At 47.1% G+C, this 144,179-nt stretch overlaps 1 protein-coding gene and 1 long non-coding RNA gene across 5 annotated transcripts; one reads left to right on the forward strand and one right to left on the reverse strand.

Annotated features, from left to right (window-relative positions):
* Positions 1-16,998: 16,998 nt before the first annotated feature.
* On the forward strand, positions 16,999-20,333 carry LOC141373179 (uncharacterized). Its single transcript, XR_012378884.1, has 4 exons — positions 16,999-17,198; positions 17,481-17,579; positions 19,095-19,340; positions 19,808-20,333. It is a non-coding gene; the product is annotated as an uncharacterized lncRNA (long non-coding RNA).
* Positions 20,334-35,668: 15,335 nt separating this feature from the next.
* Positions 35,669-113,970, reverse strand: MAP3K9 (mitogen-activated protein kinase kinase kinase 9). 4 transcript variants are annotated; one of them, XM_073895429.1, is made up of 12 exons: positions 113,230-113,970; positions 106,035-106,448; positions 68,160-68,340; positions 58,121-58,269; positions 57,010-57,185; positions 52,692-52,932; positions 51,094-51,216; positions 49,587-49,740; positions 47,027-47,095; positions 45,219-45,331; positions 43,477-44,280; positions 35,669-42,155 (listed from the first exon to the last, which is right to left on the reverse strand). In XM_073895429.1, exons 1-12 carry the CDS (start codon positions 113,627-113,629, stop codon positions 41,671-41,673), a joined length of 3,309 nt encoding a protein of 1,102 aa, XP_073751530.1. In that variant the 5' UTR covers positions 113,630-113,970; the 3' UTR covers positions 35,669-41,670. The 4 variants fall into 4 exon arrangements, with proteins under 4 accessions (XP_073751530.1, XP_025725564.1, XP_073751532.1 ...); XM_025869779.2 differs by lacking the exon at positions 47,027-47,095 and having other exon boundaries at positions 113,230-113,969; XM_073895431.1 differs by lacking the exons at positions 106,035-106,448; positions 113,230-113,970 and adding an exon at positions 103,893-104,023.
* Positions 113,971-144,179: the final 30,209 nt, after the last annotated feature.

A 144,179-nucleotide genomic window follows, 5' to 3' on the forward strand; every position in this document is an offset into this window, starting at 1 on the left:
CCTGTGATTCCCCAAACCCATTGCTCTGGGTCTCTGAGCCTTTCCATGTGGCTCCCTCTGCCTAGTTGGCCATGCCTCACCCCTCCAACCCCCTCTTTTCCTTGCTAACTCCTGTAGGACTCGACTGAGGCATCACTGCTCCAAAGCTTTCCTTGACCCCATGGTCTGTACTCCTATACCAACATAAACCTGCCTCTGTAGCATTTGCTACAAGGAATTGGAACTTCCTATTTATGTTTGTCTCACCCACCACCTGGCTGATCCTTGAGGCAGGCACTGGGGTTTATTCATTCTTTGCAGCCAGAATGTTGAGCACAGTGCTTGGCACACAGTAAGTGCTCGATAAACGCCGAGCCCTGAATCTGGAATGAATGAGTAATGGATTCAGTGGCCAGTGTTACTTGGGAAAAACACAGGGCTGGACTGAATCTATGCTTCTGAGAACCAAGAAACCACAGGAGACACGTACTCCAGTGCTGTGCTTTCCAGAACATCAGAATCACTTGAAGTAGCTTTTTAAAAATACATAATCTCAGCCTCTGCCTTAGACCCATTGATTCAGGCTCCCAGGGATAATACTCAAGATACTATAGATTTTAAATGTCCTAGTGTTTCCCATGACCAGCCAGGTGAAGGAGCGCAGTGAGGTAGACCAGCAGACAAATCAGAGCTCCCAGCTCCACCATTTCTAACCATGTGATCTCTAAGAATGGACAGTTGGAGCTTTGTTTGAATACCAGCTTTGACATCCACTAGCTGTGTGACCTTGGGGCTCTTGCTTGACTTTTTGATCCTCATTTTCCTCCCCTATATGTGAAGATAATTTTATATTCCTTACTGGGCTATTGGGAGGATTAAGAAATAACTTGTCCTCCTAGCTCAGGGCCCTGCACAGAGTAAACGTGGAATAAACATTCATTTCCTTCCCGCAACCTCCTGAGCCCCCGGTTCCTCAGTTATGGTATGGCTAATACCTTTACGTTCATTTTCCATTTTCCCACCCTGCATTCTAGAAGGAAGGAACTTCCAATAAGCCCTCGGATTACTCTCTCATCAAGGAGGGTAAGGACTTGGTTGGGGGGATGGGGCAGAAGAAGCCACATACTCTCTCACATGCCCTCTCCCAACATGTCAGAGAGTCCACAACAATCAGTTGGGATAATTCTGCTGGTTGGCAGAACCAGGGGTCTTCTAGTCACATCCAAAGATCAACCCAGTTTTCTTCCTGTGGTAGCACACAGAGGCCAGTGGCTTCTGGGCTGCAAGAGGAAGGTGACCACCAGGAAAGAAAGTAATCATTGCCTGTTTCCTCCCAATGCCCTGGGATCCTACTTACATGCCTCAGGGCAGGAAAGACGAAACTGGCTGTAAGGCAGAAATAGCTGATTTGCAGTTGCTCTGAAGAAGGTGCCCCTGTGTCCTGCTCCCAATACCGACTTGCCCTCTCCCCCCAGCCCAGGGCCGGCCACACAGACAGGGAAAATGCATTCAGCCCATCAGGCATGACAGAGTTCAAATTACCAAGTCAGCATGAAAAGCTCCACTCTAAATGGACTGAAATTGGATTCTATTAAAAACCACACTCAGTGAGGCCCTTGGCTATTAATATTTGTGAAGACGTGGAGGAGGGGAAGCAGGCAGCGATCCCTGCAAAAGTTTGGGGATCTCAGCTGTTCAGTTGAATTGCTTGTCTGGAAGCAAGCCTACCGTTGAAAGCCAGTTTGCCCTGTTTTCAGCATCTCATAGCATATTAGGGCTGGGAGGAATCTCAAAGCTCACTAGTTTAACCTTTCATCTTACAGCTGAGGGATCAAGTCCAGAGAAGATGAGTATTCAAGGTCACACAGCTCGTCAGTAACAAAGCTAGAACCGGAAAGAGGTCAGTTTTCTGACAACAAATATAATATTCTGTCTACTGGGCCAAAATACACAGCACCTATCTTAAAAAAAGAAAGAAATGCTGGGGCGCCTGGGTGGCTCAGTCGTTGGGCGTCTGCCTTCGGCTCGGGTCATGGTCTCAGGGTCCTGGGATCGAGCCCCGTATCGGGCTCCCTGCTCGGCGGGGAGTCTGCTTCTCCCTCTCTCTCTGCTGTTCCCCCTGCTTGTGCTCTCTCTCTCTGTCAAAAATAAATAAAATCTTCAAAAAACAAACAAACAAACAAACAAACAAAAACAATAGGATTCCTTTAAAAAAAAAAGAAAGAAATGCTGTAAAATTATTCTCTTCTAGAGAAGGAAGGAACATAGTGCACATTCATTCATTCATTCCCTCACTCGGTATTTTTTATTCCACTAATTTCATTATAAGTGGTTCAAAGGTCAACAAAGTATTTTCCCTGCTTGAGAAGCTTAGAGTCTGTAAAGAAGAAAGAAAAATAAACAGGCAACTTCAAATCTGTGTAATAAATATTACAAAATGCCAAGGGCATACATGGAAGAGGCATCTCTACCAATCCTGGAGGATCAGTGAAGATTCTCCTGAGGGGGTACCAGCTGGTAGAGCAGAATAGGTGAGAGATGAGTGAACTTCAGGGTCAACGGCAAGGCTCTACTGTTCCTTTTCTTGGATAAAATCTGAAAGGAGATGAGATAGTTATCATGAGCTATCTTTTCTTACCCTTTTCCTGGTTTTTCAAGCCTGGGCTCAGACAATGTCACTTTTACCACCTGTGTAGGCCCAAGGGCTGAGGAGTCACAGAAGACATTATAGGTTATATCTGACTAAATGCCCTCTGTGTAGAACCGCGATGAGTGACTATACATGGTATCTCTGATTGCAGTCAGAAGCTCTTCAAGAATTGTGACTTCCATAATAAGCAAAAATCCTACACCACGTTTCACAAATGTAACTCCAGAGGCATAGTGTCATGAGCACCCTGGATATATTCCATCGTTTTGTGTGATCTCAGCCTCTTTATTCTAGAACAGCACTGTCTATCCAAAATAAAATGTGAGCCACCTATGTAATTCTAAATTTTCTAGCAGCCACATTTAAAAAAGTAAAAGGAGGCAGAAAAATTACTTTTAATAATATATTCTAAACAAAAATAAAGTTAAGAAAATAACCAGATAGAATGAAATACTCAGGAATAAATTTAGCAAAAGAAGTATAAAGCTTAAACTCTGAAGACCACAAAACATGGTTGAAAGAAGTTAAAGAAGATTTAACTAAATGGAAAGATAGCTCATGTTCTGAATTGGAAGATTTGACATTGTTAAGACGTTAACCTCCCAAACTGATCTATAGATTCAACACAATCTTTATCCATATCCCAACTGAGCTCTTTGCAGAAATTTACAAACTAATCTTAAACTGTACATGGATATGCAAGGGACCCAGAATAGCCAAAACAATCTTTACAAAGAAAAGCAAAGTTGGAGGACCCTCAATTCCCAATTACAGAAGCTTACTACAGAGTTATAGTAATCAAGACCGTGTGGTGTTAGCCCAAAGATAGACAATAGATCAGTGGAATAGAAATGATAGGTCAGAAATAAGCCCTCACCCTTATGGCAGATTGCTAAGATATTTCAAGGGAGAGAAGAAAGAGTCTTTTCAACAAATGGTGCTGAGACAACGGGATAGCCACATGCCAAAGAATGGAGTTGGACCACTACCTTATATTACACACTCAAAAAATTTACTCAAATGGGTTAAAGACCTAAATGCAAGAGCTAAAACTTTAAAACTCTTAGAAGAGAACATCTTTCTGATCTTGGGTTAGGTGATGTTTTCTTGGACGTGAAACCGAAAGCATAAGCACAATTTTTTATTTTTAAAAGACAAAATAGATAAAATGAACTTTTTATCTATTAAAATTAAAAACTTTGGGGCTTCAAAGGTCACCATCAAGCAAAATGACAACCCACAGTATGGGACAGAATCTCCCACCTTTTGCAATCATTTTTCTGATAAGATATTTGTATCTAGACTATATACAGACCTGTTTGTTGGTCTTCCTGGCTAAGCGCAAGGCCAGTGGAGGTCATGTCAGAAGTGTCTCCGAGGAGGGAGGTAGACACGGCGATGGAATAGTAGTGGTTGCACATGGCAATGGCAAGGTTGTGCAGGTGCAGCGTGGCTCCCACCCACTGGAAGAGCGAGTCCGTCAGCCGCATGACATGGAAGTGGATGAGCTGCTCCCACAGCCTTGTACTGAAGTTGTGCAAGATGTCCCCGCCCGCAGTGGCCCGCAGCCCCTCCATCGCCGGCCCGGCTAGACCCAAGCAAGCCTAGAATCCACCTTCTTATATTGGGCTGGAACCTGTTCTCCAGTAGTTTCCATCCATGACCTGCCTTTGGCCCTCTTCAGAGCCAGCCAGGTCTTCTCTTCAACATGACCTTCCGCCATCTGGACTCTCTTTAAAGTCTTCTTATTTTCTGGCCTCTATGTTCCAGTTCCTTCAACTATTCTTTCCTCACAGGTTTTCCAGCACCAGCCCTTGTTTTTCGGTCTATTCGTGTTCCTCTTAAAACGTGACACACAGAAGCACACCGGCCAGCACAGAAAACAGGGAACCCTCGTCTCTCTCCATCGGGACTGCAAAGGTGCCTAGCTTTTTTATCAGTTCATTTCACAGCTGGTTGTGGTATACTTGTGGCCCCATCTTCTATTTATACCACTGATTTTAAAATTTGTATTATTGAGTTATAATTCTATACTATAAAATGCACAGATCTCAAGTATCAGTTGATACATCCTAAAAATGAATACACTCCTGCAACCTATACAGCAATCATAATATAGAACATTGCCTTCACCCTAGAAAGTTCTCTCATGCCCCGTTCCCAACAGTCTCCTTCCTGAAACCCTAGAGGTAACCGCTATTCTGATACTAGCCCCATAGATAAGTTTTGCAAACACAAAACTTGTTTTTGAAATTCATATAAATGGAATAATATAGTATTGTAACATTGTATTTTTATCTTCATGCACAGTTTTATTCCTACTCAATTTAACCACATTGATTTTGGTCTGTCCTTTACAGCTTGTGGTGAGTGTTTTCATCTCAATTCCATCACCCATATCTGCTAATTTTCCCCAACTTCATGCCATCTACAGATGTGAAAACAATTCCTTCTGTCCTCAATCCAGCATAAAACAAGAACAAAGATGGAGAGTGCCGCAGAACTCAACTAGAAACCTCCCTTCGATTTTCAAGCTTAGGAGATGGACCACGTTGTGGAAACACTGGTCAAAAGGAGGCATGAGGAGATGATCCATGTCAGTGGAGAGGACTGGGTTCTGCTTGGAATGCACTCACTGAAAAGAGGCAGGTGGGGAACCTGGGCGATTCAGTCAGTTAAGTGTCTGCCTTCAGCTCAGGTCATGATCTCAGGGTCTTAGGATGGAGGCCCGCAACGGGCTCCTTGCTCAGCGGGAAGCCTGCTTCTCTCTCTCACTCTCCCTCTGTGCTCTCCCTATCTCTGTCTCAAATAAATAAATAAAATCTTAAAAAAAAAATAAAAAAGAGAGAGAGAGGGCGGTGACGACAGGACACTCTAGTGGCATTATGTGCTGGAAGGGGGCAGAGTTGCCGAGGAAGGTCTGAGGTCACGTGCATAGCTGGGAGCACTGAGGTGGAGGGAAGAAAAGAGTCTCCAGGGAGGCGATCCAGGGCCAGGCCAGTCACCTGGAGTTAGAGGGCCAAGAAGTCTTCCACGGTCGCCTCAGGCGTCCTGAGCTAATGTTATTGTAGGTCTGTTTCGTTTGTTTGGGTAAGTCCTAAGTGGAGTCTGACAGCTTACAAGGAAAATTATTTTCTTAGATTTAGAATCTGCTGCAACTGTTAAAATTGCAGGGAGCTCTTTATCTCTCCTCTCACTCCCTCACCTCGAAAGCAGTGAGTGAGGCTTTGGGTCCAGGCGGAGTGTAGGCTGAGGGCTAGGGCTGGTGCTGGGGGAAGGACGTTGGAATGTGGTGGTTCTTCTAATCTTTCAGCCAGGAGATGACTCTGCCACAATAAAGTTCACCTTACCAAAATGTTGCTTGCATTTTTACTTTTTGATTACTTTGGATTCGGCATGACAGGGCTCCTGTTTCTTTGACTCACACACATGGGCTTGGCAATGCAGATAAGGACAGACCTGTGACTGAGGAGGCCTGACCCTCACTGGATCTGCCTTCACAGGCTGCGGGGCCCTGAGTCTGCGGTGGGCCTCTGCTCCCTCATCCTCATCTATGAATGGGTGGAGGCGGGTCAGAAATCTCTCTGAGTCTCAGAATCACCCAGCCAGCATTTTTAAGAATACAGATGGCGGGATGCCTGCGTGGCTCAGTCATTAAGCGTCTGCCTTCGGCTCAGGGCATGATCCCAGGGTCCTGGGATCGAGCCCCGCATCGGGCTCCCTGCTCGGCGGGAAGCCTGCTTCTCCCGCTCCCACTCCCCCTGCTGTGTTCCCTCTCTCACTGTGTTTCTTTCTGTCAAATAAATAAAATCTTTTAAAAAAATAAAAATACAGATGGTGGGGTTCAGGAAATTGCATTTTTTTAAAAGCTAAAATTCTGTTACTGGTTCAGGCACTGATATTTGGGAATCACTGAATTGTGTTAATACGCTATAAATATGTGGTAGGATATCTTCGCTGACCCAAACAGAACTGGCCCTTTCTGATCCACGTGCCTATTTCATGTATTTGCTTGAATTAATAAGCATGTTAATCAAAGATAAGAAAGGCTTTTTTTTTTTTCTGTAGAGAAGCTTGAGAGAACATCGAGGGCTAGAATAAAGACACTGGGGTGTCTGACCATCAGGCATGGTAGAAATTTCTATGATAAGGGAGTGAAGAAATTAAAAAAGGCATTGCCAGTGTTGCTATTTGTCACACAACTCAGTGTAAGGAAGGTACCGGCACCTCACCGCCCATGGACTGGACTGTGTAAAGTCTGAGGCAACCTGGGGCTCTCCGGTACCATCAGAACTGACCCTGAGCTTGTAGGAGGACAAAATTCCTTTGCTTCCTCCATTTTGCTTCCATTCCTTGTGACCACAGCTACCTTTTGAGCCACTAAGCCCTGCTGTCCTGGCCTGGGTTTCATCCTGCACCTGCTTGGGTTTGTACCAGCTTCTAGTTAAAAGAACCTGAGGTCTTAGAGGAATCATGTCCTGAGATCCAAAAAAGGAAGAGGAAAAAGGAAGAGGAAAAAGAGCTGAGAGCTGTTCGATGAGCTCTCTTTGTCAATCAGTTGATCATTTTGCCTGTGAGAAACTGAGGCACAGAGCAGTGATGTGTCCAAGGAACCACGATGGACACAGCAAGAGCATTGCCAACCTGACCTTCACTCCTTCAGGGATTCACTGCAAGGGACCTCAAGGTCTACCTTCAGGGTTGCTGGGGGTTGCTTGAGGGAATATAGCTCCCATGCTGGCTTCAAGATAGATGGCAGGCCCTGTGTTGCCACAGAACAGAAATACCCACCCCCCCTTCCAAAGTGAGGAGAGCTCACATTCTTTCTCTACAAGCCCCTCCTACTATGCTGATGGCTCCCAACAGAGCTAGTGAGGGAAGGGTGACCCCCAAGAAAGGGATGGGTCTGCATCTTGGCAACGAAAGGTTGCTCTATTGTTGCCTACACGTCATGCATCGAGCCCTGGACCTTACAGAGAACTTTCGTTTGCCTTCTGAAAGACAACTCACAAGAAACATGAGAATAAAGACAACTGGGAATAAGGAAACTAAACTCTGCAGGTGTCACCTTCTCTCACCCCTCATTTCTGCTGACTCACTGCTTCTCCCTTCAGAGATGAGCATCTTTAGCTCAGGCTCCCGAGTGAGGCCCATTGACAGGAGGGTGATGAGCTTTCCGGGCCTTAGCCTGGTCACCTAGCTCAAAGGCATCCTCTCTGTCATCAGGTCATTTTGCAAAAATGTCATTCACCTATCTCTCCTGATTTATAGTAGGTTAAACTTAAAAGAATGAGGACTCTAAGAAGCCAAATCCAGAGAAGTAAATATCCCAGATATTTGTAGATAACGAAATGCTTTCATTGCACAAATTTCACAGGCCTTTAGAGCTTAAAAGGAGCTGAACATATCTGCGGAGCTATGCATTGGAAGGATTGGCTGGCAGGAAGAAGGACCATGTGCCAAGTTATGTTTTGGGGCCCGGAATTGGAATTTACGTCACTGCTAGGAGAACAAAGCAGTAGTTAAGCTGAGCAAATCCTGTCAGTGCTACTTGCAAAATATATCTGGAATCTGACCATTTCTCTCCAGGCCTGTTGTGACCACTCTGGTCTAAGACATGAACTCTACTCCCCTAGCAATATTTTAACTAGACTCACTACCTCTGTCCTTGACCTCCTCAGTCTATTCCAAAGTGATTCTGTTAAAACTTGATTCTCCTCTGCTTAAAGCCCTCTAATGGCTTCCCTCTCACTCAGAGTACAAGCTGAAGTGCTTACTATGAACTACATGATCTGACAAGATCTGGTCCTGTAGTACTCTGATTTCATCGCTACCACTCTCCATCGGTTCCAGTGACACTGGCCTCCCTGTGATTCCCTCATGGTGGCAGGCAGACTCCCACCTCAGGGCCTTTGCACTGGCTGTTCCCTCTATCTGGGATCCTCACCCCCATCCCGTAACACGGCTAGCTCTCTGGCTTCTTTCAAGGTCAATCAAAAGACACTTTAGTGAGGCACTCCCTGACTACCTCCATTTTAAATGTCAACACTTACCCCACCTGCCTGACATTTCACATACCTCTTTCCCATTTTATTTCTTCTCTTAACACTTGTCGGTAATGTATTACATATTTATCTTACTTACTGTCTTCTTCTCCCACTAGAACGCAAATACCGTGAGGGATCACTCCTCCACCTCCAGCAACCAGCACAGTACCTGGTGCACAGTAGATATTCAACGGACGTCGGTTAAATGAGAGAATGAATGAAAGCGTAGTTTGAGAGCTTAAGCCCCTGACATGGTCCCGCTGACTTGCCCTCCAGCTGGGAATTAGGAGTCGGGCCTCCTAAAACAAGAACATTCGAGCATCCCCGTCCCCAGCTTTTTACAACTCTGTCTGCCCAAATAGTGGATGAACGGAGACACATTCCTCATACTCACATCCCCACAGCCCGTCCCTTCTGAGCTTCCTTCTCCACCCAGGCCCAGCCCAGCTCAGAGACCCTCCTGCCAAATCCAGAAAACATTTACCTTGAATAAGAGCAATTGTTCAACAAGTGACAGAACTTCCCATGTATCAGCCGCGATGCTAAGCGTTTACATGGAGTACTTCATCCTTATGAGGTCGGTAACATTATTCCCATGTTCACATGACAAAACTGACGCTAAGAGACCACAACCCTACTTTTTCTCTTCTCTGAGAACTTTCCATCTACCCACGAGGGTGGGCTCCTGCTGGCATGTTGTTACCAAGCTCACACCAGCAACTCTTCAGGCCAGGGGGGGCCAGGGTGGAAACCTGACCCCAGCGGGGCAGGTTTCTCTTCCCCAGACATGTGGACTTGGACATGGAGATGTTTGTCTTCACTGTCAGGCCCCTCTCAAGGTGGGACTGGGGCATGCACCACGAAGGCCAATTAAGAAAGAAGAAGGGAGGGCGCCTGGCTGGCTCAGTCAGTGGAGTGTGTGACTCTTGATCTCAGGATTGGTAAATTCGAGCCCCATGTTGGTGTAGAGATTACTTAAAAACAAAATCTTGGGCGCCTGGGTGGCTCAGTCGGTTAAGCGACTGCCTTCGGCTCAGGTCACGATCCTGGAGTCCCGGGATCGAGTCCCGCATCGGGCTCCCTGCTCGGTAGGGAGTCTGCTTCTCCCTCTGACCCTCTTCCCTCTCGTGCTCTCTCTCATTCTCTCTCTCTCAAATAAATAAATAAAATCTTAAAAAAAAAACAAAACAAAATCTTGAAAAGAAGAAGAAGAGGAGGAGGAGGGGGAGGAAGGGGGTGAGGAAGGAGGAGAAGGAATCAGATGTGCTGAGACAAGCAGGAGCGAGAACTTTGCAACTCCAGAGAAGGAAAAGGAGCGGGAGGTCATGCCGTGGTCCCATGGTGCCTCCTCCACCACACCCAGGTTTTCTGGGAATCTGTCCTCTTCTTCCAACGGAGCACTCCATTTCAAGTCAGACAAACCAACTGCTTTTCAATTATTCATAACCAAAGGGACTTGACTCGGACAAGTTCAGTAACTTCCCCGATGCTACAGAGCTCCAGAAGGATGCGGCTGGAGCTCCTAAGCCTGCACGTTTCTGTAACTGCCAAACCACCCAGACCTCATCTTCGCCCAGAGGCGGGAGGGGCAGATAGAGGGCACTCCCTACCAGATCACGCTGTGTCCTCGTCCCTCCTTTCTCGCCCGATTCATGGTGCCCAAAGGAAACTGAGGTCACAGTAACCTCCAGGGCAACCTTAAATGGGGAAGGAAGTCACTCGATGATAAGAATGTAGGAAGTAGAGAAGGGCAGCACCATGTTGGTGGGTAGGGATGGGGCAGCATGGTTAAGTTTATGTCTCTGTCAAGTCGCAGGGCTTTGAGGGAGCGGGGGGAGCCTTGTCCTTCCCTCTGAGCCCCAGCAAAGCCAATGGCTAGGAAGCTAGAGGCCAGGAAGGAGTATGGGGATAGTTTAGCCTTTGAAGTGGGGCCTTTGTCCATGAGGACTCTGGGCCCAAATGCCTCATCAAGGGACTGCATTTAGACTTGCCCCAAATATACAATCAAGCCAGGTGAGGCCCAAAGGAAAGTAGGTCAAAAGCTTCTCTGGGCAGATCCATTTGAGGTAGCTGCTCCCTTGGAGTCACTTGAAGCCTACAGCTCCTGGAGCTCTGTTTATTGACTCTGTTTATTTCTCTAATTTGTCAAGTACTGTCTGCAAGCTCGAGCTTGCCTCCTAAGTGCTCAGCTTCTATCCCGCCTCCCAGGCTTCCCTAATTTGATTAGCATACTCTGCACTCCATCTTTGGAGTCATTAATGAAAACACTGATGAATACTGGGCACAAGTCAGACCCCTGGGAGGCCTCTCCGGGACTGCAGGATCCTCTTGCCTGGCCAACCACCCGGCAGGGATGACCCCTCTTTTCGGACTGCCTTTGCCCACCGTTGGAGAGCACTCATTTGTTCCATCACTCATTCGCGAATAGTGCTAGGGCTAGAGACTTCCTGCGGTTCCTGGCAAATGCATATTCCAGGAAAATGCTATTACTTCTGGGAGGCGCTGCAGGGAAGTGAATGCACAGACATCCCCCAGCCCCCAGCCCCCAGGCCCCAGCAGCAGGAGTGGGAATAAGAGTCACAGTTGCCACTTACGGGACGCTCCCCGGTGCTGAGCCGAGGATCCTACAGCTATTACCCTGCCTGGGCTGCATGCCGCACGCTGTCCACCCTTGGGAGGCAGGGGTTGGTAATGCCGAGGAGTAAGGATCCCGGAGACGAAGTTTATATTCTGACTCTTCCATTTACTGCCTTAAAGCTTCTTCGCTTTAGATTCTCCCGCTGTAAATGTCCTCCATGCGGTTGTTACAAGGATTTCGATTATTACGGTGCTTGGAGCAGCACTGCCCAGCACATAATAAGCACTCAGTAAATGCTCGCTATGACCATTATTTCAGGCAATACAACTACCTAATGTGAAGTACTAATTATCCGTGCCTCCCCCATGCGGAAGCCGAAAGGGACAGAGGCAGAGTCATTTGCCCAAAGTCCCCTTGCCCATAATGGAACCGGGGCCAGGCCCACGTCTGCCCGATGCTGAATCCCACTTGCTTTATTATGACAAGCTAGCAAGGGAGAAAATGCGCATAAGTAACCCTTTGACAAGATAGAAGAGCAAATGGTGATGTGAAGCACAGATTTCATGAAGCACAGGGGCTTGTGGACAAATGCTACCACATGATGATGAGATTGTAAGTGCTATCCTGAAATTTCAGAAAAAGGTGTTTTAGGGTGTCAGAGCGATGAGAAATCATTTCCGAACAAGGGACTAGTTGGAGACTTTCATGAAGATGGTGCCATTTGGGTAGCCTTAGCAGATGGGTGTGAGTTGGACACAGTGGGAAAAGAGAAAGAGGCATCCCATGTCGGGGAAAGTGGGAGAGTGGGACACCTGGGTGGCGTTGTCGGTGAAGCATCCAACTCTTGATTTCGGCTCAGGTCGTGATCTCAGGGCGGTGAGGTGGAGCCCATGTTGGGCATGGAGCCTGCTTGAGATTCTCTCTCTCCCACTCTCCTCCACCTCCCCCATGTGTGCTCTCATTCTCTTTGTCTCTCTCTCTTAAAAAAAAAAAAAAGGAGAGTAGAAGAGCAAAGGCATGAAGATGGGGATGTTTAGGGTACGTTTTAAAAAAAAAGAGCAAGAATTCCATTTGGATAGTGTGTGGCATATAAGAGGAAATACTTGGGAATGAACTAGAAAGGAAGGAGACACACCAGCTTCGATAAATGAGACCTTGACCAAAAAACTGGCCGAAGCAGAGAGACTTCTTACACTCTGAGAGTCTCTGGAAACTCACACTAGGGAAAGAACCATAGGAAGGATTTGGGGATGTGGATGGGATTTCTTTAATATTCAGGCATGAGGAACCTCCAGAACTCCTGTGCAATCAGGTGCATGTTTGAGGTAGGGGTGAGGCAGGGGTGACATTCAGCCAACACCTGTGCATAGATACATGTCGTTAAAATATTAACGTGTTTTTTTATTCTTATGTTAATCACCATACATTACATCATTAGTTCTTGATGTCGTGTTCCATGATTCATTGTTTGTGCATAACACCCAGTGCTCCATGCAGAACATGCCCTCTTTAATACCCATCACCAGGCTAACCCATCCCCCCACCCCCCTCCCCTCTTGAACCCTCAGTTTGTTTTTCAGAGTCCATCGTCTCTCATGGTTCGAAAATATTAACGTGTTTTGAACCTCGAGGACATTGTGCTAGGCCAAATGAGCCAGTCACAAAAGGACAAATACTGTATATTCCATTCCTATAAAGTATCTAAAGTAATCAAACCATACAACTAGAAAGCAGAATGGTGATTGCCAAGGGCTGAGGGGAGGGAGACTGGGGAATTAGTGTTTAGTGGGTATAGAGTTTCAGTTTTGCAAGATGAGAAAGTTCTAGAGATCTGTCATACAACAATGTGAATATACTTTTTTTTTTTTAAAGATTTTTTATTTATTCATTTGAGACACAGAGATACAGAGAGAGAGAGAGAGAGAGAGCATGAGCAGGGAGAGAGGCAGAGGGAGAAGCAGGCTCCCCGTTGAGCCAGGAGCCCTATGTGGGGCTCGATCCCAGGACCCTGGGATCATGACCTGAGCCGAAGGCAGACGCTTAACCATCTGAGCCACCCAGGCGCCCCAACAATGTGAATATACTTAACACTACTGAACTGTACTCCTAAAAACGGTTAAGATGGTAAATTTAATGTTATAAGTTTTTATAGAAAAGTTAAAAAAAAAAAAGTGAATACTACCCCACCACTCCAAATATAATAAAAGTGCTTTCCTTACAGCTGGTAAATGGCACTGCCCTGAGCCACTGAAGGCTGCTTCCCCAGGACTCCTGAACCTCCCTGAGATGTTATAAAAGGATTAATGTTTGACACTCTTGAAAATCACCCCTGGGGCTAGGGGACTTGGCTTGAAGATGATTTTGCATAACATTTTTTTTTGAGATGGAAAAATACAAGGATTGTATCGTTGAATGGGGGAGGTGGGCAGGGCGGTTGCTGGAGGGCATTGAAAAGCCAGACGACCCCACCACAACACACTGACCTCAGATCTTTAGTCAGGGCGAGATCCCTGCAGAAGAGAGGGAGATTTGCCCGGACTCTCTTCCTGCTGAGTCATGGGGCGGCAGGCCTGCCCAGCCATGTGGCTGTGTGATTTGGGAGTCTGGGGGTACAGACCCTATAAGAGTCCCCTCCGGAGCCCAGGGAGATCGCAAGGGTCCACAGTGTAACATTGGGCACTGTCACCACCCAGACACATACGTGTCTGTTTACCTTGCGGGCCCCCAGTTTTCCTGTCGCCTCCAGCATCGGATATACCTGATCCCTCCATTCGCTTGGCAATGTAGTGGAAGGTGCCAGAAAAGAACAATCCTAAAGAGTTGGTTCTTGGCAGCTTTGGCTCGGACGTTTCTCTTCCTAACGAGCCAATGGAGAGCCAGTTCTGTGGGACATTATTACTCCTTGCTCTACTCCCGAGTCATCATGCGCAAGGCAGTTCTGCTCCCCCTGAAGCATGAGGTGACGGGACTAGAAGCTGGGACCTGCGCCCTGCTCTGCTGCAACGTTTCTCCTTTGCCCTAAACCTCCCATATCTTGGCCCCTCAGTTCAGTCTGATTACTCCTCTTCCCGAGCGTCCTCCTCCCCGTCCCCAGCCCTTCTCAAGAAAGAGCCAAGAACAGAGAACAAGGGATCTGAGGCAGGGCACCTGACGAGGGAGGGCCCGCGGGGCGACTCCAGAGGTCAGACGTGAGTGGTGGTCCGATGAATGTGGGGGCCCTGTGCCCCTGGTGCCGCTCCTCACTGGGGAGACAGCCCCACCCCTGAGCCAGGAGCGGTGGGAAGGGGCTCCTGGACCTCCACCATCTGCCTTCCTACTGGGTGATGATACTGTCTCTTGAATAAAAGCCAGAACCTGCCGTATGGAAAATACTTAGAAGACACATAGATAACCTTAAGTCATTCTGCCTCAGGGGTGGCTGCTCTCAGAGCCTTTTTCAAGGGGCTTCTCCCAGGAGAAGGAAGGAGAGACCATGAATGGCACTGAGGACATAAGCAAGAGAGGAAGGGCACAGGAAGTGGAGGGAGGGGTGGTGACCATTAAAATGGTCTTTACTGGCCTCTACATGCAGTGGGTCCCGCCTACTGGTCCCCAGCGGGTTTCTGGGGAAGCATTTCCATTTTAGCCATTCAGGTCCCCCAGGTGCAGAGGCAGGTGCTCCCTCCTCTGACCTGCTACTCATCCCCTGGTCCAGTGATTGTTGGAAGGATGTCAGCGCACCCCTCGCAATTCCCTACCTCCACTGCTCTTGTCCACAACGCCCACCGGAGTCTCAGGCCCACTGTGCTGACAGGGGGTTTGGCTCAGCCCACCCTGGGCATCCCCAGTGCTGGCCCGGCCCCTCCCATGGCCCACTCACCCCATGATGGCCCTGGATCCAGCTTGCCGTGGCTGGAAGGGGGTCTGTCCTACACGCAGAACTCTTACTGAGCCACAGAACGTCAACCTATATCCCTGAAGTTAGCAACATCTAATTTTTATAAAACTCAGGCGCCAGGCGCTGCCCGAAGCATTCACCCCCATCATTTATTGAGCTCTCGCAACCCCTCAAGGTCTGTGCTACGGTTAGCTCTGACTTCCGGACTGAAGAATCCAGAACAGAAACGTTTAGTGGCGTACGCAAAGCTGCATGTGAGGAGCAGAGCCCGGGTTCCAGGCCAGACTGGAGGGTGTTCCTAGCCGGCTCCCATCGTGCTTCGGCCGGGCCGACCTCGGTTCAACCTGGGTGCGTTCCTCGCCCCTAGGCCTCCTATGCTCTCTCTCCTTCCCCCGCCCTGGCTTCCTCTCCTCCCGCCCCCACCCCACACAGCACCTTCTGCCCGGAGGACCAGCATGGAGAACAACAGGGAGATGGAACCCTCTCAGCCCTCATAACAGATTCCAGCGAGGGGGTATTCCTCCCTGTTTCCCCAGCACACACACATTGCGCCCCCAGCACATCCTGTACTCCACGAGAGAGCAGTGTGGGGTGGGACAGGGCCTGCTCATTTCACCCCCGGAGTCCAACCCTCCCCCCAAGTCTAGGACATTTTTGGGAAAAAAAAAAAGAGAGCTTCCCATTTCCTCTAGATCCTCTCCAGTTCAGCCAGATGTTTCCTATATAAATGTTTTGCTCTGCCTGTTCATTTTGGTGGGTAGCCTTTCCCCTCTCCCCCACCACCCCTGCCCCATCCCAGTCTGCCCTTGGCCTCTGGCCCCTGGGAACAGCTGGGACGGGGTCCCTGGGTCTTCCCAAACCTTCTTCTTTCTTTCTGGTGGTTGTCGTTCCAGCTGGCTGGGTTTTTAAAATAAAGTTTAAAAAAAGAAAAAGGCCAAACCCTAAGACAACCATTCCCTCGAGCCCCTACGTGCTGACCTTTCTGTCTGGATGACTGATTCCAGACTGGCCCACGCAGCCTCTGACTTCAGCTGTAAGGCCTGAAAGTGAGTAAGGGCCAGGTACAAAGAGATAGGTAGGGGGCTGTGTGCTCAGGCTCACCAAAAATCCCAGGAATGCCGAGGCATAAGGAAACCAGAGATAAGGGAACGGAACCAGACCACCTCGTTTGCCTTAAACATCAGAGACGAGATATTCGAAGGAGAAGTCATCACGGTGCTATCAGTGGTGACGTCGAGAATTCAGTTCCCTGGTCAGTCTTCTATAAAAGACCGACCATAAAAGACCTCAGTGGCAACCCGCTCGGGACCCCTCTCACCCTAGAGAGCTTTCTTTCTGTTCTCACCTTCACTTAATAAACTATCACCTCACCCTTTTGTGTCCATGAGATTCATTCTTTGACTCCGCGAGACAAGAACCTATACCAAAAGCATTCGGTTCCTCGCGGCAGCCTTCTTCCTGACCGAGTTTTCCAAGGGCGTGAGGTGCCAGCGGCCTCTCCAAGGGGCTCCCCACGGCCAGGGAGGCAGACCCAGAGAGCAGACGCTGAGCTTCTGCCAGCAGGGCTCAGGGCCTGCCAGGTGACGCCGGTGCCCCGGTCCTGAAGCTGCCAGGACAGGCACAGGCTGGGGTGAGGAAAAGGAGGGAGGTCACCCCAAGTCCCTTGCAATAGCTTGTCAGCAGGCCAGTTGTTTTTGGAAAACACTGCAGAGAAAACGGCAAAAATGAGACAAAGGATTTCCTTCCTCCTCTGGCATGTCAGATATTCCCTCCAGAGGGGGTGGGGGGGTGGGGGCGCTGGGAGGTGTCTTTCAGGAGCCATGTATCTGTCCTTTTAACAATCCTAGACACTGGTCAAACTTTTTAATCCACACTGCAAACAGGAAATGGTGAAGGAAGCAAGATTGAAAAGACAAGTCTGTCCCTGTCACTGCGAGAGCTTGCCAGTTCAAGGGGGATAAGCTGAGGAAATACAGACCTTGCTGCATTGCACTTGTTGGGGGGGCTTGGACCCACAGCTCAGAACTGCGGGTCAGAGGAAAACAGAGTACACCGCTAGGCAAAGGGGTGAGTAGGAAGGAAGATGGAGAGAAGCGGAGGCAGTTGGGGGAGGAAACGTAGGGAAAAGATCGGGAAGAAGGTGAGACAGGGAAGGAGACGGGGAGAGGAGGAGGAGGGAGGGGAGGAGGGAGGAGAGCGGGGAGAGATGGGGAGGGGAGGGGGAGAGGAGGAGGAGATAGGGGAGGAGGGAGGAGGGGGGGAGATGGGGAGGGGAGGGGAGGGCAGGTAGAAGTGGAGTCATCCTTGACTAGTCTGTCTTCACTCCCCCCTGCCTCTCCCACTCTCTAGATGCTTCTGGTCACAGGTCCTTCTGGCACTGACACTTAGATTGTCTTCCCTCTGTCAGCCCCCCCTGGCCCCTCAAGCCCTACCTCTTGCCTGGACCAGGTCAGTGGTGCCCACTGGTGTCCTTAGCTTGGTTTCTCCCAGCTCAGGTTTTCTCAGCTTCATCAGTTCCTCCAACTCATCTCTTTACCACTCTAGGTTTACCCTCCCCCGGATAACACTTCCGTGCCATTCTTCTCCTACCATATCGGTCTTTCATCAACCCCTTTTCAACTCTCCCCCTCCCCCCGCTCCCCCGCTGAGTTTGGTGTAATGTAAAAGAACACTAGCCTTTTGTAGAATGGACCTCAGGGGTTCTCACCCTCAGGGCTATTAACATTTGGGGCAAAGAATTCTTTATCTGGGGGGGCGTGTCTTGTGCATTGTTAGATGCTTAGCAGCATTCCTGCTACCCAGTGACACATCCCCACCCACCCCCACAGCACCACTCGTGACAGCCAAACATTTCTCCAGCCAAATGTCTCCTGAGGGACAAAATTGCCTCTGGTTAAGAGCCACTGACCCAGATTAAAATCCTGACTCTGTCACCTACTAATTGTGTTTCCCTGGGTAAGTGACATAACTTCTCTGAACTTTAGTTTCCCTGACATTAACAGAGGGCTAATAATACCTACCTTATAGAGCCATCGTAAGAATTATACAATAGTTCTAGCACGTAACACATACTTAACACAATACCTAGCACATGATAAGCACTCAGTAAATATTTGTTCCTTTCCCTAATCTCTATTTTTTCATCCAAAAGACAATTACCATTGTATATAGTACAAACCAGAGGTTCCACCACCATTTAGCACCATCCTGTATTAGTTAGAATATCTCTTTGTCATAAGGGATAAAATAATGGTGGGTTAGCTCTCAAATAACAGGGCAAATAAAAGCAGTACAGGGCTAATACAGTGGCCATATGTTGTCAATATCCAAGGGAGAGGAAAGAAGGGTGACCGGGGAGGACACGCCTCTCTTCCTTATACAGGCACAACTGCAAGTTGGCCACATCACTTCCACTCACATTCTATTGGCCAGAACCTAGTCACACGACCACACCTACAGCGCAAGGTGGGATATGTGGCCCTCCTGGCTGGCCAAGAACAAAGGAAAGGGAAAAACAGGTGGTTAACTGATGGAGATCTCACTCAGGCAGGACATGAGTCTCCACCAGTTTGCAACCATCTTAACAATTTACATGAAAAAAGCCATCTCCAGAAACCTATAGACTCAATTTCTTAGAGCCCTAACTCACCCTCCCCTCCATAGGCTAGAAAATCTTATATAATCATCACTCCTCACAACCCCAGTACTGTTCTTCCTGCCCACGGGTCCTATCCCTGTGCTTTAATAAAACCAACCTTTTGTACTAAAGGTGTCTCAAGAATTCTTTCTTGACCATTGGCTCTGAACCCCAACACCTCAAACCACATCAGGTTGACTTTGGGGCACTGTCACCTCTCACTTAGATCACAAAAATAACCTTTCTAATCCCCCTACCTTTAATATACTCTCCTCTCTTCAACCAAAGTGATTTCTTTTTAAAGATTTTATTTATTTATTTGACAGAGAGAGCACAAGCAGGAGGAGAGGCAGAGGGAGAGGGAGAAGCAGACTCCCCGCTGAGCAGGGAGCCCGACGCCAAGCTCCATCCCAGGACCCTGGCATCACGACCTGAGCCGAAGGCAGACGCTTAACTGACTGAGCCACCCAGGCGCCCCTAAACTGATATTCTAAAACAAGTAACAATGACATCACTCTCCTGATTAAAACCTTTTAAGGACTTACCACTGGCCTTCCAAATTCCTTAATCAGGTAAAAGAATTCTTCATGGTCTGGGCCCTTCTCTATTCAGCTTCATCCCTCACCTGTCCTCCTAAACACTATTATATTACATTATTTTATTCTATCACATTACTGACAGTTTCCCAAAGAGTTCTACAGTCTCCTTCAGCCTCCGGCTTTCACACATGTTTCACTCTGCCTCAATTCCTTTACTCATCTTCTCCTCGCTAATTCTTATTCACATTTCAGGTCTCAGTTTAGACATTACTTCTTCCAAGAAGCCTGATCTTCCTTTGAGAAACAACTCCTCCACATTTACTTCCCAGGAATCAATTTCCTTCCCCAACCTACAAACAAACACAGTAACACCCTCCCTGGCAGAGATCTTTCCTATTTCCTAACCCCCCCCCCCGAACTCCTCTTATACTTTGTTCACAGCTTTATTAAAGCATTTAACATGCTGTAATCTACTTTTACACTCCTTTCTCCCCCTCTAGTACGCAAGCTCCTTGAGGACACAGGCCATGTCTGATTTCTGTGCTAGAAATTTGTTTGTCCTTCTCTGCTTTGCTGTGAGCCCCAAGAGGTTGGCCCATCCCAACTACATCAGTGGAATTCAGCCAATGCAGAGAAGAGAGGGAGATGAAAATGCTCCTTCACCAGCTGGATGAGTCCGTCAACGAAAGGTCACACAGCTCCTGCCAAGGGGCCCTACCCACAGGGCTCTCTCCTGGATTCTGGGAATTTTCTCTACTCTTATCCCTGCAGCCCGGGACAGATAACCTCTTCCTGATGTTACCAGCTCCAGGGGATTCCACTATCCCTTGTTTTCCTGCACTCTGACCTCACCATTGAAAATAATCTCTTGGGGCGCCTGGGTGGCTCAGTCGTTAAGCGTCTGCCTTCGGCTCAGGTCATGGTCCCAGGGTCCTGGGATCGAGCCCCGCATCGGGCTCCCTGCTCCGCGGGAAGCCTGCTTCTCCCTCTCCTGCTCCCCCTGCTGGTGTTCGCTCTCTCGCTGTGTCTCTCACTGTCGGATAAATAAAATCTTAAAAAAAAAAAAAAGAAAAAGAAAATAATCTCTTAACCTCTCTTTAAATTACCAGTTACCCAATTTAAGTTTGCCACAACCTGACTAATTTATTCTTTGAATCCCTGGCAAAGAGTCTATCGCATAAATGTTGAATGAATACATGAGTGAATTAAATGAGGAGAATGACCTATTGGCTAGCTCAGCTTACTCCATTTCACCCCCATCTCACAAGGAGGGGGACAAATCCCTAGTTTAGAAGTTGGAACTGAAGTGAGGCAGTTTCCAGGTTGGCAAAATAAGGGGATCATCGGGACTCCTTTGGGAGGAAGCGTGGTGGGAAATTGGAAGGGGCTGTTGGGCAGATGCCTGTTTACACAAGCAGTCCCCAAGCCCCTCCACAGAGCTTCCAGAGGGCTGAGGAGGTCTCCCCCGTGACCACCCCCACAAGAGAAGTCTGTTTACTGCAATGACTCGGTCTCTGGTTGGGTGGGAAAGCTCTCAAATCTTCCTTATCTTTCTTTTGGTCTTGCCCCTAGAGAAGTGCTTAGAAAATTACTGGAAATACTGCCTCCTCTGTCCTCCCACTCAAATCCAGCAGCCTGAGACCCAAGCTCAAGAGGCGTGGGAGGGGCAAGACCAATAATCATCAAAGCTGGGTAGACTGCATTATTAAGCAGAGTGAAGTCAAGGCTACAGCCTGGGGGCAGGATCCCTGACATGATTCATAAACCACACAACCCTGAGGTGTCCTCCCTTGGCCCAAGTCTGTTATAGCTGCAAGAGCCCTCAGTGCTCATCACAACAGTAGAAGCAGGTTGCTAGAGAGAAGTGATTGCCCAAGATCACACAGTAAGTTTATGCAAAGGAAGTGCCAGAATCTAGGTCCCCCAGAGAACAAACCTACCATCTCACTGTAAATACAACACATTGCCTCCTTTTTTTTCTTTTTTAGTTTCACATTTTTATTTAAATTCCAGTTAGTTAACATACAGGGTAATATTCAGTTTCAGGTGTAGAATTTAGTGATTCATCACTTACATACAACACCCAGTGCTCATCACAAGTGTCCTCCTTAATTCCCATCACCCATTTAACCCATCCCCTGCCCATGTCCCTCCAGCAATGCTCAGTTTGTTCTCTAGAGTTAAGAGTCTGTTTCTTGGTTTGCCTCTTTCTCTTTTTCCCCTATGTTCATTTGTTTTGTTTCTTAAATTCCACATATGAGTGAAATCATATGGTATTTGTCTTTCTCTGACAGACTTATTTCACTTAGCATAATACCCTCTAGCTCCATCCACTTCGTTGCAAATGGCAAGATTTCATTTTTTTTTTTGGTTGAGTAATAGTCCATGGTATATATACACCACATCTTCTTTATCCATTCATCAGTCGATGGTCATTTGGGCCCTTTCCATAATTTGGCTATTCTTGATAATGCTGCTATAAACATCGGGGTGTATGTGTCCCTTCAAATCAGTATTTTTTTATTTTATTTATTCGACAGAGAGAGCGAGAGCAGGAACACAAGCAGGGGGAGTGGGAGAGGAAGAATCAGGCCCCCTTGCCGAGCAGGGAGCCCGATGTGGGGCTCGATCCCAGGACCCTGGGATCATGACCTGAGCCGAAGGCAGACGCTTAATGACTGAGCCACCCAGGCACCCCTCAAATCAGTATTTTTGTATCCTTGGTAAATACCTAGTAGTGCAATTACTGCATCGTAGGCTAGTTTTATTTTTAAATTTTTGAGGAAACTCCATATGGTTTTCCAGAGTGACTACACCAGTTTGCATTTCTACCAACAGTGTAAGAGGGTCCCTCTTTCTCTGCACCCTTGCCAACATCTGTTGTTTCCTGTGTTAATTTTAGCCATTCTGATTGGTGTGAGGTGATATCTCATTGTAGTTTTGATTTGTATTTCCCTGATGATGAGTGATGTTGAGCATCTTTTTTTTTTTTTTAAAGATTTTATTTATTTATTTGAGAGAATGAGAGAGAGAGAGCACGAGAGGGAAGAGGGTCAGAGGGAGAAGCAGACTCCCCGCCGAGCAGGGAGCCCGATGCGGGACTCGATCCCGGGACTCCAGGATCATGACCTGAGCTGAAGGCAGTCGCTTTACCAACTGAGCCACCCAGGCGCCCGAGCATCTTTTCATGTGTCTGTTAGCCATCTGTATGTCTTCTTTGGAAAAATGTCTATCTGTTCGTGTCTTCTGCCCATTTTTCAACTGGATTATTTGTTTTTTGGGTGTTGAATTTGATAAATTCTTTATCTATTTTGGATACTAACCCTTTATCAGATAGGTCATTTGCAAATATCTTCTCCCATTCCATAGGCAGCCTTTTAGTTTTGTTGATTATTTCCTTTGCTGTGCAGAAGCTTTTTATCTTGATGAAGTCCCCAATAGTTCATTTTTGCTTTTGTTTCCCTTGCCTTAGGAGATGAATCTAGTAAGAAGTTGCTACAGCCAATGTCAAAGAAGTTATTGCCTTTGTTCTCCTCTAGGATTTTGATGGTTTCCTGTCTCACATTTAGGTTTTTCATCCATTTTGAATTTATTTTTGTGTGTGGCATAAGAAAGTGGTCCAGTTTCACTCTCTTGCATGTTGCTGTCCAATTTTCCCAACACCGTTTGTTGAACAGAGTGTCTTTTTTCCATTGGAAATTCTTCCCTGCTTTGTCGAAGATTGGTTGACCATATAGTTGTGGGTCCATCTCTGGGTTTTCTGTTCTGTTCCATTGATCTATGTGTCTGTTTTTATGTCAGTACTATACTGTCTTGATCACTACAGCTTTGTAATATACCTGGAAGTCAAGAATTGTGATGCCTCCAGCTTTGCCTTTCTTTTTCAAGATTGCTTTGGCTATCCGGGGTCTTTTGTTGTTCCATACAAATTTTGGGGTTGTTTGTTCTAGCTCTGTGAAAAATGCTGGTTGTGTTTTGATAGAGATTGCTTTAAATGTGTAGGTTGCTTTGGGTAATATAGACATTAAAATTTTTATTTATTCATTTGAGAGAGAGAGAGAATGCATGAGCATGCATAAGAGTGGGGAAGGGGGAGAGGGTTAAGCAGACTCTCCACCGAGCAGGGAGCCCAACACAGGGCCGATCCCAGGACCCCAGGTGCTTAACTGACTGAGCCACCCAGGCACCCTTAACATTTTAATGCTTGTTCTTTCAATCCATGAGCATGGAATGTCTTTCCATTTCTTTGTGTCTTCCTCAATTTCTTTCATAAGTGTTCTATAGTTTTCAGAGTACAGATCCTTTATCTCTTCGGTTAGGTTTATTCCTAGGTATCTTATGGTTTTGGGTGCAATTGTAAATGGAATCGGTTCTTTGATTTCTCTTTCTGCTGCTTCATTATTGGTGCATAGAAAATGCAACAGATTTCTGTATGTTGATTTTGTATCCGGTGCCTTCACTGAACTCGTATAACAGTTCTAACAATTCTTTGGTGGAGTCTTTCAGGTTTTCTACATAGAGTACTGTGTTGTCTGCAAATAGTGAACATTTGACTTCTTCCTTGTGGATTTGGATGCCTTTTGTTTCTTTTTGTTTGATTGCTGAGGCTACTACTTCCAGTATTATGTTAAATAACAGCACCACATTGTCTCCTGAGGACAGGGGATGCTTTCAAGATGTCAGGCTTCAGTGGAAGGGACTGCGTGTCCTTCAGTGGAAGGTTCATACACACACACACAAAAGAAGGGCAGACAGAAAACAAGCGTCACTCACTGAGTGATTTGGAGAAGAGAATTAGCACTGGTAGGGCTGTGGCTACGTACCAGGCCCTGGGCACCATGTTTGGCAAGGTTAAGAGTCCTGGCTCGTGGCTCAGACTTTTGTGGACCTGAATCTTGTGTGGCCCTGGGGAGGTAACACAACTTCTCTAAGCCTCAGGTTCCTCTTCTGGAAAAGGATGATAAACAGAATACCTCACAGGACTGGGGAGAGGATTAGATAAAATAATCCATGTATAATAGTAAGCACCTGGAACATTTGAGAGCTGGTACTGAATAAGACGCAATGTATGTTGGCTATTATTTTTATCTACAGCAGTTGTCTTATTTAACAGCTCACACCTTCTTCTTAGGAGAGGGAGGACTATAGGCTCAGAGAGGTAGGTTACTTGCTCAGATTTATGTATTCATGCAAATTTGTTAAGCTCCTGGCAAGGACCAGACACTGTTCTAGATGCTCGGCATATTGCAGTGAACAAAGCTGATGAAACATCCCTGCCCTCGTGGGGTTTCTGTTGTAGCTGGGGGAAGACAGACAATAAACAAAAGTCTAAGTGAAGCACACGCTAGGCTAGGGGGTCAGAAGTGCTATGGAGAAAAAAAGCAAGGAAGAGACCGGGTAAGGACATGGAGGATTGCAATATTAGGGACTGGCCGTGGAGGGCCTCCACCTGATGACATTGACCGAAGCCATGAAGAAGGCAGGGTATAGGCATGTGGGTCTCTGGGAGAAGGATGCCAGGGCAAGGGAAGTGCAAGCATAAAGGCCCTGAGGCAGGCATCAAGTATTAGAGGGACCACACTGGGTAGTGCTCAGAAGCAGAGGGGTACAGGGAAGTGCAGTAGGAGATGAAGTTAGAAAACGCTGTAAATCATGGTGCTGGAAGTCGGGATTTGAACCCGAACTGATTTCTAAACCCATGCTCACACACATCCCCTGCCTTGCTGGGCCCCATCACAGGCTCCCTAGATGATTGGCTGGTATGATTGGGGGTGGGGGTGGGGGTGCGGGGTTGATTCTGTTCTTTCCAAAGAGGGCTTTGCGTGGTTCAAAGTCAGACACCAGAAGGGGATGAAGAATTCCATTTCCAAATAATATCTCTATCTTCAGAATCAAAATTCAGAATATAAGTTTTAATAAATACATGAACTTAATAAAGAAGGTGGGACAGAATATTTGGGATCAGGGCACCCAAGGCATCCAAGAACATGGTCACTTTAAACAAAAAGCACAAATGTTCTTTAATCCCAAAGAGCTATTTTACCTTTATCCGTCTCTAGTAAGGAGCACTGGAGAAACTCCTCCTGCACTGGCCTGGGGAATGGAAAACCGGGACTCCTTTAAAACCTCCATCTGCTGCAGTAGCAGCAGGGTCCAAACGGACAGAGTGTGGGGGAGGGGAGGCCAGGGGAGGCCGGTCAGGTCCTGACCTCCAGTTACTCTCAGGAGTGCCTTCCTCTTCCATCCTATAGGAAGAGGACCTCCATCTGCCCTCCTCCCCTGCCTGAGGGAATTGCTAGAAAGGATCAGAGAGAACCTCTGGAAAGGGCTGGCTCCCACTCCAGGTAATTGCCAGGTAATCCCGCAGGGTCTTCGTGACCTGAGGGGCCTGTGCTGGCCCAGCTGAAGGAAACGGCTCACCTTGGGGAGGGGCAGGAACTCTTGCAGGCCCTCACGGCCCACTGGGAAGGTTGCCTTCGCCAAAGTGCAGTGGTCCCCCGCAACTCGAAAAGTGACTCTTTTCTACCATTTCACAAAGCATTTCAGTTACCTGGCTAGTCCGTTCCTATTCTTTCTCTGTCAGACCTCTGCAGAAGAGTCACCAGGCCTCAGGCACCACGACAGGGAAAACAGGATGCGTGTCAGAGGGTAGGAGTTCATGGCCAAGGAGAAGAGACTGCTCTGTAGTCACAGTGGGCCTCAGGGCTGCCCCGGAGAGGACCCTGCGCAGGTCCGGTCCTGCTGATTTTCTGATCGCACCCACCGGCTGAGCAACCTTGAGCAGGTCAGTTCACCACAGTGGCCCTCAGATTTCTCATTTATCAAGTGAGAAGCTAAAGGTTAAGTTCACATTCAGCTCTAAAATTCTGTGATTATAAGCAGAAGAAGCGAAGGCAGGGGGCATTTGTAATGAGTGGGCTGGCTCATTGATTGAGAGGAGATGATCCACCTTTGTTTCAGATCCAGAAACCCCTTCAGCTGAGCATCATTGCCGCAGGCCAGACTGAGACCTAGATGGGAAGATTCACACCCGTAGCAAAACAAAAAACAAAAATATTAAAGGGGCTGGTCCTTTTTACTTGGAGCTTGGAAGCCCCAAGGGAAAGCGGCAAATAGGGCTAAGGACACACACACACACACACACACACACACACACACACACACACACACACACACACTCAGCCCCTGCATTTTAATATCAGAAGGTCACTCTCATAAGCTGCATCAACAACTTGGTATCCCAGTTGGTGCCAACTAAGCTCTCTCGCTTAATTACATGCCTAGAGCACTACAATTTAAAATCCTGGCAACCACGTGCTATGCAACTAAAAACAAACGAACAAACAGGCTCCTAATATTTTGTTAGAATTTGTCCCTGCCCTTCTCCCACTTCCCTGGTAACACTAATGCTTGTCACCAAACAGTCCCCTGTTCCCTAATGCCTGTCCATCAGTCTCCAACTTCTGCCAAGGGGGCCCTCGGTCAGGTGCCATTCACACCAACAGTTTTGCTCACTTCCAACCTGAGCTTCCGGGTCCCTGTGCTACTATTTTTCCCAAAGGAGAAACACAAGTCTCCTGGGCTGCTTTGGGGATGCGAAGTGGATTTTGCATCATCAGTGGCTTTGAAAGTTGAAAGTGAGACTTCAGATTCCGGTCTCGATTACTTTTCATTTACAAATCAGCTCTGCTTCTTCTGCCTTTCCAGGTTTATGAGCAGAAATTGGTGCCTTAAGAGACATAGCAGCGAGAAAACAGGGGACAGGGAACCCTGAACCCACTGCGCTCACTTTTGCACATCATCCCAACCAAAAGTTAGCCCCAACTACACATACTTTTTAAAAATTTTTTATTTAGGGGCGCCTGGGTGGCTCAGTTGGTTAAGCGACTGCCTTCGGCTCAGGTCATGATCCCGGAGTCCCAGGATCGAGTCCCGCATCGGGCTCCCTGCTCGGCGAGGAGCCTGCTTCTCCCTCTGACCCTCTCCCCTCTCATGTACTCTCTCTCTCTCATTCTCGCTCTCTCAAATAAATAAATCTTAAAAAAAAAAATAACAAAAAATAAAAAAAATAAAAAAATAAAAATTTTTTATTTATTTATTTGAGAGAATGCACCCACGCACGAGTGAGGGGTGGGGAGGGGCAGACGGAGAGGGGGAAGGGAAGCAGGCTCCCCACTGAGCAGGGAGTCCTATGTGGGCTCCATCCCAAGACCCTGGGATCATGACCTGAGCCGAAGGCAGACGCGTAACCGACAGCCTCCCAGGTGCTCCCCATGACACATTCTTCTGAGAGCTGCAAGCAGCTATATGGTCAGGGTTGAACTTGTCCCCCTTTGCAAATGCTTACCACTTTGCCCAGAGCAAAGGAGGCACCACAGGGATGCTCAGGGTTGGGATCTTCCACATCACATCCGTCAGCAAGACCTGGGTGTTCCCCTTCGGAGATGGTGAGTACTTGTCTCCCTCTCTTCACTTCCAGGGTCATCACCCCAGTCCAGGCTACCATCTCTTCCTGGGTGTCAGGCGGACAAGTCCACTGGCCTCCTTTGACAGTCGTGACCTTTCTCGTCCTCCAGGCAATCCATTCTCCACTCCACAGCCTGAATGATCTTTCCGAAATTCAAAGTGGATTATGTCACCCCTGATTGAAGATACTGGTTTCTTTCAACTTAGAATAAAATCCAAACTCTTTACTACGGTCTGAAAGTCCTCCAATGCAGTCCTCTCTTGAGGGGCTCCTCATCTTTCAGGTCTCAGCTGAAATCAATGGTTCTCAACCGGGAGTAATTTGGGTCCCTGGGGGACTTTTGACAATGTCTAGAGACTTCTTTGGTTGTCGTAAATGGGGGTGGAAGGTGCTACAAGCATCCAGTGCGCAGAGGCCAGGCATGCTGCTAGACATTCTACAACGTGTAGGATGGTCGCTGCAACAAGGAACTGTCTGGCCCAAAACGTCAACAGTGCAGAGGCTGAGAAATCTTGGCTTGAATTCACTGCTGTAGAGAGGCCCTCTCTGACCATCTGTATCTGAAGGGCCTCCCATCCCCTTGTCCTTCACATCGCTAACCATAACCTGTAAATATGTTCTTGTTGTTTACATACTCGTCATGTGCTCCACCAGGTTGGAGACAAAGCATGTCTTGCTCAGCTTTGTTGCCTCAGCACTGACCCCATAGTAGGTGCTCAATAAATATATGTGGGAAGAAGGGCAGGAAGGAAAGGAAGACGGGAAGGAGAAAGGGCAATCAGTTTAAATAGCACCCCATTGGAGCACCTAGGTGGCTGAGACGGTTAAGTGTCCGACTCTTGGTTTCGGCTCAGATCATGATCTCAGGGTCATGAGATCAAGCCCCACATCGGGTCCCACGCTCAGCTTGGAGTCAGCTTGAAATCCTCCCTCTCCCTCTGCCCCTCCCCTTCTCACGTGCTCTCTCTCTAAATAAATAAATAAAATCGTAAAAAAAAAAGCACCCCACCCACTCTTTCTGAGCCGTGTAATGCCCACCCCCATCTTCACAAGGAAAATCGACCATTCAGCTTGGCAGATTGTGCTGATTGGTTTTACTAGAGAACAAGCTGAGTGGACTTTGAAACATTTTAAAAAGTGGTGGTGGCTGCAAGACAGTGTCAAGATTCCTTCAGTATTGACTTGTTCTTTTTTTTTTTTTTTAATTTGACAGAGAGACAGACAGCGAGAGAGGAAACACAAGCAGGGGGAGTGGGAGAGGGAGAAGCAGGCTTCCCGCTGAGCAGAGAGCCTGTTGTGGGGCTCGATCTCAGGACCCTGGGATCATGACCTGAGCCGAAGGCAGCTGCTTAACAATTGAGCCACCCAGGCGCCCCCGACTTGTTCTTTCAAAACAAATCCACCTGAGGGTAGGAACCACGTCTATTTCAGCTTCTGCTGTAGACCCAGCACCCAGAGGAAGCAGGTTCGGACCAAGTGGAAATGAGTCAATGAACGAATGAATGAATGAATGGTCAGAGGATACATGTAAACCCCCAGCCTAGTGGGGAAGGAGAGTTGATACCACATTACACCCACTTCTCTAGTAGCTGATACACCCACTCAGAAAGCCAGCCCCCAGTTTGGGCTCTAGCTTCTTTTGTTGGTGACCCTTAAAAGAGCATTGCCATTCAAAACTTCACCTCCGGAAGAGATTTCTATCCGTTGCCAGCTATTTCACACTGTTCCTTGAAAGAAAAATAAATTTGGCTTCAAGTTTTCCCAACGCCCATTTATAGTTCCTCACACAACGCCCACCAGACGTTTATACGATTTTGTCACCAGAGGCCAGTGAAGTCCCTCAGAGGTGACCTCCTCTCCACTCTCATCCCAACCATGTCTTCCTCTGCTATGGGAAGAAGCGGCTGGCTGTGAGCTTCCACAGAGCACTCCTTGCTGGAATGAATCTGCCTACATTTCACTCTTAAACCCCAGAGATTAATGTTATCTTATTAGCAACACAAAATGGAAAAGACTGAGCTCGCTCAGTTTAATCTGCTTAGTTTCCCGGGGCTGCAGGGAGCTTCTCCAAGGAATGTGCTTGGCTTTTGTTCGGGGATGTAAAAAAAAAAAAAAAAAAAAAAAAATCCAGTGTATTATTTGGCATAAATCTGCCTATCTAATTTAGATTGTGAAAAACCACTGATTAAGTCCTGGGCCTGTCACTTTTTTTCCTACGAAGTCTACAAATATCATTGCTCTTAGGAAATCTCACACTATGAAACTCACTACTGCAAATCCCACTTTAATGCCCTCCCTCCCTTCCTCTCTTTTTCTCCCTCCCTCCCTCTCTCCCGCTCTCTGTGCCTCCCACCTTCTCTTTGTTCTCATTAGCGCCATCTGGTGGGGATTCAAATCCCCTGGTAATTTTAGACCCCAAAGAGTGCCTGCATATGTATGTGCATTATACCCACAATATTTATCAATCTTATTCGAAAGTAAAACCAAGAAAAAAGTTTTAATTTGTTGATTCATTTAAAAATGAAAATAATTATCTTATTAAAAGTTTCACACAAAGAACATATTTTAATGAAAAATAACCATATTTTCCAAAACAAAAAAATTCGATGAACAGTGTTGATATTCACATTTTTGCACATCTCTTTAATGTCTGGCTTAATAAAAGACAGCCAAACTCTATATCTGCTTTTGCATTCAATCTGTTGCCATATCTTGTTTTGGTTGAAACATATGAAGAAAATCTGGCCTCAGACAGTTATGTAGTTGGAAAAAGAAGGAGTGTTTTAATAGCATTTTTCAGATAATTGTGGGCGTTCTTTTTTGATACTATTTCAACACTCAACAAGTTATGGTTTTTTTAAAGGTTAGTTGGAATGTAGAATCAGAAATCAGATCCATGAATTTTGTACAATGCTATATTAAAATCCATGGGTCTAGGGGCGCCTGGGTGGCTCAGTTGGTTAAGGGTCGGCCTCAGCTCAGGTCATGATCCTGGGGTCCTGGGATCAATGTCCTGCTCAGCGGGGAGTCTGCTTCTCCCTCTCCCTTGGCAGTTCCCCCCGCTTGTGCTCTCTCTCTTTCCTTCTCTCTCTGTCAAATAAAATCTTTAAAAAAAATAAAATAAAATCTTAAAAAAATAAATAAAATCCATTGGTCTATTTTGGACTTTGAATAGATTTTTGATGCATGATTTTATAACTTTATTGTCATATGGAAACTACCGGTTTATGAGTTATGGAGAACTTCCAAATGTTGACACATTTCATGATAGAACATCAAAAAAAAAATCACATTCATTAATATTGCTACTGATCTCATCAGAAAAGGCTTTAAGTGTGGGGAAGCTGTCAAGCTCAGGACAGACTCCAGTTTTCCAAAATCATAATTTTCACTTGGAAGCTTGAATTTTGTCATTGGGAAGAAATAACATCGGCTGTTTTCCTTGAAGTAACAGTCCCACTTCCTTCATTTTTAGGAACATATCTGCCAAGTAGTCAAGCCCAAATACCCATAGTTTGCTTGACAATCAGCGTTTCAAGTAAAAGCAGTGCTCTATGAAAAAACAGCACCTTGTTCAGCTGGCGACTCAACCCCACATGTGCTTTCCCTCGAGACAACCCTGGGATTTCCATCTGCCGCAGAAGGGCTTTCTGTGAACTTTACATTTCCTCACATAGGACGTTAAAAAGATGGACTCATGAATCAAGATGCAAATAAATTAATAATGTTTCCTGTTCTATCAGGGACATTGTTCAGTGAAACGCGTTTCCGTTGTTGTGAGTGCGTGGTGGGGAGGCTACAGTCGGTGTCATTGCCGTGACAGGGGCGAAGGTGCCAGGAGTTCACGCACCACGGTTTTGTACCCCTGGTGCGGATATCAACACAGCGAAGGGGTAAATAACAGTTTGATATCATTGGGAAAATGGTTTTGACATTGCAGACCCCCAGGGGTCTATGGACCACGCTTTGAAGACCGTTGCTCTACCTGCCAGAGGGAGGGAGGGGCTGTTATCGGCTGTCATTCATATCATTTGTTGAGAGATGGGGTCAAGAAAAAGACCCCCTGTGCCCCAAACCCTTCACCCCATATGCAATTCTCCACGGCCCGCACCCTTGTCTGATTCTCCACAGAAAGTCTCCTTCGAGACACACTGTCCCCCTCACCCCAGGGCAGACTAGACAGCACGGGGGGAGCCCGGCTAGAAGCACCCACTCCTCCTCTCACCAGCGCTGCTTCTGGCCCAGTGATCACCTAAGCCCAACACTTACGATAAAGAAAAGGCTACGTACGAGAACAAAGTGTCCTGTGAGGGGAGGAATGCAAGCTAAGCAGTCTGGCAGAGGATGAAAAGCCCCCTCACAGGGGCTGCTCGATGAACCAGACAGGAAACAACAAATGTTGGCGAGGATGCGGAGAAAGGGGAACCCGCTTACACTGCTGGTGGGAAGGCAAGCTGGTGCAACCACTCTGGAAAACAGTATGGAGGCTCCTCAGGACGTTAAAAATAGAGCTACTCTATGACCCAGCAATTGCACTCCTGGGTATTTACCCCAAAGATACAGAAGTAGTAAAGAGAAGGGGCACTTGCACCCCAGTGTTCATAGCAGCAATGTCCACAATAGCCAAACTGTGGAAGGATTCGAGATGCCCTTCAGCAGATGAATGGATAAAGAAGATGTGGTCCATATATACAGTGGAATATTGCTCAGCCATCAGAAAGGATGCATACCCACCATTTGCATCGACGTGGATGGAACTGGAGGGGATTATGCTAAGTGAAGTAAGTCAAGCAGAGAAAGACAATTATCATATGGTTTCACTCATATATGTAACATAAGAAATAGCGCAGAGGACAATAGGGAAAGGGAGGGAAAAACCGAATGGGAAGAACTCAGAGAGGGAGACAAACCATGAGAGACTCTTGACTCCAGGAAACCAACTGAGGGTTATGGAAGGGAGGGGGGTGGGGGATGGGGCAACTGGGGGATGGGCATTAAGGAGGGCACATGATATGATGAGCACTGATGAATCATTGAACACTACATCCGAAACTAACGATGGACTATATGTTGGCTAACTGAATTTAAATTAAAAACAAAAAAACAAGGGCTGCTCAAATAATCCTTGGGATCCCTGCTACCATCATCACCACCCAGGGACCCTTTCGGTCTTACTCCTCTTTCACGCCTCAGCTTAGACATGGCTTCCACCTCTCCCCCATCCCCCGCCCCTGGCCCCAGGTGTACGCCCCCAGTGCCCTTCTTGTGGCCTCACCTGATTTTCCCCACTACATGGTAAATTCCTAAAAGGCAGCAGCCCTTTTCTGTCTCTTTCGTTCACTTTCAGGAAGTTTCAAGCACAGAGGGGATGTGTTTATGCACTCTTTTTTTAAGTGGATGCCCTCAGATGGGACAGGCCTCTCCATCCACCGCCACCCTCTACCGCATCCTACCATCTCAAGAATGCATCCCTCCTTGACCTGCCTGGGCCCGAACGGAACTGGAATTTGCTGGTCACACTGAATCACAGCCCTGAGTAGGCCCTCCGTCCGTATGTGTCAGAAGGATGATTCTTCTCTTTTCAGGCTGGGTAAAACACAGAACAAGATGGGAGTCAGCGTCTCTTTAACTGGCTGCCGCTCACTGCCCATGGCCCCCAGGCCTGCCTTTGTCATACGACTCCTGTTGTGCTTGGTAACCTGCTTCAGTACATCCCAGCATCTTCTGTCTCTCCAGGGAATGTGTGGCCTTCCAGAGGGCAGGGTCCCATCTCTCTTCCTTTCTTCTCTTTCCCTCCTTCTCTGGCCTATTGCTCCCTGGTGTCCTCCCACCCTAAATCCAATCACTTAATTTGCCAACCATTTAATCAGGTTACATTCAGCTTAGACACCTGGGGAGGTAGCACAGCATCTGCTCAGAAAGAAGATAATGCTCTCTCCAGCAGGAGGCCTCAGTTCCTGGAAGATCAAATCTTACGGGAAAGAGGGAAGGGTACGGTCTTAGGGTGAGGAAGAGCTCAGGGCAGGAAAATTGTGCTAGGAGTTTGGGAAGGTAGGCTGGGACCAGATCGTGAAAGGCCCTCAAGGCCATGCTAAAGAATGTGGATCTCTTCCTACAGACATTGGGGTGTAACATGACCAGACCTGTGTTCCATGAGCGTATTTCCTAGGGCTGATCTCCTGTCCCAACCCTCCCCTTTTCCCTTCAACACAAAGGAGCCTCCTGTGTCTGCCTTTGAGACTGTGCAAGAGGCTCTCCTGATTGGGTGGCTGCCCTGTGACCGGTGTCGGAGAGGAGGAGCAAGGCTGAGCAGCAGACACCCCCGACTCCACCCACCTATGCCCAAACACGTTCTCCAGCTTGAGCTGGTTGGACTAGATTGGGTGGCGACTGCAGGGATCAGAGCATTAGCACACTGGTCCCAGCCTTGAATGAAGTACATTCCACGGTCAAGTCAACGGGGTGTGGTTGTACCCAACCCCAGCCCAGCTCCTTGCATAGAGGGCTGTGTGCGTGGGTTGCAAATGTTAAGAGCACACTGTGTGCCCGCCCAAGAAATGGCACTCCTAAGCAGCTATGCCCTCTAGGAGACCTCCGTGGTACTTCCTTCCAGAACTTTCTCTGTTCCTGTGTCCTCACTAGGTTCTGCTTGCGTTCTGCAAGTGACTCACCTTTTCGGCACCATTTCTCAGTTGGGAGGAAGAAATGAGGAGAGGGGCCGGGGGAGATTCCTTAGGACCTGGAAGCTTGTCCTGGTCCTGGCCCTGGTCTGGAATCACCTTGCTGGATTGCTCAGGTCAGGGAGCAGCCCTGAAGCAAGTGGCCTAGGCTTCTGGAACATCTGCAGGAGAACCTGGTATCATGGGAAAATACCCCAAACTACGGAATTCACCATTCTTTTGCTGAATGTAGAAGTAACATATATCCATTGTAAGGAAAAGTCTTAAACGTTCCAAAGGCAGGCACACTTTTATTTTTTAAAGATTTATTTATTTAAGAGAGAGCAGGGCGAGGAGCAGAGGAGAGGGAGACAAGCAGATTTCCCACTGAGCACGGAGCCCAATGTGGGGCTCGATCTCATGACCCCGAGATCATGACCTGAGCCAAAATCAAGAGTCGGAAGCTTAACCACCTGAACCACCCAGGCGCCCCACAAGTGATACGAGTGCAGACGCTAGACTCGGAAAAATCCCAGCTCCACTATTTGATAGTTGTGTGGCCTTGGGCGTGTTACTTGACTCTGATCCTCATTTGCCTCAATATATAATGGAGATAAAATGGGGTCTACTCTTAAAGACGTTGAGATGTTGTAAATAAGATAACGTAAGTCAAGTCTTAACACAATACTTGGTACATTGTACCTAGTGTTTACTAATAAATGCTATTTCTGGGCCCATGTTACGGAATTAATGCCACATGGCCAGACTGCTTTCCAGAAACATGGAGCCATTTACATGCCTTGTACACAGCATATGGTACCTTTCATGGCATCTTCTCCAGCAAAGAGTTCAGTCATTTTTTCATCTTTGCCCAATCTCCTTCCAAAGGTTATGTGGGCCCTGGGCAAACCCACCCTGAAGTTCAGCCAAAGGTCATCTTTCTTCTCAGTCTCAGCATCCAGCACTGAACCCCACGTCGGCCACCCCTCCTGGGCTGCAGAGGTTGGAGCTAAGCTGTTCAGCGCCATGTGCCAGTAGGGCCCCCTGTGGTCCAGCTGGGGGCTCCAGGGCCTTCGGGGAGGCTCCTCACCCTCCTCCTCTTTCCTGAACCATCGCCACAGATTTTATTTTTCCCTACATACGGAAAGCCCCAGAAAGAGCCAGTTACTTGGACATTTTGTTCGATTATAAAGAGGGGAAAGGATAAGCTTACAAAGCACACGGCAAACCAGAAGTCATTGTTGTAACAGTTTTTATTCAAGTCTGTGTGTGCTCTGGTGGTGGGACCAGGCTGAGTCAGCATTACACTGTAATACGATAAGAGGTTTAGCCATTGAACCAAGCCTGCTTGGCATCCCTAGTTAACAATTTACAGTACCTTGAAAAAAAAAAAAGCCAAAGAAAAGAACCTGGTAAGTTTCCTTCAGGACTTTTCTATTTTTAAATATCGTTGACAAATTACAATAACTTAAATCCCAAAGCAAAATGGGAATTCAAGGACACAGGCTCAGGGCATACAGACAAGACACTGGAGCCTAGGGATGAAAACTAGTAGCTAATTCCAGAGAAACAAAACGAACACAAATGTGAACTTCCACTTTACCTAGACTCAAAGGCTCTAACGGGGAGGAAAATCCCAAAGAAAGCGTTTCTGCAAACCAAGTAAAACCCATCTCCGTCCTTTTTCCTTAATCCTCCAGAAGATACAGTTTAAATCTGTGTGCAAGCAGGTGAGTGTGTGAGCGTGCGAGTGTGTGCGTGTGTTCAGGATGGACAGTGAGGAAAATCAGAGAAAGCTGATGCGTTCATCACCTCCCTTCTTTGCTACAACTGGGGACCAAGGGCGTGTAACTCATTACAAGGGCTCTTCTCTAGTCTAGCTGCATCGGTGAGCAAGGGACTCAGGAGAAGGCTATGGGGAGGGGATGCAGGCAGCCACAGGCGGAAGGAATCAGGAAGAGCAGTCCTCCTGGCTCCAGATTAAGGAAGGAGCCCAACCTTCAGAACAACAAATGCTAGGGCGAGGCCACGGTGCTTCCAGGGCCCAAGACCGGAAATGAACAAAGGAGGGGGGGTTGCTGTCGGTATCTCATCAGGGCCAATGGAAAATAGTCAACAGTCTGGGAAGCTGATGAGAGGCTCACCTAGCCTGCACAGCCAACCAGAAGCCCAGAGCTGGGTCAGGTTAATGAGGCACCTAAATCCCGTTACTTAGCCTTCATTAGCCAGGACTCCAGTCTCTGCGTCCTGCCTTCAAATGCCAGTGCCTGACATGGCGAGTGCCTGGGTGGCAACGCCAGGGAGGTGCTAGGGACTCCCAGAAGCAGCAGTGTGTTCTCCTTTCTAATGTGGATTTTCACTAATTTGAATTCCTGATCTGAGAAAGCAAGGATTCGTCTGAAAGAAGAGAGCATTTGGGAATATGTTCCTAGTAACAAATGTAGCTTGACAAGGAGTCATCCTCAGGCCTGTAGCCACGGAGAGAGGCAGGTGGCTTAGGTTGAACCATAGGAAACTGCCAATATTCGACTGGTTTTGATGTACAACCACACACACACACACGCACACGCACACGCACGCACACACGCACACAATTTTCTCCACAAAGGGAAGCAATCTAGCAAGGTGAGGCTCATCAGTGCTGGACCTTGGGTTCCAGGATCATACATTTTGAAGTTAAAGGGTTTCCCACTTCAGGTAGGGAAGAAGGTAGCATCCCCCTCAGTTCGTGGTTGGACTCAGAGGTCCAGAGAGGGAAAGAAACATTTGCAACTTCACCCAACTAGTATGGAGGCAGCTCAGGTCACCACTAGCGTGCCGCTCCCGCCACCACACTCCCTTCCGGTCACAGCATGCTGCAGGCTGCTCTCACCTCTGATCCGGCGCCACAGTCTCTGGCAGAGCTTTTGGGAAAAGCCTTGCACTACAGCAAGGGCAACACCTGCTTTGTCTCCCAAATCCTTCAAGAGGCAGTGGAGTGTTTCTCACCTGCCTGAAGGGGGGCCCTCACATACCTGAGTCAAAAGCACAGGCTTAATTAAACACACGAGGAAAAGGTCAAGGCTCCCTGAAGCATACCATTCACAGCCATCCGGCCTTCAGAGTCTGCTGCTCTGTGCTTTTGTTAAAAGCGAGCTTGAAGAGTTAGCAGTGCTCAGGAGGTGTCTCCCTCTTTGTGGGGGGATGGAGGGAGGAGGGGGTCTCCATCGTCGGGACTGAGGAGTAAGAGCGTTGACAACAAGCCACACCTAGGTGCCTTTGGGGTGTCTTGCTGTGTCCCTGAGCAACCGTGGTCTGAGGGAAAAGGGGCCTTGTAAAGAGCCTCACACTAAGACATGTGTCTCAAGGGTCAGCGGACCTTCTCACAAAGATTCTTCCAGGAATTGGCCTGCTTCCAGTCTCTAAACAAAGCAGACTCTGGGAATGACTCCCAAAAAATCCGACGCCCCCAACTGTCATTCCGATGCTGTCTCCAGCCTCCCCATCTCCTAGTTCCTCCTTCCTAAGACACTAATGCTGAGGGCCAGCCTGACAAGTGGGCGGAGTAGAAAGGATGCTTATAAACACCAGGTGCTACATAAATGCAGAAGAACACGTGTCTGACCATGGCCCCCGTGGTAAACCAACTCCAAATCACTACTCTTCCAAAAACCAAAGGAAGGAACAGTAGGCAAGTCCCTTAGAGGCAAAAGTGGTGAGAACCACACTGTTAATGTCAGCAGTCCATCCTAATGGCCTGCAGGGAGCTGCGTGCTCTGCTGACCTGCTCGGATACATGTCCTCATTGCCCTTGACAGGGAAGCAGGTAATGGTTGCTTTTACAGGAAGGAAATTTGAGAGGAGCTAAAAACCAAGCCTGAGGCCAGAGACCAAAGCAGAAAGTGGAAGAGAGCCACCTTGTTCGGGGCTCAAGAGCTCGGTGCCTGACTCAGCAGCCAGCCCAAGCAGCTTTTCAATTTCTCTTCCTTTGAATTTCTTCCTCTTTAAGCATTTCCTCTTCTCCACCAGCAAGTATATCAGGACAATGATGCAATTTTGTAAAGTCAGGAGGAAAGGTTAGCATTATTCTGAGTTGACCCATGTAAAACATCATCATCACCACCTTCATCATTACTACCAGACCCTTGGGATACTACAGGATGTGAAGTGAAGAACATCCACCAAAGCTTCTTAGAAATAACATATTGGGAAAATGGGGACATCCACTCAGCCCCTGGCAGTGGCCTGGGTCCCCAAGGGTGTAAATAGAGGATAATCCTGTTTAGAATCCGTGGAAGGATCCAAGGAGGAAGAGCAGAGAGCAGTATCTGCTTTCTATCACCATCTTCCAGTAGTGAGCACCTGCCAAGAGCAGAGGGAAAGTGTTCCTGAGGAAAGAGAAGGAAAGAGAACAGGAGATGCTGGTTAATGCCACCGCAGGGGCTGATCCCAGCTTCAAGGCCTGCTCCTGACCATGACCACAGACACCAGGGAGCCGAAGTGGACGGAAAGCAAATCAAGTCCATTACTATACAGGATCCTTATCCAACCAAGCCTTGCCCCAAAGAGAGAGACAGAGTGTGGTGGGCAGGGGCCCATCAGAGACAGGGTTTGGAGGAGCTGAGAAAGAACCCCTCCATCTTCGTGCAAGCTCACCGAAGCAGCTTCAGCCTAACCCTGCTTCTGCCTCTTGCATGTGCAATTCTACCCTCAGCAAAACCAGGCTTCCCTTGTCTCCCCTCTGGATGGTGGAGCAAGAAACGGGTTCCACCTCTCACTCAACGCCAAGTGGCCACCATTCAGCCTACACTGCAACAGTTATATGACCACTTCCAAAAAAGATGGCTGCAGCCTCAAAAAAACAACAAAAAGTAGAAAACAGTCAATTGCCTCACAGCACAGAGCACTGTCCAGAGCCAGCCGGGTTTGGATTTTGCTGTATGCTGCACCCCACCGAAGGGCCATTCAGTGGAGCCAAGCGTTCATAGATGCATTCGTGACTTAGGAACCGGGGCTATGGAGAGCCCAGCGAAGGGCACAGAAGAGACCACCTGCAGCCCTCTCCCCGTCGAGAATGAAGGGGGGGGGCGCCTGGGTGGCTCAGCTGGTTAAACCGCTGCCTTCAGCTCAGGTCAGGACCCCAGGGTCCTGGGATGGAGCCCCACATCGGGCTCCCTGCTCATGCAGGAAGCCTGCTTCTCCCTCTGCCTGCCGCTCCCCCTGCTTGTGCTCTCTCCCTCTCTCTCTCTCTCTCTGTGTCAAAGAAATAAATAAAATCTTAAAAAAAAAAAAAAAAGAATGAAGGGGAGTCACTGGTTGGCTGTGGCTAAGATTCACATTTTCCCCCTTCTGGCCAAGGAGTGAGGGGATGGAGGCAAAAATCCTCTCTTACGGTCTTCCCTGCACAAAGCAAAGGAGAGATGAGACACAACAGCAAAGCCCCAGAAGGCAACGCACTGAGAGTGCCTCCCACCCAAGATGAGGTGGCACCCTTGCACCTTGTTTTAGGAGCAATTTGAAAACCAAGGTCACCCCTTTTTTCATTCCCAGGTTGGGACTTTATCAGTTACAGAGAGAGAGAGCAGTAACCAGACGCATCACCTGAGCCAGCTATGTCGCTGCCCACATTCTGGCCCCCCGGCAGCAAAGGCAGGGAGGCTGCAGGCTGTCCTGCAACAACTCCAGGGAACTATTCCATGATAGAGAACAGTGAAGCAACATTTGGAGAGTCTGGAGGGGAGAGGAGCATGACCAAAGGCTGTGCTCCCCATCCGGCTTATGAGTGTGTCCCGCACAAAGAAAACTGTTCACACTCAATACAGGAGGCCTCAGGGTAAGTGGAAAAGTGAAGGTACACAGGAGAAAGCTCCAGAAACAACTCAATATTCAAGTTAAGGAAGCAAATTCCAGAAAAGTCGGGGTTGGCCTCTGCTCTCCTTCTGACCCAGTTCAGGATCCAGAGCCCAGCATCAGGGGCCACCTGTGCATAGAGACAAGAGGCCGTGGTCAGTCTGCAGAGCCTGGGGCTTGCGTCACATTGGGGGCTCACTAAGCACCTTACAAACATCATGGCCTCACCGTATCCGTTTGCGGAAGGTACCACTAAGGCTCCGTTTTCCTTCAAGGGCATCCCAGAATGGATGGCCTGGCTGAGAAGAAATCCTCTCAGTTCCAGCTCCCAGTGTCCAGGAGCCCCCAGCCCGCCCCCCACCGATATGCTCTTCTGGAGCAGTGCAAAGTTTCTACCACCCAAACTCATAACCCAAAGCCCCCTGATCCCAGGGATGGGAGGAAAGATCAAGGGAAGGGCGTGACACATAAATATCAGACAACAAAATGGACCAGCACAGGAACTTTGTCTCTGGTTCCAGGACTGGCACCGGGGAGTGTGCCTCCCAAGAAACGATCCCTGGGATGAGCATGTTTGCGGCAGACACGGGTCTGGCCATGTCCAGACCCCAGGTGGGAGCTGGATGCCATCAACAGGTGCTGGTTTCTGCCCTTATTTGCATGTTTCCAAAAGGAACAAGGACAGACTCTGTGACCCTCTTGGCTGCCACTCGACTCTGGGTTTCCTGACTCCTTCTCCTTCCCTCACAGTTCGCACTGAGGCAGGTCCCTTCACCCCTGCGAGGCTCAACTAAATCAGGGGGCACCTGGACGCGCAGGCAGCTCACTGCCAGGTCCGTCCACTCCTGCGCCCACGCCTTCGGTCCCCCAGCTGGCACATAAGGGCTGAGGACCCGGAAAAACTCCTATCTCACTTCAACTGAGATTCTGACTCATGGGTGTTGGGGAAGAATGTAGAAGAGGAAGAAAATCACTCAGAGAACCTCCAATCCTGGTGTTTGGGAAGGCGGACGGCAGGGCTAACAAAAGGACTCCAGGACAGGCTCTGGGCTCACCCAGGGGGCCGAGGAGAGGGGGCAGCAGACAGATTTGGCTGAGCGACCCTGCGGGGTCACCCTAAAGGCGAGGAAGAGTGTGGAGGCTGGGGGACATGCACGCACCCCTCCCTCCCCTACACAGCCAGAGCTGATGGCCACAGCCCCTTCTGGTGGACGTGGGCAGAAAGGCCCTGCAGGGCAGGGGACCCTCTCAAGTGGCCCCGCTTCCACCCTTCCATCTTCAAAGTGCATTATCAGTGCAAGAAGTAGGGCTGGATTTCAGGGGGTCCAACTCTGAGAAAGGGCTGTGCCAGCCAGCTCCCCCGATCTCCTCCTGCTTCCCCCTTGGCCGCCCCCCAACCCTTTTCATGCTAAGACCAGAACTCTTGCTGAATCTCATAAGGGGCAGGCCTGTGTGTGTTCAGTTCAGCTCTGCACAGTGGCACAGTGCTGTCCTGACTCTGGCCCTCCGCGTCCAGGTCCAGAAGCGTCCGCTCGGGGGGGGGCAGCGGCCCCGCCTGGAACGGGAGCAAGGCGGGAAGTCCAGGCCGCTCCTCCACAGTGCTGCTGCTGCTAGCAAGGCAGGAGTCCAGGTTGCTGGGCGTCTCCGTGCTGGAGCTGTTGGCTGGGGAGGCGCTGCGGGCGTGGCTGGGGGACACGAACCACCAAGGGTCCAGCCGTTGCCGGTTGGCAGAAGGACGTGGCCGAGGCAAAAACTCCAGGGTCTTGGGTCTCTCCAGGGTGGAGTCCTGCTGTGTGTTCCAGCGCCTTGGGGTTGGGGGAAAGACCACATTGGGGTCAGGGAGACGGGGGAATTCACCTGGGTCTCGGCTGGGGCTGGGGGTTTTCAACATTCCTGGTCAAAGAGACAGAGGGAGAAGCATCAGATGACAGCACCACATTTCTGGGCCAGGTATACACCGCTCCCCCCCACCACCCCAGCTGCCACATCCCTAGTCACTGGGACTAACCCGACTAACAAATGTTTAATGAGAGCCTACTGTGTGCCGTGCAGTGTGCTGGGAGGCAATGGGGATACAGTAGTGAACCAGAAGGCCAGAAGGCCACTGTATCTGATAATAAAAATAGTCACGGGACATACGGAGGTCACATCTGTAATGAAGCAGCTTAAAGCAGAACTATGCCCCACGGGCCACGCTGTGTTGGCAAATAAAGCTTTAGTGTAACACAGCCACACCCATTGCTCGCTCTCCCACTGGGGCAGCAGTGTTGAGTAGTTACAACAGAGACCATGGGACCCACAAAGCCTAAAATATTTACTATCTGGCCCTTTACCAAGAAAGTTCGCTGACCCCTGAGACTCAAGGAAGGGTCTGCTTATTCCCAGTTCATTCAGTGAATAAACATGGGAGGCAGGAGCAAATCTAGGCATCAGAACTCCAAAGATGAGTCATAAGGTCTGCTTCCCAAAGCGGACACACATCTGAGTTCAACAGAAAAAATCTAAAGAGGGGAGGGGCAAGCTGAAAGGGGGAAATACAACTGTTTACTCAAAGATCACTGAACTCTCAGTTGCCACCTGGTCATCTTCTACTGGGTGAGAGGGGCTTCCGAGTAAGACGTAGGTCTCTAGGGAGCAGGGGATGGTGATGGGAATGACCTGGGTTACCTACGGCCAGGTGGCTGGGTGTCAGACAGAGAAGGCAGGCATATGCCGGCCTCAGCAATTTACCTGCATCCCTCTCCACGTCCGGGGAGTCAGCAATGAGTAAGGGACGAGTGACGCGGGGCAGGACGCATAGGAGGAAGCTGGCCTGTGAGTATGACAGGCGCAAGCCCAGCCGCGTGGCACCGAACACCCCTCCTAGTGCAGTGCGGCACTCCTTCCGGAGCGTCGGTCTCCACTTCCGGGAACAAGCGAGCTAGGCCCCTGCCCCACCAGTACCCTGCAGGCACGGCGCGGTGCGCTCCAAGACCCAGAGCCCGAATTTCCCACGGGAGCCCTGGGCCCGAGCCTTCCTAGAAGCTGCCTGTCTCCCCCGACTGAGGCACTCTCCCCACAGAGAGAAGGTAGCCAGCCTGGCCACCTCTCCAACCCCAGGGCAGCATGTCCCGGCGGGCTGAGCCAGAGGAGGAACGGCATCCACTCCAATGCTGCCACTCCTGGCGGAGGCACAAGGGCAGGAAAGAGAAAAGAGGAGGAGGGCAGGACTCACCTGCTCCGGGGCTGGGGCTCAGCCCATTGCTGGAGGGGCTCCTGCTGGCTAGGAGAGCCACTGGCTTGAGCGCCCCATCAGAAGGAGTCCGCCGGTGGCCACTGGGCTGTGTGGGGGCCGTGAGGGTGACGTGGGTAGGAGTCAGGGATTGGTTAGGGTCTCGTTTGAAGCGCTCCACTCGGACGTTGACCAGGGGGTTGTGGGTGCAAGGGCTCAGGGGTGGGGCCTTGACCGGACTGACGGGCATCTCGTACACCACGATCTCATCGCTGTCAGAACGCAGCAGGGAGCGGGTGGAGTTGCACTCGGAGATGGAGGAGAGAGAGAGCAGCGTTAGGGAGGCAGAGGGGTCTCCCAGCAACAGCATGGGCTCCTCCTTCTTGAAGAGCTTCCGGGATGGGGGGCTGGTGCTCCGACGAGGACGGCTGGCCCTCTGGAAAAGACCCTCACGCCTCTTCTTCTCCTCCCGGGCTGGGGGCTCAGACTCCTCCGGGGGAAGCAGCTGGTACTTGCCAGCTTCCAGCAGGTCGAACCCCAGGCCGGTGGCCGCGAGAACGGCCCCACAGCCGAGCAGAGCCACCTCACAACGGCGGTGGTGGCCGCCACCCCGCTTGAGGCTGTTGGTGGGCGTCAGCTGAGGGGTACTGGTGGCTGAGTTGACGGGGGTGGGCTCCTCGTGGACTCCATCACTGCAGGGGCCCTCTCCATCCTCTCCACGAGGGAATGGGATACAGAGGTAGGACTGGTTGGGTGAATGCTGCAGACGACTCTCCCCACTCCTTGGGCCTTCGCTGTCCTCATCCTCTGTGAAGAAGAGAGGAAAGGGGGGGAACAGGAAACGGGAATGAAGCAGCAAGAGCAAGAACCCCGTCCTTCTCCCCGGCCCCGGGCCTCCTGGTGGAGCATCAGGAACGCAGAGTCTCACAGGCGGGATGAGGAACCGGGCAGTGAACCCACAGAGCTTGTCCTCCACACTCAACTGTGACCAACATGAGGAAATCACTCTCCATTCCAGAGCCTCTTTTCCTGTTTTCAGAAAAGGAAATCTGCTACTTTTCTACTTCGTTCATTAGGATCCTCAACACAAGAGGTACAGTGTGAGTTTCCTAGAATAGTGGGTAGAACAGAAACATTCCTAACTTTTTTGCACCTTAAAAGTGGAAGGGACCTTGAATTTCTAGGATGGCCTAGAGCCCCCTCTTAAGAGCAATGGATTGGAATCCCCTCCACAGGTGAAGGTGCATCTACTCTATAAACCTACCTACTACGACCCTGGAAACCTTCAGAGAGAAGAGGACTTACTATCTGAGGGAGAGCCTGGAGGAGGCCTTACCCATTCAGCAGGCACAGGCAAGTGGAAAGCTTCCTCGGACAAAGGAAGAAACCATCTCCTGTTTTGCAGACTCCCCACATTAAGATACAAAGGAAAGTGACCCAGCAAAGGAAAATGCCTGATTCAAGGCCTCACCCTCTGCACTGCCCTCAGGAGACTATACCTGACTCCCTGGGACAGGAGGCCAAGGGCAGGCCCCATGGCAGCAGTAGGAAGAAACTGTGATTTGGGAAGGTTCGATGAAATGGGAGTAGAGCAAGCGAAGAAGGAACTGGGTGGGGGCCCAGGAGTTGGGTAAAAGAGGAGACGACCCCCATGAAGTGGCACTAGGGGTCCTCAAACAGTCCCAGAAGGTTGGCCGAAATTTCCCTGAGGAAACAGGGACAGTCAGGACAAAGGCAATGCTCACCCATCTCCATAAGGCTGGTGAACCCTGGCAGGGCTGGGCTACTCCTCGGGCCCTTCCCCAGATTGGGGGCACTGGACGACCACTGTTTGTATCCATCTACCAGGGACTTGAGGCTAAATGGGAGGAAACGAGGAAACTGTGAGAACTGGTTACTTCCCTTACTCCACTCTCACCTCCACGGGCCTGTGTAAAAGTCTCTCCCTGTGAGCTTAATTCCACCAAAGCCCAAGAACCTTGGGGTACAGGCAACAAACATAACTGAGTCCCCTCGCATCACAAACAGAAGTGCACATGCTCTAGGAAAAGAAAAGCAGGGCCATGAACCCACCCCTTCCCATGCTGTTATGGAGCCAGGGAAAGACCTAGCAGGCAGGCTGGCAAGAGGGCAGGGAGAAAGAGGGCTGCCCAGCACTGGCCCCGGTCTTGCCCGAGCCCATCTTCCACAAGGGGCCATCACTCCGGGACACTGTCTACAGCACAGTGTTGACATCAGGGGACACCACAATGCCAGGCAAGCCCCGGGCAGATGAGCTAGCAGACACGGACGGGCCAGGTTACTCCACTCAGACCCTTTCTCCACTCCTGTCTAGCTTATGGCATGCTTAGGCAACTTTCAAAGCCAGCCACTTTTTTTTTTTTTTTTTTTTTTTTTTGCCAGCCACTTTTTAAAAACAAAAACCAGGGCGCCTGGGTGGCTCAGTCGTTAAGCGTCTGCCTTCGGCTCAGGTCATGATCCCAGGGTCCTGGGATCGAGTCCCGCATCGGGCTCCCCGCTCCACGGGAGGCCTGCTTCTCCCTCTGCCACTCCCCCTGCTTGTGTTCCTGCTCTCGCTATCTCTCTCTGTCAAATAAATAAAATCTTTAAAAAAAATAATAATAAAAAATAAAAATAAAAACAAAAACCAGCCAACAAAGCTGCACCAACCCAGTGCAGACAGACCTATGGGACAGACCTATGTGGGGAGTACATAATACTGTACTCGAGCCCCTGGTCTGTCTGGGAACGGAGAGGAAAAGGGCAAGAGCTTGCTTTCAAATCCCTGTGATGAGCTCAGACTCACAAGCCAGTAACTCTGAGGATCCTGACGGGGTACCCCACCAATCCCCTCATACGATGGGGGAATCAGAGGCCCAGAAGCACTGGGCTTTTCTCTAACGGACAATAAAGAGGGAAGACTGAGGAAATCTCTGGGTTATCGCTGCCTTGGAAATACCAGGATTATAATCAGAGGTGGCTCTCATTTTAGGGCCAGAAAAAGCTATTCAAATAAAGCCCACTCTTCCGAGTCCGTCCTGAGGGAGAGAGAAGGACCAATGGGTTCCCCTCATTTCAGACCTCTGTTTCAAGTGCTATCAGAAATACCAGCAAATTCAAGTACATTCCAGCCACCAGTGGTTTCCACCAAAATACACAGCCAGAGATAAGCATGCTGCTACACCCACAGCCTGGGACTTCTAACTGATAATCTTCTAACATCACCTCCAGCTCTGGGTTCAAGGGAATCCAGATTAGCAAAGTCAAAGCCAGTGCTAAAGATGAAAGGATAAATAGCCTTGTGTTGTCGCCCTATAACTAGGGGTACCAGGAGAATCCCAACAACAGGAGTGGTCAGGGAAGGGAGAAAGGGGAAAGTGCAGACCAACACAGGAAGCTCCCAGCGTGCACGAGGGTACCGCTTTAAAGAAAAAAAGTCAGCACAGCCTTGGCAATAATGACGCTCAATTCTACGGGGTGTGCCGTGAGAACAAGGAAATGGAAGGGGGACTGTTATGAACACATGTGATGGAAGGGTGATGATTAGACTCACCCCAGGTGGAAATGTGGAGATTCTGATGGGGTACTTAAACCATTAGCTTTCTCACGTCTCTGAGGGGATCTTCAATGAATAAAGAAAATCAGTAGTAGGTGACAGTGGGTACATCCAACTCAGCCTCTCCCACATGGGAGCCCTCAAGGCTGGACTCCAGCCATGTGGCCAGCTGCCTTCCTCTTGCCCGGTCAGCACAACCCGCACCATGCAGGAATCTTAACGAGGTGGCCGTGCCTGAGCTGCCACAGGCCCAGGACCTCCCAATCCGTGGGACAAAGGTCCCCAAGCCACCACAGCATAACTGCAGAGACCATGTGAATCCACAGATACCCAAGCTGTCTACGAGCAAGTACATGTTTCCTATAAGATAAATACTATTTTTTAAAAGGATGGAGATGCACATTCACTTAACATTACTGAATTCAATATAGCTTTTTATTGTTACACATTTTCTTCTGTTAATAGGGACTAAAGCTAGAAATATTGTCACACAGAGACTCTCAAAAATTTCTGCCATTAAAGAGGTCTTTACTCAAGAATGAATGGAATATATTTTATTTCTTGAATAGGAATTGAGAATCATAAAAAATTAAGTCATATTTTGAACTGTTTCAACAGTTTTGAGGACAAGTCTATGCAACGGGGAAGAAAATGCCAAAATTAGTATTTTGGAATGTGAAATAAAGTTAATTTACTAGCAAGACAAAAAATATCTATAAATGAAACAGAACTAGAGAAACTACTGGGATCCACAGCCTACCTGGTAAATCCTATCAGGAATCACACGAACGTCAGAAATACCAAGGGATTCAGGGTGACTGAGTTTCTCAGACCCACCTCAACCCTACTTGACCCCAGGGCTCAAGGGAAATCAAACTGAGCAGCTCTTGCCTCTCCAGAACCTTCTACAGCAGAGCAATTTACCATTCCTAGAGGACTCAGTCACGGAACTCTTACGGAGCTTAGGCAGTCGACCCTACATACCTAATCTTCCCTTCCTTCCTTCCTTTTCCTTCTCCTTTTCATTCTTTTTCTTTCTCTCTCTTTCCTTCTTTGTCTTTCTCTCTCTTCCTTCCTTCCTTCCTTTTCCCTATTCCAAGGCATCTAGTGATTTCTAAAGCCTGGCTTCAAAGAGTCAATCCTGTATGCACCAAATTGATATTTTCACCTTTCGCTCAGATCTGACATGAGAAAACAGATTTGGGACCTGAAATCTTAGGATTCAAAGGAATACCAGAGCCAGGTCCAGGTCCAGGCACAAGCTCAGAAAAGTCACAAAAAGGGAGAAGGGGGTTGCTGCTTCTTCGCACACTTAGAAAAGTCAAGAAAGGGGATTCTAGATTCTAACGCCAAGAATAAGAACGGCAAACCACTACGCTCATTCTTCAGGGGTGAAACAGAAATTGCATGAGAAGCACAGAAGAACCATCACGGCAGATATTTACACAGGCTCACTACGAGCCAGCTAATCTTGCCAGCACTTCCCAAAGAGGAACTTGTTTAATCCTTGCATCAATTCCATGAGGTGGGTGCTGGCATAACCCCCGTTTTACAGACGAGAAAACATAAGGCCACATGGCGAGGCAGGCTGGGGTCAGCGGTGACGCTCGCCACTGTTTAACTCACTATGAGGGACTGGCCGCCGAAGAACTGGGACTTGAGAGAATTTAACTTGGAAGCCACAGGAAGAACACAAGCACATCCAAGACACAAAGCTGGGTCTTGTGCTTTGCCCAGAGGGCGTGCTCACACCTGTCAGGGTGGCTATGAGGTGAGGCCTAAAAGAAGTTCTAGTGGGCCCGTGATGTCATGAGCACAGGGTGTTATAGAAAACTGATGCATCACTGAACTCTACCCTCTGAAACTGTTAATTAATTAGATTTAAATAAATTTAAAAAAAGAAGAAGAAGAAGAAGAAGACGTTCTGGTGGCCTTGGAGTTAACATCTGAGTGCACTGACTACCAGGGCTGGATTATTCTGTCCGCAGTGTCGGGATAAGTCTCCAAGTCAAGGGAGTCCTGGAGGCCCTGCTCTTCCTTCTCTTGGCTCTGAGCGGATGATTGAAGGGGAAGAGCCAGACAGAAGTAGAACATCTGGTAGAACTCTTCACATTCGGTTACTGCTCAGTTTACTTGCTGCTCTGAGTCAGACGCCTCCAGGGGTCAGCAAACTCTACCTGGAGGGCTAACTCCTGTCCACCGCCTGTTTACAAAGTTTTACTGAGTAAACACAGGCATGCGCCTTCATTTATGTATGGCCCGTGGTCTGCTGCTTTGGTACTGTAACACAGGAGCGGAGGAACTGCAAAAGAGATTATAGGACCCTCAAAGCCTAAAATATTTACTGTCTGGCCCTTTACACAAAAAGTATGCTGAGCCCCGTCCTAGGGGAGGTTCTAGGGAGCAAGGAGATTGGAAAACCGTTGGAAAGAGCAAGAGGCTTGTAATTTCTCAGAAAGCAACGGGACACACAACAGAGAAAAAGTATTTCACATCACAGTTTTAAAAGGAATACCCATCTTTAAGCAGAAAGAATCTCGCGCATTCTGGCTCTTACCCTTCATCTCCCGAGGCGAGCTCCTTCTGACCAAGCGTACTTGGCCCCCACGTCCGTCCTTTCTTCTTCGGGGCCCTCTTCTCCTCCTCCTCCCCTTCCTCTTTCGGGATGACTGAGCTCCGGCCCCAGGTTTTGCTGTTTTCACCTGGTGTCACTGTGAATAACAAAAGTTGGATGGGACCTGGAAAAAAGATAGGCAGGGTCCCCCCAAAACTAGCCTCTACCTCACCAGACAGACACAGACATACACACACACACACACACACGGAGTCACAGGGAAGAAGTCACACCTCCTCGAAAACTCTATGCCCGAGTGGAGCCTTCAAGTCCTTAGGCACCAATCACTGAGCACTCTCAAAGTCCCAAACATGGAGAAACGTCCCAGATTCTCCTAAGTCCAATGCAAAGCTGGAGCTCAGGCCAGCCAGACAGCAGAGTTCCAAACAGATCTGACTTAAGGAACTTGTTTTGTTGGGTGGAACTGGACCGGGAGTGGGTGGGGAAGGAGGTAGGTAGGAGAGAAAAAAACATAACGGGGTAAGGAAGACTTGGAAGTGCAGAAAAGAATTTTGGTAAGAAAGGAAGACAATGAGGAGCTCAAGACTATGGAGCAGTTGGTGAGGAGGAGGAGGAGGGGAAGGAACAGGCCTAGAGAAGTACAACGGGTAAGAGGAACGTTCTTCGGCCACTGCTACCTTACAGCAAAAGTTGAAACCCAAATGCTTCAGAGACTAGGCTTACATCATAAGTGACCGGATGGTTTCAGACACCAAAAAACAGGAGCTGAGGGGACTGAGGCAAAATACAGAGCGTATGGAAGCCACCATTGCTTCCAGTCAACTGTGGCCACATGAAAAAGGGGAATCCACAGATATGAATGGATTTTCCAAGGACAGCCAGCTAGGGTTTGTTTTAGTTTTTGTTTTTAAGTGAAATCTCTATCTTTAAGTTAGGGAAACGACTCCATTCATACACACACGTGTGTGTGTAAATTCTTTTTAATAAACACCGTGGTAAAAATAAAATTGGTCCAGACTTGGCCAATCACAAAGTATTTGGCAAGTTCCCTTAGGACCTACACTTTGAAAACACCCTTCCCTGGGAAGCATGAACAAAAGAAAAACAACGATGCCCCAAATATGGCAGAGCACACACAAGGTCCCCAGGCGAGGGTACCAACCAACTCAGGCCAGGTACCAGGCTATCTATCTCACACACCAGTTTCCGAATTGCTTTGTGGTTCACGAAAGATCCCGTCAATACCCACAAACCCCTCTGCTGGTCTCTAAGAGGAAAAGTAGGGGGGGCAGTAGTATAAAGCTAATGGAAAGAGACAAGAAGGAGGGCTAAGGGTTTGCGTACATATGTGCATGTATATACACATTGCCGAGGAGAGGTGGCAGAAGTTATGGATGGAGCAAGCCTGGGCCAGTCGGTGGCTGGACAGAGCAGGGGACAGATGCCCCTGGTGTGTTCTGGCCCCAACTAATTTGGGAAACAGTCTCACACTGGATGGCTCGAAGGCGAGGAATGATGGTGGGGCTCGCAGGAGGACTGGAGCGGCTGTTGATGAGACTCTTCCTTTTATCCATGGTTGGGGAGGCCTGAACCGTGAACTTGTGCTGGAAATCTGCTTGGGGAAAGACAGACATGTGTGTGCATTAGAATTTTCCCATAACCCAGGTCCTGTGAGAAAAGTGGTATGTCCTGGCAGGCTTGAGGGACAGGCCCTTGTTTCCTAAGAAGCGACTTGTTCACCTGGGAAATGTTCTTTTTCAGAATCATCTCTTTCTCCACAAAGATGGCAGGACAGCAAGATGAACGTATGAGGAGAAGGAAAATTCACTCTCCAAGTCAACCTCATCTACAGTGTACATAGGTGTAGTAATTATAGATTTACAATAGTTTTCTTAAGATCATGAGACTTGCTGATTATTCTAGGAAATCTAACTTACAATTCTGTTTCTTACAATCTATTAGGACAGGCCCCCTTTTCTCATGGACCAAAGCAGGGGCACGGATGCTTCTCACTAAGGGCAGGCAGAGCAGAGTAATAATGACTAATCCTTGGTGGGAACCTAGGGAAGTGAGCACATGGGGCTAATGGTCCAAACTGTTTTCCAAAGACAGTTACAGCACAGCATAAAGAAGGTAAACCTTATAGCCCTGGATTTCTAAGTCCCAGTGTCCTCATCTATCAAGAGGTGTAATAAACAGCTGAGTGTCTGCCCGTAGGTCCCCTGACTAGACGTGATCTCCCTGAAGGAGGGAGCTACTGTTTCCTTCTGAGCTTCCCCAGCTCACAGGAGCTTGCCACCACGCGTGACATGCTCAAGAGGGGCTCACAGACTCTGTGTTGCCTGGCCAGAAAAATGTGCAACAAGGACACTGGTAAACATGTCCCACAAATTCATCCACTGAATTTCACTGAATGAATTCCCTTGTCTGTCCTGAAGCCATTATCCCGGTGCTTAAAATCCTCCACTACTGTCCCTATGATGTTATTTTCCCTTGGTGTCCTTACAGCCCTACTGAGTTTGCTTCCCAGGACCTTATATAGGCTTAGAATACAATAAACACACACTTGAGCACTCACCTCCCCGTAAAGATTCTAATTCATAGTTTCTTATTACTCTGCATTTTCCCAAGGCTGAATATCCTACAAATGTACCTTTATTCACCCAACATGCTTCTGAAAGGTTGTATACAAATCAAATTCCTACCCGTGAATCCTAATCTCAACTGCAGGCAGAAACTAGTTATTTAGAGAAACCCTGAGATGAGCTATTCTGCAAAGCCCTGAGTTCTCCATGTGAGCCACCATGCTGCTAGCAGTCTGGACCGTGCCTGCCCGTCAGGTTCACCCATCACCAGTTTGTCTTCCTTCCCGGTCTGTGTTTAGTCACACTCAACAACTCCCCCAGAGCAGGGTAGCTTTGCCATGGGCCAGTCTTCCCCCCTGAATGGAACGGCCCACTTCGACCCAGCCCCGTTCAGAGACCCAGAGCCTCCTGCCTCCCAGCCCGTCCCGGATTCCCCCAGGTCCCTGGCCACAGAGCCTGCCACCATGCCCCCCTCACCTCCCAGCAGGTCCCCGGCACTGACCAGAAGGGAGGCTGATGCGGTTCCCATCCTTGAGCTTCAGCCGGCTCTTCCTAAACTTGCCCTTGCGTTTCTTCACCCGGGGCTTCTCCTGGCACAGCTGGTGGATGATGATGTTGAGCTCCCGCTCCAGGATGTCGATCTCCCGCTCGGCCAGTTCCTGCTCGCGGCGCCGCAGCAGCTCCTCCTGGGTCTTCTGCTGGAGCGCGGCCCGCGTCAGCTCCTCCTCCCAGGTGCGGAGCTCCTGCAGGGGCAGAAGCATGGCAGCAAAGAGCGGGTGCTCAGTGCAGGCAGGGAGGCTGAGGGCCCTTGAGGGCCACACCTCCAAACCCTTAGTCCCAGGCGGAGGCGCTGGTAAAAGGAATCCCTGACCACCCTGGAGGCTGGATGCCGGGCAGGGGCAGGCTCAACCCAGCCACACTGAGGACATAGGTATGGCAGCCCTGGAGACAGAGGCTGAGAGCTCCTAGTTGCTCCTTGATTACGGATCACGACTGCCTGTGACTGGAAAATATAGGGGTTTGGGCAGAAAATATCATCATGTACTTAAATTTTACAGACTTGGTTATATTTTCATTTTTTCCCACCATATAAAGGATGTTTTTTAAACCAGAGTCAACTCGACGCGACCTAGCTTAAAATGTGCCCACTATAAATGAATCACCCTCAATTGCCTAACATTCAAATAAAAATGTATTTCCTGAGCGATTGTTCAAAAGCTGGTGAGGCATGTCTTCTAAACCTCTATTCAGTTGGTGAGTGAATCCACGAAAGCATGTGGTTTGAACTCTCATCTTGAAGGACAACCATGTGCTCTGGAAGGTTCGTGACAGCACAGCAAAGAGAAGAGAAAACATTTCCCAAAGTCTCTGCCAGGCGCTGCTCTAGGACCGCTGCTGTATTAGACGAGCAGAACCTCTTCCCTGCCTCCCCTTTTCCCTTCTGCATGGATTTATATATGTACACCGGCACGGAGCTCCTGAGGTGAGGCGGGGGGGTGGGGGGAGGCATATGGAATCAAGAAACGGGAGAGCAAACAGGAAGGAGAACTGAATATGTGCGTACAATTGTCAACTCTGGAATCTGAACTGTTAGTGCTGCTTACCCAGGACGTAAGACTGATGTGGGGTGGGATGAAGCGCTAAAACTTAAAAGTGGGGCATTTCTTCAATAAAGCAGCCAGAGCAACACTTCTGCGGCCGAAACTTAGAATTTCTCCATGGAATGCTCCACTGTAAGAAGTCATTCTGCACTATAGCAAAACACTGTAGAAAGGGAGCCGAGAGCTAAGAAAAAGTATGTGAGCACATACTGGGGAAGCTGAGCAATGGGTAGAGAACAGAGATAAGAGGGGAATGAATATTCTGATGTTAGGAACTTTTCATTCAACTTGCCCTCCATTCTCAAGACAGTATCAAAATTGATAATAAAAATAAATTGATAATAAAAATGATAGAAAGGCAGAGAAGTGAGAAAAGGACTAGCACCTTGAAAACTGTCTTTGGAGGCACCTGGGTGGCTCAGCTTGTTAAGTGTCTGACTCTTGGTTTCAGCTTGGGTTACGATCTCAGGGTTGTGAGATGGAGCCCCACGTCAGACTCTGTGCCGTGGAGCCTGCTTGGGATTCTGTCTCTCCCTTTCCCTCTGCCACCCCACCCTATCTCTCCCTCTCAAAAAAAAAAAAAAAGAAAAGAAAATTGTCTTGTACGTGATGGGTGCTCAGTGTCAATGAATGAATGAACGAGAAAGAAGGAAGGGAAGACAGAATTCAATTTTATAAATGCAATCCTTTATGGGAACCCAGATTCATCATAAGTGTCTGAGAGATGAGCCTGAACTTCTGAACTTCTCCTTCTTCAATGAAATAAGCCCCAAACAGATTCACTGTTGTATGCCCCACACCCCCACCCCCAAAGCCTTGGCTCTCCTTGTCCCACTACTTTGTTTTCACCATCAGGAGAAGAAAAACATGGAAGATTCAGAAAAATCATTCTTGGCTGGTTGATTCTGCTGCTAGATGGGAAAGTTAAAAAGTTCAAGCTAATTTCAGCCTTCCTAAGTCTTCTTCTCCTACCTGCTCTTATCTAGGGGATGGTTTGTGTTGTAAGCCCCTTCCTTTGAAGGAACTCAGACCCCAGTCCAGAGACAAATCCATCATCACTATACCTGGAAGTGGTAAATTGAGACAAGCTGAGAATGAGCTGAATCATATGGGAAACAAGGACATTTATGGAGTACTCGCCAATGGCACCATATATCGGCAAGACTCTCAAACATGGTGAGTCTCCTCCTTGTGAAACACCATTTGGGGATCAGCCTCCTACTATGCAGATCATATCATCTGCATACAATGATTTAAAAGGCATCTCCCCAGAGAGAAAGCTCATTATCCATCCCTCATCCTCACTTCCCCAACTAGGAGTCTTATAATGGACAGACATCATAGCACAATGGTTAAGAGCAAGGATTCTGGAACACACTGCCTGAATCGTGGCCTGAGGCGAGTTACCAGGGGCATTATACGTAACATGGAGTTAACCGCACTGACATCACAGTTTTTTACTTAAGACAGTTATTATCTTATTATGTAAGATTATATAAGAATTCATATAAATCACTTTATAACAGAGCATGGCACATAGTACATGCTCTATAAATGTTAGCTGTTATGAAAATGGGTCTGGCTTCTCCTACTAACTACCCACAACAAAATCCAACTTTCATTTTTCTTACTGGAGGGTACCCTTGTAATTTCATCAATCAAAAGAAAGAAAACCAAGAATCAAGTGATTCAACAATCTAAAGGGCCAGCAACTCTGGGTTTCTTCTAGTTGGAATAGCATTAGTAACAGGAGTACCCTCTTTTTTATTTATTTACTCACCGAAAGAGAGAGCATGAGCAGGGGGAGGGGCAGAGGGAGAGGGACAAGCAGACTCCCTGCTGAGTGGGGAGCCCGCCATGGGGCTCGATCCCAGGATCCTGAAATCATGACCTGTGCCAAAGTCAGATTCTTAACTGACTGAGCCACCCAGGCGCCCAAGAAACACCCTCTTTCAATCATTCTGCCCAGTGGTCAGTGCTGGTCCCTTCCCCCCACCCAGGTCCTAAAAGATGTGTCATAAGCTCACTCCATTCCCCTGCAGAACACTCATTGACCTGCCAAACAGTACCAGGTTTAGGATTGCTATGTGGCATAAAAAGAGGTTTATCTCTTCAAATCAGCTCCAGAAATGATTTTTAAGTCATTTGTTTAGGCAAACAATATTGGAGAGAAGATGTGGTTAGAATCAGAAGACCCAGGTTGAAGATTCTGTTTTCCCACATACTGGCTGTGTGACAAGTCACTGACTCTTCACCCTGAGATGAGACAGACAGTAACACCTGCCCTACATGCTGGGGGCAGGGGCCATGAGACTCCTGGCTAAAAAGGACGAAAGGTTCTTTCCATCATCACATCTTTTAAGGGAAAGAACTGGGAAGCCATAAAGATGCACAAGTTCAGCTGCTGTTATCAGGTTGCTTCCCAAATGCCCCGAGTGGGCAATGAGGAGGGAAAAAAGAAATTAACCAAGAGACACATGGACGTTGCTCGTGCCCCTAGCTGTAGCCCTTAGAGCCAGCCTACTAGCCCCTGCACTAGAAGCCACGTAAGTGCTCGTGATCAGCTTCCCCTCTGTGGACATGGACTGCTCACCAGACGCCAAGGGCCCAGAGAGGAGCCACGTAAGGAATGGCCACCAAAACGAAAGGCAGATCTCTAGTAAGCTAAGAATATGTGAACTCCTCAGTCAGTTCGGGGTTGAGCCTTTTTCACAAAAACATGCAAAATACCATATAATTTCAGAACCATAGTATTTTTAGCCCATCTGCTGTTTCTGACTCTGATACCAAAGATAGTGGCAGGATGTGCTGATTGATAACTGTGCTCAGTGTTGAAGAATCTCTATCTTAAGTTAACCCCCACTCTGGAAGTCCACTACGGAGCCAAGAAACGTTTCTAGAACCCTCTCATATTTTCTGCTGATACCTGCCCAGTGGTGCTTTTCCTCTGGTTTGGACAGTGAAGTAGATACTGTGTGGAGAACTTTGGACTCATGACACCCCTACTTTTCCTCCCAAATCCCAGAAAGAAATAAAACGTCTCTACTACCTCAGGTCACATCTGAGGCCTGGAGAACTCTCTCCATGTAAAGTCGGGAAGAAAACGCTGCTCTGTTTACCTCAAACTAAGCAGGCAGGTGGTTGTGTCAGAATCTGTCCAGAGGCCCCAGTGGGGAAGGCCCACTGATTCAACACACACCTTTTTCTTGTTTTATTTACCTTTTCTTTGGCCCTGAGTTGGTCAAACATCTCCTGAATCTCATGTTTCCAGTCATCCTGCAGGCAGTGGAAGGAGTCCTTGGGCATCTCAAAGAAGCCAGACTCCTCTATGGTAGTTAGCTGGTCCAGGATATTTGTGAAAGATGGTCGTGAATGAGGGTCAGGATTCCAGCAGTCTGCATGGAACACGGGAGTAGACAGAAAGCATGAATGGACAGAGACAAGCACAAGAGAATATTACGTGACCTCATTTACCAGAAAAGTGCCTCTCATTTTTCCTTCCAGAAACAGAAACATGGGAATTTTGGCAATCACACATAGGGCTGGGGAAGTAAAGCAAGCTGCCCAAGCTCACGATCATACAGAGTCAATGTGGAAACAGAATGCAGCAGTTCTACCCCCATCCGACTCGGCCTGCTGATTTAGCATCAGAAAAGCAAGTCCAAAGAGTTGCTGGCGTGAGGCTCAACAACCAGGATTTATTATGTTCCTACACGAGTCCAGTCCTGACAGTGGGTTAACTAGACTTCGGACCTCAATTTCCCACAAATAAATGAGCCAGCCTTCCCCACCTCAATGGGATGATGATAAGGCAAAAATAAAAAGGACTGGACTGGGTGTCGGGAAAAGTGAACTCTACCTATTCTCAGCTCCCACGCTAGCTAATGCAGTGTACTTTGCCTCTCTCAGCTTTGGATTTCTCACTCAGGGAATTACAGGGTTTGCCCAGATGACTTCTAGAGTTCCTTTCTTCTTGGATGTTCTTCGTTTCTAGATGTAATACACTCAGAGGTCCTGAAAATAAAAGCTGCTATGTCTTCTCATTTTGTATTAAATAATAAAACACTGAAGTGCTGGATAGTGGGTTTTAGTTACTAAGTTGAGCTCTACAGTCCCTTGAGATGGACAGAAGGAGCACCTGTGCCATCAACGTAGCAGGTGCTGACATCATCTGAAAGTAGCTCTTCCACTCACCCACAGGATTCCTCCTTGACTGACTTGTACTTCATCTCCTCTCTCCGTAACTGACTCAGCAGAATTGTCTGACATCTACCCAAGTGCTACTCAGAAGGCAAACCCTCCAATTTTGTTCCAGTCAGGGGTCACTTACCTTCCATGAGTTTGGCAAAAGGTTCTGGGCACGTAGAAGGAATGGGAAGGGCGAGCTTGTTCATGGCCACTCCATAAGCCACGGCTAAGCCATCGATTCCTCGGAAGGGCACCTCACCAGTCAGGAGCTCCCAAAGCAGCACCCCATAGCTGAGGAGAGGAAGAAGACAGAAGCAGTCTCAGATTGCGACAGGTGCAATCTCACCGACAGGGCTCAAGAGGCCTTTCTGAGCTAGCCACACTCTTGCTGGCATGGAGGGAGACCAACACAGCAGACGTACCAGTGGGACATTGACAGGACACCAGGAGGTCTACCCACTAAAAGCAAAAGCTCCGGAGTCGGGCACACGTAGTTTCAAAGTCTTGTTCCTCAAACTCCTCATCTACAGAGTGCGAATAACAACTCTGGGCTCACCAGGATGCCGTGAGTCTCACCGAGCTACTCTAAGGGTTTAAATCAGCGCTCACCAGCCATAGCAATTCTGTTGTTGTTATTGCTAATGTAATACTCTGGAAGAAGAGGCCGCCTCCCAAGAATACATTTTTTTCCTGTTTTAAGAAAACTTCAGCTTTCGTCACAGATACATTTTTTCAGCTTTAGAAAAGCAGAGAGCTGACTACTTTCAACAAATGGATTTTGCTCTTGTAACAGGTTTCTTTAAATGCCCACTAGGTTGGATAGATTCCCACCCCTGATCAGTTAACAGAGACCTGTGTGTAATTCAAAGGGGAAAGTCACACAAGGGGTGGCCTACATGGGAAGAGCAGAGCAGTGGGTCAGCTGTGAGGACCTCAGTTTCCTCCCAACCTTTCAAATCCACATGAAGAATTTCCTTTCACATGTCCTGTGAGTCAGAGAATGGGGAGTACTAAGCTTAGAATAATTATTCTATGAATTCACAATCAGAAGAAGGCAAAATCATGTAGTGTTCAATCCTTCCAGGAGCAACAATCCTCCCAGGACAAGCAACCATAACGCCACGAACAGTTTGAAGAGTGGCTCTCCTTGTATTTTCAACACAAACCTCAAATTTTTAAAAAACACTCATCAGTAGTTTACAACCAACAAAGTCATGTTATTTTAAAACAACACATGGCTCAGCTGGTACAGCAGGTGACTCTTGATGTTGGGCACAGAGATTACTTAATTAAAAAAAAAAAGTAAGCCCAATATCTATTTCATCATGGTACTTTGTATGCACAAAGTGCTAAGACATTTATAACATCATCTTGAATCCCTACCATGAACCTGCAAGATAAATATCACCATTCTGCAGATGACGAAAGCAAGTTTCAGGAAGTTTAGGGCATACATGGAATAAATCATTGTGGACCCTGGACCAAATCTCAATTCCTTCTCTCTAGGATCCCCTTCTACCATTTCTCTATTAGTAAACTCTAATCGTCTTTCAAGATCAAATTCAAATGCACCATCATGTATTCATTCATTTTACACATCTACTAAAGATTTACTATGCATCAAGCTCAATGTCGGGCACTGGGATGCAGGGTACAGATTTTGTCCACAAAGACACTAATGAGAGGAACAGAAAAGACGTCAATTAGGACACAGAGATGAGTCACAAGAGAGATACCATGAGTGTACAAAGAGATCCGATAGGCTCCTGGCCACACCAGGGTAAAGGCAGGAGACAGCTAAACCCTGACTGCTAGGTAAAGGAAGACAGAGATCCAGAGACGGGTCAGCATGTACAAGACATGCCTTGCCCTCAAAGAATCCTAAGTGGCCTGGCATGGCTCCAAAGAAGAGCAACAGGCCAACCAATGCACCAGGGCATCCCAGAAGATCCCTACAAATGGCCCCCCAGAGTGGCCTGGCCAGTCTCCTTGGACAATGGCTTTCTCTTGGTGAGTGCTCCAAATACCATCACTTTCTTTACGTATCTCAACAACCAAAAAAAAAAAAAAGACTGGTAGACAGCTGCAGGTCTTGTCTTGACAGGGAGCTGGATTTGTCTGAGGCTGATGGCAACCATGTTGGACACTTTAGGAAGCCTTCCCTGACACTCCCAGGTGTTCCTTAACCCTTGTCTGGGCTGCCATGTATAGCGGTTATTTGTTTGCCAGCCCACGGGCTCTTCAAGGGCAGGGATAGTAGTTTAATCTTTGCATGCTCAGAGCCTTGTACACAGGAGACACTCATATAGTAAATGAGTTGATGGGTGGGTGTGGGAAAAAGTGCATGGTCAGACGGTCCTGCAGGCTGCACTGCATGCCCTAGAGTAAGCCCCGAACACCAAGAATTGCACTGTTATTCTTCAGCCAAACCTTTACCGTGACTTGTCCAGACAACGGTGGTGCTGGGCAGCTGCTACCAAGTGACTTCTAAGAACTCTCAGCACTGCCGACGAGATTCCTAGCTTACAATGACTCTCATCTTCAGTTGTCTGCTCCTGGCATTCCTGCCAACCTCCACTCTGGGCAATAAAAACCCAAGGTCCCAAAGAACCCCTCTCTTCTGTCTAGGCGAAGATGATGGGTGTCTGAGCCCTAACTACCTGGAAAGACAGCAGAGTGTTTCAAAGATCTAAACATGTGTCCTGTTTGTGTCCTTGCATCAGCTCTGCCCATGATTTCCATGGATAAGTCTCAGGCCACCTGGAAGAGGGAGGAGCCAGGGGCTCCACCCCTCTCAGTTTCCAGGAGGGCAGCTCTGCTCTTACCTGGCTTCTTTCTTTATTCATCTGCATTTCATTCCATTTGAAAGACCCCACAACTAAGAGAAGCCGGTGGAATGCTACTCAAGAAAGATTCAGACAGACTTGAGTCAAATATCTGCTTTACCGCTCACGGCAGGTGGTGTGGCCCTGGGAAAGGAAGCTCCTCGGTTTTTCTCACCTGCGCAACAAAGACAGCACTTCTACCTCATAGAATAACGGCAAGGGATAAATAACACGGCTACTTCTCCAGAAGCTTCCACGTACGGCTAGTGAACGCTGTGTGTTTCCCCTTGGGAAGGGCCCGAAACAAGAAAGCCTCTGGTGGGATTTGGGGAAAGCCCGCCGTGTCTTAGCCCGCTGAGAGTCTTGCTGAGGGACACCAGCGTTCAGGCAAGAAGCCTTTCTGGGAATGAGTGGACCAGTTAGGTTTCCTCTGCTAACGTTCATCTTTATTTCTGTAACCGAAGGTGGTAATGTAAGTGAAGCCTTGGCGTTCCTTTGGCAGGAATACAGCCCAAGAAAGGAACTAACGAATTACACATTGGATGGGTCTGAGCCCCAGGGAGAGGTGGGCAGAACCAGTCCACGTGATTTACCTCAGGTTTAACTTACTCTGATACCCTCCCGGGATGGAGAGAAGATCAAGAGGCCCTTCCAAGACCGGGTACAAGCAACCTGGAAGTACCAGCTCAGCTGAGACTCTGCCTCAGCCCCTCCCCCAGCAGACAGCCCCCAGCTTCCACAGTGCTGTCAGTGATTTCCCAGGAGTCCTTGCAGCCTTGCCCCAAACCCTGCGGAATGCACCCTGGGTCAGTAATTAACCACCTCCAGGGCTATGGAAATCCTTCCCACTGTGTGGTGGGTCACAGGTCGGTGAGGGGTGTTCTATGGCTGCAGAGTGAGGAAAAGCATCAGAGTGGATAGCGGCCCAACCAAAGGCACAGTAAACCCACACCTGAGCTGGACTGGGACGATTTTTCTTATTAACCTACCCTGTCTCCAAGACACACCCTGAAAGGAGAAGGTGTCCCTCGAATGGGCTTCTGCACTTGGTAATCAGCTGTGACCCCACATTCCAGAAACCACACTGTTTAGTAATCTTTGGCAAAGGCGCACCTGGGTGGTGCAGCTGGTTAGGCATCTGACTCCTGATTTTGGCTCCTGAGATGGAGCCCCAAGTTGGGCTCCATGCTCAGCATGGAGTCTGCTTAAGACTCTCTCTCGTCATCTCCCTCTGCCCCTCCCCTCTGCTCGCTCTCTCTTTCTCTAAAATAAATAAATCTTTAAAAAAATATCTTTGGCAAAGATGGTGAACTACCACATGAGAAAGCACTCTAAATTGTAAAGTAACATAAAGCTATTCTTGTTGTTAACTAGACCTCATTCAAAATGATCTATTTATTAATATATATAATATACACATGAATATATTGACACAATAAATATATGTTGATATGGTAATATGCTCATGCTAAATTATATTCCAAAAGCAGCTTACGAAACAGAATGATCCCATTTTAAAGGATGGGTAGATGAACATGTGAACAGGAATAAATGCACCAAAATATTAATAGAGGTTATCTTTAGAAGTGAGTAATCGGTGATTTCTTTTTCCTTTTTTTCATCCATATTTTCTAATATTTTTCTATGGTGAACATATTTTACTTCTGTAATTTTAAAAAGCTTAAAATGCCTCCACTTCATCCCATACACACCAGGCAAGAAGTCATTGCAGGAAACCACTAACCACTGTGCTCCCTACACTGCACAACCAGAGGGAAAGGTTTCGTCAACTACTCTTCCTGAGGCGGTCTAAATCCAAGCAGATTAGGAAACGTACAAAGTTGAGGATCTGGGCCATTGCCATCATATCCTCCATTCGCAGCATGTGGAAGAGGCCCAGAGAACTACACTCGAAAAGCAGTAAGACAAACTCAGAGCGCCAGCAGAGGCCGAGAGGCCCCAGACCCCAAGGAGTTCCAGGAGGGGTGGAAGATGGACGCAGGCTCAGCCTAGTACCTGGCACAGAGTTAGTATTCAACAAACAATTCCTGAATGAGTACATGAATTATAAGTCAATTCAGGAATGAGCTTTGTCCAACTTCCTAGGCATGCTTGGGCCCTTTCTGGCACATCCTGCTGGGCCCCAGGCATGGTGGGCCAATCATCCTGGAAGAGGCTGCCCAAAGTGCAAGAACAAGCGTACACCAATGGCAATAGGACTATAAGCACAAAGTTCCAAGAGACATATCTAGTTCTTTTTTTTTTTTATTTAAGATTTTATTTATTTATTTGACAGAGAAAGAGAGAGCACAAGCAGGGGAGCAGCAGCAGGAGAGGGAGAAGCTCCCCATTGAGCCTGGAGCTCAATCCCAGGACCCTGGGATGACCTGAGCCAAAGGCAGACGCTTAACCAACTGAGCCACCCAGGCGCCCCAAGACATGTCTAGTTCTACTCACAGCTTTACCTCTACCACCTGGCTGAACTTAGGCAAGTGACTTAAACCATCGCAGCCTCTGTCACCTCATCTGTAAAACAGAAATAATATCCTCTACTTTTGGGGATCCTTGTGAGGAACAAATGAGGTAAAAAAAAAAAAGAGGCACAGCATTTAGCACAGAGTCTAGCTAATAAGCATTTTTGTAGGTATAAATACTGTTACCAGTGTATGCATATTGTACATATAGCAATGGGCACAAGATTTCCTCTGGTAAAGGTACAAGATCATTTGGAGCCACTTAGGTAAGTAGGCTCAAGGAAGGTGCAATTAAATGCCCATCTAATGGGTTCCAATACATTGCTGCTTGCAGGAAATGCTGCAGCACGGAAGGTGAGTGTGGCAAGTGGCTGACTGTCCCCCAAATCCATTCTCCCCTTCTTCCATAATAAGAGTTTTAGCTGGACACAGTTAACCAGCTACAGCCTACATTTGCCTCCCTCCTTTGGAGCCAGGTGTGCCCACATAATCAAGGGCACACAATGGGGTGTGTACAGAAGAGATGTGCACAACTTCTGGGTTGTCTCCAAATTCAAGACAAGCTGATTGCAATGAATAAGCTCTTTCTCTGTTTCTGCAGAATATAATGCTGAAGTAACAGTCACGCAGATGTAACCATTCAGACAAGAACAATGCACTAAGGGGCCCGGAAAGAACCTGGGTTTCTTTTTCTTTTTTTTAAGAGAGAGAGAAAGCGTGAGCACAAGCGGGGGAGGGGGAGAGGGAGAGAGAGAATCTCAAGCAGACTCCATGCTCAGTGCAGAGCCTGACGCAGGGCTCAACCTCACAACCCTGAGATCAAGACCTGAGCCAAACCAAGGTTGGATGCTTAACAGACTGAATCACCCAGGTGCCCCAAGAACCTGGGTTTCTAAATGATCTCATGGGGCACAGCTAACCCACAGCCTGGACTCTTTAAAAAAGAAATACACTTCTACCTTATTTAAGCCACTGCCTATGTAGTTCTCTTTGTTTAACAGGCTTAGTTTAAATAATATATTAAATATTCTCATTAGCCTATAGTCAAGTAATAAAAGTGTTAAATTGAAGCCTATGAAATTGCTGTTTTTGTAGGTCGAAAATACTGGAATATCCCTACACAGTTCAACCTAATGAAATCTGGTCAGATATTTTAAAGAAAGAAAACTCTTTTCTTCATAATAGCTACTTCACCCTGTAATTAATGTGTGGGAAAATAAGATGCAATATACAGAAGCTATAAAACATCACTAAGAGAAACTGAAAAAGGCCTACATAAATAGTAAGATAGCCCATGTTCATGGATTGAAAGACTTCATGTTTTTAAGATAGCAATACCCCCCAAAATGATCTACAGGTTTAATACAATCCCTATCAAAATCTCAACTGCCTATTTTGGAGAAATTGACAAAATGCTCCTAAAATTCATTTGGAAATGCAAGGCACCCAGAATGGCCAAAATAATCTTGAAGAACAACAATAAAGTTGGAGGACTCATACATCCTAACTTCAAAACTTACTACAAAGCTACAGTAATTAAAACAGAATGGTACTAGCGTAAGGATAGATACATAAACCAATGGCGTATAACTGAGTCCAGAAATAAACCCTTACATTTATGGTACATTACTTTTTGACAAGGGTGACCATTTAATTAGAAGAACAGCCTTTTCAACAAATACAGGAGTCCCCATTTATCCATGGGAGATACATTTCAAAACCCTCAGTGGATGCCTGAAGCTGCAGGTAGCACAGAACCCTATATATGTTTTTTCCTATACATACATACCTATGATAAAGTTTAATTTGTAAATTAAGCATAGTAAGAAATGAACAATAATAATAAAATGGAATTATAATATACTATAATAAAAGCTATATAAATATGCTCTCTCTCTCAAAATCTTATTGTTCTATATTCACCCTTCTTCTTGTGATGATGTGAGATGATGAAAAAACCTATGTGATGAGATGAAGTGAGGTGAATGATGTAGGCGCTGTGATACAGCGTTAGGTATTCTGATGATAGGTCTGACCTTCCAGACCATGGTTGACCATGGGTAAATGAAACCATAAAAAAGCAAAACCACTGATAAGGAGGGACTACTGTAGTCACAAGCAAAAGAATGAAGTTAAACCCCTTACCTCACACCACATACAAAAATTAACTCAAAATACAACACAGATCTAAATGTAAAAGCTAAGTTTTGTAACTCTTAGAAGGTAACAGGTATAAATATTCATAACCTAGGGCATGGTTTCTTAATATGACACCAAAAGCACAAGCAACCAGAGAAAAAAACAGATAAACTGGACTGCATCAAAATGAAAAATGTTGTATTTCAAAGAACACCATCAAGAAAGTAAAGAGACCCCACAAAGGGAGAAAATATTTGCAGATCATGTATATGATAAGGGACTTGTATTAAGGGCGCCTGGGTGGCTCAGTTGGTTAAGCGACTGCCTTCGGCTCAGGTCATGATCCTGGAGTCCTGGGATTGAGTCCCACATTGGACTCCCTGCTCAGCAGGGGGGTCTGCTTTTCCCTCTGACCCTCTTCCCTCTCGTGCTGTCTCTCATTCTCTCTCTCAAATAAATAAATAAAATCTTTAAAAAAAAAAAGGGACTTGTATTAAGGATATATAAAGAACTCTTTCAAATTAAAAATAAGACAAATAACTCAATTTTAAAATTGGTAAAGGATTTCAATAAACCTTGTATCTGGAGACCTGTATATCTCCAGAAAAGATATACAAATGGCCAATAAGCCATGAAAAGACATTCAACATCAGTAGACATTAAGGAAATAAAACCAAAACTACAATGAGATACCACTTCATATCTAACAGCATAGTAGTAATTAAAAAGACATATAATAAGTGTTGAGAGGATGCAGAGAAACTGGAACCCTCCTACACTGCTAATGAAAATGGAAAATGACATAGCTGTGGTAAAAAACACTCTGGTGGTTCCTCAAAAAGTTAAACACAGAATTACCATATGGCTTGGCAAATCCACTCCTAGGTATATACTCAAGAGAACTGAAAATATGTTGACACAAAAGCTTGTACAAAAATGTCCACAACAGCATTATTCATAACTGCCAAAAAGTGGAAACACTTCCAATGTCCAGCAACTTATGAATGGATAAACAAATTTCCATACAATGGAATATTATTCCGCTACAAACAGGAACAAAGTTCTGACTCATGCTACAACATGGATGGGGAACCTTGAAAACATGATAAAGCCAGTCACAAAGACCATATATTGTATGATTCCATGTATATGAAATGTCTATAATAGGCAAACCCATGGAGACAGAAAGTAAATTAGTAGCTGCTGGGGGTAGGGAGAGGCAGGATTCAGGAATGACTACTAATAGGCCCTGGGTTTCTTTTCGGTGTGATAAAAATATTCTGGAGATAGCAGGTGTAGTGGTTGGAACGGTAGTCCTAAAATAATATGTCCACATCCTAATATGCAGAATCCTTATGTGGAACAGAATCTCCCCTAAAGTCTCTGGAGGGAGTGTAGCCCTGTAAATACCGGTTTCAGACTTCTGGCCTCCAGACTACAAATGTCTATTCTTTAAAGCCACCTGGTAATTTATTATAGCAGCTCTAGCAATTCAACAATGGTGATTGGTACAAATTTGGTAAATTTACTAAAAAGCACCCTCTTATACATTTTAAAGCGTGAACTCTGTAATGTGTGTAAGATCCCATTAAAATTGTTATTTAAAATATAAAATACACACACTCGGGTGCCTGGGTGGCTCAGTTGGTTAAACATCAGACTCTTGATTTTGGCTCGGGTCATGATCTCAAGGTTGTGAGACTGAACCCCACATCGGGCTCAGTGCAGAGTCTGCTTGGGATTCTTTCCCCCTTCCTCTCTCTCCCTCTCTGCCCCCAATCATGTGTGCTTTCTCTCTCTCTCAAATAAAATCTTTAAAAACATAAATACACACTCATCATATACACACACAAGCTCACTTCATACAACTCATCAGGAAGAAACAAATTCATGGACCAAGTACAATGATAACCTATAGTCCTTTCCTTTGGTATGACCACGGTGATGTTACTATCTCACAGCCATGAGGATGCAGACTCTGTAGAAGACCATCCGCCCATCAGCGAAGACGAGATATAGATAGATAGATAGATAGATAGATAGATAGATAGATAGATATAGATACAAGAGATATTTATATATATTTATTTATTTTTTTTTTTGATTACAAGATTTTTAGATCCATGTCCTTATGACCTATTGGCTGATATATACTAGCGGGGTGGTTGGTCGAATCTGTGACTCTGAGGTTCTGGGTACCTGCTTGAGACCCATCTTTTCCCATTTCTATATCACTGTTCAACAGATAGAGCCCTGACTAAAAGGTTAACCAGACAACTAGAAAGGCTAATTTCCAACCCACCAAAATAAAAGAGATCGCACAAAGAATACTCATCAGCTGAAGAGCTTACAGTGGGGACAGGTCCAGCAGTAACAGCCACAGTTGCTAAGGCAGCCAGGATGACCCTGGAGAAGGTTCCTAGGAATGACCGGGTGCCCTCACCACCCTACCGTCAGAGATGTGAGTGCACATTGCCCCTGAGATCTACAGGTCTTTCCTATGGAGCAATCACCAACACACAGAGATGGTACCTGCCACAGCACTAAAGGGACTTTGGGTAGGTGAAGGCATTAGAAACAGTCCCATGCCAACCTGGGAATTACTGTAGATTGCTTTGAATGGGTCACTTAGACCTATTTGGGGTGCCTGAGAGTCTACACATCTTCAATTCTCCAAGTCCTGAAACGTGCGTGCAGCCAAAATAGACCTGGGGAGCACTGACCCTGAGCCTCTGGACCTTACCTCCACACGTCACTGCCTTTGGAAAACATGGAGGCACGAATGACTTCGGGTGCCATCCAAGCATATGTTCCTGCTGCGCTCATCTTTGTGGTCCGATGCCATTCTCGAGCCAGGCCAAAATCAGTGATCTTCAGAATCTTGTTGCTCAGGTCTCCGTTCTCCACCTTCTGGAGGATCAATACTGGGCAAGGAAAGGACACAGGAGAAACCAGAAAGTCTGCATTAATCATAGGAAAACCAGAGAATACAGAGCCCTCCTGCCAGACTCTTGTCCTCTCCTTCAGGCTCGCTGGGCAGCTACCATGGACTGATGGTAGGAACCATCATTTTTGGTAAGATGCACCTACGATACATCCATTTCTGTGCCAAGTCTTTTATAGGCATTATATTTAACTCACAACAACCTTAGGAGGTAGGTATCACTGCCACACCCTTTTTACAAGATGAGGGAACTGAGATACAGCACCAACTAATAATAAGTCTGCAGGCAGCTGGACTCAAGAGCCCTCTCTCTTAAGCCTCAAGGCTTATAGCCCATTCATACCCTATGGAAGGAGCCATGAGGTCAGAGCTGACCCCCTCTTTGAGGAGAGCCTACTTGGGCTTCCTCTCTGCCCGGGCACCCCTGGGCCATAACCACTCTTGGACCACAAGGAGTGGCAGTGCATGGTGGATTTCCAAGGTTTCAGACTGTGCCTGGGCAGTTTCCATGAACCTCTCCAAGTCACTTTACTTAAGCCTATAAGAAAACATGTCTTTTGGGCATAGAGATTTCCCCTTGAGCTGGGAACTCAACCCCAGGCATTGAGGACCGGCTGACAAGTTGGAGAAGTCAGAGGGTACACACATGTTCACACCCACGAATCTCTGTGGATATGACCCAGGAAGAAAGAACTAGTGCCCCGAACCAGTTATACTCTGGGCCTGTCTAACACCAAAGCACCAACGTGTGGAGCCATCTTGGCTCTCCAAGGACGGTAGCTGAGGTGGCCACCTCCCCTAGGTTCCAGGGATATGTGTCCCCTTGCAGGAGCCAATCTTCCTAAAAAGAGCAAAAACGCTAACTGACTAAAGTGCTGTAGGCTAAGCCAAGGAACTCTGAGCCGGCGGTGGATGCATGCAAGCCAGACCTCCATTTCCACAAGTAGGATGGTTCTGAAGGCGCCATGCAAGCACAACCTCCTGTGGGCCGACAATGAACCGCCTAGAATTCAGAGCTCGATACTCAGGATTTCAGAGAAGGAAAAAGGAGTCTCTCCCCATCCCTGCTATTCAAGTCCAAATGGGGAGGGTGGGGAAAGTAATCCACTGAAAACAGAGTGACAACTAAAAAAAGGTTGACTCAGTTCCTCCAGCCACTCTATCTAGGTAAACAATGAAAAAAACGAGTTCTGAGCCCTACGTGGGCCGGGTTACACCCTTCCTGGGTTGATTCTCCACTGACTCCCACTGAGGGGCTCTTAAGGTGGCTTTACCTTTACCTCTCCAAGAGGCCTTTGCAATTTAAGATTCCCTGGAGAGCTCAAATTCTATAAGTATCTAAAGAAAGGGATCTGTGATGGTGATACTTTGGGTACCAAGGAGGGGCTCGGGGGTGCCTTTGAGGGCAAGGACCTTAGGCAGGTCCCTCAAGTCACATACTGTACTTTCCTCTTTCTGTCCCCAGCCTGCAAACGTCGACTGAATTGCTACATATTAGAAGGAAGTGGGCCAAAGATCTGTGTCCTACGTGCTTCTCAGAAAATCAGCAGTGAAGAGGGATTACAAGGAGCTACAGAGCTGGAAGCACAAAGAAAACCGTGCCAGCCCCTCCCTAGATCTAATGGACTCGGTGTCCTTCCTCCACACCCTCTCTGACTCCCCTGACACACCCTTCCCCATTCTGACCTGAATGGATCCAAGCCTCTAAAGGCTTGGGGGCAAATTAAAAACAACAACAACAACAACAACAACAACAATCAACTTTCTCCATCTCACTGAATAACAAAAATCTTTCCAGATTCTTCTGTGCCCCTCTCCCCATCTCTGCCAGCAGAGATAACAGACAAATATGCTGGGCCACTGGCACTGAAGAAACTCACCATTCCCTGTAGAGAGGCAGCCACCAGCCACTGAGCATTTCTAAGCCAAAGAAATGGTCAGCCACTGACCCTTAAACCAAAGATTTGGAGTGAGCCCATCCGATTACACAGCCAGTAGGGTTTGGTCTTGTTACCCACCCCACCCCCAACTCCAGGTGCTGGGACGGGGTGAGTGGGAGGAGGGTAACAGTTTCATGATACATACGGAACCAGCTGAGCTTCCACAGATTTTATGCTGGAAGGGGAAGCAAAGAAGTTTTGGTCCTGTTATAGGAAATGGATTTTTAGAAAACAAATGGCATGGTGAAGATGATATTTTAAATACATCAGTCTGTCAGATGGCTCAAGAGGGATGGTAGAATGATGGAGATGGGGCAAGAATCAGCCCAGGAAAGATCTGCCTGAATATGAATGCCTTTAGATAGTACAGGTCCAGCCCAGTTCCACCTAGACCCACCACTCCCTGCTGCCTTAAATCCAGTGGACTTCAAACAAGTTTCCCATATGTTGGACCCCTGAAGGCATAGGAGTTAGAAATCCCTGGCCTTGAGGTCCCGACCTCAGCAAAGAGAAGAGGCTGTAATCAGAAGCCAGCTAGTAATCCTGGCTACATCTCTTGATTTCTATCTAGTTCCAAAACATTTTTTATCACCCCCCAAAAGGAAATCCACACTCATCAGCAATCACTCCCCATTCTCCCTCCACCCGGCCCCTAACCGCCATCAATGTGCTATTTCTATGGATTTACCTGTTGCAGGTATTTTATACAAATGGAATCATGCGGTAGTCACACATCTGGTTATTTTACATAGCATAATATTCTCAAGTTTCCTCTATATAATAGCTTGTATCCACAGGGCACTCCTTTCTATGGTTGAATAATATTCCTTTGTATGTATATACCACAATTTGTTTATCCATCTGTCCACGATAGACATTTGAGCTGTTTCCACCTTTTGCTTATTGTAAGGTAGTGCTGCTATGCACATATAGGTACATCTATTTGTTTCCGGACCTGTTTTCAGTCCTTTGGGATATGTACCTAGGAGTGGAATTACCAGGTTTTTCTGGTAATTCTATGTTTGCTGTTTTCCACAGCAGCTGCACCATTTTACATCCCCATCAGCAATGTATGAGGGTTCCAATTTCTCCACATCCTCAACACACTTATTTTCCTTTTTATTTACTTTTTAAAAATTATAGCCCTCCTAGCGGATGTGGAGTCGTGTATCACTGTGGTTCTGACTTGCATTTGCCTAACGACTAATGATGCTGAGCATCTTCCCATGTGCTTGTTTGCCATTTGTATATCTTCTTTCAAGAAATGTCTTTTTGTTTTGAATAATAAGAGTTCTTTCTATATATTCTGGGTACTAAACCCTTATCAAATATATGGTTTGCAAATATTTTTCCCCTTTCTGTATGCTGTCTTTTCACTTACCTGACAATGTTCTTGGATGCACAAAAGCTTTTAACTTAGATGAAGTCCACTTTATCTGTTTTTTTATTTTGTTGGTCATGCTTTTGATATTACATCAAGGATTCCATTGCCAAATCCAAGTTCATGAAGATTTACCTCTGTGTTTTCTTTTAAGAGTTTTATGGGATCAGCTCTAATATTTAGGTCATTGACCCATTCTTAGTTTATTTTTGTGTATCACATAATGGTGTTCAACCTCATGTGTTGGCATGTGACTATCCAATTGTCCCATTTGTTAAAGAAAAAGGTTTTACTTGTAAAAACAGAATGGAGTAGCTCCCTCCCAGTACACTTTCCCTGGGGAGAGAAAGGTTCTAATCACAGCAGCTTACTCTTCTGTACCACGGCAGTTAGACCCTTCTGAGCTTCTATCACTGACAAACAGCCAGAGCAAAAACAAATCACTGTGCTTTACTTCTTAGAAAATTTAAGAATGTTTTATCAAAATCTAATGAAGTCCATCCAAGTGTGTTGTGTAAAGCTCACCTCTCACAGGTAGGGCAGTGGAGCAAGTCCAAGCTAAGTCAATGGGGGGCTAGCCAGGTACGGGGAACAGAGAGGAAAAGGCGCATCTGAAATAAAAGCCTTAGTGACTAACCCGAGAGAGAGGCTTGATGGAGAAGGGAGAGGTTCCCAGCCTTTCAGATGTGGGTGACAAGTAGAATGGTGGCACCCCTGATTGAAGTTGAAAGGCAAAGCCCTTTGAGGAAGCCAAGTTCAATTTGGGACGTAATGGATATAGGGCGACAGTAACAAGAGTCAGGATGGATCAGAAAAAAACCCAAAAAGCAGACAATTTAGATCCTAGCCTTGACACCCTACATGTGACCCTGGACAAGTTTTAGAAACTCTGCACTTCTACTCTCACTTCTATAAAATGGGAATAAAGATTAAAGATGATGTAGGGGCGCCTGGGTGGCTCAGTTGTTAAAGCGTCTGCTTTCGGCTCAGGTCATGATCCCTGGGTCCTGGGATCGAGCCCCGCATCGGGCTCCCTGCTCAGCAGGAAGCTGCTTCTCCCTCTCCCACTCCCCCTGCTTGTGTTCCCTCTCTCGCTGTGTCTCTCTCTGTCAAATAAATAAATAAAATCTTTAAATAAATAAATAAATAAAGACGATGTAGTAAAAAAACTTTTTTAAATAATAAACTCCCTCTCCTCCTATATAAATTAAATTAAATAATTATTAAATAATAATAAATTAAACTAAAAAAATAACTTCCTTCTCCTCCTATATAAAAAAAATAAATAAATAAAGGTGATGTAGTAACGAAGCACCTAGCAGAGTGCCTGACACCTAAACAGGGACTCGGGACACTATAGCTATTATTGTTACTTTGATGATTAAACATCTCATACATAAGTGTAAGCCATGGGACTCGGCGTCCAAGGTACTGAGGTCACTGTGGGAAGCCTGGGAGTCCCTGACAGATGATAACCATGCAATAATTTTTTGCTGTAGAAATAAATGGAATAGTTGATAAATTAATAATGCTAGCTACCCATTATTGATCCCTTGCTATGTAGTGGCATGATGCTCTTTGCATAATGTATATAAAGAGCTTCACATACAATACCTTAATCCTTAAATCAACCCTATGAAGTAGGTGCAAATATTTTCCCTATGTTACCCATGCTAAATCAGACACAGAACTGTTAAGTCAGTTGCCCACAGTTAGAGAGGAATGGAGATGGGTTCCAAAGCCAGATCTCTCTCCATGTGCTGTGCCATCCAGAGGACAGAAAGGAATCCTATTGCCTTTCAGGCTTATTTCAATTTCTGTCAGATCCCTATACAGTCATTGGTTAACTAGTCTTCACTGCTCCCCCTTTTCCTGAATTATGCCTTCAGCACCCAAAACCTCTATCACACAATTTAACACTATATACTTCTTTTAAATCATTCCCGAGTGCTGCATGCGTGTCTCATCATCTCCTCCGGAAGGTGATGGACAGGACTCCTCGAGGGCAAAAACCCCATTCTCTTTCTTCTGGAACCCACACTGTTCTCCCTCCAGGAACCAGCACAGAACCAGACTCTCTGAAAGAACTGACCCCTCACTGGTCACTTATTTCACTGAAGAAGTATCTTGTGCATCTTCTCAGACTACCCACTTTCCCATCCTATGGGTGCCGGGGAGGTGGGGGGGGCATCCCCCCAGTGCGATCCATCCCTGAGGCACAAAGGGGAGCCAGTGAGTACCAGGCAAGATATTGAGACTGGAGAGAGAAACACCACGGCCAGGGTTCACTGGTGACTAACACACCCAGCTGCTGCCAGGTCGGGTGCAGGAACGCAGGGAAGATAAGCTAGTGATTCTGCCCTTAAGGGCCTTCTGTACATATTGTATGGAAAGATACAAGAAAAAATTGAATATTAGGTCAAGACAAAGTGTACATCAATAGGGGCCTAAGTTTTGCTACAATCAGGAAGATAAGCAGTTTTCCAAACCTCCGTAACCCATAGACATTATTCATGATTATTTCCAGATCAGGATACCACCTATACACCATTTACTTAATATTTTTCTTTACGTTGACTTTTTAAAAATTACTAAAAGAAATTTTATATTACAAATAAAAAACACAAATATTCTAATATCAGTTAACCTGTAGAAATAAATAAAATGAAAACAAAAATAACTGTTATTAAGTTTCAGTAGATCCTGTCACAGGTCAAACTCTGAGCCTAAGGCCTTCTGTCTGTTAGAAAGAAACATTTAGGGCACCTGGGTGGCTCAGTCGTTAGGTGTTTGCCTTCGGCTCAGGTCATGATCCCAGGGTCCTGGGATGGAGCCCCGCATCGGGCTCCTTGCTCAGCGGGGAGTCCGGCTCTCCCTCTCCCTCTGCCCCTGCTTGTGTCCCCTCTCAAGCTGTGTCTCTCTCTGTCGAATAAATAAATAAAATCTTCAAAAAAAAAAAAAGAAACATTTAGAAGTGTTGAGAGGAATAAAGGCAAATTGCAACAAAATGAATGTCAAACCTCCATGAATATAGAGAAATGGAGTGACTTTTCTATGGGATTCAGTGGTATTTCATACAGACCACCTAAAAGGCCAGCTCCCGTTAGGTTATCAGAGGGAGAAATGAGGCAGGCAGGGATGGCCACAGAGGGCTCAGTGTCTGACTTAATATCATTTAGCTGGAGGCCAGGCTCTCAAAACTTGGCATAACTGAAGAGACACTCCCATATGTCGTAATGGTAAATTTAGCTTTGGTTGATGATTTATCATTTTGAGATTTCTTATTTATTATTCATCTCCATTAGCACAAGGGGCTCTGATTTGCTAAATGTTTACCTTGGCGCCAAGACTCCCGTCCCCAGACCTTCATTTAGTTTGAATGAATCAGCACTATCTGTCCCAGAAAGCAACTGGTCTACCTCTCTTCTGAGGGTCGTGCTCTGCTTGGTTTAGTCTTTTTTCTCCCCAATTGATTGTCAAATGTATATACACATAGAAGAATGTATGTATGGTTTAAAGAAAAGGAGACGAAAACTCCTGTGACTCCATCCAGTCCATTAGAAGCTCCGTGTGTCCCTCCCTGTCATATCCCTTTTGTCATTCATTCCTTTCCTTTTTATTTTACCACCTATGTATACATCCCTAAATAAGATATTGTTTAGTTTGGAAAGAGCGAGGGAAAAGTACAAATGGAGCTGGGCATACTAGTTTTCTAGGGCGCTGTAACATGACTAGCACAAATGTGGTGGCTTACAACAGAAACTTATTCTCTCTCTATTCTGGAGGCTACACTTCTAGTCCAAAGTCAAGGTGTGGGCAGGGCTCTGCTCCCTTCAAAGGCTCTCAGGAAGGGAGAATCCTTCCCTGCCTCTTCCAGTTGCTGGTGGCTGCCAGCAATTCTTGGTGCTTCTTGGCTCAGGGCAGCATTAACTCCAACGTCTTCATCTGGCTGTGTGCCCTCTGTGTGTCTGTCTCTGCGTCTTCCCATGGCCTGCTCATCTCTGTGTGTCTGTATCTAAACTTCCCTCTTCTTATACAGAAACCAGTCATTGGATCAGAGCCAGTCTTGATCTAGCGCGGCCTCATCTTGACTGGATTACATCTAAGAAGACTCAATTTCCAAATAAGGTCACATACACAGGCGTGAGCTCCTCTGTATTTCCTTGCTCTAAATTGACCTTGGCCTACCTCTGGTTTTCGGGTTGGGCAAAGCAAACACTGGTCTATCCGGTAAGCGGGGCAAGGAGGAGTGCGCAGGAGCTTCATCAGCACATGAGCAAGCTGGCCAAGTACAGATAAGAATCTGGACCAGGTTCCCCCAGGCAGTGAGTCCTCGAGTTAAATCAATGTAACACCACCAGCAGCTGAGTTGGCGATGACAGCCCTGAGTCACACTGCCGGATGTCAACTGCCCAACCTCTAGGTCTGGTGCTCAGCCGTGCTCCTGGAGTCCCCCTTTGCAGTCTGAGGAGCTTTACCCTCATCCCTCTTCTGTGTTAACCTGTGTGTCCTGCATCTCACTTTCTCTGCTGGCTTCTTCTCTTGCTTTGGTGGTGTGCATTCTCCAGTAGCTCGTTAGAAAGGAATGCATGGAAGGTTCTTTTTTGTTGTTGTTGGGAAATTGTCTATTTTCCATCCCTATACTTGGTATAAAAATGATTAGAGATTTCCCTCCATAATTCTGAAGACACTATGCATCATTTTCTTGCTTCCAACACTGCTGTTAAGAAGCCTCAAGCCATTTTGCTTCCTGATGCTCTGTAAGTGATGTGTCTTTTCCTTTGGGAAATTTCTACTCTCTTCTTTGTCCCCTGTGGTCTGAAATCTTAGAGGGATGTGGCTTGAGGTGGGAACTTAGTGAGTACTTTGAAATCTGCACGCTCATGTCTTTCAGTAACAGAATTTTCTTGAAGTATTATACTGTTAATTTCCTCGCCTATATTTCTGTTGTCCCTCTCTAAAACCTCTGTTATCTGGATATCAGACTTTCTAGACTGGTCCTCCAATTTTCTGATCTTTTTTCCACCATTTTTCCCATCTGTTTTTTTTCTTTTTGCTCTTCTTTTGGAGATGTCATCACTTTACCTTTGAATCCTTCTATTGTGCTTTTCATTTCCCTATCATGGTTTTAATTGCTAAGGGAGCTCTCTTTCCTTCTCTGAAATTTTTTTTTTTTTTTTTTTTTGAGCGGCAAGCACAAATGTATTTGTGTAACAGCTGTTTTTGTAATACGGGCACAGTATCTTTTCTTCTACCTGAGTGTATCACTGATGGTTCTTTTTTACTTCTTCGTTTTCTCCCCGTGTAGTTTGCTTTAGCTGCTTTTCCTGTTTGTGCTTTGGCCTCTAATGCTCTTTTGCTCAGAGTCATAGCAATCTGTTCTATGTTCATGATTGAGAACCAAATTGTGCTTTGGTTTTAAAAAGAAGTCCTTATATTTTTAAGTACTCTCCCGAATGGCTAGGAAAGGGAAGTCCTGGCCACCAGTGTGCTGGGAAGCCAGTCACGAGGGGGGCTGAGGTAGTCTCGGAATGCAGGCATCAGCCTGTAAACACTTACTTCATCCCTCCTTTTCTTTATAAAGTACTAAAGTACCCACACCCTCCACTGTGCCTGGTGTCCCCGTCCAGAAACCGTTTACCCCTTCCAAAAGGAGAGGGGGAGGGGCGCCTGGGTGGCTCAGTCGTTAAGTGTCTGCCTTCAGCTCAGGTCGTGATCCTGGGGTCCTGGGATCGAGCCCCATGTCAGACTCCCTGCTCCGCGGGAAGCCTGCTTCTCCCTCTCCTGCTCCCCCTGCTTGTGTTCCCTCTCTCGCTGTGTCTCTCTCTGTCAAATAAATAAAATCTTAAAAAAAACAAAAAACAAAAGGAGAGGGGGTCAGGTGGCTTCATGGACTGGAGAAGAAAGATCCACGGGACTCCACTGCACATCGTACCACTGCTACCCAATCTTCTTTACTTGAGGACCCCACTTCGCCCCAGCTCCAGGTGCCTGGTGCTGCCACTTGCTAGACTTTTTAGGCATCTGTGATATAAACCGACGGATGGGTTCTTTGCTTTCCTCACTGTCAGCTTAAAATGATCTTTTTCAAACGTCCTAAGTCAGCTAGTTACCGTTCACCCACCTGTTTTCCAGCTTCCCAAACTCGGTTGCCGTGGCCTCCTCTCCCTCTGGCCTTGCGAGCTCCTGCAGTTTCAGCCCGGTTTTGACAGCGAGCACCAGCAGATGCAGTCCACGTACGTGTTCAATCTGCCATCCTAGCCCAGGATCCTGCCTCAGTTTGTGTTGTTTTCTCGGTGTAGGGAGAAGGAAACTGGTACGGTCTGTAGCCAAGGGCACCCTGCAAGGGACCCTTCCCTGGCTTAGATCTCCTCTCTCTCCAGTTACGCAAAACCTGTGCTCCTGCTTGTTCCTGCCAAAGCTCAGTTCAACCACCAGATCTACGCCAAGGCATCCCCTCCCTCCCACCACAGCGAGAACAATCTCTGAGCAGCAACAAGACAGAAAGAAAAGAGCAAGAGCTGAAGGCCTAGAATGTCTGGGTTCTGACTCCACCACCGTGCGATCTGCACCAGGCCCCCATCCCCCTATTTCTGACCTTCTCTGAGTCTTTAGTCCCCTAAAAGCAGTGTCAGGCTTTCTGGGGCCAGCCAAGCTCCATCACCCGTCCCAGCTGAATAACAGCTAAACCCAAGGGCAAAGAGGAGTCAGGCAAGATGACTCCATCCCAGAGAAAAGCCCCATTCACTAGACACAGCCCGGCCTTAGGGCACCTGAGTCAGAACTAGAGACATTTGCTCCCTGCAGCCCGTTGTCTCCAGTGGAGGAAGGAAGAAGATCTCAGGCTCCAGCCCCACCCAGCGGCCCAGAGTGCCAACAGGTCGGTGGCTCACACACAGCAGCCTTCTTGTCGTGCTGACGCGGCAAGAGCCACCTGCAAGGGCTTGCCTCGTGGACCACAGTGGGAGCATGACCAGCAAGCATCTCGTGGCCTCTTCTGGCCCCTGGCCCTCAGCCCACTCTGTCCCTCCAGGCAGGGCCAAGAGAGGCCAGACTTGCTTACTGAGGCAAATGATTCACCGCCTAGACTCCCCGCCTCTCGGCCTCAGCAGGTGCAGTGCAGGCTGGAGATGGCCAGGAGACACAGCCACCGAGGCCCCAGCCGGTTCAGCAGAGTTCCACCGAGTTCCCCTGGCACAGCCAGTGAGCCGTGCTTCCCGGCGACGCTTAGCAAGGGCAGCCCAAAGGCCCCGGCATCAGAGCGACAGAAGGGTGAGGGAACTGGGTGGATTTAGGATCCACCCTCTCTGGGTACGGAAGAGGAAAGCAAGGAAACCACTGGATGTGTGAAAGCACTCTGGGCGCAGCCAAAGAACACTCAGCACAGTGACCCTGTCCTGTGACCCAGAGCTAGAGCCCAACCGAACCACGATGGCCTCCCTTTCCACGCCTCTAACCCGAGGAGGCATTAAAGGTGCTCGGGAAGTATTTTTCTTGATGGAGTCAACAAATGAATACAAATCATCCCCAAAGGTTTCTGACTGAATCCATTTAGACAGTGCTCCCCAGACCTGTTTGAGGGCTGATGACATCAGAATCACCGAAGAAGCTATAGCAGTGATTCCCAACCTCTTGAAATAGGTCCTTTCAGCTTTAAAGCAAATGTTACTACAATGGTCGATGTACTTTCAGTGTTAAGAAGAAAACACTCATCAGAGCTAATGTTTATGGGGGCTTCGGTGTGTGCTGTGCACCAGGCTAAGTGATTTGCATCTGTAATCAGAATTCTCCCAGTAAGTCAGGGAGGCACTTTCAGATGTGGGGACTGAATTTCAGAGAGGCTGGTCTACAGGTGGTAAGAGGCAGAGCCAGGACATAACCCAGGTTTGAATGAAATTACAGCCAGGCCCCAATCACCCCGCCATATTAAAATAGCCACTGAGAAAAGCACTTTTAATCCAATTTGTATTTTATCAACACAACAGTGCCTACATTTGAAAAAGAGACATACGAATATTTATACTCTCTGCCAACACACTTAGATTCAAAAAGACCTTACAGCAGCCCCATCCCCAGAGGTCTGCAGCCACCGCTGGGAACCAGTGATGTCAATGATATGACTGGAAGCCCTCTAGGCAGAAAGCAGAAGGCTACCGCCCTTGACGAAAAGATCCACCTGTTGGCCACCATCTCACATCCAAGCAGGTGTCTCAAAGACCCCGACTCCAAAGGAGTGGATGAGAGAGAAATCTCCAAGGAAGGGTTAAAACAGAAGGACAGAGTCAGCAGCGTTCCATGAGAAAGAGAAAACAAACTGAAAACACAGCAGAAAAGAATTGCTACATTAGCAATCCTGGCAACATATCATGGAAGGACTAACAAGGGATTAATGATAGGGAAAGGGCCTGAAAGCTATGACCCAGACTGCTAGTCGCCCTTCCGTGGTTATTCTCCCCTCATCCCATAGTAACAGAACCCTAAAGTGCATGATGGGCACCTGGCCACATGTAACATTAACTCCATTTCCCGTCCTCCAAAGCACAACCAGGTAGCTCGGAAGTATCAAGTGGCTGCCTTCTGTAACCTGTCTTTTAGAGTTCCCAGCTCACGGCCTTTGGTCCTTCTTCATCCCTCCCTACACTGTGCTGCCTGGAGCACGGATGTGATAGCTGCAGATTTAGCTACCACCTTGGACCTTGAGGGTAAGATCCTGCCCCAAAGTTGGCAGAGCTGTGAATGGGAAGGAGTCCAGGGCTTGTGGAATGGAGATGCCATGCTAACCATGGGCTGTCTCCTGCCAGACTCCGACATACAAGAAAGAAAGACTTCTTATTTCAGCCACTGTTACTTTGAGTATCTTTTTTTCTGGTTACCTAACCTAATCTAACAGATAACAAAGCTCAATTCCACTACTACAACATCTCTTAGAGCAAAAACATATATTAAAATTGAAAATCTAAACCAAAAAGCAACATTCCAGTCAATAAAATCTCCATACAATACAGCCAAAGATTTGGACAGCCTCTCTAAGCTTCTATAAAATGAATCAACTTTACACATTTCAGCTGCATGTTTTTTAAGGAGTATGTCATGTTCTATAATAAGTGTTGATTTAAATCTGTTGTTGTTGTTGTTTTCTTAAAGAGCCCCCTGTAAAGAGAGCCCATATGCACTGTGCTAAGTACATGGTGTTCAAATATAAATTAAACTAGCACCTCCCCTCAAGAAGATCACTAGCCAGGAGGAAGACTCAGGGAGTAAGAAAGGATAGAGCAGGAGACCTTTGATTTTTATTATAAACACTGTGATATGATTTGGCTTTTTAATAGATACTGTACATGCACTTTAAAAAAACATATAAAAAAGATGTAGCAGGCAATTTAATAATATATGTGACTATATTTTAATAAAACATTAGTACACAAAAATACATTGTTTGATCAGATTTTTTTTTCAGATTTCTTTTTCTTAAGAATATGCTGTCCATCACATAGAAAAATTACCCAAAGGATATATATATATCTAAATGCTAACCGTGGTTATCTCTGGGCACTGGGATTTGGGGTGATTAAGTTTCTCTTATACTCATCTATACTGTCAAAATCGTCTACATCAAATAGGTATTTTTTGGTTAATATTTTAAAAACTAAGTCATTAAAAAAAATACATAACAGCTGTGGCTACGATTTCTTGCATTCTTCCGGCGTCCCAGGCACCGTACTGGGAATGTCACCCGTGACAGCTCCTCTCGCTATTGCAGCAACCCTGCAAGCTGGGGCTAATGGGTGACTCCCCCACATGTGGGAAGAGACACAGGCAGGATCTGGTCCTGCTCTGGCTTCTGTGCCCACATTGCACCACACCATGCTGCCTCCCCACTCAGGGCTCAAACGTCTGGTCATCACGTCTCTACAACGCCAGGTACGTCTCTACAGAGCTGCTCTCTCCGACGTCACGGCGTACAACCCGCGTCTTCATTTTATGTGTTTGGGGCAGTCTCATCTCATAAATTAACTGGGCAGGAACCTCACCTAATCCTGTGTCCTGTATAGAGAGGAAGAGCCACTGAGTGGTTTCCTTACAGCATTGTCAAGTTGATGGGGCGTCTTAGTGTCAGGGAGGGGGCGCGGAGCAACACGTGCATTCAGAACAGGAGCGAACGAGAAGAGAAGCCACCGAAGTAGGAGTCCGGTCTAATCCTACCTGTAAGTAATCTGCCCTTCTCACTAGAACCCTGGGGTCTCAGACTCAAGCCAGACCCCCTGAGTAGTGTTCTACATCCTTCTAGGGAAGAGAACCGGCTTTCTATATTTAAATGACAGTGCTTTAGAAGTAAAGACCGTCTATCTGGGAAGCTTGCAGACACCCAAACCAGGGCAGCTTTGGCAAGGAGTGGTGGCAAAAGCCTGCTGGTGGGCAACATCTCACCAGGCATAAATTAGGGCAAATGTGTGCTAAAAGCACCATGGCTGAGACAGTACATTAGCTTGCGGGTAGGGAGGAAGGTGTTGATAGTCAGGACAAGTAACCCTCCTCCACCAGGTCTGAAACCATTTTAGAAGTGGGGAGTTTTCCTTGGAGTCATGCAGGCTGGACCCTGTGAGCCCAGTATAGCACTGGTCACCTTCAAGTCACACGCCGCAGAGGGTACAGCAGTGAAGTCAGAGGGGGAGAGCGGACTTCATGTTAAAAGGTTCAAACGTATGAGGATAAGAACTACTAAAGCAGAGGAATCCCGGGACCTTAAGTCCCACTCTCTCCACTGGACCTTCCCCCTCAAAACAGGTGTGTATTTGCTGCTGAGCAGTACCAGGAAGGTCCAATGCAGCTGTTCAGTGGAGCCCAACACAGAATGTTCTTAATCCAGGATCTCTGCTTTGACTTACAAAATCTTCTCCCATTGGCCCTTCATGAAACACCTTTGACTGACCACCTCCAATTTCCCATCTGTCACCAGAGCCCTGTTGCTTGGTCCAGTGCCTATGTCCTACCCCTTCCACCGTGGAGTCTTCCGTTCCTGTCCCCACCCATACCGCATCACCATCCTCATCTTTTTCCTTTTCTAAAATGTGCATCTTACCAGGCGAGTATAAAGGGCCTCCAGAGAGGGGAAAGAAAGGTCGAGGTTCATAGATCAGAAATGCAAAGAACAAGGGTCAACTCCAAAAGCTCTGTAGCTCAGCTCCCCTGTTCACCAAGAGCCACAGTCAACCCATGGTAAAAACATTGTTCACTGTTCACTCACCCCAGGAAGGACCATCCCAAAATGGAGGGAAGGGTTATTTTAAAGACGAAGATTCTCCTTGCTCCATCACAGCCCAAGGGCCAGAAAGTCTGCCCTATAAGACTAGCTTGGTGCTATTCAAAGCGGTCAGGATACTGGGTGGAGTTCTGAGGAACAAGGGTCAGCCCTTCACAGGAGGGTCCCAGCAGGTCAACTCTTACGATGCTGGGCTTGGCCCATAGACCATGAGGCCCCACCCTGCCTGACTGTAGCACCCACCGTCCTGTCTGGAAAGAAGGCACCACACCATGGGTGGAAAGCGGTTAGCTAAAGCTTCTAAAATACAACTAATATCCAGGATCAGAACTGTCACCAGGAGAGAATCCAGGTTGTTACTCAAGAGAGCAAGACTCCTCCCTGTTAACATTCCTGCCTGAGAATCTACTGACTTTGGCCACTTAAGGACAACCAACTGCTTTGGTTACTGGAAAAGGGCAGCAATGCCCTACATAGGTGAAAGGGAGAAGGAGAGGGAGAGATGAAGAGATGCTCCTATGGGGGAAACAGGATGGAACTTCCCTCATTCTCACATCCCCACTCTGGTCATAAGTCTACCCTCCTAACCACTGTCGTCATCACTGCCAGTACTCATGGAGCACGAACGACACACCAGGCACTGTGCTAAGCTTTTTAGATGTACTATCCCAATCAAAAACCTCATGCAATGGGTACTGCTTCATCGCTGGCTACAGATGAAGACACTATGGCCAAGTGAAGTGAGGCCGTTCCTCAGAGTTAGAGCCAGTAAGTGGCAAAGCTGGGACGGTTAGCTTCCACACCCATGCTCTTAAAAAAAAAAAAAAAAAAAGATTTATTGATTTATTCGAGAGAGGGAGAGGGAGGAGAGTACAGGAGCAGCAGAGGGGCAGAGGGAGAGGGAGAGAGATCCTCAAGCAGACTCCATGCTGAGCACAGAGCCTGACGTGGAGCTTGATCCCAGGACCCTGAGATCATGACTGGAGCTGAAATCAAGAGCTGGACGCTTAACCGACTGAGCCACCCAGGCCCCCCTCACTCCCATGCTCTTAATGACGATCTTATTCTACCCCTCCATGCCCATCCTGCTTAAGCATCTACTGTGGAGAATTACGGAAACAAGAGATACGGAGAGGAAGAAACTCCTTGGAAGGGAGTCACAGAATACACAGGTGCTATCTGGGCTGTAAGGAAAGGACAGGGCTTGGTGCAAGGGGAAGAGTCAGGAGAAGGCCATTCTCAGTTGGAGGGAATAATGCGGTTTCAGGCCAAAGGGGAAAAACCCTGACACATCTAGGAAAGAGGAAATAGTCCTTTGTAGCTGAAGCAGAACCTTCACGAAAGGAAAAGGGAGAAGATGGTGCAGGAGTGAAGGGTTGGGGCGGGATGGGAGGACTGCAGGCCATGTGGAGAAGCTTGGACTCCACCCTGGGGTGACAGGAAGCTTCGAAGCAGGAAGTGGTGTGGTTGCAGTGAGACCGGCAGCAAGGACGTGACGGTAACCTTCACAATTACCCGGGGGGGGGGGGTGGGGGGGGGGGTGGTGAAGAACGAACCACGGTACTGGGGATGGGGATGATGGGCCAACAAGATGGAGCAGTTAATCACATGAACAGGGAGAAGGAGCAGCCAGCGAGTCCTAGGAAATCTCTCTGGCTTCACATCACCCATTTGCTCCGGCTGGGTACCTGCATGTCATCAATCTTTCAGGAAGGCATGAGCATTCAGGCAGTAGAGGGGCTTTTAGAGGTTCCATTCCCCCTACCTCTGTGACAACATACACCCACCCACTCCTGGCTTCCAGTACGAACCAAAGCTTCCCCTTCCAGCGATCCATAAGCACCTGGAACATTTCCAGGTATAGCCACCAACTCGCACAGGACCAGCTGCCACTGTCTGGACCACAGGCAGGTCCACAGTCCCGACGAGATGAGACCAGACACCATGTGCCAAAGCTCAGTCCTGCACTCGCGTGGGACAGCGGGCAAGCCCCAGATCCCAGTGCACTGCGCTGCACCACATCAGCCAAGGGCATGCAGCAGAGAGCTCAGGGAATGACACGGCTAAGAAGGAGGCCAGAGAGGACAGCACTGATAGACGGGCTTCCCGGGGCTGGTAACCGTGCTGTTCTGGAGAGCCAGTCCTCAGGCACCTGGGCCGCAAGCACAGTGTTCAGACAGGCTAGTTAACGGGACCTTGGTACTGGGGCCTCAGTTCAAACGTGTAGAGTGTCCAGGGTGGGTGCCAGGCCACTCCCAGCTCCAGCTGGCTTTCCGTGAATGCGTGCCACGGGGACCAAGGGAAAAGATGTATACGCATAAATCAGCACTCGGGAAACCACTCAAAGCACCAGCCTTCTTCATGCTGGGCCCACATCTATGCCTGCGACATGACTCAACAGCATGAGGGCTGGATTCCTGCCGCTCTTGCTCGGCCGAAGGATGGAGGGGACATGACAGGGAACTCATATTTATAGACTAACAGTGGCTGGTCTCAAGAGACAGCACAATTCATCAGCCTGTTTCAAACTATTTTTCAATGACCCCTTTAACCAGCCCCGGTTTTCCATGGGATGCAGGACCCCCTTCCCACCTCTCTCCTGCTGCTGAGGAAAGGTTTTCCTAGAGCCAGGCTTCTTGTGATTAAAACAGACAGATCGGTGCCTTCTTTCATGCCAAACTTCCCAGCGTGTGTTTGCAGGACACCTTGCTCTCTCCAACATTCTAAAATAGGACTGTTTCAACTTGGGCACCTACAGCAATTGCCATCCTGTGCAAAGTAAGCTCAGACAACACAGCTCTCGCCTCGAGCTGGTCCAGACACAGATGTCACCACCAGGAAACCGAAAGGCAGACGCAGAGCGTCTGTGCTGCCACTTTCCTCACCAAAGAGCCTCTCCACAAACGCCTGCCTGCCCTGACCAGTCCCACCGTGGGGTCTCACACTGACTAGAAGGGCTGCCAGGTGTCTGTCATGCCTCAGAAACACCCGGCTACACACTGGATAAAAAGAATCCAAAAAGAGGTAGCACGTCAGACCTTTGATGATTTTTGTCAACAAAAAAGTCATTCTTCTTTCTTCGCAGGTGGGTTTGGGGTGCTGCTTTTGCCTGGGCTCTCCACGACCCTGTGGCCCCACACTCTGCCACCAGAATTCCCTTAGCAGGAAGGGCAGGTTGCGTTTTCAGAATGGCACACCACCTCCCAGCTGATATGCTTTTCTCTGACGTGATCTGGACACTCCTCCCGCCGAAAGGCGGGTCTCTGTCCCCTCTGCATCTCAGCGGGCCTGAGACTCACGGGAACGATTAGAATGCAGTGTAAGTGACACTGCATGACTTCTAAGCCAGAGCAGAAAAGATGATGCAGCTTCTGCCTTGTTCGTTGCAACATTTGTGCTTGAAGCCTTGAGCCACCACGTAAGAAGGCCAAGAGCCCTGAGCCAGCTACACTTGGAGGGGCTACACATGGGCACCACCGTCAGCAGCCCTAGCCTTCAGTCCTCCCAGCCCAGGCACCAGACACATGTGTGAACGAGCCTTTCTGATGCTGCCTGCCTCCATCTGCAGCCTCACCCAGAGCCTCCAAATTGTCCCAGCTGAGGCTCCAGACATGGAGATGCAGGAACAAGCCATTCCTGCTGAGCCCTTTCCAAATTCCCAGCCTGGTTTCCATGAGCATAATGAAATGGTTCTTGTTTGGGATGGTTTGTTCTGAACCAACAGTGATGGAAACAGCTGGTGGCACACTTGTGAGTCTATTCTCATATCCACTGCTAGCAGGGAAGTAGTTGCTCTTGGAAACAGTATTCCTACAAAAAGAAAAGCTCCCTTTTACTGAGCATTTACTTTCGACCTGGCATTATGCGAAGGGCTTACGTGCATAATTTCATTTCATGCTCATTACAATGCTATGAGTAAATACTAGGATTATCCTCATTTTACGGAAGAGGAAATGGGCCCAGAGGTTGAGGACCTTGCCCAAAGCCAGATCTGCCTGACTCACAGCCTATAACACTATACCATGCTCTGCTCCCCAGTCCTGCTCCCCAGCCACCTGAAGACAAAAACTGTTTCTATATGGAAGACTCAACTAGTTGGGGGCATGGCTTTCCTATTCAACAGTCCCAGCGCGGGAAATTCCTAAAGACCTGGGCGACAGGGGCACATGGGTGGCCTAGTTGGTGAAGCACCTGCCTTCGGCTCAGGTCATGATCTGAGGGTCCTGGGATCAAGCCCCGCATTGGGCTCTCTGCTCAGCAGGAAGCCGGCTTCTCCCTCTCCCTCTGCCCCTCCCCCTGCTTGTGCATGCTCTTTCTCTCAAATAAATAAAATCTTAAAAAAAAAAAAGAACCCGGGCAACAGAGGCACAGCGCTGGTAAACACTTAGCCATGGCTGAACAGGGGGCAGCCCCCTCCCCTGGAAAGTCACTACTGTGGCCCACCACCCTATTACCAACTCCCCCGAACCTCACTCCTTCTTTAAGACCTAACTCCTCCATCAACGCCTGCCAGAAAATTCTGCCTTCTCTGGACACCATCTCACGGACCCTTGGCACACGATTCCATGCTGCACCATCCTGTTCTGGTTGTTTGGGCGTGTTTAAGTAGTAGGGCTCTGGAGGACGGAAAGAATGTGGTGGAAGTCATGTCTATGTTACGTATATACTAAAGTGATGTGTTGTATTTCCTACAGCATCTACGTAATCACGGGCACGTCAGTTTCTCATGAGGACCTGTTGGTTGAGAATCATAACCCAGGCACAATGCAAACACCCGAGGCTCTCTGTAGCCTGCGCTTCACCCAGGGCATCACAGAGGAGAAAAGATTTTAGGGTGGAGGAAGAAGCAGCACAACCCACCACAGAAAACCATCGCCATCACCTTGCAGACAAGGAAACCCAACCACAAAGGCTCAAAACGATGGGAGTTACCATGTTGAACCACAAGTCCTTAATAGTCCTGGAAAGCTTAGAAACACACATTAAAGTTTCCTATGAGTCACTCCCCAACCTCTCATCTAAGAGTAGAGAGAAGCCAATCTCAAGGAACACCTCAGGCTAAGACTAGCTTTGTTCTGACTCACGGTCTTCCTGTGGACGCTATGGCTTGCCTTTCTGAGTACCCTCCTCCCCCCACGCCCCCTAGGGTGGGTGAGACGAGGTTTGCGCCTGTACCTTCCTGGCCTACCTCCAAAAATGACTCTATAAATCCTACCCACCATGTGACAGAGTTGAGGATCTTACTGAGGTTGGGCAGACTCAAAACCATACAGATTCTCAAGGTGGTCCACCTCAGCTTCCAACGGGGAGCCAGTCTGGGGCTGCTTCCTTCCCTGCTACCTGGAAAGGTATGATGAGGGAGCAGAAGGCAAAAAGAGGACAAAGCACAAGCTGACACCCCACAACCACCCCCGCCCCAGCCGCGGGATCTGTGTGACACTCCTCAGGCACTCCTGGCCACCCTAAAACTAAGGGAAAAACAAAGGGTTAACCGATATAGATCACAATCCCGCGAGACATGAGTCTCCATCCAGCGTACCAGTGTCTTAGCGATTTACAGGGAAAAAGCATTCTTACCAATAGCCTAACTTTCAAAGACCTATAACTCCATTTCCTGGAGCCCTAACATCACCCTCCCCTCCGTGAGTGATGTGGGAAACAGAGGCAAAAGGGAGAGTGAACAAAATTGAATTTATGACCTGTAGCCCATAGGCAGAGTGTGAGATTCTTCCAGGAAGCCCCCAACTGTCTTAATGTTAGTGCCTTACTAGAAGGAAAAACACCTGAACTCGGCAATAGCCAGGCCTCCAGTATCCTATAAATCTTCCTTAGCACATCAAAGTCCTTTTGGACACCTCCCTTTTTCCTTACCTCCCCCAACTCCCAAGTATATAACCAGCCATTCCTCACAACCCCAATGCAGCAGCTCTTTCTGCCCCAGGGTTCTGTCCCCATGCTTTAATAAGATCACCCTTTTTGCACCAAAGATGTCTCAAGAATTCTTTCTTGGCCATTGGCTCCAAACCTCACCAACATCCCAAAACTACATCAGGTCGGCATAATGGGCATACCCAGAAACTGCTGGGAAAATGCTCAAATGCCTTCACATCCCTGCCCTTAGGAAACCTCCCAGTGAGGAAAGGTCTTAGAATATGTCCCTTTTCCTGAGCAGGAACCTTCTCACTCTTCCTACAAGGTCATTATCAGTGACCTTCCCATTCCCAGCCTCTCCTCCAATGTACTACCTATCAAATCAAGCACCAAAAAAAACTTATGAGGAGCCTAAAATTGGCCAGATTCATGGCCCATATGACCTAGAACCTTGCACAGAAAACCAGCCTTACATGTAGTGATCACAGGGTAGAATGTGTCCAGTGGGGGTGGGGGGCGTGGCAGGATCTGAAAATACATCAAAATCAGCTGGACTCTCTACTTATTTTGCCAAGCACAGAGGGTTCCCAGGCTCCACAAGTCACTTCTGCAAACCCCCCATTTCTCTCCCATTTGTTGCCCTCACAAAAAGAAACCCATGAATTTCCTGCTGAAAATGCCTTTCTAAAAAACACTTCCGTGAGGATGGATTTACAGGATTCCTGCCCTGTCCCCTCTGCTTTCCTCCCATCATAACACCTCAAAGATACCGGTGGCAACAGAGTCAGAATTCTCTTTGTACGGCAGAAGGGAGCAGCGGGGAAGCTCCACTCGTGATAGCATGGGGGCTATTCCATGAGCAATCAATTCAGCTCAGAGCATTAAGGGATGAAGGATAAAGTCAAATTTCTCTGTCACGACATTAATCTAAAAATAGAAGTGGGCACTCCTAGCGTGTCTAGCTGTCCTCCATGGGGGAATGCAACTGCCACGCTGGCCCGACCCCGTCCGTCCGGTTACAAACTCGGCTGCAGAGGCAACACCTCTGGGCCTGCTCACCCCTAAGAGGACAGGAGGCTAAAAGCCACGGCATCCAAATAAACCACAGGGGGCTCGGGTAGTAAGAAATGTGTCCAAACCCTTTCTGAACATTTACATTACTTTTCTGGTTAAAAATTTTAAAATTCCAAGGGGCACCTGGGTGGCTCCGTCGGTTGGGCGTCCGACTCTTGGTTTCTGCTAGGGTCATGATCTCGGGGTCATGGGATCAAGTCGCATGCCAGGCTCCGCACGTGGTGCAGAGTCGGCTTGGGAGTCTCTCTCCCCTCTCCCTCTGCCCCTCCCCCTGCTCACACGCACTTGCTCTCTCTCTCTAAAATAAAACTTAAAAAAAAATTTTTAATTCCATAAATATGCATCTGTGAATTTATCTGAAATCTGTCCACATTTCCGTTGTTTAAACAAAAGCAAAACCACAATATCAACATAAGCAAAAACAAGAGTCAAATAATGTGGAAACTTCTGGTACAGTCCAACTTTTAGACAGCTGTATATAAGCATAGTTTTGGTTCACAAGGAACACTAACAAGAGGTAAGGCTGAGGCTACAAAATAATGGCTAAGATTCATATTGTGCTTCTGGAGGGGTCCTGGGGAAAGAAGAAATGAGACAGTAGTCCTCAGCTCCTGTGCATCTGGGGACCATCAGGCCTACGGCTGCCAGGCCCTGGGCTCAAAGAGTAAAGGATCCCCTCCCTGCAATTCCAGATGTGGGGACGGTCTGCGATGATCTGCCCCACAAAGGTCCCAAGACCAGGTTTAAAGCCAGGGCTATGGGCGCCTGGGTGGCTCAGTTGGTTGAGCGACTGCCTTCGGCTCAGGTCATGATCCTGGAGTCTGGGGATCGAGTCCCGCATCGGGCTCCCTGCTCAGTGGGGAGTCTGCTTCTCCCTCTGACCCTCTTCCTTCTCATGCTTTCTATCTCGCATTCTCTCTCTCTCAAATAAATAAATAAAATCTTTAAAAAAAAAAAAAATAAAGCCAGGGCTAGCCCCAGCACACCCAGACCCTGATGAGTCACAGGGTCCATCCTCCAGAACAAGTTGCTAGAATAGGGTCTCCTACTACAATCTGTTCCTAAAGAGCAGAGAAGAAAGACCACTGCACAAGTGCGAGAGAGCCTGGACTTGAGTTCAGGCCCCACTATTCTCTAGCTACGTGTTCTTGGGCAATGCATTCAACCTCTCTGAGCCTCAGCTTCCTCTACTGTAAAATGGGGCTACCACCACCTCTGCCTGGAATGCCTTAGATACTGCTCCAAATACAATTCTATAGCACCAAAAGCAAAATATGATTATTCCTCATCCCATCTCTAGGAATCCTGGGCGGGGGGGGGGGGAGTGGAAGGCCATTTATTGCTGTCACCATGAGTAATAAGCTAAGGAAAAAAATCAGATAATGTCACTAATAATCTTAAATCATCTTATTTTGGAAATATTTAAGTTGATTTTTCATTACCATCCATGGGACTTGACGGGCCACCCTTCTTTGTCACCAGCCGCCATGCACTTGGGAAAGACAAGCTAATTTATGGTTAATTTTATGAGTTTGAGGGAGAGAGGAGAACTGACAATGACAGAGAGACTGTTACTGATCCACCACGGGATTCCTATCCCGAAGCACAGAGAGCAAGGAGCTGACTACTGAAGAAATAAAAGTGTTCTCCAATCTGATTTAAAAAATGTGGGGGGCGCCTGGGTGGCTCAGTTGGTTGAGCCTTCGGCTCAGGTCATGATCCTGGAGTCTCTGGATCGAGTCCCGCGTCGGGCTCCCTGCTCAGCGGGGTGTCTGCTTCTCCCTCTGACCCTCCCCCCTCTCGTGTGTTCTCTCTCTCCAATAAATAAATAAAATCTTTAAAAAAAAAACAAAAACGAAAAACTTCCCTTTAAAAAAAAAATGTGGGGCGCCTGGATGGCTCAGTCATTGAGCATCTGCCTTCGGCTCAGGTCATGGTCCCAGGGTGCTGGGATCAAGCCCCACGTCGGGCTCCCTGCTCGGGGGGAAGCCTGCTTCTCCCTCTCCCACTCCCCCTGCTTGTGTTCCCTTTCTCGCTGTGTCTCTCTCTGTCAAATAAATAAATAAAATCTTTAAAAAAAAAAAAATGGGCAGGGGACCTTCTTTTCCAAGAAAGACAAACAAACACCCAACAAACATGAAAAGATGCTCAACAACACTCATCATCAGGGAGATGCAAATCAAAACCACAATGAGATATTACCTCACATCTGCTAGGATAGCGATTACCAAAAAGTAGGAGACAACGTGTTAGTGAGGATGTAAAAGGGAATCTTTTTTTTTTTTTTTAAGATTTTATTCATGAGCGACAGAGGTGAGGGGAGAGAGAGAGAGAGAGAGAAGCAGAGGGAGAAGCAGGCTCCCAAGGAGCAGGGAGCCCGATGCGGGACTCGATCCCAGAACCCTGGGATCATGACCTGAGCCAAAGGCAGACGCTTAACCATCTGAGCCACCCAGGCGCCCGTAAAAGGGCATCTTTGTGCACTGTTGGTACAATTTTAAATTGCTGCAGCCACTATGAAGAACAGTATGGAGGTTCCTCAAAAAATTAAAAGTAGAATTACCATGTGATTCAGCAATCCTACTTCTGGGTATATATCCAAACGAAATGAAATCACTATCTCCAAGAGATATCTGCACCACCATGTTCACTGCAGCCTTTATTCACAATAACCAAGATTTAGTAACAGTCCAAGTGTCCATCTATGGATGAATAAAGAAGATGTGTTGTATATACATATACAATGGAGTTATCAGTCATAAAAAAGAAGGAAATCCTGCCATTTATGACAACATGGATGGACCCTGAGGGCATTATGTGAAGTGAAATAAGCCAGACAGAGAAAGATACATACTGTGTGATCTCACTTATATGCGGAATTTAAAAAAGGCAAACTCACAGAAACAAAGCAGAATGGTGGTTGCTAGAGGTTGAAGGGTAGGGGAAATGGAGAGACATTAGCCAAAGGGTACAAACTTCCCATTAAAAAATGAGTAAGTTCTGGGGGTCTAACATACAATACGGTGACTAACTATAATGAACAATACTGTCTGGGGTGGTGCCTGGCTACGACTTTTGATCTTGCGGTTGTGAGTTCAAGCCCCATGTTGGGTGCAGAGATTACTTAAAAATAAAATCTTAAGAGTGCCTGGGTGGCTCAGTCAGTTAAGCATCTGCCTTCGGCTCCGGTCATGATCCCAGAGTCCTGGGATCAAGCCCCGCATCTGGCTCCCTGCTCGAGCCTGCTTCTCCCTCTCTCCCTCACCCCTCTTCTCACGCTCTCTCTCTCAAATAAATAAATAAAATAAAATAAAAAATTAAAATAAAATAAAATCTTTTAAAAAAACACAACAATACTGTATTATATACTTGAAAACTGCTAAGAAGAATAAATCTTAAATGTTTTCGCCACACCAAAAAATGGTAATTATGTGAGGTGATGGATGTGTTAACTAAGCCTGTGTGGTAACCATTTTGCAATATATATGTATATCAAATCATCACATTGTAAACCTTAAACTTACACAATGTTACATGTCAATTATATCTCAATACAGCTGAAGGGGAAGGGGCGCTGGGGAGTCTTTACTGTTTTTTTCTTCCTGAAAACTAAAACACCTGGCAGAGCCTGAACACTGGTCTCTTCTATATAACCCAGTGAGGAAATGAGTTTGTGTTTGTGGGCAGGGAAGATGCAGACTTGGCTGCCCAGCCATGACCTCTGGGGCAAAAGCAAGGCATCTCTGACCCCTCGGCTGGTGTGGAGACCCTCATTCTGCTGTCGTCCACAATACTTGGGACCTAGCTGGAAAATGTGGCAGAGTAACAGGCCCCGCTGTCAGGGGCTGGGGGTGCCTGAAAGAAAGGACACTGTCACGAGATCCAGGCATCCCAACAGCCTGACTTTAGGCAAATTACTCAACACCTCCTGGTCATGGCTCTAAGGTCCCTAAGCTCTGATCTTATCAATAAACACAAAAGGGAGTTATGAATGACTGGAAACTGAAGACTCACTGTTTCCCCCAACTACAATCTTCTTTTCCTCCTTCTTGGATTCTGAAGGTCACCAGAATGCAGAAACAAACAAAAATAAAATGTATCCAGATGGCTTGTACTCTAGGACTGAAGTGGCAGAAGATGAGGTACACGGACAGGAATAGGCAAATCACGTAAAAAGAAAAAGCAGTCGAATCTGCACTATGGAATCTGGGGTAACTTTTTCTTTTTTCAATAATACTTCTTCCTGTCACATTGCCTTATCAGACACATCAGATTGCAAATAGTCACAGGGATCTGCAGAGAAAGGTCTGAGTTACAAGATCAGTCAGTGCAAGGGCCCCGTGGCCCCACTGGTATGGTTCAGGTCCCAGAGTAGAGAGGGCTAGAGAGTCAGAGCCTCCATAGCTGGCAAAATTCCAGAGGCAAACATTAGGCTGCTAACTATCTGAGGTCCAAGGAACACTTTCCAGCTTGTTCAGTAGAGGAGTTTGAGTCCATCTAGAAAGGGACTAGGGATAGAAAATGCAAGATTTCAAGGCGCCTGGGTGGCTCAGTGGGTTAAGCATCTGACTCTTGATTTCAGCTCAGGTCATGATCTCAGGGTCGTGAAATCAAGCCCTGCTTCAGGTTCCGCACTGAGTGTGGAACCTGCTTAAGATTCTCTCTCTCCCTCTCTCTGCCCCTTCCCCCCACTCTAAAAAAAGAAGAAGAAGAAGAAGAAGAAGAAGAGGAAGAAGAAAAGAAAAGGCAAGATTTCATAGCAACAAGGAATTGCTGCCAAACACTGGGAATGATATATGCAAAGTCCTATATTGTGCGTAATTTGTGGGAGAGGGGGGTAGGGAGCAGGAGAAGATGGAAGAAAGAAAAACACTACCTCTGTTGTCCAGAATTCTGGGTTCCTGTGTTTTTACAGAAAAAAAATTACCAAAGGAGACAAAAAAAAAAAGAAAACCACAAAAAAAAACCAACCCACATCTTAATTTCATTTGATTCTAAGAAGTAAACTTAGGGTTTAGGGGAGGAAGGAGATCGACTTTCCTCTGTATTTCAAAATTGAACTATTCTTACCTTATAGATATATCCCATTTTGAATTTTAAATATCTATAGTGCAACTGGAGAGAAGAGGACTAAAACACTGAGAACCAAGTACAAGACAATTTATACTCGAAAGTACAAGATCACAAACTGTGGATCTAAAGGCTGAGGGAGTAAATGCAGCCTCTGGAATTACAATAATTCTGATCGATATACAGAGCACTTATCATGTGCCAGGTGGTGCTAAGAGCTTCATCTAGATTATTTCACTGAATCCTCACCTCTACCCTATAAAATGAGACGGGTGGAATTATAATTATTCCCATTTAACATTAAAAAAACGAAAGCACAAAGAGTTTACCGTTTGCGCAAGGTCCCAGCTAGCAAGTAATAGAGCCAAGACACAACCCACATCTCACCCAGAGCTCACATGGGCTCATCTCCAATGAAAGAGAGGGTTCACATCCTAAATGTGGGCTCTAAAGGAGAGTTTGGACATTGTTTAGCTAACGTCTTGGGTTGGGGGCAGAGGGTTAATGCATGGGTACAGAGTTCTGGAATCTGTGATGACCAAACCCACCAACATTTCCTGAGTACCTACTAAGTGCTGTGCCCAACCAGATTTGGAATAAAGCTGCCGCATAGAGATAGAAAAGGGGTAATCATGCTCCATCCTCCTGCCAAAGGAAGACCACAAAACTCAACATAAAATCTCTTTGGCCCACCCTGAATATTCCAGTCTTAGAAAAGACTGTGCAATAAGAAAGCTAAGTTGGCGAGGGTGGGGGGCGCCTGGGTGGCTCAATTGGTTAAGCCTCTGCCTTCAGCTCAGGTGATGATCCCAGGGTCCTGGGACTGAGTCCCTCAGTGGGGAGTCGGCTTCTCCCTTTCACTCTCCCTCTGTGCTCTCCCTCTTTCTCTCAAATAAATAAATAAAATCTTAAAAAAAAAAAAAAAAAAGAATGCTAAGTTGTTTTGGGGAAGCGGGGGGGGGGGAGTGAAAAAGGCATTCCCTTTGACCTTGGCCGTAGACTGGTGCAGCGGGGAAAAGAGAAATATACTGCCTTCCTCCTGAGGCAAAAGCATTTTAATTATCAGTTGAGAGGCCAGCAGTCATAAAACTGGTCAGCTGTCCCATTCAATCAGGCCAAAGGCCGTAACAAAACAAGGCAGCATTTCTCAGCGGGCCAAGCACTGTGAGTTAACGCAGGTCCAAAGAGGGCGAGAGACACCGACATTTTCCACAAGAAGCCCAAACACAGTTGGATGGGGCTGGGGGGTATCGATCCCCTTCTGTGGCTTCGGTTGAAATAAATCTGCCCACGTCAGTGGGAGTGGTAAAGCTACCCGCAGCCGACTTGGGAAAGGGAAGCTCAGGGCTGCCTAAAATCCTCACGCTACTTTAAAAAGGGAAACCCAACGATATCCTGTGCACACCTAAAATACCAAGGAATAGAAAGAAGTTTCTTCTACTCCTTGGAAAGAGGAAAGAAGTGCAGTCCCATTCGTGAATGTGGTTCCCGTGTGACACGTGGCACGCACGGTCTCATATCATCTTCAAGCAACTCAGCTCTTCTGTTTTGCCCACGTTTTACAAATGAGGATCCTGGGAACTCCCAGAGGCTAGCCACATGCTCGATGTCAGGGCTCAAGAAGTAGCTTTAATCCAAGTCTCTCTGACTCCCAAGCCAGTCGTCCTTCCATTAGACCACAGTGACTCCCAAAGCCAAGCTTAAGGGGAAACGCTTTCTTCTCAGATCAAACCCTCCATGCTTCCTACAGAGAGCACAAATCCAGGGATGAGCAAACCTCAGCTTTATTATACCTCATTTCCAGACCTCACTGTCACATCCCGGTGGCTGCACAAGCACAGAGTCTCCCTGCAGCTCTGCTGGGTGGGGGGCAGAGGCACACACTTAAGTGGTCTCGAGCCCCACCTGAAAAAGCCTTATGTTGATTCAGAGAAGTTGGGTGGGAAGGCAAGAGCAAAGCTCCGAGACACCGGGATGCCCCTCAGTCAGCCCCAAGGACAGAAGTGGCATCTGACTAACTGCGTCCTGCCTCCAGGATGAAGGCTGACCTTGGTTTATTGTGAATCTCCCTCATGATTCATGTGACCAGAGCATCTTCTCTCGGCGAGGCCATCTGTCATGCCCTGGGCAGCAAAGGGGGAGGGGTACACCTGGGAGCTCCTGTCAACTGTTTTCTCCCTAAACCACTTGGAGAATATTCCCCTCATCAGGAGCTTCGGCCCCTGCAACCAGAAGCCAGAAAGCGGGGAACCCGGGCACGTAGTGGCCTGATGCACAGACAGACCACGCAGTCGCTGCTTTCTCCCAAACACACGCATGCGCATTTGAAGGTCAGTCCTAGAAGGGACCTCGAAGACCCATCTCATCCAAACCTTTCACTTCACGCGCGAGGAATCTGAGGATCAGAGAGCTCAAGATGTGCCCAAGGCAACCCGGCCCATCAGTGCCAAGGGTGGTACGTGGGCCAGTGCTCCTTCTACGCCACCAATTCTCCTCTTACCCAGATGCCCAATTTAAGAAGTTCTCTGTAACAGTGTTGACTCATAACCTTCTCAGAGTCTTCGATTAGTCAAAGTAGCAACCCTGTCCCCCAAAATGAACCTGCACACATTCTGAATAGATTTCAAGGGATTCAAGGGCGCTATGTTAACAGCCCTTCCCTAATAAGAGAAACAGTATGGCTCTACACGGACCTGATGAGGAATGGAAGGGGATTCCAAGGTAAAGAGACGGGCGACCTGGAGAAGCAGCTACATTTGTTGTGACAAGACCACTCACATCATCACCTTGTGTCTCACTTTCTCGAACCACAAGTAGCCCTGAGCTACCTCATAGGAATGAAGTAAAACACCAAGTTAGGAATTGAAATGTTTCCAGGAGACAAGGAGGAAAGGAGAGACAGGCAGGCTCTTGTCTCCTTAGAGATACTGAAGCACAGATCTTGACAGTGTCATAGACCGGCTGCAAAAGGTGGACATCTCTACTTAGTTGTTGCCAGGTTTGCCCAGGAGAGATGTGAGAAAGAAAAGACATCATGATTTGACCTTCAAGGCAACAGCAGCTCAAATCAGAGGAAACAGATAGAGGGGAAGACACTAAGGAATCATCTGGAATCAGAGCCCACACACCTTTAAAAGCCCTTCTTGGGGGGCGCCTGGGTGGCTCAGTTGGTTGAGCGACTGCCTTCGGCTCAGGTCATGATCCCAGGGTCCTGGGATCGAGCCCCGCATCGGGCTCCCTGCTCCGCGGGAAGCCTGCTTCTCCCTCTCCCGCTCCCCCTGCTTGTGTTCCCTCTCTCGCTGTCTCTCTCTCTCTCTGTCAGTTAAATAAATAAATAAAATCTTAAAAAAAAAATAAAATAAAATAAAAGCCCTTCTTGGGGGCGCCTGGGTGGCTCAGTCAGTTAAGCGACTGCCTTCGGCTCAGGTCATGATCCCAGGGTCCTGGGATGGAGCCCCGCATCGGGCTCCCTGCTCAGCGGGAAGCCTGCTTCTCCCTCTCCCACTCCCCCTGCTTGTGTTCCCTCTCACGCTGTCTCTCTGTCAAATAAATAAACAAAATCTTAAAAAAAAAAAAAAAAAAGCCCTTCTTGCCCTGAACTTGCCCACTCACTGAGCCTGTTTTCCCCAAGAACGGCTCAGGGTCCAGAATACCTACACAAAGATCCTCCATCTTCTGCCCTAACTGAAACACAGGCTTTATAGGTGCCTGTTGCCCAGGGCCCCAAGCCACCTCCTACACCATTAAGTATGCTACAGAGAAGCCCCCAGAGCCACCATTGATGAAGGAAGGCACTCCAGAGCAAGCTTGGGGTAAGGATGGCAAATCTGCCACAAAGAGAACAATTTCCCTCCTGATCCTTCTCAGTGGCCCCTTAGCCCCGGCAAGCACAGGAAAAGACCCTGGGAACGTCAAGGGCATCACCTGCCTCCTGGGGGGCCATGCTCTCACTGGGCATTTGAGTCTGCTGGTCTCCCTGCCTGGACCGTCCTGGCCCTACCTACCCTCACTGCTTTGTCTCATTAACTCCTTCACTCCCTCAGGAAATGCTGAGGCACCAACACCTTCCCTCCACAGCACGCACCATAGTCCTGACTTAGGTCACTCCCTGTGACCCCACCGGGAGCTCCTTAAGGGCAGGGCAGGTGTCTGGTATTGCTTACTATTATATTCTCAACACCAAGCACTCAAATTAACACACAAAGGAGAACTGTCTTTGTGCAAGAGATGGCCATGCCCAAGGGGGAAGGGAAAAGCATGGTTCCCAGGCAACATTAAAGAAATGGGAGCTGCAACTCGACCTCTAGGTCAGGCCTCACCAGGTTCAATTGTTTGCTTCATTTCAGTTTTATTTACTTATGTCTTTATTTGGACTTGCAGCACATGCCTCTGTGTTCATGCAAAACGCTACCCATCAATGAATAGAATCCTCTGGTACATGCCTGGTGGCTGCTGGCTAACCTTAGATTGCCTTCTACAACCAAAATGTCCAATTCATTGAGCGCTGGTATGCTTTTGCCAGGAAAAATCCTCAAGACATGTCCATCACCCTCCAACTCCAAAAGAAGGCACTTGTAGCAAACAAAGAACCACAAAGACCAGAAATGGGAAGGAAAATGGGGAGAGAGATCCAGCAGTACCTAAGCGAGGTACTACTGGAATTATCTCATTTGGGGATGCCTTCATGAGACATAAAAGGTCACTTACACACCTCTTACAAAGGACTAGGAATTGGGTTCAATAGCCAACACTTTGCTGCCTCCCAGATCCATCCTGGGAATGCTTTATAGTTTCTTTTATTCTCCTATAGGAAAAACTGCTGTTAGGGCTACTCCTCATCCTTTTCTAGGCAAGTCCTTCCTGCTACATTGCTCTTGGCCAGGATCCCTGTGCCCTACGTGCTTCTTCCATTCATTCATTCATTCATTCATTCATTCCTGCACATAGGAATGTGCTCAACCTCAGTGTACAGGAAGGACACTGGCGAGTGGAATCCAGTGGGTCACAAAGTTCCACAGCACACTTTCAGCCCAAAGAAATCCTCCCCAGGAAACCCAGTCAGGGTCCGTGGCCAGTGTCCAGTCCGGGTATAATCCAGGGCTTGGAATATTACAGCAAGCCTGAGGTCAAGGGCAAGATGGGAGCTCTGTCCTCCTTCCACTTCCAAGAAAGCAAGGCTTCTGCTTCTTTATTTTGTGAACTCTTGAGAGAAGGCTGAGAAGAGCACAAACACCGGTGAGCACAGAAACTGGAGGGAGGGGCGCTCCTCAGCCTCTGGTTGCCAAGAGGAGCAGCCACTCAAACAAGTCCACAAAACTAGAAGGGAGACCGTGAGGGGCACGACGGGGAATTGACAAGGAGGGACACAAGGGGCGCCGCGGTGGGCCGGAGTGGACTGGCGGTGGGTGCAGGCGGCAGGGGGTGGCCTGCTCCCGCAGCACCTGGCAGCCCACTGCCAGTGAGTTATTTGGGGCCGGCATCTGGGAAGGGGGCAGAGAAAAAAGAGGGCAGAGGCACTGGAGGTTGGTAACAAACCCTTGGCACCCGAAACGTTGGTGGACTCGGACATTAGGACTGGGGCAAGGGCCTGGAGCTTATACAGGGGATGAAACAGACGACCCGTATCCTCCGGGACCTCCTCCAAGAGGGGGGCTGGTTTCCCACTTTGAGATCCCGTAAGCAGACCAGTTCAAGGGATACTTTATTCACTCATTTATGCATTCACGCGTGTCCCTGGACACTAAAAACACAAAATCTACTTGGAGGCCTGGGGGTGCTCCTGAAATCATGGAATCAACAAGAGGAGCCAGGGCATGAGGCTAGCAGGCGGCGGCAGTCCGGCTGAACTGTGTTCGATCCTCAGGGGCCCGCGCTGCACGGCACACACGCTCGCTTCACCGGCATTCCTCCCAAGCTTCACGCCAACCGCTTCACGAATGGACCGACCCTGACTGCAAGGCATGTGAGCCCGCAACCACTGGCCCAGCGGCTCTAGTCCCTTGTCACCCGCATGTTCTCCTACACGCTCTCAGGCACTGTGTGCCTAGCACCCGATGACTACTTAGCACCGACCACAGTGACAGGCTGTGGGGGGGGGGGGGGGGGGGGGCGGGTTTGTGCCGAGCACAGGAAAATGGGCAGGGAGACGAAGCAAAAGCATCCCTGAAAGCCGGGTTACTCCCATAGCGAGGGTGAGGGTGCCGAGCTCCTCACGGCTGGGAGGCACGGAGCATACTCCGGAGGAAAGAGGAAACCAGCCTGGCTTACGGGGAAAGTGCTTTGAGAGGAACCGGGAGATAAGGCAGCAGAGACCTCATGGGAAGTTTCAACTGACCCCCAAGCCAAAGAAGGCAGGTGTGGTGAGTCCCAACCACATGCAGCTCACCACTCACCTCCTCTGCTTTTCTGCTATGAAACTAAGAGTGAGTCAATCAGACCTTAAGGAAATGTGGATGCTGTGCTCTGTGACTAGGGTAATACTATTCCTAATCCTATAAAACCAAAGCACCACAGGGCCCTGGCTCTGTGAAGGTGAAGCGCCCCAGCCCCCCAACAGCAGTGTGCTGGCAACCGTGTGGTGACTGGGGACACAGGCGAAGGGGCCAGACTTGGCCGCAAAGTCCGCCCTTAGGCCTGGCGGCACCAAGACCCTAGCCAAATGGCTGACCCCTTCCGAGCCTCAGTTTCCTCCTCTGTAAAATAAACACGTTCATAGTCTTTAGTCTGCAGGGCTGCTGTGAGAATGAAAAGCGAACTGACATGAAATGTTTCATGCCTAACCTTAAAGAGAACACTCCATAAGCATCAGTTGTATTATTATTATTATTATTACTATTACTATTATTATTATTGTTACATAGGGGTTTGGTTTAGTTTAGGGGTTTGGTTTGGAGTATATCTAAGTAGTGGAATCCTGTGCAACCTTTAAATATCTTGTGGTGGAAGACTATTTATTTACATAACAAGTCACAATACACAGACAAGTCGGGAGGCACGAAAGCATGCTACAGCAACATGGTTATTAGGATTTCCCGTGCACGATTCTGGGTAAACACAAATATCCATAAATGCAAAAACTGGAGAAACACACTGCTTTTACCTTTCTGTTTTTCTGTGTTTTCTAAGAGAAGGGAAGAAATTATTTAATAATAAAAGTAATAACACCACCTTCACTTTGGGCAAGGCTTTTCATTTTCCAAAGCTTTCTCATATGACCTTGTTTTTACACTAATTTAAGTTTTAACAACCGCTATTGAACTGTTATTCTGCCCAATGCCTTCAAGCCAAAATCCTGAAATCCATCTACCTAACCCCCAAAAGGACAATCTTTCCACTAAAAGACCATCTTTCATTGACACCTCTGCTAACAATCAAGTAGCTGGTTCTTCCCAATTGACGGAGCAGAGACAAATCCATTATCAGAGCCAGGGCTTTTTGCAAGTAGTTTTAAGAAGTGATGTTTGAGTTAATGATGCAATGTGGTAAAGGAGTATAAGCCATTGGTTAAATCAGGGGTCTGAGCCACACATCCCCAGGCCTGGCTAACCTTGTTTGGCTGTATGATGCCAAACATCTGAAATAAACATTTCTTCCCAATGCATGTCCCACATTAAGATTCCATGGGAAGACTACCAGCTGCTTCCCCCACCAGCCCTGCTCTCCCTCTTCCTTGGGAATAGCCCCTGATTATGAGCTGGGCTCACTGCCACCCAGATTGAAGGCCTGCATCTCCCAGCCTCCCCTGCGCCAGCCATGGCTATATGGTTACATTCTGGCCAATTAATGCAAGCAGATGTGTTTTTGCTGGACTTCTGGGAGGATCACGGAAGCCAACTTAACTCCAGGAGCACCTTTTTCTGTGCTTCTGCTTTTTCTTCCTCCTTCAGGCCTGATACTTGGCCGGAATAACTGGCATTTCAGCAGCCATCTCAGACCATAAGGCACTCCTGAGAATGCAAGCCATGTATTGGGATGGAGTGAAAAATGAGCCTGGATCCCTGATGACACTGGGATGTCCTAAACTCTGCAGACTTCTTTTCAAAGACGAATGAACGTACACCTTGTTTTAGCCACTGCTATTTTGGTTTTTAGGTTATGTGCTGTCAAACCTAAACTTACTGAGGATTATATATCATAGGGTGCTGTGCACCTTCCATTGCCAGTTAACAGCACGTGACTTTTAAAGTAGGTGACCAGGATAGTAAAGCATTTTAATTAATCACCTTTCCACTGAGCCTTTTATAACAGATGTTTATCACCAACTACTTTCTTTTTTCCACAAAGACAACCCCCATATGTACATAGTCTTTTCCCTAGCGGATCTAAGTCAACTAACACATAGGATTCCTGGAATTCTGCCCTCACATGACAGCAGCCAAAATCCAACTCTCTAGAATCCTTAATAAAAACCAAGAGAAGGGCGCCTGGGTGGCTCAATAGGTTAAGCGGCTGCCTTCGGCTCTGGTCATGATCCCAGGGTCCTGGGATCAAGTCCTGCATCCGGCTCCTTGCTCAGTGCGGAGCCTGCTTCTCCCTCTGCCTGCCGCTCCCCCTGCTTGTGCTCTCTCTCTCAAATAAATAAATGAAATCTTTAAAAAAAAAGGGGGGGCACGTACTGCACGGAGCACTGGGTGTTACACAAAAACAATGAATTGTGGATCACTACATCAAAAACTAATGACGTAATGTATGGTGACTAACGTAACATAATAAAATAAAATTAAAAAACAACAACACTCACCTCATGAGTTAATGTAACTAATGGTCAGATAAATTACCATTTAAATAAAAAGTTTTGCTCGGGCGGGGGGGGGGTGGAGAAAAAGACTCATACTGGATTTACACAATCCCAGGCAAACAGCCACCACAGACAAATGTCAAGGAGCTATCCCAACTTCCCTGTGAGGTTTACAGCAGGCGTCAATATCAGCACCAACCATGCAGCCCAATGGATTCCACACATTTCTGGGCATCCGCAACCCCCTTGAGGTCAAGGGTCAGACTGTACCACGTGTAAGTCCAACTCCCGCCACAGCACAGTGCTCCTGAGGGCTCCACCTTGGCAGTCTGAAAGCCCACTAAAGACAAAGAAAGAATAGGGTTTTGTCTCCCCAGTGACAGAATGACATTGAGGTCTCTTGCCATCTCCTACAAACAGCAGAACCTTAGCAAGGTAACTTTTCTTTCAAAAGAGCCTAGACTTCCAAACGCAAATCTCATGGAAGGTAAAACCTGGTGTTTACAGCTTGAAATTACAGCCAAATTTGAAACTTCCTGGAGGAAATGATTGACTTTTACAATTCCGTCATCCTAGCCCAAGTTTTTCAAAGGGCTCAGTACGTACGATTAGAGCACTTTGCCTACTTCTTCCAGCATAAGGATATAAGAAAAAATAAAGAACAGTCAGCTTCTACATCACATTTTCTACCAACGCATCTGCTTATTCTTACCCCATCAACCGAAGCAATGTCTAGGCAGAAATGTGAAAGGGATCACCAAAAGTTTTAATTTAAGACATTTAAAGAACAGAATTTGGGAGGAGGGATGAGAATAATCTTATTTTATGGAATCTTAATCCTTCACATGCATTATATATAATGTTCCATGCTTTTACAAGGATGAATGTTTCTTTCTTTTTTTTAAGGATGAATGTTTCTATTATTAAGAGAGAAAAGGGCTCAGGTAGAAGAGATAAGGGTAAGAAAGGCTATTTTAAAGTAAACTGGAAAGTCTATTTGTCTATGTGTGTGTCTGTATGTACAAACATATGTATATATACATTTACATATATATAAAATAGTTACTTTAAAAATGTCTGGGGGGATATGCCAAATGTAACAGTTATACTCCCTGAAGGAAAACATTATTGGTTATCTTTTTCTTTGTTATCTACACTGCCTAATTTTTGTACAACAAAAACATCTACTTAAATAATTTTAAAATGTATTTTTCCCCTGAAACAAATAATACATTATATGTTAACAATTTAAAAAAATAAAATCATAAGGAATTATAAAATAAAAATAATTATAATTGTCCAACAAAAACACACACACACAAAAAAACCCCTTATTTTTAAAAAGTAAACATTCATAGTATTGACAGAAAAATAAACCACATCTGGAACAGCTCAGAACAAAACAAAGTCCAAAGGAGTTCCGGGCTCAGTGCCGAAGGAGACAGAGAGCAAAGTTCCTGGGACCCACACCACCCCCTCCAAAACCCTAATGCCCCCTCTCCAGACAGGATGCTCAAAGTCATCTTAAGCATATCCTACTTAACAAATTCTATCCTCTCTACCACACAGTGCAGGCAAGAGAGAGCACAAATTACCGCACAAAAGCAGCATAGTCCCAGCGCCTGCAGATTCCTCCAAGGAAAGAGACTGGTTTCCACCAACTCACCATATAATTATGTCTAACACTTGCTTTACAATCCAGTTTATGGATCCTGGATGTTTCATAAACAGTTACTTCTCAGTTCCCTGCTATTAAACACTAGGTAGTTACAACAATTCATTAATAACACCCGCAGGCTATCAGGAGTCTATACTACCACCAGCAGGTCACGCTCTCTCAGTGGACACTGTCACCCGAGTTGGCTCCACAGCTCAAACAACATGCCTCTTCTTTCCTGTAGCCCCTTCTCTGGGGGGGGGGGGGTAGCTCAAGTTGGGGTGGTCAGGTAGAACGCAAAGAGGAATTATAATTACCTGCTGTTCCACCAAAGAGGGAAACCCCTTTTGTGATTACAGACACACTTCCCTAAAGTGGAAAAATCTACCTATATATATATGTGGATATGTATTGCACAGCATAGCAGAATTATACACTGCCAACCTTGCCTGCTCATATGAGCTCAGAATTATTCCAAACCCCTCGGCTGCCTCATTTTTCTCTTTCTAAACCAATTTCTCCTGGCACTCATTCCATCCCTACATCTCAACTCAAGGATGGAATGGTTTTAACCAAGAAGTTTCACTGCCCACTGAGATTCCTTTAGGAATCCACTCCCACCAGAGCCATAGACTGAGTATAAAAGTGCTCTTGAGCCCTCCAGCCCCATCTCTTCATACTCACTGTTACTGGACTTAAGGTCGCGGTGGATGATGGGGACAATTGCCTCATCATGTAAGTAGTTCATCCCTCTGGCAATCTGCACAGCCCAGTTCACAAGGATGTCTGGGGGAATCCTTTTCCCAGATAACACTCTATTCAAAGGCCCTCCACGTGCAAACTCCATGACCAAGCAGAGGTTGGGTTCCTTCAGACACACCCCCCTAAGGGCAATGATGTTGGGGTGCTTCAGCATGGCGAAGAGCTTGGCCTCCTGGCGAACATTCTCTATAGTCTGGCTGATGTCCTCATCGGGGTCATGGCGAGCTGCTTTCACGGCAACCTCATCCCCTATCCAGAAAGCACGATAGACCTTCCCAAAGCCCCCGATGCCAATAATCTCTTCCAGGGTTAGCTCCGCAAAATCAATCTCTAACACTGAGAAAGAGAAGAAAAAAAGAAGTCAAAAACATTCTGAAAATACCACTGAATCACCCATTTACCAATGGGTAAACATAGCAAGTTATCTGTTCACTTGGCTTGTCTCCCCACTATAAGGTAAGCTCCATCAAGGCAAGAAATGTGGCTAAGCTATTTTCTGTTGCATTATTCTTAATGACTAGCACATAAGGAGCATTCAATAAATAGTCATGTAATAATTTCTACTTGGAGCATCATGCAGAATGTCGTACCATGACAAACCATTTTAACAAAAGGGAACATAGAGGGAGATCATTTTTAGAAGACTTACTCATTTTACTGTGTACTAGATGGTAAGAAGCATATAATCCAGACACACAACAACCAAACCACAGTGTCAAAAGAGCCTTCGTAGCTGTATGATCAGATTAGGAAAACCACCAACTCCCACTGGACAGAATATAAAAGGGTGAGTAGGAAGAGATTCTCAGGGAAGGCAACACTGGGAACGCACCCTAAAGAATAAGTGGGAGGGAGAGTGCCTGGCTGGCTCAGTCGGTAGAGTGTGCAACTTTGGAATTTGGGGTTGTGAGTTTCAGCTCCATGTTGGGTGTAGAGATTACTTAAAAATAAAATCTAAAAAAAAATAAAAAAAAAAAAAGAATGAGTGGGAGGGATCTCATCAGGCAGCAAAGATCAGGACGGGGAAGGACAATCCAAGCAAAGGGAAGGTCCTGAGCAAGAACATGAGGTATGAGAATATACAGCACATTAAGAACTTCAAGGAGTCCAGTGTGGCTGGATTATACGCATTAGGATAGGAGGTGAGGCTCAAGGTCTTGCTGGGGTCAGCTAGGTTGTGAAATGGTTTTGAAGTCATTTTGAGAGGCTTGAACTTCATGCTGTGAATGATAGGACTCATGTATTTTTAAGTAGGGGAGAGTTATTAGACGGCGATTTAGAAAGGACATCAATTCTGGCAGCCATGGGGAATATAACCTGGAGGATAGGGAGCCTACTGCAAAAGGAACCACTAGGGAGGCCGTTGAAGTAGCCCAGGCACACAAGCACAGGGTCTGAACATCAGCAGCAGGTAAGACGAAGCGTGTGGAGTAAACTGGGAAGATATTTTCAAAACATGGTTCTACCACGACCTGGTGACTAAGACGTGCAGGAGAGGAGCCTCCCAGGGGACATCTCACTCCAGAAGTCACCTGCTCTACAGCTCCATCCCCGATGTCCCCAAGTACCACGCCCAACCACTCATCTCCTTTCCAATGCAGAGTATGAACCTAGGGTACCTGATTATATCTTCAGCGTTGTTTGGAAAGGCTTCCTTGGATAGATCATAATAGCTGCCAGTGATTACAAATCTCGGGCTAGATAAGGTGTTGCTATAGGAGTAAAGTGCTATTTTACGTTTCTCTCATGAAAACCCTGTGCTCTGTCTTCTCAGTCTCTTTGTCTTTATCTGGCTGACTCATACTCAACCGTCAGGTCTCAGCTTAAACAAAATCTCCTAGAGGAACTTTTTCTAACCCCCGCCTAAATGAGGTCAGGCCCCCATCAAACACGTCCATTAACAGTCTCTCTTTGGCAAGACCTAACAAGGTTTAATTACTTGTTCAGTGCCTGCTGTCCTGCGAGATTGCGAGATTCACAAGGGCAGAGTCTGTCTGCTTTATTCACCACTGTACTCACCCTGCTGAACATTCAGCAGGTAAGCAGAAGTCAAGTAAAATGGGGGGACAAGCTATCTCAGTAGGAAATGAACCAAACTCAGATCTGAAAAATTTTTTAAAAATGCACTGGACCTCCTGAAACAGAGAGAATATAGCCAATTTGCTAAAAAACAAACAAAAAACTAAGAAAACAAAGATATATTTCTGAACTTTTGGCAAGACCAAAAGAGGAACTGGCCACTGCTGGCTCTTCTCTTCCTTCCTCAGCCAGCTCCAGGATGACTACAACCTCCACTCACATGCTCATGGTGCTCAAAACTCTATACTCTTGCTTAATTAGAGTATTCCTATCTTATCTAGGGCTAATATTCATTTGTATTTTACAATGCAACTGGCAGTCTGCACAAAAGAATACAGAAAGATATACAACAAGTATAGCCCATCTCAACCCCCCAAAGTTCCAATTGTTCAAGCTCTCACCTCATCTGGCACTCCTCTTAAAGAATAAATGTTACAGCTGCTCCTGCAGAATAATGATCAACATCCGCTCTAAAATCCTCTAGCATATCTTGCAGTACAGAGGCCAGAAAGCTAAGAACTACATTTCCCAGACTCCCTTACCACTACAGGTCTGCTTTTGCCAATTAGATGCACAGGATAGGGAAGTCAGAAGTGAGATGGACACCATCTTCTTGCCGCTTCTCCTGACAAGCATGGCTGTGGAGAAGTGGGATTTTTCTGCATGTCGGTGTCTAATCATTAGCTCTGGGAAGATGTAGAAAGGAATGCTGCAAGGCCAAGTGGTTGCCTAATCTCTGGACAGCAACTACAACAGGGTGTTCTTGAAATGGACAGCTTCAATGTCAACTCCTGATTCTGTATGTTCGCAATTAGAGAAGTGGTAGCTTGCTGGGTGAGCCAGGTCTGCAATGCTGTGGGAGTTGTTCCTATAGGTCCAGCTAAGAACCCCTTCTAGGGGGCAACAATTCTGGAAGCATCCACTTTGCTGTGTTAAATCACTTTCTGCTTAAAATAGCTTAAGTGTTTCTGGGTCCTAAAATGAATCCTGATTACTAACTCTTGTCTTATCTCGTCTACATCAATGAGAAAAACAATGCGTATATTAAAGAGTGATAAGAAACCCTCTTGGAGAAATATGTAAATTATGTTAGGAGTCTCCTTGGTCATGGAGGGAAGGAACATTCACTTTTTCTAACAGCTTTTACACTGATGAAAAGATACCTGTCTCTTTAACAAGTCTGCATTCACACATCTTATTTCCTCAACTGACTATCTGAATTTTCCTTAAGGGAATTAACTGTTGTATTTTCTCTTACACCGTTCCTTCTTTCCTCTGGTCTGAAGCATAGTTGCGAACATACAGGATGTGTTAAGTATTTATTTAAATGCATAAGGATTTAAAAGAAGTGATGCTGAACCTGGGTGCTGAAGGGACAGCTCCTCAGATGGCATTTCCAAAGACAGAAAACCTCTGTGGGGAAGGGAGAGCAATAATCTCTCTCTGGGTAGAACAGAAACCCTCAGGTTCTTGCTAACTAGTTAAGGAAATATTATGACCAGCCTTCAAGAAAAGTATAGAACACAGCTTGCAAGCAGAGAGAAGACAGAAGAGCCGGGCCTGGGGGGAGGGTACTTTCTTTTCCTTTCCCTGTGAAGATGTCCCTCTGGGTAGGAACTAGACCTTCAGTTGCAGCTGAGAGAATGTGGGGCTCTCCTTTCCCACTTCAGTCAAGACCTGGTTTTAAGTAAGAATCAGGTCAAGTCACATTCAGCACATTTTTCAGTTTCTGTGGATGGATATTTCCAAGAATATCAGGAACAAAACCTTCTCTCTTTCATTTTTGCAGTAAGGATGTTATCCTCTCTCAACTGTATTCTTGAAAACTAAATGTATAGGCACATTCTGGTGGGTTTTGGACAAGTGAATGGTACATACCTCACTCATTTAAAAATCCCAAGTACACCTGAAAACACATCCTTGTATTTCTAGTGGATGCAAGGAAAAGAATGTAAATTAATAAAAATCTTAATTAATGCCCTGCTTGAAAACAGACACAATTCTCCTGTAAGAAAAACTTTTTTTCTTAATACCTAGGACTATGTCCCAAGATGATGAATTTGGAACTGTACATTTTTCCTCTTTCACTAAAAAAAAAAAAAAAAAGATGAGTGAGCTCCTAGGTTATTTATATTTGTCAGCTCCATGGAGAGCTAAACTTTCATATCTACATTGGAGGGGATAAAGGCACTATATAAATATTAGATGATTTCTAAATATCTATTATATTTTTTATTTGTCACAAGATTTGTTTTGAGTACAGTGTGAAACAAAATTTTCAATTTAAAAAGCAATATTTAAAACTAAAACTGAACGTTCTTACTTAACTGTCTGCTATTCATAATCTAATGTCACAATTCATAACCCAGAAGAGAAGTTCAAAAGGGTAACTAGGGAAAAGCTGTCAGTGGCTCAATTTCATTCCAAGTCTTTGGAGACAAGGTTGTCAATCACTTTATTTTCCGAGTGACACTAACTAAAATGGTGGACGCAGGACACCTATCAGAGCACCTGTTAGCAATTTCCCAAGTTCATCTTTATGAAAGCATTTGTGACTTATAAGCACCTCCTTATCATTTCTTTATCTCCTGGTATTTTTTTTAAAGTTGTATTTATTTAAGTAATCTCTACACCCCAGGCCCAGCTCGAACTCACGACCCTGAGCTCAAGAGTCGCATGCTCCACCAATTCAACCAGCTAGGCACCCCTATCTCCTGGTATTTAATACAGTATCTATCTTTTGCTAGGTACTCCAACTGGTTTTTGAATGGAATTAAATTTTCTGATTTATCAAGAATTAATTCCACTCAAGTTCGGAACTGCTGATGAGACTAAACAACTTACGAAGGCCTTCAAATGTCATGTTCTTCAAGTCAATTCTTTTAATAAGCATAAAGTACTTCCTACTTCCTTATCATCTGAGTTCTAGATACAGGAAGCTAGTCTATCTAAGGTAACTTTTGTCACAATAAAGATTTAAGTCCTGGGCACCCAAGGGAGAAGGAGCTGCTAACGTAGCACACTGTGGCCCCGGCTGGTGTTCGGCAGATGAGTTTTTCCAGCCCAAGTCACATTCACTCCTGACTGCTCTGACAGCTCGGGCACAGAGACGGGAGAAACGGAGTTCCTGCTCATGAGCCTCACACAGCTCTCCCACTCTTGACATTAGCTGTACAAAAAAAAAAAAAAAAAAAAAATCACAAAACGTCACCCATAAAGAACCTCAAACCTTTGACTTATGTATAAAAAACTGCAGCGTGTCTAATATGCCAGGCCATTCTTCCAGTTATCTCTTCCAGTATGTGACCAAGTTCATCTTCGGCGCTATTTCAGATACTACATTAGGACCCTTAACCTCCACCTTCCCAGTACTACAGCCAAAAAGATTTAACGCCCAGAAACCATTTAAAATCATTTGTTGCCTCCAGGCATTATAAAGATCAAAATGTAGAAACAGGAAGTTTTACACTGAACGAGAGGGAGATAGAAACAAAGGGAACTAAGGATTTGAACATCAATTTGATGGTCAAAACACCAATAAAGAAGAATAGAAAAATAAGGAAAAAGGTTATGCTTTTCATATTAAGTGATGGTATTTATTTTTTATTTTTTTTTAAAGATTTTATTTATTTATTCATGAGAGACAGACAGAGAGAGAGAGAGGCAGAGGGAGAAGCAGGCTCCCAAGGAGCAGGGAGCCCGATGCGGGACTCCATCCCAGGACTCTGGGATCATTACCTGAGCCAAAGGCAGACGCTTAACCATCTGAGCCACCCAGGCGCCCTTAAGTGATGGTATTTAAAGAAAACATCTTAAATAAAGTAACACAACTGTTCAGATGAAAATAAGTTACGGGACCGAAAGATAAATGTTACAAATGAAATTTAAAAACTAAATGCCTAAAGTTGGCCCCTGGCAACGATGTTTTTTAACTAACTAAACTGTAAAGTATACAAAATATGGAATAAAAAATAAGAAATATGTATTAACAATACCTTTTAGCAGGGAAGAAATTATGGAAATCATCAAATATGAAACAGTGTAAACTGCACAAGAAGGTATTTACATCTTCTTAAAACCACCTAGCAGAACTGATTAAGGGATTCCAATGGCAATTTAACTCCTTTGATAAAAACAAAGGAAATTTCATTGCAGGGTGTGGAACAGGGGGCTCCTGGGAAATTGGTGAAAACCAGGACACTGGAAGAAAGGCCCTGGGAGGGACATGGGCATGGTCCCCTTGAGATCTGGCAAATACCAAATATAGGCAAGGATCTAGGGTGAGAAGAAAGGAGAAAATGTATTATCTGAACAGCCTGGGTGTCAAGGGACTGGGACTTAGCCACTGCACCTTGTGCTCCTGATCTCTCATGGGGGAAGGACATACTTTTCCCTCTCCAATCATTTCTCCACCCATCATCACCTGCTTCTTCACACACTCGCACCCCTCTCAGCACCTCATTCAGTGAGACTTCTAAAGGTACAACTTCTGACACAAGACGGCGATCCAAGAAACCAACACGACATTTCAAAGACACTTCAGCCTTGAGTTCACACCGGCTTCCGGGACATGAGAAGAGCCAGCCCAGCCAGCCCTGCGCGAGACACCCCCATCTGCTTCAAAGCAAAAGCCCTGAAGGGGCGGGGACAGGCGGTCGAAGAGGTCGGGAAGGTCCCCGATTTGGGGACTAAGATGATGACAGAAACTACCAGCTGGCCTGCAATCCTTCCAGATTTGGGGAAGCGGGGAGTGCGAAACAGGGAGATTCTCATGCTGGGGCTTCAGGATGTGGAAAGCGGAAGCCACTGCTGAGGTGGTCAGATGAAGGTTAAGGAGCCCAAGCGCCTGAGGTTCCAAGCAAGGCCTGCGGCGTCTCTATCCTACCCATCGCACCCACCAGAGCAGCCCCTGCAGCCCGAGCGCGCGCGCGCACCCACTCCCAAGTCAATCATTCCCCACCCGCCCTGCGACCACCCGTAGGCCTCCAGCCCCCCACCCCCTTCCCCACCCGGCTCCGCGGCCCAGCCTTCGCCTTACACTGGATGGGCGGGTAGCAGCTGGGGTCCTCGCCGCCGTGCTGGCAGCGGCTGGAGAAGGCGCTGCGCGGGGTCACGTAGTTGCTGGGGAAGATGCCCACCCGCTGGTTCAGCTGCCCGGTCCACCAGCCCTCGTCGCCGGACACCTGCGAATCCTTGGACAGCACCTCCACCACGTCGCCCAGCCGCAGGGTCAGCTCGTCCTCGCCCGCCGCCTCGTACTCGAACACCGCCGTCCAGTAGGGCAGCGGTGCCTCGGGACCCAGCTCCCCCGGGGCCGCCGCCGCCTCCTCCTCCTCGTCCTCCTCCTCCTCGGCCCCGGCCCCCGCTCCGTCCTCCCCCGGCGGGGCGGCAGCGGCGGCGCTCGTCAGGCAGCCGAGAAGCGCTCTGGAGGGCTCCATGGAGCGGCCGATCCATAGGGTGCGGGGCTGCCGCCGCCCGCAGGAGCCACCGCCGCCTATTGTTCATGCGGCTCCGCAGAGCTGGGGGGACCCCCCTCCCCCGACGGCGGCCGCAGGTAGGGCCCGGGCTGGCGGGGCGGGGAGAGCCGGCTAGCTGGGGCTGGCGCGGCGCCGCGACAAGTGCGCCGAGCGGGAGTGCTCACCGCGGCATGGGGGGCGCGGCGGGCCAGAGCCCCCGCCTTCGTGCTCGCCCCCCCCCACCCCGGGGGCGGCCTGGCCACCTCCGCCGCGGGTGCCTGCTAGCTCAGCCGGTGCCCGCCGCCGCCCGCCGGCCGCCGCTCCCCTCTCCGCCCGCGCCCCGCCCCCAGCGCCGCCCGCACTCCCGGGACCACCTGACGCCGGCCTGGCTCCGCCCCAGCCCTGCGGACCCGAAGGGGCGGGGCCGCCCGGCGCTGGGCCCACCCTCCCCACGCCAACCCGCCCTCCCATTGGCCGCTGCCGACCGTCCGCAGGTTCCTCGCGCCGCGGCTGGGGCTGCCCCGCCAGCCACCGGCCCGCCCCTCTCCACCCCCTGCGCCTACGTGTCTTGCCCCCGGGGCCCGCCCCCTTTTGCGGGCTCTCCTCAACCCCAGGTCGACCCATTTCTCTCTCCCATTGGCCCGCGGCAGTTCCAACCATTGGTCGGTGGTACCTGTCCATTTCCTGCGAGAGTTCAACACCTCCTGGCAGGAGGAGTCTGCGGCCTCATTGGGTGCATCAGAAGGGATGGGTGGATCTTCAAAGGTAAGGCCGAGTCTCAGTTCCGACTGAAAAGGCTGGAGGAGGCCGCGCCCTTTGTTTGTTGTGGTAGGGCAGGGGGCCCGTTGGCCAGCACCTGTGCTCTTGATCCTGAAGTGAGCTTCTGAGAGTGAGAAGAGGAAAAGCGAGCCGGCTTGTACCTCCCCCGCCAGATCCCTTTCTTCTCCAGCTCCCTCTTACAGTTGGATTCTCCCCACTCTTGGATGTGCCTCTGCCCCGGTCCAACCAGGTGGATCAGCTTCCGCTCCCGGCCCCACTCCCACCTACGAAACCTTTCATCTCCATAAGGCCTTTAGGCCCACCGGAATGTTCTTTAGAAGCACTCTTAAAACTACAGTTCTCGCCTTTTCCCACAGCTCCCTCGTTCCTGGGTTCCTGTAAAAAGAGATTACAATACCGTCACTTTTCAGAACTCAGAGAGAATGAGAGACCACCTTTACTGGGGCTTCAAACTGAGGCTGGAAAGCTCAGTTTGAAAGTTGTCCGTGAAAGGGGGCTTGGGCTCTCTGAAGACAGCCTCAGTTTTTCTACAACTGTGGGTTTCTTTTGCTTGAGTGAATTGTACCTCAGATCATGATGACCTCTAGAAATCGGATTAAGAACCAAAGTAGAATATACATACAAGCCAATGCTACGTTCATGATCAAGGGCCAATCTTTTCCTACATCCTTTTGTTATCTGCATTTCTCCAACATTAAGAAAGAATAAGATAGGCGCGCCTGGGTGGCTCAGTCGGTTAAGCGTCTGCCTTGGGCTCAGGTCATGATCCCAGGGTCCTGGGACTGAGCCCAGCATTGGGCTCCCTGCTCAGCCGGGGTCGGCTTCTCCCTCTCCCTCTGTGCTCTCTCTCTCTCAAGTAAATAAATAAAATCTTTAAAAAAAAAAAAGTATGAATGAGATAAGTGGACCCTAATATTTCTTCTTTGCTTTAATCCTATCATGGTAATGTGGATTTCCAAGGAGAAGGTTTTCTGACGTTTCAAAACAAGTCAATGCTGAAAGATCTAGCCCAACCTCTACCAAACTGTGTCACCTTTTCCCCTTCGGTGGTAGGAATAAATACGATTTGTTTAGCAAGAGTTAGTGCTTCCCTGAGTATTTTCTGTTTAATTTTAGTTTGAGGTCGATCATTAGACAACCTGAAGACAGGCAGCTTGTAAAGATAATCAGGGCTAGCACCTTCGGCCCTGCCCCCGCCAGCTGCCTGATCTTGGGCATGTACTTAACACTGTAGTTCAGTCGGCTCCTCCTTTATATGAGGGGTGTGGACTGGAAGATCTGTGTTCTTGTAGGCCCCACATTCTGTGGTTTGAATAAAAGTATGGCTACACTGTATACCTAGGCATCCCACATATTTGGAGTCTGTGAAAGGTAAGAGTACTGTTCTGAAGAGCATCCAGTGTAGGTTTTGAGAAAGGACTTCTGAGTAAATGCCCTAAAACTAATGGTCAGATTCTTATTGTACATAGGATCAGCGAACTGGAAAAGATATGGATGAGTCTCTGAGTACATTCTCTAGGTTTTGTTCAATCTAGAACAAACTATTCCATCCCCAAGCAGAAGAGCAGGAGAGTGGGGGTAGAGGTTCTCCTTTTTTAAAAAGACCATTAAAAAAGGATTTTCTTTTTTTTAAAGATTTTATTTACTTATTTGAGAGAGAGAGAGCACACGCACACGAGCAGCAGGAGGGGCAGAGGGAGAAGGAGAGGGAGAAGCAGACCCCCCACTGAGCAGGGAGCCCAATATGGGGCTCGATCCCAGGACCCTGGGATCACGACCTCGGCCAAAGGCAGACACTTAACCCACTGAGCCATGCAGGCGCCCTGTGAAAAAAAGATTTTCTTGATAAAATTTTAATTTGGAGGAAAAAAGAATTTCTCGTAGACACACACACACAGAAATAGAAACAGAAACAAAAAACCAGGAAGGTAGAAAGTTGTCAGTGGTAGATCTCTTTCATGTAGTAGGATTATGAGTAACTAGGCAATTTTTATTGTCACTTTGCTTATTTGTAATTTTTTATGTTTCACTGTAGCTTTTGTGATCTCCATTCCTCTCCCACCCAGAGGAGGAGAGGAAAAAAATCCTTGATGCCTCAGGAGGAGAAGTCTAACTCCTCATATTATGTAAATCTTTAATACCATAGCATGTGTTTAGGACTTCGTGAAGAGTCAATTCATCAAACATTTCAAGAAGTCATTCAGTAAATATTTGTCCGATGGATAAGCACTAGGAATTCAAATGAGGGAAGATCCTTTGGGCTAAAGTTGTCTGGCAGGGTTTCATGGAAGAGGCAGAACCAAAGCTGGTCCTGAAGAGGTATGGGGTGGAGCAGGGAAGACTCTGCATGAAGGAAAAAAGGGAGAATATGAGCACAACCACACAGGTGGGATGGAATATGGAATGAGTAGGCTCATCTGAATGGAATAAAGGGTGAGGAGGAACTGAAAATAGGTTGAGACCAGATTCCAGAGGGCCTCATAATTGCTTGAATCATACTAATAATTGTTTAGTTGATTATTTGTAATTATTTAATGCCCAGTTTGTTCACCATAAGGGTGGAAACCTGTCTGTCTGGTTCTCCACAATCCTCCCAGCACCTAGAGAGCACCTAGGACATAACTGGCTCTCGGTACACGTTTGTGACTGAGTGGTGAACGTGAATACCAAGCGAAGAAGCCTGGCTTTTGTTTAGCAGATAAAAGGTCATCACTGAAAGCTTTTGCACAGGGCTGTGAGGTGATGAAATATCCCTTCACCTAGGACTAGAAGAGATGAGGAATGCATAGAGAGGTGCTTACGTTGGGCATTGAAGGATGGGTGTCGCTTGCAGAGTGGAGACTAGAAAGCATGCACATGGAAATTTTTATTTTTTATTTTTTTTAAGATTTTATTTATTTATTCATGAGAGACAGAGAGAGAGAGAGAGAGAGAGGCAGAGGGAGAAGCAGGCTCCCAAGGAGCAGGGAGCCCGATGCGGGACCCGATCCCAGGACTCTGGGATCATGACCTGAGCTAAAGGCAGACGCTTAACCATCTGAGCCACCCAGGCACCCATCACACATGGAAATTAATGAGATAGACGGCAGTGACAGAAATACCAGCCTGCAAAGAGGAGAGAGTGCCGAAAGGGAGTCGTGGGAAATGAAACTGACTAAATAAAAGAGGGGCAGATAGCAAAAGACTTTGAAAGCCAGAGGGAATGACCAAGATTTTTCCACTGTTAAGTTCTCGAGCAGTGGTTGACAAATATCACCCCAAAAAGGACCATTTTCTCTACCACACTGAAAAGTCTAGCATCAGTGGTACAGCTGGGCACTAGACTTTTACACCAAATCATGATTTATCCTGGCTCTGTTCATTAAAACAGACTTTGGGGGCACCTGGGTGGCTCGGTTGAGTGTCCGATTCTTGGTTTCGGCTCAGTTCGTGATCTCAGAGTCCTGAGATCGAGCCCCGTGTCGGGCTCCCTGCTCAGTGTGGAGTCTGCTTGAGAGTCTCTCTCTCCCTCTGCCCCTCCTGCTTGTGTTCTCTCTCTAAAATAAATAAATAAATCTTCAAAAACACACACACACACAAAACTGTGAGACTTTGGGCAAGGTGCCTGTTTGAACCTCAGTTTCCTCTTGCTAAATAGGCACAGCAATAGAAACTCCTTTTTCTAGAGGTTTATAGGATTCAAAGAGACAAGCCATCCAGAAGCTCTTAGCATGCTGCTTAGAGCCAGCTCAATAGTCAACGTATTTACTTGCTTCTTTCTGCTGCTCGTCACTGTCAGAAACACTGTTCATCACACCCTTGAAAGCTGCAGAGGCTTCCTGACTGGGAGGTCAACTATGGTTTTTCCCTCTAGAAAAGAGAAGGGAGGGAAAAGGAAGAAGGGGAAAGAAGAAGCCAAGGGAGACAAGAAGGGAGTTAGGATGGAGGGAGGGAGGAAACAAGCAGAAGGGGAAAGAAGCAGACCGATGGTTAAGTCTGGGACCTTGGACTCTGACAGAAGCGGAATCCATACTGGCTGTTTGCCATTAGGCAAGGCAACCCCCTGGTGACCCAGATCGCTCTTTAGGAAACTGGGGATACTAGTACTTATCTTCCCGGGCTCCTGGAATGATAACATGACACGATGTCTCTTACATGCTCAGCACACAGTCTATCAAAGTGTAGTTATCATTATTATTATTATTTGAGCCTAAAATATGATTTGTTAAATGAATGTCATGTTCTCTTCAGTTCTTTTGGGAAATTCAGTAGTAACCAGCCCCCCATCCTGGGTCTCACTTTCTGCAGTTTTAGCTACCCATTGCCAACAGGAGCAGGTGGTGCTCCTACTGATGTGTCATCAGGAGGTCAGTAGTAGCCTAATTCTCCATCACAATGCTGACATCCTTCACCTCACTTCGTCTCACCTCGGATGCTGTTTATCATCTCTTATCATTGCAAGCTGCAGAAGGGCGAGTGTAGTTAAATCAGATATTTTGAAAGAGAGAGTGAGAGAGTGTATTCATGTAACTTTTATGACAGTATCTTGTTATAATTGTTCTATTATTACTTATTGTTCATCTCCTACCATGCCTAATTTATAAATTAAACTTTATCACAGGTATGCACGTATAGGAAAAAATATACTGGGGCGCCTGGGTGGCTCAGTTGTTAAGCGTCTGCCTTCGGCTCAGGTCATGATCCCAGGATCCTGGGATTGAGTCCCACATCGGGCTCCCTGCTTGGGGGGGAAGCCTGCTTCTCCCTCTCCCACTCCCGCTGCTTGTGTTCCTGCTCTCACTATCTCTGTCTCTGTCAAATAAATAAATAAAATCTTTAAAAAAAAACACTATATACAAGATTCAGTACTATCTGTGGTTTCAGGCATCCATGGGGGTCCTGGAACATATCCCCTGCAGATAAAGGGATTTTTTTTTTTTTTTTTTGGAGAGAGAGAGTGAGCAAGAGAGCACAAGGCAGGAAGAGAAGCAGAGGGAGAAGCAGACTCCCCACTGAGCAGGGAGCCCAATGCGGGGCTCAATCCCAGGACCCTGGGATCATGACCTGAGCCGAAGGCAGACACTTAACCGACTGAACCACCCAGGCGTCCCAGGGAGGGACTCTTGTGTTATATACATCAGTACTTCGGTGCTAAAATCCCTCAGGCAGACATGGAGATTTTCTGGGTCAACCTACCCCCCTCACTTCTCACCATTTGAGGAGAAGAGCCCTAGTTCCTGCCTCATAAACTCTGTTTGTACTAAATATGATTTTCAGTAAATGTTTTGGGAAGCTGTATGGTGGGGCTGCTGGAACAGAAGTTTCAGAGCCAAACACTTGGGTTCCTGTCCTGGATCAACCAGTGACTTTAGACAAGGTGTTTCATTTCTCTGAGCCTCTGTTTCGTCCCTTGTTGTATAAAATGAGTTGGATGTGAGGATCAGATGAAGTAAGGACAACTCCTAGCAGGACCTAATGCATACTCAATAAATTGTGAATGTTCTTATCTCAATCAATAGTGTTTTAATTCCTGGCTTCTGAGAGTTAATGGGCTTGAAACATCCAAATGGTAAGAAAGTTTCCTCCTTTCTCCTATGAAATCTCGATTCAGAAGACAACTCTAGTAAATGAGGCAGCTGTTTAGAATGTCATGCCTCTAGAGAGCGAGTTGCAGTGTAACTATGAGCAGAGCCTTGAATCAAGGAATGAAGGTCAAACAGAATTCTGCTCCATTCAGCCTAGTGCAGGGCTAGCCCGTGGGACAGCCCTCTGTGAAATTACACCTCTTACAACCAAGCCATGGCTCTGCAAGGATTCCACTTAAGCATTTTTTAAAATATTTTATTTATTTTTTAGAGAAAGAGAGGGAGCATGAGCGGGGGGAGAGAGGGCAGAGGGAGAAGCGACTTCTCCCTGAGCGAGTTGAACGCGGAGCCCAACGTAGTACTAGATCCCAGGACCCTGAGATCATGTCCTGAGCTGACTGAGCCACCCAGGCACCCTCTACTTAAGCATTTTATTTTTTTTTAAAGATTTTATTTATTTATTTGAGAGAGAGAGAAAGCACATGAGAGGGGGGAGGGTCAGAGAGAGAAGCAGACTCCCCGCTAAGCAGGGAGCCCAATTGGGGACTCAATCCAGGGACTCCAGGTTCATGACCTGAGCCGAGGGCAGTCGCTTAACTGACTGAGCCACCCAGGCGCCCTCCACTTAAGCATTTTAGTCAAGGGCCCCAAACAATCAAAACAAGAGAGAAAATAAAGAGCAAAATCATCCCTATGACTGGGGTTTTTGAAGAACATGTAATGACAGGAAAAATGATCACGTAAAGTAAAAAAGAAGGAAAAAAAAAAACCTCTTGTAATCTTAGAGTAATTTTAAAATAAATTTAATTAATCAAGAGAAAAAATCACTCAGGCTCCCTGCTCAGCAGGGAGTCTGCTTCTCCCTCTGACCCTCTTCCCTCTCGTGCTCTCATTCTCTCTCTCTCAAATAAATAAATAAAAATCTTTAAAAAAAAAAGAGAAAAAATCATATATGTAATATATTCCTGATTTTATGGAAAATATATCTGCATGAATATTATTGAAAATATATCAGGGGCACCTGGGTGGCTCAGTCAGTTGAGCATCTGCCTTTGGCTCAGGTCATGATCCCTGGATCTTGGGTTCCTTGCTCAGCGGGGAGCCTGCTTCTCCTTCTGCCTGCCCCTCCCCCTACTTTGTGCTCTCTCTCTCTCTTTCTCTGATAAGTAAATAAAATCTTAAAAAAAAAGAAATATATCAAAATGTGAACAATTATCTCTAGTCTGCACGATGGGATTAGGAATGATTTCTTTTTTATCTTTGTCCCGTACTATTCAGTATTTTCTACCATTAAAATGTACTCATTTGCTAATCAAAGAAGTGTGTTATTATCAATGATGATTATCAATGATGTGGAAATGTGCTTAGTATAACGATAAATGAAAACTTAGTGAAAAAAAAACCCTTTATACTATTAAAAACAAGGCAACAGGCCCCAAATGGAATCACTTATGCTAAACCCCATGTCACTACATTGAGACTTAAAGTTTCAGCCTCTCCCAGAAATGGAGTCTTAATCCGGTCAATCAGGAATCACCTCGTCAGAGCTAGTGAGATCACCTGCCTGATAGACCCCTGCCATGCCTTAAAGGAGAGTGATCTTGCCATAACCAATCCACTTGTTGCCCAATTAACTTCCTTGTTCCTGCTCCTGCCTATAAGAGTCTTTCATTTTGTACAGCTCCTCAGAGCTCTCTTCTGCTAGGTGGGATGCTGCGCAATGCATGAATCGTTGGATAAAGCCAACAGAACTTTAAAATTTACTCAGCTGAATTTTGTTTTTTAACAATACAACCTGACCACAAATGTGTGTGCATGCAGGTGCATTTGGGTAGTATCAAAACCTTCTTAGTTATTTCTGCACTGAGTGGTGGAACATGGGTAATTTGTAATTAGAGTAAAGAATCACAAAATCATATTTATTTGTTGTAATCTATAGTAAATTTCAAGCCAAAAGCATTATTGTTTGTTGGGGAGGTGGTACAACTAGAACCCAATAATGATATTAATGACAATGACAGTGGCTACTATGAATTTAGGGCTTATCGTGTGCCATGCATGTTCACAATCTGTTTTATTATATTATTCATTATTTATAAGGAGGCATCTTTAACGGCTGTTTCAAGCAAACAAAAATGTTCTGGGATAAACAATCCAGTTCTGCCCTAGCCTTCCTATCTCCTGGAGGGAATATTCTTGGTTATGTGCAGACAGATATGTGGCCACTTACTTTTAGAACTAATGTAGTGTAGAGCTGGGGCCTCACCTAACACTGGCATTGACTTCTTTTGTTTTCCAGCTTTTCAGCTTGGTTTTTAAATAAGGCTGGTGACAAAGATTTAGCTGAAATTTCCACTCACTTGCTTTTGAGATTTATGCCTTCTTATCTGAAAAAAAAATTTAATGATTTTTGTTATTTGTTATTGAAACAAACCAGAGAAATGTGATGAATGAGCAGCTCTCACAGGTGTCCATGAAAAATATAACTTCCAAAAGGCGGGATGTTTATAGTCAGACTCGGCATGGCAACCCCCTCTTAGAGACAGCGGCAAACAACTGCGCCACCGTGTGGTGTTGAGGGGTAGGGAGGCAGATTTTACACTTTAAGTGCCGAAAGTAACCTTAGTGGCCACTGGATGGAGCTCTTTCTATTTGTTGTGGAAACTGAGACCCAGACAAGTGTTACCAACGGGGGCCTTGAACCCAAATCTTCAGGCCCTCTTCAGACCCTTTCTTGCCACACAGCTGCTTCCGTAGGTGTTAACCCAGGAAAGTCTGCGTGTCAGCTGCAGGGGAGCTCAGAGCCATCTAAGGCAAAAACTCAGTTTTACCTCCAAGGAAATCAAAGCCTAGAGGGGCTAAATGATTTGCTAGAGGATCCACAGCTAATATTGTGTCCCTTGTTTATTACTCCATTCATTTACTCACCAAGTATTTAGACATGTGTCTACTATGTGTCAGGTGCTGTTCAAGGCCCTGGAGATACAGTAGTGAGCAAAGTAGACAAAAATCCTTTCAAACATATTCTACCGGAGACAGACAAGTAAAATACATAATACAGTATTCAAGAGGGCTCAATGCTAAGAAGAAAAAAAGGCGTGGTGCGGGTTGGGGGGTAGAGAGAGGCGAAGGACTAGAAGGGGTCACATTTCAGAGTGGCTGGAGCAGGTCTCTTTCACAAGATGACTTTTGAAATAAAGATCTGAAGGAATTGAAACCAGCCGTAGAGATACGGGGGGAGAACACTTGGGCAGAGGAGACAACCTAGCAGGAATGAGAGTTCCAGGCTAGTAGGAAGTAGGAGAGGTCATGGGGGGGAGGGGAGGGGCAGGTCATGTGGGACTTCTGGGTCAAAGAAGGACTTGGGCTTTTCCTTTGAGTGACGTGGGAGCCATTTGGGAGTTTTCAGCAGAGGGGTGGTATCATCAGACTTTAGGATGGAAACACTCAGGCTGCCAGGCCTCACAACAGGCTGCAGAAAACAAGCGTAGAGACAGACAAGGAAGCTCTTCGGTGACCCCGGCAACCCAGCAGGGAGATGACAGTGGGTATGGCAAAATGTGGCCTCAATTTTAAAATCTATTTCGTGGTTAGAGCAACTAGCTTTGCTGATGGACCAGGAGTATGAAAGAGAGGAGACTAGGGGGATGCCAAGGTTTTTGGCCTGAGCAACTAGAAGCGTAGCATTACCAACTGGAGACAGGGGAGCGCCTCTGCAGCTTACTGTTAGACCTGCTAAGTGTAAGCTCATGAGTCCACACCGTGGTGGAGATGTCAGGCCCGCGGTTGATTGTGTAGGTCTGGAGTTCAGCCAAGGCCCATTAAATAGTAACAGTCAGTGAAAACATTGCCTCCATCCAGTGACTAAGAGCACCATAATGACTAGAAAACATCCAGGCCGCAATGATAAAATACTTCCTGTTTTAGTATTGGGCTTTCCCGATTCCTACCCAAAGAAACCTTTTAAAGTGGCTCTGCCTTGCATAGTGGAAAGCTGTTAACCTTTTGCTCACAGACATGAGGCATGAGTCTCCTGACACTGCTTAGGCCAGGAGGATGGCTGCATGTTTCCTGGGTTATGGGGTGGGGACGGGGTGAGGTCAGTGGGAGCCCCAGAGGGCAGCCCGCCAGGCCTGTGGAACATCAGGGAAACTGCCCTGGGCTTCCTGTCTTACTAAAGGTAAAGGAGACCCCAGTCTGAGGACCTCCGTTCTTTGCTTCCTTGGATTTTGTTGATGCCCGGGTCAGGTGCAATTGCTTGCCGCTGTGTGATCTCTTTATTAATTTATTATTTGCACTTGACACCCACCCCCAGTAACTCCGTACATGGTGGAATTGACTTTCCTTCTTTTGCATCGTGTCCTCTCTTGGGGACAGGGGCAAGGGGTGGCAGAGTGACTGAGTGCTCACTGAGTACTGAGCAGTAGTTTAGGAACTGACCCGTATGCCCTTACTCAGTATACAGTTGGTAGGTATGACCTACCAATCGTGCCACTGATCATAACCACAACTGACCTTTAAACGGTGGTTTGCAGTTGCAAAGACCCTTTTACATATAAGCCCTGGCACATTGACTAAAAATAGAGACTCTGAAGCCAGTCGGCCTGGGTTTGAATCCCACTTCTGCTATGACTTGCTGTTGGTCTAGGACAATTAAACGCTCTGCTAAGCCTCAGTTTCTTCAACTGCCAAGTGGGGATTTAAAAAATCATACCTACCCCCTAAAGTGTTTTTCTTAAGAGCTTCATTGAGGTATAATTAATATACACAAAACTGCATACATTCCATGTGTGCAGTTTGATCAGTTTGGATATATGCAAACACCTGAGGTCTAAAGTGATTTTAAGGATTAAGTGAGGTGATACATGGGAAGCATTAAAATCAATGCCTGAGGGGCTCCCGGGTGGCTCAGTGGGTTAAGCGTCTGCCTTCGGCTCAGGTCATGATCCCAGGGTCCTGGGATCGAGCCCCCTTGGGCCCTGCTCAGCGGGAGGCCTGCTTCTCCCTCTGCCCCCACCCCGCTTGTGCGCTCACGCATGTGCACTCTCTCTGTGTCAAATAAAATCTTTAAAAATAAAATCAACGCCTGGGACATAAGCAGCCCTCAATAAAAGTAGAAGTGATTATATTACCTATTTGGGTCCTTAAAACAAATCCTGTGAGGTGGATATTCTTTTTAGCCAACTTCACTGATAAGGAAACGGAGGCTCAGAGAGGCTGTTCAGTGTGATAATGCAGCAGGAAGTAGCAGAAACCCTAGACCCAGTCATGAGTATTCCCTTCGATCCCTAAGCTTTTCCCATCGGAATCTATCTCCCCCCAGGTTGACACCTGGGGCAGCCCACTCACCCTTCAGCCCCCCTTCCCTTTCTTCCTCCCAAACTCAGAGGTTGGGCCCTGGGGTGCAAACCCCACCCCCGCAGATTGCAGCGCAGCCTCCCCCTCAGAGAATCCTGAGTGCAGAGGTTCTGACCCAGTGCGGAGGGCCAACTAGGGACGTCCGTTTGGGCCCGAGGAGAGTGCAGAGGCAGTCAGGTTTGGACTGGGTCCTTGCAGCCCTCCGAGCCACCTTCCTGCGCCAGGGTCGGGGGTTATCCCTGGCCTCTGGACATCGAAATTCCCATTCTCCACCTCTGGGCCTCTGGCAGTCGGTGAGTAGAAGCTTTCTCTCATGGTGAAATGGAACAGTTTCTCCATTCAGACGTGGGCTGGAGGAGGAGGAATAGAAAACCTCCGAGAGGCTTGGCCTGAGCTTAGGTTTTGACTTGAGCAACCTGGTGTCTTGTTTTTCCTCTCTCTCTTAACCCTCCCTTCCTCCCTCCCTCCCCCCACCTGTCTTCCTCCCTTCCTTTAAAGAGAATGGTGCTCTGTGCTCTGCTGCATGCACCCGAAGGGCAGAATTGCAATAGACATCTTGAGCAAGCAACAGAAGATCTCTGAAGATCTCGAAGATCTCGCTACTCCTACCTGAGGCCACCTGCTTACTGAACTGGGTGAGCTGGGTTCAGAATGATCACTTTGCACAATTCAGGTGTCTTTGGTGTGGGGCGAGGATTTGGCTAGGTGTGACTGTTCTGCTCCTAATTTAAGCCACCGGTTGTAAATATAGGTCTTGGTGCCTATTAATAACCCACAGTCAGCACACTTGTCTCCTGTTACTCCAGTTACTGCAACCGTGACCCCCTCTCTTCCCTGCCTCCCCCCACCAACAGCTCTGCAAGCACAGGCTGAGCCATCTGGGCACCTCGTGCACACGCCCTCCAGTTTGACTCCCTTCCTCTCTTTGGGGGCTGTGACACTAAGTCACTAATAGGGCTAGGTGAGAAGGAAAGGAAAGAGGAAAATAAAATAATAGCAATTTATTTTGATAAACCTTGAAACTCTTAAAATTATACCCCTGGGCTCCTTCACCTCATTAGCTATGAAAATAGTGGTCCTGGTTCTCAGGGCTCCCAAGGCCTGTGGTTTGGACAAGGAGCCTTTCCGCTGGGTAGGATTGCTATGCGTGCCAAATCCACTGACAGCCCAGGAAGTTTCTCTTTTTTTCCTTGAAGCCTCCAGTACCCCGCCTTCTGTTTGCTCCCTCCGGTCAGCTTCTCTCCTTTTTATAACCTGTGCCCAAGAAAGGACTTGAAACATTACATGTAAATAAGGAATACCCAAGTATTACCTGAAATGGGGGTTTGAAACTTAAAAGGAACCAAAGAAAAGAAGCATCTTGAAAGAGGAGACCAAGAACTTGAGGAGAAACCGTCCTGGCTTCTATGTCCCTAGTTAGCACCTGGAGCCTCTCTCGCCCACAGCTGCCTCTTCCATAAAACGAGGATCACAACCCATATTTACCTTGGTGCAGAGGACGATACCAGATTGTTTCTCAAGATCTCTCCCAGCGCTGAAGAAACAAAGCTGAACAGAGGAATGGTGGCTACCAGAAAGCTGGGGAGGAGGAATCAAGAGCCTGGGATTTCCAAGAGCCTTCCTGGTTGGTACCCCTGAAAGCAGACTGCCAAGGGTAGCCTATGCAGCATAAATGTGGGGGCCCAACAGTGTCTGATAGTAGTAATATCACCCTCGGGGCCCTTTGGTAATTCCGTTCCTTCATAATCACCTTGCTATAATCCCACCGCTTCCTGCCTAGCGAATTCCTTTCACACCGAGCTCCAAAGCTTCCCACGCTGGGAGCCCTTTCCTGGGTATGCTAAAGACACACAGGAGGCTTCCTCTCGGGGTCACGCAGGACTAACCCACACTCAGAGCCCCCAGCATTTTGCACTGCCGTCTGCCCCCCATCCTGGACCATCAGACCTTTGAGGGAGAAGATTGGCCTCTTTACCTTTGTGCGGCACAATTTCTGTATGTCATCCTTGAATGGAGAGGGATATTAGTATTGATATAATGATCTTCCGTCTGTAAAGGGCTTTCCCCTATGTTTTCTTGTTGGGCCCTCACACAGCCCGGGGCAGATGAACACAAAGAGGTGAGGTGACTTGGTCATTTGGTGAGTGGCAGCACTGGAAGATCTAGCCCAGATCGGAGACCATGAAACTGTCGTCGGTGTCCCTGACTGCTTCCTGTCATCTAGTAGAGATCTTCCCAGAACAGTAATGTCCCTCTCAGCTTCTTTCTCTCCCGTCAAGCTCAAATGTCAGACAGCTAAGATAGCTGAGTCAAGTCCCAAGGAAATGGAAGTGTTAATAACCTGCCTTCTTTACTTGTCCACCTCCACCGGCAAAGACCCTTTCTGGAGAGCTGAGTCTGTTCTGGAGGCATCCAACACCAGGACCTGGGGGCTCTTGAGGGCTCATCTATGTTGTAATACTGTGCACCTCAGGTTTCTCACCTGTAAAAATAGGAATTCAACTGAATAAGCATCAGTTAGATGCCATCAGGTACAGAGCCCAGAGCTAGGTACTGGGGATAGAGAAGCAAAGATCAACAGGTTCTGGTCTCTGCCCTCAATAAATGTCAAGTCAAGTGTCAAAGACAAGAACTGAAAAACAGACACCACGGCGGAGTGAAATCAAGTAGATGTGAAAGAAAAACTATTACCTGATTTGCCTATCTCACACAGTTAGGTCAAGAATCGAGTATTCTTAAAGCACTATACAAATATAAGCAAAGATTACACTCTTTGGCTTCTGCAGGAGACATCAATTGGGTTGTCTGCTCACATCCCCCTTTCTTTCCAAGAACTGCTCCTAGAGCCAAATTCATAATGTAATGGCACTCCCTCCCCACCGCACCTCCGCCAAGCACCATGGGCCATTTTGGTTGATTGAGTCAGGGGCAGACCCCTAGCCCAAGGTGGGCCCTGGAGAGTCCCTGTTCTGGGTTTGGAATGGGAATGAAGGTAAGTCGGTCTTAGTCACACTGGGCTTTGAGAAGAGGAGATACAAGTCCTGGAGGCATGGACCACCGCTGACAAGGTAGACTGAAAATGAAAGAATGCCAAGCTGCCACATTTGAGTGGAAGAGGGGAGCAGAGGTTCAGAGAGGAGGGAAGACAAGAGGCAGAGGCTTCCTGATATTCAGGACGAAGTTCAAGTCTGTCCCTGCCTGCCAGCAATGATATCCCAACAAGGACCATCTTTTGCTAAAAATAGCTCTGATGGGCTTCAATCACTTGCAACTGAAAGATTCATGATTAAGCAGTTTCTAAATGAATTCAGCTCAGGCTAGGGTCAAACAGAAGTCCTCCCCTGGCCCATGTGAGAGTTGCATCATTCATTCAGTCAGTCGGCCAATCAGTTAATGAATATTTTTGAATGCCATCCATAACAGGCCTCCTAAGAAGAGTTGGCCATGCCCTCTATGATATAAACTACCAGTGGATGTCAGCCTTCTGGCTGGCCAGCCCTCCAAGCTCCTGAAATTATCCTGTTGTGCCCTGGGAACACGTTGGTGTTGCCTGAACTTGTTGTCACTTGCAGTTATCCCACAGAAGTTTTGGAGTCTTAGACACTAAGATGTTTGTCTGCCCCTCCCCATTCCCCCTTCTGGTAGCATCTGCTAAAGCGCACTCCTACCACACACAGACCTTTGGGGGGCTTTCCCACCCTAGCCCACGCTCTGCTGGTGAGGTTGCTAATCACAGACCCCTCCCCTGATCACAGGGTGGGCATAGGACCTAAGCTGGGCAATCAGAATCTCTTCCTGGGAAATCTGAATTTTGAGCGGAGACAAATACAGAGGTTCATCTCCTACAGTACCACATAGAAAAGATCCCCAGCTGCCCTGCTGAGCTCAGGGCAGCCCGTGCCCTACACTCAATTGTTCAGTTGTCCCTTTAAAGATGTAGCCACTCCAGTAGCCATCACTCAAAAAATAATATCTTTTGAACTAAATTAGCCTATTGGGTATTTATAAGCAGAGTTCTGACACATCTTTTCAGATAAAAGCTCATGGGTGAGTGAAGAAAAGACAAGGAAAGGGCAGAGAGAGACCAAGTTTGCATTGTGTTCTGTACCCAAGCCTACAGCCCAAGCCTAGATCCAATTTTTAAGACCCTTTAATGAATCTATATTTACCATGAGTTTTTTTTTTTTTTATGGAAATCTACACGTGTCGTGTGGCTGAAGGCTCAAACTTATTTCAGGAAAGCAAATCTGTCGTTTCTCCAAAGCCCCTGTGAGCTCCTTTCACACCTGTTCCCCATTCTGCCAAGCCACCTATTGCTCATTTCCAAAGCAAAGAATAAGCATCAGGACCCAGATTCCACAGCAGGATACCAGTGATGCTTGAAGAGACAGGCCTGTGATTTTTGTCATAAATGTTCTTTTTTTTTCTTTTTTGGAGGCTCCATGGCAGGGTTCAAACTCATGACCCTGAGATCAAGACCTGACCTGAGATCAACAGTCAGATGCTCAGCTGACTGAGCCACCCAGGCTCCCCCTCACCATTTTTATTTATTTAGTAATCTCTACCCACAATGTGGGGCTCAAACTAGAGATCAACGGTCGAGTGCTCTTCCAGCTGAGCCAGCCAGGCGCCCTGTCATAAATGTTCTTAATGGACATTCTGTATTCTTTCCAGTCAACACAGATCCCTCGTGAAAATGCATTCCTTATATCATAAAGGTTGTCTCCCAAAGTAAGACTCATAGAATCCCTAATAACAGACCATAATCCAACCCCCTTATTTTATAGATTGGGAAACTCAGGTGCAGGGAAAGTAAGTGGAATACTCAATAACAGGGAGCTAACCAGCAGCAGATCTAAGAGAGAGCTCAGGTCCTATTGGCACCTCACCAGAGTCCTTTCCCCGACTTCATGTCTCCTTCCACGTTGCAATTTGCTTTCTTTAAGAATAAGAATTTTCTTGATCTCTCTATATAAATGTTTCACTGGGCAATAAATACTTGACAAAGAATCTAGATACAGGGCGCCTGGGTGGCTCAGATGGTTAAGCGTCTGCCTTCAGCTCAGGTCATGATCCCAGGGTCCTGGGATCGAGTCCCACATCAGGCTCCCTGCTCCTTGGGAGCCTGCTTCTCCCTCTGCTTCTCTCTCTCTCTCTCTCTGTCTCTCATGAATAAATAAATAAAATCTTTAAAAAAAAAAAAAGAATCTAGATACAGAAATGCTAAAGTATTGGGGCACCTGGGAGGCTCAGTCATTTAAGCATCTGCCTTCGGCTCAGGTCATGATCCAGGGGTCCTGGGATGGAGCCCCACATCGGGGTCCCTGCTCGGCAGGAAGCCTGCTTCTCCCTCTCCCACTCCCCCTGCTTGTGTTCCTGCCCTCACTATCTCTCTCTCTCTCTGTCAAATAAATAAATAAAATCTTTAAAAAAAGAAAAAAAGAAATCCTAAAGTATTTGCTTCCACTACGGTTTGAGATCTATAAATTATGCGATTATGACAGTAAGGATACAGAATCCAGATAGCACAATTTGAACACGTCCTACTCTTAATTAAATATAATGTAAACAAAGTAAGTTACCTGGTACTTAATGTATGTATATGTGTATGTATTTTAACTCCTCTAAGTGACTCGATTACATGGTAGACTTAGAACCAAGGAAAGGAAATGAGCAGGAGTTTGATTGGCAGGAGGTGTTTAGGGGGACTTCTCAGAGGTGCTGAGTTCTCCATCACAAGAGGTCCAGCAGAGGCTGGGCAAACAACCATTTGTCAGGGATAGAGCACTCCAATTATTTCATAAGCACCAGAGCCTTCCTGAGAGCTTCTTAAAACAGAGATTGCTGGGGCTCACCCCAGAGTTTCTGATCCCGGAAGTCTGGGATGGGGCTTGATGTTTTGCATGTCTAACCAGGACCCAGATAACGCCAACGCTGCTCATCCAGTACGACACTTTGAGAGCCACTGTGGGAGAGGGAATTCAGAAGTAACTGAGATGAGCCACTTCGCTCCAGTTGAGCTACACAAAGCAAGGTCATATTTCTCTTTAATGTCCCATCAGACAGCTTGCGTCCAATTTTGCCATGTGAGCTACCTTTGGTGATAGTCCTAAATCCTATGCGTTCTTTTCTGTGCTCACCTTGAAGCTGGAACAAAATGAGCCACCTTGACGCTGAAGGACACCTAAAGTGCCCCTAGTTGCTGGTTTTTTAGGATCGGCTGCCAGAGATGTGGTGTCAAACTCGCACCTGGGACATGATATCCCTCTGAAAACAGCACCACAGACAATGGAACCAGCTGTTGATGGTTTCATGACAAAACGCCAGTCCTCACTCATTCCAAGTGCCTGACAGAGGGAAAGCGTGAGAATCTGCGATTGCTTCCTGTGGGACCACAATTGAAAGAAGGACATCGGGGCGCCTGGGTGGCTCAGTCGGTTAAGCACCTGCCTTCGGCTCAGGGCATGATCCCAGGGTCCTGGGATTGAGCCCCGCATTGGGCTCCCTGCTCAGCAGGAAGCCTGCTTCTCCCTCTCCCACTCCCTTTGCTTGTGTTCCTGCTCTCACTATCTCTCTCTCTGTGTCAAATAAATAAATAAAATCTTAAAAAAGAAAAAGAAAAAAGACAATCTGCACAGCCCTGTACCATCCTTGCCTGTACCTGTGAAAGCACATGACCAACACTTATTGACCTTTCACCCTGCATCAAGTATTGTTCTAAGCAAGTTACATGCATCTCTCATTTCATATAGAACCTATAAGCACTATCGGTAGGACTGAGGCCTGAACCCAGGGACTTCAGCTCTGCACCCCATACCTTTAATCAGAGAGAGAACAGTTGTCAGGGTGTCAGGGGTAGAGGGAGAGGTCATCTCCTCGTTCACTGATACACTGGGCCAGAGCTTAAACTCTGGGTGTTATCAGGGTCTTGCCACACCTCTAAAGCCTGGGGCGCCTCAAGTTTCATTGTGTGTTTCACACATACGCACAGTTATTGTTTCTGAAGCTTACTCCAAGTCCCAGGTGACTAGGTTAGGAAAGGTTTCCAGGCTTACACACACTCTGCCCACATGAGCCTTCCCAATATGACAATCTCAGTGCTGGCGTTGAGTCCAAATTGCCATTCCAGGTTCCCCTCACCACTGATTTAAGTTGCCTTTGGGGAGCCTTGGTGTCCCTTTCTGCCTGTTGACCTTAGCGGGGCCCATCTGAGGCATCAGAAGTGCTGAATAATATTAAACCCCAAAGAAATGTAGTCTGAGTATTAGATCCCTCTCATTCAAGTAGGGTCCCTGGGCTCCAGTGCATATTTCTCCAACCTGTCCCCAAAAGGCAACCACATACAAGAGATTAGACCAAGCCCTAGCTGGGAAAGTCATCTTATTTGCTTTCTTCCTCCAGGAAAATGAATCACCACTGACTTTGTCTTAAGAAACCAAAAAGCCAACTCGAGACAATTCTTGCATACCAGGATCTGCCCCAAGTCCTCTGTTGTAGCCATCCAAACATGGGTTTTGGCAGGTGCCTCTTTTAAAGGGCAGCTTCCCTCTATAATCAAATAATGAAGTTTTTGCCTTCCTTGGGCCTTCCTACCCAAGCACTGGCAGTTTAATAGTGTCATCATTCAACAAATAGTGAGCACTCATTACATTTAGGGCACTGTGCTAGGAGCAAGAGGTAGAAATAAGATACAGTCTGTCCTAGGGGCACCTGCATGGCACCATCGGTTAAGCATCTGACTCTTGGTTTCGGCTCAGGTCATGATCTCAGAGGCCTGGGATCGAGACCCACATTGGGCTCCGCATTCAGTGTGGAGTCTGCTTGGGCTTCTCTCTCCCTTTCCCTCTGCCCCTCCTCCCCAACGCTGGCGCACTCACTCTTTCTCAAATAAATAAATCAAAAAAAAAAAAAAAAAGATACAGTCTGTTCTAAATGAAAAGGACAAAAGACCGCAAACTCCATCCCAGGTTTCCTTCCCCAAAGGTGACAAAGAAGGGCATGGGGTGGGGAGAAGGAGAGTGGGGGGTAGACAAGAAGGAGGAGGCAGTAATCAGTGGTCTGAAGACTGTCTGCTCGTAAAACCAGAACAGCCTGACATTAATTCTATTTAAGGACAGCCTCAACAGAGAAATCTTATCAGCCAAAGCTATCAAAACAGACCCACTTTCTAAATATGTAGCTAAACTTTTCACTCCCCAACAACTGCATATAGAAACATGTTAGCGCGCAGGTACACAGATCAGGCATGACGCCTTCATGGGCCTGCGATTCCTCAGGTGCTATCCTGGCAACCCCAGGCATGGCCCATCGTGCCTCCGAAGACCCGTTAATACGCAGTGATAAGTAAAACTGTATTAAACGCGCTTAGTCCTTTTCTTCAGATTTCAAAATACGTTTTAGAAGAAAATACTTTGCTACCCTTGACTGTTGTTTGCAATGTTTGGTGGCACACAGGAAAATCCTGGCTCAGGCAAGGCGGCCAGCCGGAGAGTGAGGAAAGGGGCAGAAATAGTTCTGCATGGGGTATGGAAGAGGGGTCAGCATTGCCAGAGGGGTCAACATTGCTACAAATGAATTAAACCTGCCCAGGTGAGGGCTTATGAAATGCACGTTGTTTCGCAGCCTCAGTGAGGTATGGCTGAAATGGTGAGCTGCCCAGGAGCGGACAATATGATAATAGCAGGTCAGTACAACAAAGCCATCAGTAGAATCAGGATGATGAACGTATGACTCCATAGACACTCTGTGCCACTTTGTAATCCCTCCCGCCTCTTCGGCTCACCTTTCCCCATCCCCAGAGCATCACCAATTCTGCTTCCTGTTGCTATTGATAACTTTGCATTTCTGAGACCTTTTTTTGTTTGTTTTTTGTTTTTAAAGATTTTATTTATTTATTTGACAGAGAGAGAGACAGCGAGAGAGGGAACACAAGCAGGGGGAGTGGGAGAGGGAGAAGCAGGCTCCCCGCTGAGCAGGGAGCCCGAAGCGGGGCTCGAACCCAGGACCCCGGGATCATGACCTGAGCCAAAGGCAGACACCCAACCATCTGAGCCACCCAGGCGCCCTGAGACTTTTTTTAAGAGAGAGAGTGCGCGCGTGCAGGCGCGCGCACACACACACCCAAGCAGGGGGAAGGGGCAGAAGGAGAGAGAATCTTAAGCAGGTTCCACGCTCAGGAGGGAGCCCGACGCCCGGCTCGATCTCATGACCCTGAGATCATGACCTGAGCTGAACGCAAGAGTCGGATGCTTAACCGACTGAGCCACCCAGGTGGCCCTCTAAGATTTTATATAAATGGGATCACCTAGTATGTATTCTCTTTTTTGTCTGGCTTCTTTCACTCAGCATTATTATTTTGAGTTCTGTCTATCGTGTTGGGTACATCAATAGTTTATTCCCTTGAATTGCTGAAGAGCACACCCTTGTACGGATACACTGTAACTAGTTTAGCCAGTCCTCTGTTGATGGATATTGGGGTTGTACTAGGTACTGACATGTGACTCCCCCTCTCCCCAATTAATATGTGGAGATCCTAACCCCCAATGTGACTGTATTTGGAACTAGGATCTTTAGGAAGTGATCAAGGTAAAATGAAGTCATAAGGGTGGGGCCCTGATTGGATAGGATTCCTGTCCTTATGAGAAGGGACACTAGAAAGCTCTCTCTTTCTCATCTTTCCAAGCACCGTTACAGGAAAGGCCGTGAGGATAAAGTGGCCATCTATAAGCCAGGAAGAGAGCCCTTACCAAAACCTAAACCCTATTGGAACCCTGATCTTGGACTTCCCCACCTCAGAACTATGAGAAAATGAATTTCTGTGGTGGAAAGCAGTGCAGTCTGTGGGATTTTGTCATGGCAGCTAGATTAGACTCATATAGGTTGTTTACAGTTTGGGGCTGTTGTAAATGAAGCTGCTGTGAAGGTTTGGGTACATCATTGTGTGGATATCTGCTTTCGTTTCTCTTGGGTAAATATCTAGAAGGGGAATATCTGGGTCATATGGTATGCATACATTTATGCTTCTAAGAAACCGTCAACACTTGGATGCCTGGGTGGCTCAGTTGGTTAAGCGACTGTCTTCAGCTCAGGTCATGATCCCAGTGTCCTGGGATCAAGTCCCACATTAGGCTCCCCGCTCTGCAGGGAGCCTGCTTCTTCCTCTGCCCCTGCCTGCTGCACCCCTGCTGGTATGTGCGCACGCACGCTCTCTGTCAAATAAATAAATAAAATCTTAAAAAAAAAAAAGAAAGAAATTGACACGGTTTTCCACGGGGGCTATACACCATTTTGTACAACCACCAGCAGCGCATGGGACTTCCAGTCGTTCTACATTCCTGCCAATACTTAGTATGTTTACTCTTTTTAATTAAAAAAAAAATTCAGTTTTTTGACGGTGATTTAACTTGCCATTTGGGTGACTGTGTAGTGGTAGCTCACTGTGGTTTTAAGTTGTATCTGCCTCATGGCTAATGATGTAGCTCACTTTTTCATGTACTTATTTGCCATCCTTATGTCTTCTTTAGTGAAGTATCTGTTCAAATCTTTTGCCCTCTTAATCACTGATTGAGCGCTTAATTAAATGTAAATTCGATTAACCAGAAGCATGGAACATTCGATTCTGAATCTTACCGGCTGTCCGCGTGGCAGGCTGGGAAAGGAGACCAGAGCATCCAGGAAAAGTATGTGACATTGAAAACTTGGCAGGTGGGGTGAAGGGGGTTGTAAGGAGAGTGGCAGGGCTGAGGATAAATTCTGCCAGCTTCACAGTTTTGTCTAAGTTTGAAAGTTTGGCCTTGTGACCTCCCTAACAGTTTTCGCACCATTAACACTGAGTTCCAGCCCCCGGAGCTTCTGAGAACCCCCATTTCATGACACTTTCTGTGGGAGTTTCTTGTCACAGGAGTGCACCATCTGTGACTCTTGCCTGAAGACGCTTGCCAAGTTTGTAGGCAGAGACAGAGACACCCACGGAAGTACCTAGATAAGATCTGGCCTGGAGTCTTGTCTGGGGGCAGAGTTGAGAACAAAGTAGTGTCTGCCGCAGAAACACATTCCATTGGAGGAAAGGCCTTGAAGAGGAGGAACGAGGAGAAAGGACTACGGGATGATAGGAAGGAGAACCGGCGATTGGAGTTGGAGCTGTGATCAAGGACACCGTGTTGGGTCGTGGCTCCCTCCACGCTGGGAAAAGATTAAGTGAGGGAGAATCCAGGAAAGAGCAGAAGAAATGATTAAAGAAAGAAGCAGCTGATTGATGAGGCCGACTTCACAGAGCTCACTGAAGCTAGTTCATTTAAAAAATCTAACGGAAGCTAATTTTCCATCAGAGCCTGAAAGGCAATGGCACCACTCATAAAAGATTAGGAAAATTACAAATATAAGAGTCAGCTTGTCTAGCAAACCCATTAAAAGTAAAATGAAAATAACGTCGGCATTAAGCAGACCAGATCTAAACTTGTCTTCACTAGGTCTGACCAGCCCCCCATTGACCTGCTCTCCTTCTCTTCCGTCTTTTATTCCCTCCCTCTTTCTTTTTTCCAGTGAATGTCATAACTGCACACAAAACCCCAGCTCTTCGAGCTCTTACTGCTTCACCTTTAGAGGAATCTTCCTGGGTGGCTCGCATCCATGGGTCTGCCCATCCATGGACACATCTGTATGCCTTCGGCTCTGTCCGGCTGACCAAGATAGAGGTTTACCCTCAGCCCTTCTCTTATATCCCAACTGCGGCCCTTAATTCCACCATCCTGTGAAAAAGAAACAACAGGCCCCAAATGCAGTTATTTAGCTAAGTCCCACCAACACTGAACACCTAACCTAACTGCAGTTTCGGCAATTCCTGGGAATGGAATTTTAAACCAATCAGTCTGAAATTTCCTGGTCAGCACGAGTGAGGTCACCTGCATGATAAGACCCTCTCTTGTTCCCCCATAGGAAGGTGACCTTGCCTGAAAGCAAATATAATAACCTCGTCTTGCTCCATTTCTGCCTATAAAATCTTTCCAGTTTTGTTTTTTTTCCCTTTTCCCCCCAAGTTTTTATTTAAATTCCAGTTAGTTAACATACAGTGGAATATTAGTTTCAGGAGTTGAATTTAGTGATGCATCACTGACAACACCCAGTGCTCATCACAAGTGCCCTCCTTAATGCCCATGGCCCATTTAACCCATCCCCACTCCTAAAATCTTTGTGCTTTGTACAGCTGCTAGGAGCTCCCTTCTATTTGCAAGATGAGATGCTGCCGGGTTCATGGACTTAAATAAAGCCCATGAGATCTTCAGATTCACTCAGCTGAATTTTTGTTCTTCAGCAGGGCCTCACTCGTGCTCCTAGCATTGTGCTGTGTTTGGCATCCAGACAGTGAAAAACAAAAGGAATTACTCCCCCTTGTCCAATGGGCACTTGGGGACAGTCTGCTGAGAGCACTGAATAAGGACCAGAGAGTCAGGTGTGGAGAGATTAGTGGAGCCTCCCATCCCCACCACCTAGGAAGGGTGGCACTGGGCAGGATATTGGGGGCCCAGGAGAAGCTGAAGGGGAATGGGGCAGGCAGGCTGAGCTCCTTCCTATTCTGTGCCTCCCACCATTCACAACTTTGCCTGGCTCAGGAGCTCCAACAGCTTCCCCAGAGCTTTAGATTCTTATACGAGAAACCACCAGATGTAGGTGAAATTGTCCTTGACTTTCCCAAGAAGTGCCCCTGTAGTACCTCCTTTCATATATAAGGTGTAATCTGGATATATAACCCACTAACAATCTCTTTAAGCTTCTTCAGCTTTTTAAAATGATGTGTCAGTGAGCATTGAATGAAATCCACTGACACTGAGAATCACAGAATAAACATTTCTACTCCGTGTTAATAATGCCAAAGTCTTCTTTCAACTGTTAAAGTCTAATAGCAACTGTATTAGAAGTTAGGGATGTCATTTCTCAATTGTCTTGAGCAGCAGTGGAAGCCTGTTGTCATTTATCCAAATCAGACCAGTTATAGCAATGGGTAGAGGGATGATGTGGGAATTTAGCGTGCTATCCCTGACTGGCTCTGTGACTCCTAAGTCATTTTACTTTTTAAGCTTCAGGTTCTTCATTGAAGAAATCAAAAGATTGTGCCAGAAAATCTCATCAGACCTAATCTGTATTGATTTCCTTAGACTGCCGTAACAAAGCATCACAAAATGGGTGGCTTATCAAGGAGTTGGAAGGGTTGGGGCTCTAAGGGAGAATCTATTCCTTGTCTCTCTTCTAGCTTCTGGTAGCTACAGGCTTTCCTTGGCTTGTAGTTGGCTGTCTTCTCCCTGTATCTTCACATTGTCTTCCCTTTATATCTGTCTCTCTGTCCAAATTTGCCCTTTTCATGAGGACATAAGACCCATGGATTACCTCATCTAACTTGATCATCGGCAAAGATCCTATTTCCAATAAGATTACTTTCAAAGTTTAGGACTTCCACATGTTTTTAGGGAGACGCATTCAGTTTATAGCACTAACTTTGTAAAAAATCAATAAGGAAACTGAAATATCTACCAAGAGAAGTTGGAATGAATGATGGGTAGGTCTCCATAGGTGTCCACCTAGTCTGATCTTTGCCTAATTTGAAAAGTTTTTGCAGGCTCTTTAGTAGAGATTACAGGATCTATTGCAGGTATAGTATCCAGGAGGAAAATAGAGTTTCAGAAGCTTCCTCAAATGGTACCAGAAATACATACACATGAATGCAAAGATATATATGGATTTGTTTGTCCTATATATCTATTAGAGTCAGTAATACTCAAGCATATAAACCTAGCCTTTCACACTTGTTGAGAAACCAGTAAGTCTCTTATGTAAATATTGTTTGAAAATCTGCCACTGGGGCGCCTGGGTGGCTCAGTTGTTAAGCGTCTGCCTTCGGCTCAGGTCATGATCCCAGGGTCCTGGGATCGAGTCCCACGTTGGGCTCCCTCCTCAGCGGGAAGCCTGCTTCTCCCTCTCACACTCCCCCTGCTTGTGTTCTTGCTCTCGCTGTCTCTCTGTCAAATAAATAAATAAAATTTAAAAAAAAAAAAAATCTGCCACTGGACTGTTTTTATTCATTCATTCATCAACTAGAGCCACCCGCCTATACGAACCCCATTTTTACTTTGCCTGTGGGGTGAAAATGGAAATCTCATTGACTCAAGCTCTTAGAAATAAATGACGAGGGGTGCCTTGGTGGTTCAGTCGTTTGAGCGTCAGACTCTTGCTTTCGGCTCAGGTCATGATTTCACGGGTGGCAGGATAGAGCTGTATGGGGCTCCCCACTCATTGGGGGGGATCTGCTTGAAGATTCTCTCCCTCTGCCCCTCCCCCCATTTTCATGCAGACACATACTCTCTCTCTCTCTCTCTCTCTCTCTCTCGCTGTCTCGTGGATAAATAAAATCTCAAAAAAAACCCAAAAACAAGACAGAAAGAAATGGTGACACTTTCGTCAGCCACACATTTAGACCAGAGCCTACAGAATGGTTTGTACACTGACCAAAGGTCAGTTATTTCTTTGCCTTTGCTCCTGTCATACGTCATACGTGGATTTCTCTTCCCTTGCCCTCACCACGCACTCTGCGTAGAAAGATGCAAACTCTTTGTTGAGTAGCAACCTCCATAACAGTAAGAAAATTCCTACCCAGATGACTTGGGACAGATCAGAGCCAAACCATTTCCTTCAGTCCCTGAGCACATTGTTTCCCTCCAGTGACTTCTGCAATCCAGAAACAGCTGCAAATTCCAGTAAACCACCGTTCCAATCCAATCCCTCGAGCTATTCTCACCCTTTGTTTTTCTCTCTGGAGGGAGGAAAGAGGAAAATCCTTGAAAAGCTGCCATGGTGCATTATTTTCAAGCATCTATTGTTGGAGGCGTGAGCCAAGCAGCCTTTCTTACTGGAGGAAAGGAGAGGGCAAAAAATGTAAGAAAGAGTTTTTAAATAATGGAGAAAAATCTGAGTGAATGGGAAAAGGACTGAGCAATAACATTGTTCATGCAACACAATTGAAATGTGCTCCTTCAGAAGGCTTAGGCTCACCTTGCCTTTCACTTGGTGTGAGCCAGAAAGCCAGTTGAGTTCAATATTTAACTTGGGCCATTCTTACTTGAAACTAACCTTATAAGAGGGGCGCCTGGGTGGCTCAGTTGGTTAAGCCTTTGGCTCAGGTCATGATCCCAGGGTTCTGGGACTGAGCCCCGAGTTGGGCTCCCTGCTCGGTGGGGAGTCTGCCTCTCCCTCAACTCATGCTCTCTCTCTCTCAAAATAATTATATAAATAAATAAATAATTTTTTAAAAAACTAACCTAGTAAGAGAACAACAGGATGTATAAAAATGGCACATAAAGGTGCGTAAAGAGTATATCCCTTCACAAAATAATTTACAGTAATACTCCTGTAATTAGCAACCTCTATAAGACACTTAAATGGTATGCTGGTTTTTTTATAAAATTATCTTTCATTTGGCCTTTCAGATTCACTGTTTACCCTTTTTCACTCCTTGCTGTGCCTGGGAGACTGGTCTCCGTGAATAGAATCAATGCCTACCCTCTAGCTTCTTGTTGGGGTTGGCTAAGGGGAAGTATCCCCAGGATATTTAAGAATGAGGTTGAGATATTTATTACTGTGGCCCCCTCCCCAATGGAGCGCTGCAGACTGGCTGTTTCTCCCTACTGGAGGTCACAGTTCCTGGGATAGGAGAGTATCCCTTTCCTTTCATGCAGCTGTGCTCTGTTCCTTCCCTTTGCCCTTGCATGTGTGGAGGGATAGGTAACAGAACTCCACCGCTGCCGGTCGCAGGGTGCTGCATGTTCCTTTTCCAATTCCCTAAACCTCACCTGCACCTTCATAAATATATTAGTCCCTTAAATTCTTCTTAATTGTGCAGTTTGAATGTGTTCTGTGTTTCCAGGAAGTGCCCTGACTATTATAAGACATAACTTTTCCCTTCAGCTAGACTGCCTCTTGAGTGCAACCTTACAGGATGCCCTGTGTCTCCTTCAAAACATTTAGGATGGTCCCATGCACAGAGTAAACACTGGTCATTTGTGCCATTGATGATTTCAGAAAAGTCCTTCCCTTATCTGGTCCCTCTTTCCAAGGTCACACTGCCAGACCCATTTAGTGAATCATACAAGATTTTATCCATTCACACAAAGTCTGGCCATCATTGTTGCCCAAAACTTACATTTAATTGGGTTTTGCTGCCTCTGGGAAGCAGTGTGGTAGAATGGAAACAGTAGGTGTTTTGGAGGCTTACTGACCCATGTTCAATCCCTGGTTCGGCTACTTACTAGTTGAGTAACATGGGGAAAGCTATGGAAAAGTCCCTGAGAACTGCTGTCATCATCCGTAAATGTGAGATGCAGAATGACTGCATCTCTTCCTCTTCCCCCTTGCTCCTTCCCCATCTTCCCCAGTGTGACCAAGTAGAGTTCTCTGAACACAATGTCTGGTGGCCAGACGAAGCCTCAGAACCAAAGCTCCTGAGGAAGAGGGGAGACAAAGGAAAGGAAGGGAAAATGATAGAAATTTTAGACATATTGACAACATGGACTATACTTATGATCAATACTGAATGTTTTTAGATGATGTGGAAGAAACTCTGATCCCTGAAGAAGCTAAGAGAAAACAACGTAAGAGGAGGTATAACAAATGAGCAAGGTGGAATCTTCCAGTGCTGCCTGTCCGAAGCAATGGTGCTCTGTGAGTGGTCTTTTCACTGAAAGCAGATTGAAGAAAAAATGTATCCAATGTAGAAAATAGGACATCGAGTAGATAACATGTTCAAAAAAGGAACATAGGAAATGACCATCCTTTTTTCCCACCCCTCAAATGAGTTGGTTTAAAAATAACTGATAAGTTCTGATCAACATGGAATTTTTTTTTCTTTTCCAACCTTACGAGTTATGCAGAACTCTTGGAACAAGTTGATTTACTCTTACTACTTTTTTTTTTTTAATAGATAATACTCTGGTTACTTTTTGTTTTTTTTTATAAGTGGGCTCCACACCCAGCATGGAGCCCAACTCGGGGCTTGAGCTCATGACCCTGAGATCAAGAGTCAGATGCTTCACCAACTGAGCCATCCAGGTGCCCCTATCCCAGTTAATTTCATGAAGTGGGGAAGAGGTATCTAAGCACCCCTGTAAGGCAGACTTGGTGTGGATGGAAACACAACTCAAGAGAAAAGGACAGAACTGTTTGTATCATACCCAGGACTCAGAGTGTCTCCATCATTGGCTACAGCTAAATGTGTTCTTTTGAGAGGGCCAAGCCTGCATACCTGCCTGGCTGATCTGAAGAATCACAGCAGGGTCATGGGGATTATAATACCTTCTGCAAAGGGTTGTTATGAGGCAGGTCAATGAGGCAATATACATAAAGAACCTAGTACTCAGTACTTAGGAAGCACTTCATACATGCTCTTTGTTATTTTTTGTAGGGATTTAGACTGTATACAGTTTAGATAGAAGACTTTTTTTTCTTTTTAATTTGGAAAATCATGATGGTTGACATTCTCCTATGGGTCACACCAACTACTGCAATGCCTCCAAAGGGTTGTTTCCCACCTCCTTCACCCCTATCTCCACGATAAATAGGAAAGAGCATCTGAGGCCACTGAGGACCAAATAGTCCAGTGGAGTTATGTACACAAGTAAGTTGCTCGAAGTCACCTATATGTTCAGTAAAAGAAAAGAATACAGATGAACATACACATATATGTCATTTCCTCCCCAACAATATGGCCCTTAAATTCACGCCAACTACTTCATCTGGTGCTTAACCAAAGAAACAGCCGTGGCCATCTGTTCCAACTCTGGGGAAAAACTGGCTTGTTGAACTCACTGAGAGATGGCACCGAACACATGGAGCACTGTGATCTGTACCGTAGGGGAGATTAAGGAGGTTTTTAATGTATTTTTTTTCTATATATGATTTTAGAACCCCAGCCCCGAGCGTGGGGCAGCCACACTGCCACAGGCTAGCGTGTGTCATTTCAAGTTGTTGGACCCTAAGTGTATGGGAAAAGTGACCCCTAACAATCCCCAATATCACTCTCAGGTTAACTTGGAGACTGTTTAGGCAGTCTCATAGCTGTGAGGACATCTGCATGACCATGTTCCCTCCAATACATCCCTTCTGTTGATTCTGGCTTAATTGGTATTTTTCAATTATTTATTTTAAAAATACATACTGAGTATCTACTACCCGCTAGGCCCTGTGATTAGCTCTAGGAATACAGAAGTGAAAAAAAAAAAAAAGAAAAACCAGCTTGGTCTCTGGTCTCATGGAGCTCACATTCTCGGAGAGGAGTCAGATACACTGATCAATTAATCACCCAAATTCATTCTTCAACAGATATTCATTAAGAGCCAAGTATGTGCCAGGCATTATGCTAGGCACCGGGGATAATATAATCAAAAAAAGAGACCCAAAGCCCTCTTTCAGGGCATTTATATTCTATTAGGGAAGGTAGAAAATAAATAAGATAAATATGTTAACTGTATTGTGTGGTAGATACTTGTAAAGCCCAAGGAGAAAAGAATAAAGCAGGGAAGGGGCCCTTTAAATGTTGGAGGGGTGGCAAATTTCAGATAGAAATTTCTCAGGAGGCTAGACAGCCTCCCTGAGAAGGTGACCTTTGAGTAAAACCCTGAAAGAAGTGATGGTTCTAATCCTATGGGTATCTAGAGGAAGAATATTCCAGGCAGAGGCAACAGTCAGTGGAGAAGCGTTTGTGGCTGGTGTGGAGAGGAAAGGTTAATAGTCTACAACATTCTGGTCTCAGGAGATGGTCATTCTCCAAATGGTCTCTGGACAGAGCTGGG

Source organism: Callorhinus ursinus, unplaced genomic scaffold (genome assembly GCF_003265705.2).
Source record: "Callorhinus ursinus isolate GAN/ISIS: 27379988/994484 unplaced genomic scaffold, GSC_fseal_2.0 scaffold8, whole genome shotgun sequence".
NCBI classification, from domain to species: domain Eukaryota; kingdom Metazoa; phylum Chordata; class Mammalia; order Carnivora; family Otariidae; genus Callorhinus; species Callorhinus ursinus.

Excerpts from the sequence above, each read along its gene's own strand:
- MAP3K9 (XM_073895429.1), bottom strand. The coding sequence starts at position 113,629 with ATGGAGCCCTCCAGAGCGCTTCTCGGCTGCCTGACGAGCGCCGCCGCT. Across the intron at positions 47,096-49,586 it reads CTCGCCTCGGGAGATGAAGG|ATCCCCTCAGAGACGTGAGA; the intron begins GTAAGAGCCAGA and ends TATTCATTGAAG. Across the intron at positions 44,281-45,218 it reads CACCAGCCTTATGGAGATGG|AGGATGAGGACAGCGAAGGC; the intron begins GTGAGCATTGCC and ends TCTTCTTCACAG.